Source organism: Malaclemys terrapin, chromosome 11, assembly GCF_027887155.1.
Source record: "Malaclemys terrapin pileata isolate rMalTer1 chromosome 11, rMalTer1.hap1, whole genome shotgun sequence".
NCBI classification, from domain to species: Eukaryota; Metazoa; Chordata; order Testudines; family Emydidae; genus Malaclemys; species Malaclemys terrapin.
The window spans coordinates 20,848,565-20,992,743 of NC_071515.1; the positions used below are offsets into that span (position 1 = coordinate 20,848,565).

Below are 144,179 nucleotides of genomic sequence, written 5' to 3' on the forward strand. Positions count from 1 at the left end.
GCATACATGTGTTTTCATACACTACATTGTATAGCTAACACAGAGAAAAATAGTCAATCCTGCATAGACTTACTCACATGCTTTTGCACTGCGAGAAGTCATGTTGACTTAATTAGGATTACTCACATTGCATAAAGTTAAGCACGTGTAAATCTTTGCAGGATCAGGACCTCAATCTGGTTTATGTTGACTAAGGTACCAGAAATATATTTTGCTGGTGCAAGCCTGACATAAATGGCAAATAGTTCTCAAAACTGCTTTTGAGAGGGAAGACACGGGGAAAGAGCACATCTTTTCAGTCTGTTAATATATTTCTAAAATCTCACTCTTTATAATAATGATCACACATTACGATTTAAAAAAATATTAATAGAAATGTTTTAATTATTTTGTATTTAACTGAAAACTTTAATTTAAAATTTCATCTGCGGTGTTGGAAACTCAAACATGTAAGACTGTGTGAAACACATTTTAACAGTCTAAACTTTAAGCCATATTATCAGCATCCCAAATATACTGAAGCACAACAAAAACTACAGCAGTGGTCAATGAACACTTTAAACTTCACATGGCTTCCCGATCAACTGAACTCAGAGACGTGTTAAAATCTTTGTTCAGTTTCTATTTGTATTAAATATGTTGTTTAGAATGTGAAGGTATCTTAGGATCAAATATAAATAACAGAAAATCTTAACCTTCTATAAAAATATCCATCTTGCGGAGAAAAACAAAATGGTGAAAACAGGTTTCCTTCTCAAAGCTAATAGAAATCAGATTACCACAGTGAAAAATAAGTTTACTTCAGAGTTCACAGCAGAAATCCAGGCAGGAACATTTACTTGTTGCATAGAAATTGGAGGAAAACTACTTCTATTTAAAATTCAAGTATTTTTGTAACATTCAAATAAAAAATTTGTGGTTTCACTTTTGGGCTTCTCAAACTGCCTCTATGCTGATTTCCTCAAACTCACTAGAACAATCCTTTCAAACTAGGCCGTGGTACAGCTATGCCATGAATCAACCTTAGCTCAATATTTGGCAGGCCCTCAGAATCCTCTCTCTGTCCTATGTGGACAGGGACGTATCTGTGCTGTAGTCCTTGAGTGCCTGTTGGAAGATGATGGTGGGTAGTGGTCAGGTCTAGAATACCTGCTTGATTCACACTCCAGGAACTATAAATATCTTTCTTGGGCTTCACATGCTGAGAACTTGCCATCATTGTGAGTTTTCGCTCCAGGAAAAGATTCATCAGATCTTTCTTGAATATTTTCCAGTCGTTCTGTTCCAGAAAGCTTTGACACAGCTCATCGTCACTGAAAAGGATCAAAGACACTTGGTGGAAGCCTGGCTCCATTTCAGTCAATGGTAAAACTCCCACTGATTTAATCAGAGCCAAAATTTCACCCTTGAATTCTAATCAAGTGAGAATGAGTTTGGGTAAATAATAGCCAACAAGCTTTTTTATTTTGTTGAGCACTAGTTCATGGGTACATGTCTCTCTCCAGACGCATTAACTTCACTTACCTGGGATACTTCGGCTGTAATTTGTGTAAATTCATTATTGTTGTATGATCTGCTAATTCCTCAAACTTCTCCTTTTTCAACCGAATGACCTCAGCTCCCTGACTGACCAAAACCATGCTCCGATTATCTTGCTTATCTTCAGGTAGAAGATGCTGGCTTATCCCCTGACGGGTAAACAAAACAATAAAGAGCTATCTGCACATCATCATGTACTCTGGATTGGTGTACCGGTACATACACACATCTGAATATGTTGTTTATGTTGAGTCATACAGAATTTGACAGTAAACTTTAAAAAATATATATATCATTTAGGAGGTAGTTTGAGAATTTGTCATTTTGGAAATTCTTTACGGCTAAATAGTGATTTTTTTTCTAGATTTTGAAGGAGATTTTGCTACTGTATAAACATTGTTTAGAAGAGACACCCAAGCAAGGCCGGGAAGGTCTCAATTACCACATCCCTGCACCAACCTGGACACCAGAGGAAATTCATCTTGAGGAAGAGCAATTGGTGTTATCACTGGCTGCTCTCCCTCATGGTTTTTGTCAGAGGGGAAGCAGATGTAAGTTTCTGCTTGGACTCCATAGGATCTCCATCAGCAGAGAATTCCTAGGGGATAACCAAGGCAAACAGTCCAGGTATGTCTCCTCCCTGGCTACCTTAATAAGTGGAACACAACAGCCCAGAGTTTGTGGTTATGCAGAAACTGTCCTCCATGAGGTCATCTGGCATCATAAGAACATAAGAACAGCCGTACTGGGTCAGACCAAAGGTCCATCTAGCCCAGTATCCTGTCTACCGACAGCGGCCAATGCCAGGTGCCCCAGAGGGAGTGAACCTAACAGGTAATGATCAAGTGATCTCTCTCCTGCCATCCATCTCCACCCTCTGACAAACAGAGTCTAGGGACACCATTCCTTACCCATCCTGGCTAATAGCCATTAATGGACTTAACCTCCATGAATTTATCCAGTTCTCTTTTAAACACTGTTATAGTCCTAGCCTTAACAACCTCCTCAGATAAGGAGTTCCACAAGTTTACTGTGCGCTGTGTGAAGAAGAACTTCCTTTTATTTGTTTTAAATCTGCTGCCTATTAATTTCATTTGGTGACCCCTAGTTCTTGTATTATGGGAATAAGTAAATAACTTTTGCTTGTCTACTTTCTCCACATCACTCATAATTTTATATACCTCTATCATATCCCTCCTTAGTCTCCTCTTTTCCAAGCTGAAAAGTCCTAGCCTCTTTAATCTCTCCTCATATGGGACCCGTTCCAAACCCCTAATCATTTTAGTTGCCCTTCTCTGAACCTTTTCTAGTGCCATCTTTTTTGAGATGAGGAGACCACATCTGTACACAGTATTCAAGATGTGGGCGTACCATCAATTTATATACGGGCAATAATATATTCTCTGTCTTATTCTCTATCCCCTTTTTAATTATTCCTAACATCCTGTTTGCTTTTTTGACCGCCTCTGCACACTGCGTGGACATCTTCAGAGAACTATCCATGATGACTCCAAGATCTTTTTCCTGATTTGTTGTAGCTAAATTAGCCCCCATCCTATTGTTATTGTATGGGTCATTTTTTCCAATGTGCATTACTTTACATTTATCCACATTAAATTTAATTTGCCATTTTGTTGCCCAGTCACTTAGTTTTATGAGATCTTTTTTGAAGTTCTTCACAGTCTGCTTTGGTCTTAACTATCTTGAGCAGTTTAGTATCATCTGCAAACTTTGCCACCTCACTTTTTACCCCTTTCTCCAGATCATTTATGAATAAGTTGAATAGGATTGGTCCTAGGACTGACCCTTGGGGAACATCACTAGTTACCCCTCTCCATTCTGAGAATTTACCATTAATTCCTACCCTTTGTTCCCTGTCTTTTAACCAGTTCTCAATCCATGAAAGAACCTGCCTTCTCTTTTATCTCATGACAACTTAATTTACGTAAGAGCCTTTCATCAGGGGGTAGCCGTGTTAGTCTATATCTACAAAAACAACAAGGAGTCTGGTGGCACCTTAAAGACTAACAGATTTATTTGGGCATAAGCTTTCGTGAGAAAAAAACGATGCATCCGAAGAAGTGAGGTTTTTACTCACGAAAGCTTATGCCCAAATAAATCTGTTAGTCTTTAAGGTGCCACCAGACTCCTTGTTGTTTTTGTAAGAGCCTTTGGTGAGGGACCTATGTCCACTGGATTCCCCCTTGTCCACGTTTGTTGACCCCTTCAAAGAACTCTAATAGATTAGTAAGACATGATTTCCCTTTACAGAAACCATGTTGACTCTTGCCCAACAATTTATGTTCTTCTATGTGTCTGACTATTTTATTCTTTACTATTGTTTCGACTAATTTGCCCGGTACCAACATTAGACTTACCGGTCTGTAATTGCCGGGATCATCTCTAGAGTTCTTTTTAAAAATTGGCGTTACATTAGCTATCTTCCAGTCGTTGGGTACAGAAGCCGATTTAAAGGACAGGTTACAAACCCTAGTTAATAGTTCCGCAATTTCACATTTGAGTTCTTTCACAACGCTTGTGTGAATGCCATCTGGTCCCGGTGACTTGTTAATGTTAAGTTTATCAATTAATTCCAAAACCTCCTCTAGTGACACTTCAGTCTGTGAAGTATCAGTCTGTGACAGTTCCTCAGATTTGTCACCTACAAAAGCCGGCTCAGGTTTGGGAATCTCCCTAACATCCTCAGCTATGAAGACTGAAGCAAAGAATTCATTTAGTTTCTCCGCAATGACTTTATCGTCTTTAAGCGCTCCTTTTGTATCTCGTTCATCGAGGGGCCCCACTGGTGGTTTAGCAGGCTTCCTGCTTCTGATGTACTTAAAAAACGTTTTGTTATTACCTTTTGAGTTTTTGGCTAGCCGTTCTTCAAACTCCTCTTTGGCTTTTCTTATTACATTTTTACACTTAATTTGGCAGTGTTTATGCTCCTTTCTATTTACCTCACTAGGAGTTGACTTCCACTTTTTAAAGGAAGTTTTTTTATCTCTCACTGCTTCTTTTACACGGTTGTTAAGCCATGGTGGCTCTTTTTTAGTTCTTTTACTGTGTTTCTTAATTTGGGGTATACATTTAAGTTGGGCCTCTATTATGGTGTCCTTAAAAAGCACCCATGCAGCTTTCAGGGATTTCACTTTAGTCACTGTACCTTTTAATTTCTGTTTAACTAACCCCCTCATTTTTGCATAGTTCCCCTTTTTGAAATTAAATGCCACAACGGGCTGTTGAATTGTTCTTCCCACCACAGGGATGTTAAATGTTATTATATTATGGTCACTATTTCCAAGCGGTCCTGTTATAGTTACCTCTTGGACCAGCTCCTGCGCTCCACTCAGGACTAAATCTAGAGTTGCCTCTCCCCTTGTGGGTTCCCGTACCAGCTGCTCCAAGAAGCAGTCATTTAAAGTATCGAGAAATGTTGTTTCTGCATTTCGTCCTGAGGTGACATGTTCCCAGTCAATAATTGAAATCCCCCACTATTATTGATAGCTTCTCTAATTTCCCTTAGCATTTCATCATCACTATCACTGACCTGATCAGGTGGTCGATAATAGATCCCTAATGTTATATTCTTATTAGAGCATGAAATTACTATCCATAGAGATTCTATGGAACATGTGGATTCACTTAAGATTTTTACTTCATTTGATTCTACATTTTCTTTGAATATAGTGCCACTCCTCCCCCTGCACGACCTGTTCTGTCCTTCTGATTTATTTTGTACCCCACAATGATTGTGTCCCATTGATTGTCACCAGGTTTCTGTGATACTTATTATATCAATATCCTCCTTTATCACAAGGCACTCTAGTTCACCCATCTTATTATTTAGACTTCTAGCATTTGTGTACAAGCACTTTAAAAACTTGTCACTGTTTATTTGTCTGCCCTTTTCTAATGTGTCCGATTCTTTATGTGAATGTTTCTCGTCTGATGTGGCCCTTTCATTATCCTCTTCCATCCTCTTATCCTGACTAGAACCTAGAGAATCTCTATCAATAGACTCTCCTCTAAGAGAAGTCTCTGTCCGATCCACATGGTCCTCTGCAGCAGTCGGCTTTCCCCCATCTCCTAGTTTAAAAACTGCTCTGCAACCTTTTTAATGTTAAGTGCCAGCAGTCTGGTTCCACTTTGGTTTAGGTGGAGCCCATCCTTCCTGTATAGGCTCCCCCTATCCTAAAAGTTTCCCCAGTTCCTAATGAATGTAAACCCCTCCTCTCTACACCATCGTCTCATCCACACATTGAGACTCTGAAGCTCTGCCTGCCTACCTGGCCCTGCACGTGGAACTGGGAGCATTTCTGAGAATGCCACCATAGAGGTCCTGGATTTCAGTCTCTTCCCTAGCAGCCTAAATTTGGCCTCCAGGATGTCATCCCTCACTCTGCACTAGAAGTATGAAGTAATATCACAACACTGATCAAATGTCAGCTCTTATGTAAGGTAATAACCCCATGGCCTTAAGTTAACAAGAAACAGCTTCTACCACAGCCAGCCTTGGAAATGTTGAGGGTTTTCTGTGATCCAAAGACTTGGAAAGTACATATGATTCTTTGGGGCAATCTGTTCCCTTCAGCGGGGATAGAATTTCTCAAAGCATTCCATGCCGTCTCTTCCACAAAGAAGTCCTCTACTGCAGGACTGATTACTAAATATATGGACTGTGGGACATGAAGAGCTGATTTGCACTAGTTCTCTACTTCATAATATTTGGAGGAACAGGAATGTGTAGCCTTTCAGGGTTTGTGTGACTGTGAGGTCAGAAGAATTTTTGCTGCTAGATAAGACACAAACTTATAATAGCAACTTTCCCTTCTGGATGTACTCACCAGGAGTTCCCCTTTATGCACTTCATTGACCCTAGTGTAAATTGCTGTGGCAACAGCAGTGGGTATTTCTCCATGTGGTGTGAGAACAGTTAGCTTCTTCCGGAACAACCCTGATATTTCTTTCTGAACGACTTCTTTCTCATCATCACTGAAGTCATCATATCTACAAAAATGTTAACTTATTTTGAACCATCTTTTACAGGTATTTATTGTGACACCACCTCAATCAAGGTAATTGTTTTTCACATCTAACAGACCAACAGGAATAGAATTTAAACAACTTTGTCATTTAATACATTCAAATGCATTAGCCTCTCCTCTGTCCACTGGGAGCTGCGGGCAGCTGTGCAAATGTAAACAAACTGTCTGGCGGCTCACCAGTGGATTACCCTGACGGGCCGCAGGTTGCCCACCACTGTTCTAGACTCTCTCCATGGGTGACCTCATTCACTCACATAGCTTTAACTGCTACCTCTATGCTGACGACACCCTAATCTATCTCCCTATCCCCAACTTTCTCCCTTCAGCACCGTCAGTGATCTCCACCTGTCTATAGACTCATAGACATTAAGGCCAGAAGGAACCAATATGATCGTCTAGTCTGACCTCCTGCACAATGCAGGGCGCAGAATCTCACCCACCCACTCCCGCAACAAACCCCTAACCTATGTCTGAGCCATTGAAGTCCTCAAATCATGGTTTAAAGACTTCAAGGTGCAGAGAATCCTCCAGCAAGTGACCCATGCCCCACACTGCAGAGGAAAGCGAAAAACCCCAGGGCCTCTAACAATCTGCCCTGGAGGAAAATTCCTTCCCGACCCCAAATATGGCGATCAGCTCATCAACTCACCACCCAGACACCCAGGAAAGAATTTTCTGTAGTAACTCAGATCCCACCCTATCTAACATCCCATCACAGGCCATTGGGCATATTTACTGCTAATAGTCAAAGATCAATTAATTGCCAAAATTAGGCTATCCCATCATACCATCCCCTCCATAAACTTATCAGGGTTAGGGTGTCCTGGATGTCTCACCACCACATTCAACATCTATGAAAAGGAACTAGTTATTTGAAACCCATTCCCCCTTTTCTGTCATTACCACCATAACTACTATTCCTGTTTCCCTTTGCTCTGCATAGCCCATTCATATATAAATGTGTCTCAAACTCTATATATAAATATGTCTCAAACTCTTTTTTTGTACCAGTCTTCTTACAATGAAACACACTGTAGTCATTATATAATAAGGAGGTGACATTTTTTTCTTTGTAAAAGCTGTTCTGTGCTTGCAACATTGGGCCTAATTTTCATCTCATTTTACATCAAAGTAATTTCATTCTCTTCAGTAGAATTGCTGCTATTTGCACCACCATAAGCAGAACTTATCAAAAAATTAAAATCTATGTTTGTGATAAATTTTGAAGTTCTCATTTTGAAGCGTTCAGAATTTAACCCTTTCTTTTTTTAATTTCTCAAATTCTCCACAATATTTTTATCATAAACATTGATATTTTTGTTGCAGTAAATAAAAAAATTGCAATCATTTTGATAATGTTTTAGATTAACATTTCCAAAGTTTAAAAAGCACAAAAAATGCAAAAAACAAGAAAAAAACTGACAAATTTTTCTCACACAAAAAAAATCGTTTTCGAAAAAGGCCTTTTTCCCAAAAAAAACTTTTCATTCAAGAACCTTTGGCCAGCACTAACCATTAGTGAGATGAGAAGTGGGTCTCAGAAATACTTTGGGAAGTATAACAATTTATTTACTTAAAGTCCTGGTGTAGAAAGCAAGCCTGGGACTTCTGTTATTGCTCCAGATCAGTAGTCTATGGGGGGACCCGTAACTCATCCTACCTTCTACTGTCACCTCTGTCCTGTTTCTCCAGCTGTGTGTGTGCATTTTTATATTTCCTATTTAAAGCCAGGTATTGCCTTTCAAAAATTTCATCCTTCTGATGATTAACAGGTGGGACATACATCGATTTCAGATTACTCAGATCCTGCACAGGAAAGGACTTCCACATAAAATTATTGAATCTTTTTCTGCCTGTGATGCCTGCAAAGAAAGGAAATTAAAACTCCTTTATAACTAGTCAAAGCTAAATTATTGAATTCTGTGAGCTCCACCAGCATGGGTCCTTATACCTGCACGGAGTTCTGCTGAAGTTATTAGGACATGATGTGGGCACAACTGTCTGCATGGACAGCTCCCTTTGCAGGATTGAGACCTTGCATGCCATTTAATTATGAAATGGTGATAAGATCCTGCTCACCAATGAAGCTCCAGGACTAGAGGCCAACGAAACCAGGGTGAATTGTCAACTTCCCAGCAAAGGCACCGGTATGATTTAAAAAAAAAAATCTCTTTCCTAATAGAAATAAGATTTTCAAGAATGGGAGTTGAGAAAACAAGGCTTTAACCAATTGTATTGTGTGCCTTGGAGGTATGTGTAACCACAAGCACTGGCTTCCTCATTTCCCCGGGGGTGCTCAACCCCCACCCTGCCCCAGGCCCCGCCCCCACTCCACTCCTTCCACCAATGCCCCATCCCCACCGCTTGCCACCCCCACTCCATCCCCATCCCACCTCTTCCCGCCCCAGCTCCAGCCCCACCCTGCCTCTTCACACCCCGTTCTGGCCACTCCCCAAAGCACGCCCCACCCTTGCTCTCCCCTCCCCCCCCAGTGCCTCTTGCATGCTGCTGAGCAGCTGATTGAGGTGGGCGGGAGGTGCTGGAAAGGGAGTGGGAGGAGCTGATCGGTGGGGCCGCCAGCAGGCGGGAGAGCTGAGAGGGAGAGAGAGAAACTGATCTTCGGGACTGCTGAGCACCCACTATTTTTTTCCATGGGTCCTCCAGCACCTATGTCTGTAACCCTGAAAAGCATAGGATTAGGGCTAGGTTCTGTTTTGTGAGCATCTGTGACTCCCCCTTCTCTATCTCCCACTGCTAAGTTCTAACTTGGCCTGTGTTATACAGGAAGTCAGACTAGAATGATGGTCCCTTCTGTCTTTAAAATCGATGAAGTTATAACAAAAAATACAGATAAACTATAACACAAAGTTATGAGTCATTAACGACAAAGCTATAGGCTGGTAACGCTGAAGTTTTCCAAATTTTATGTCTGGAAATCACTGTAACATACCAGTCTCCATAGAGTAATAAGGACTGGGTTTGGGAAAATCCATTTGCTGACTGATCCACTTGTGATAGGATGGGCAAGTGATGAGATCAACCAGACGTAAAACTTCACATTTCCCCTAATAAAACAGATGAGGAGAATAAAGTTAATACTGCAGCACTGGCTCTGACTTGCCATGTGGCTTTCGGCAAGCCATTTCCTAGTGCCTTGCTTTCCCCACTTGTAAAATGCAGATGTTATCTACCTTCTACAGCACTTGTAGATCTATGGGTGAAAAGTACTAAGAGTTAGCCATGGACTACCATTCAGTAATAACACTTAACACTTGTGGAACTTTAGGTCTTCAAAGTGCTGTGCAAGCACTGATTATATAATCCTTACAATACCCTGAGGTAGAAAGAGAAGTAAGCATTATTTTCATTTTACAAATGGGGAAACTGAGACACAGAAAAGCTATGAGGCCTTGGAAAAGTTACCTATTAATTCACTGACAATGCCAGGATAAGAACTTTAGTTTCCGGCCCACACTGAGGCCTTGTCTACATTACGGGGGGAAGATTGATCTACTTTATGCAACTTCAGCTACGTGAATAATGTACCTGAAGTCCACATACTTAGATCTACTTACTGTGGGGTCCACACTACGCAATGTTGGCTGGAGACGTTCTCCCGTCGATTCCCCTTGCACTTCTCATTCAGGTGGAGTACAGGAATCGACATGAGAGTGATCTACAATCGATTTAGCAGGTCTTCAACAGACCCACTAAATCGACCGCTGATGCATCAATTGCTGCATGTTGAACCCCCAGTAAGTGTAGATAACGCCTCAGTCCATCAGACAACAATGCTTCTCAGAAGTACTCAATAATCCCATCTCTGGAGAGGTGTCTTTTTCCTACACAGATTATTGTACTGTCCATACTGTAAATTATCTTGGATATAGCAAAAAAATCTGCTCTAAGCAAATTAGGAACAATCCTACAACCTCTAAATCAAATGAGCAGTTCCACTGAGGACAGCAGGACTACTTGTGTAAGCAGAGAACACTTGCTGTCAGAAGTGTCTTATAACTGGGAATCTTTCCATCTACTTCAATGGGCTTTAAATAAGACCTTTATAATACAGCTGTTCAGCAGTAATTCATTGAATTAGGGCCATCGGGCCTTTGGGGCTTGGAATGTCCTTCCAAATTATTTTTGTATAATTTTTTGTTGCCAAGTGACAATATATTTACACTGAAAATAAAACAATCATTCAAACCACATCATCTCAAAATGGTTAGTGCGTATAAATGCTAAAAATACACCAATTATTGTCTTTTATTCTGGATTTGAGCAAAACATCCACCGCTGTATCATTTTGTTCTGCATAATGTTATTGGCATCATTAAGTTGGTGTTATCAAGCAAGTGTGCCATTGTTATTAAATATTTCAGAGAGTCCAAAAGTATGCTAGATACCACTCAGGAACAATTAAAAAAACAATCCCTGTCCCAACAATCTTATAATGTATATTCAAACATGACTCAATAAATGAGGATCAAAAAGTGACAAAAAGGAAGAAGAGGTAATTAGGAAAAAAATAAGGGTTATAATAAATGGATGACATTGCAACTCAGTATCTCTGTGGATTTTAAACTCACTTTCCATGGGCAACTTGGCAGAAATTATTTGAATTTCATTAACATTTCACAAACCTGTTACTATATATATAGTTTCATATGTAGTACTATCTGTGTAAAAGCCAGTGTAACCCATCAGGAAATATGGATGATCATTGCAGTATTACACCTAAAAATGTGCAGGGTACTTTTTGCATGACTAAGTAATTTTAGTACCTGTTCCCTTAAGAAACTATGGTGCCATCCCTTTAAATTAAATTTGTTTTTGTCTGCCTACCTATCTCAGGCATTTCTATTGCAGCCAATTTTCTGTTACCAAGGTAATTACATCTATATTTACTCCTGGGGGAATTCTGCACCACTGTGCATGTGCAGAATTCACATCCCCTGCAGATTTTTCTTCTCTCCAAAGAATACATTCTGCTGGAGAGGTGCTGCAATTACATCTTTCACCCACCAGGGGATATTGTGGCACAAGAAGAGAAGGCAGACAGCTCAGATAGTCACAGATATATGTGGTTTACGGGGGAGGGACAGATAGAACCAGGCACATGGGACTGCTGGGAGAGGGTATCACGTAGACTAGGGTTCAGAAGGGCTAGTAGGGGGGACAGACTGGAGTGTGGGCTGAATGGAAGTGGGGTTGCTTGGCCGATTGGGGATGGCTGAGTGCGGGTGCAGGGATATGGGAACGGGGGAGGGGTGGGCTGAGTGGGAGTGCAGGACCACATGAGGACAGGAGGTGGCTGAGTGAAGGTGCAGGGACACATGGGGATGAGGGGGGGGAGGATGCAGGGACACATGGGGACATAGACAGCTGTGCCTGACTGAATGGGAGAGGCTAGGGGTCTGCATGGGGGAAAACACCACAACACTCTAACAATCCCCCCCCACCCTTCCCCCCAAAACAAACAAACCCTGTTCCATACTTCTCCCCCATACACCCAACAACTCTCCAGGTTCACTCCCTGCTTCTTACCAGCAATTAATTCCAAATCCCTCAGCTCCTCCATTACCCTGACTCCCCCAAGCCTTTGCACTGCTTCTGAGGGGTGCAGGAAATACGGTTCTGCGATGTAGTTTAAATGAATTATTACTCAGAATTCTGCATTAATATGCCTAGTAAGGAATCTATTTGTCAAAAAACATTTCCTGAATTTTTGTTGTTGTCTGTATTGTTACAGACATACTTGCTGACAGGTATTTTGAAATAAATTACCCAAATAATTGAAACTGGCGTGATTATATTGTGTTGTTTTGACAAATAAAATATGCAGAATTTTAAAATATTGTGCACAGAATTTTTAATTGTGAGAGTCAGATTTTTTTAATTTTTGGTGCAGAACGCCCCCAGAAGTATATACTAGTGCAAACAAGTGCTCCCATCGAGGCAACAGAAATGAATCCATTCCAAAGTGAAGGAACAAGAACAGGGACAGGTAAGGCATTCACAGCAAAAGAGTTTTCTTTCCCCCTAGCATGTTTTGATAACTACCATTAATAAATATTTATTTAGCACTGAAAATGAACTAGGTGCTTTACAAAACTTAGAGGGGTCTTAGGGTATATTTATACTGCAAATAGACATCTGCAGCTGGCCCGTGCCAGCTGGCATGGGCTTGAGCTAAGGGGCTGTTTAATTGCAGTGTAGATGTTTGGGATGCAGCCTGAGCTCAAGGACCCTCGCACCTTGCAGGGTCTTAGAGCCTGGGCATCTAGCCTGAGCCCAAACATCTACACCGCAATTAAACAGATCCTTAGCCCAAGCCCTGTGAAGCCAACTCAGCTGGCACGGGCTAGCGGTGGGATTTTAATTGCAGTGTAGACATACCCTATTTCCTTCTGTGAAGAGTTTGTTGTTGACAGGTCAGATTCTGAGAGCCTTATTCACGTTGAGTAGTAACATACTCTGCACAAAATCAGTGGGATTTCTGGTGAAGTAAGATACCACACAGTATGAGCAAAGATGTCAGAATCTGGCCCTACATAAAGGCATGACACCATTAGCAGGGGAAAAAAAATCACCAAGGGGATGTATCTGGACAAGTGCTTCATTCCCCACTTTCACCTGTAATGGCCTCTGGTCACTGTTTTAGTCTGCTGGCCCAAGATGAACAGTAGTGGGATGGATGGATCATACCTGAGTAATGAATATTATGCTGGCTGACTCCATGATGTCCCGGACTACCACTTGTCCATAGTGAAATTTCTCTGCTTTGCAGTAATTAGCTATTTTCTCTACTGAGTAATCAGGCCATGTTGCAAAGAGATCTAGACCTCTGAAAAGGAAATAATACAGACATCTTTTCATATGACCATTTAATTCCAACTAGAGGACTCAAGGAAAAACTTATTTCACTGAGGAAAATGTGATCTTTTTAAGAGTTCAAACTAATGGGAGGAAGGTGCTTTTTCTGGATTAGGTCCTGATTCTGCAAGTTACACCATGCAGGCAGGCCCCTGCGCATCCAGGGAGCCCCAGTAACTTGCCTTAGATTATTTATAGAGTGGATATAAAAAACAGGATTATGGTTTTTTAATGGAATAAAAGCACAAACATCCTTACGTTCATGAACTTCACAGACTTTAGTGCTCTATGCATTCATTACAATGCAAAAATGGTTTTCTCCCTCCCATTTCTTTCAAGGTATAATGAAAACTGTACACATCACAATATTCCTTCAGTACAACTGTATATAAGACTCTGTACACCTCTACCCCGATATAACACAACCCAATATAACACGAATTCGGATATAACGCAGTAAAGCAGTGCTCCGGAGGGGCGGGGCTGCGCACTCCGGTGGATCAAAGCACGTTCGATATAATGTGGTTTCACCTATAACGCCGTAAAAGTTTTTGGCTCCCGAGGACAGCGTTATATTGAGGTAGAGGTGTACTACATGAGATCAAGCTGTAGAACTGTAACAGTCATGAAGAAAAAGCATCCATTAACCTACGTCCCTCTAGAACAGGGGTGGGCAAATTTTTTGGCCTGAGGGCCACATCAGGTTTCCGAAATTGTATGGAGGGCTGGTTAGGGGAGGCTGTGCCTCCCCAAACAGCTAGGCGTGGCCCAGCCCCCACCCTCTATCCGACCCCCCCCTGCTTCTCGCCCTCTGATGGCCCCCCGGAACTCCTGCCCTATCCAACCCTGCCCCCCCCGTTCCCTGTCCCATGACGCCCACCCCGGGACCCCTGCTCCCTGTCCCCTGACCACTGCTGGACCCCCCACCCCTGACTGCCCCATCCAACCCCTCCTCTCATTCCTGACTGCTCCCCCGGGATCTCTGCCCCATCCAACCATTCCTTCTCCCTGACTGTCCCCCCGCCGCCCCATCCAACCACCCCTTCTCCCTGACCACCCCGGAACCTCTGCCCCTGACTGCCCCCCCACCGCCCCATCCAACCCCCCCCTTCCTGACTGTCCCCAAGAACTCCTGACCCCATTCAACCCCCCTGTTCCCTGCCCTCTGACCGCCCTGCCCCCTATCCACACCCCCGCCTCCTGACCACCACCCCGAACTCCCCAGCCCTCTATCCAACCCCCCTGGTCCCTACCCCCTTACTGCACTGCCTGGAGCACCGGTGGCTGGCGGTGCTACAGCTGCGCCGCCCAGTGCTCCAGGACAGGCAGCTGTGCCGCCCGGCTGGAGCCAGCCACGCCTCCGCGCAGCACAGAGCACGGGGTCAGGCTGCATCTCTGCAACTGCACTGCCCGGCAAGAGCTTGCAGCCCTGCCACCCAGAGCATTGTGCCAGTGGCGCAGTGAGCTGAGGCTGCGGGGAGGGGAAATAGCAGGGGAGGGGCCGGGGGCGAACCTCCCAGGCCGGGACCTCAGGGGCCGGGCAGGAGAGTTCCCCAGGCCGGATGTGGCCCATGGACTGTAGTTTGCCCACCTCTGCTCTAGAATGACTGCTACTTCATTTCCAGTAACATCTTCAGTGAAGGCAGGAAAATCTTGCCCACAACAGAGGTTACTACACTGTTTGGGCACTTGTTGGTAGAATTAGAATTGCTCATACTGTACTTGAATATCCAAACAATTCAGCAAGTAAAAATTAAGTGGCAGAGGCAGGAGTGAGTGATCTCAGTGGAAGAAATTACTTGAAGAAGCTGAAACGATACTGAAATTCTTTCTGAAGCTCCTCATCTAATTTATTAGAAAAAAAGTCCTCTTTATCCACTACTAATAGTTCTGTTTCCTCCATACAGACAACTGTAGCAATTCTCCGCCTGTCCTTTAAAAGAGCAACTTCCTATATACAGAGAAAAAGGAAAAACTGAGTTATGGCTGGGAGTTCATTCTCCAACTTTATACGCCAAATATTGACCTTGTTGGGAGACTTTATATAGTCATCTAACCTAGCACCCTGTCACCAACAGTGACCAATACCAGATCCTTCAGAGGAAACCCTGTAGAAGGTGGTTATGGGATAGCCTGCTCCCAGGGAAAGTTTCCTCCTATTCCCCAATAGTTAGCTTAGCATAAGTGCTGAAGCATGAGGATTTATCTGTCTTCCAAAACTCTTGATTATTTATTTTACTGTTTAGTAAGCATACAGCTCTCCTCCCACGCTAAGACTAACAGGAGTTTTATTATAAACACCACTCACTCCAAATCCAGCACCTTTCCGAAGCAAAGTTGGATCTGGGTCCGTAAAGGCACTGCTCCCATCCTCATCTTCAGTAATGGCAACAGTACCAAAGTAGATGAAGTAGAAACTGTTGCCACAGTGCCCCTTCTTTATGATGACTCTCCTGCGTCCAAACCTAGAACACAGGAACACCAATTCTATTTCCACCTAGCAGAAAAACAGGCCTGCACTGGGACTTCTCCTGGTCAGACTTCCTCCCCATCATCACTAATCTTTTAGGGAGTTTCGATCCACTTGGCAGCTAGGGTCTCTCTCTGTAATGAGCTGGAATGAACTGGAATCTCCAGAACTGTAGGAAACTTCAGAGCACTCTATTTTCTAACTCAGAGTGATTTTATCTGGCAGATATCTGCTGACATCTGTTTTATTTATATGAGAGATATAAGAAGTCAGGAACATATGTACTTGAACTGGTCAAAGAAGGTTCTTGGTATTTTCCTCTGCAACTTGAGTTCAGTTCCTGTTCCCTGTCAATCACTTTGCAGGGCCAGCCTTGCAGAAGAGTTGTGCCCATCTTCTAGGAAGGAGTGCCTCAGCGTACTCTACAGTAATTACCATCAATGAAGGAGCTGCAAAAAAAGTCCAATCCAGACCTCCATTGGTGAGAAGGCTGGTGGCTGAGATGTTAAGCCCTGTAGAGGAGCGGATATTGAAGTGGGAAAAGTGAAGGGATTTCTAGAATTATGAGAGAAGTGGAGCCCAACCCCTTCCACTGCCACAGCCCTCATGGAAACATATATAATTAAATCTTTTATCATGCAATCAAGCAATGAACTAAAACCACCATAATGTATGTAACTAGGGGGCACACTGTGAGGGAACTCATCACTTAACAATGAAACCCTGAGTACTCTATGGAAGAATTCATTATATAGAGGAAACTTCTCTGTTCTTCCAGATGGGAGAAAAGAGCGCTGGCCAAAAGAGGGAGAAATAGCAAATTAAACTAGAGGTGAAAAACATTAGACTGATATTTTCTAAAGGCACTGCAGTGAGATGCAGGAGTCACTGGGGCAAATTTGATGGGCTGTGTTATGTTGGAGGACAGAGTAGATGATCATAATGGTCCCTTCTAGCCTTAAATTCCATGAAATCTGTAAGGCCATCAAAACACTGTAAACACTCAACAACATCATCCGGGAATAAAACATGTGGAGTCCCACTTCACTGATCAGCACTTGTGTGGTGAAAGCAGGCCCCGGCTCCAAGGGTGGTCAGGAAGAAGATGATGGCTTTCTCTAACCCCATAGAGCCCTGACTGGCCCGAGAACTGGACCCTTATTCCAGTTGTCAACTCTCCCCCAACTGGAGGAGTCGGGGGATGCCACCCAAGAAGGGACTGCGTGAGCTGCAGGAGAGGGCACATGCCTCTCCAGGAAGGGAGCTGAAGCTCAGGATTAGGCCCAAGGAGCAGCCTGAGTGCGTGATCCCTATGAGCCTGCACCACATATAAGAATCAGCCACTGCCCAATAGGAAGAGGGTGCCTTAATCTAGGACTGAGGATGAAGGGGTCATTGAGAATCTTTGTGACTGAGACAGAGCTCCTTTTAGGCCTCTTGGACCTATGACATACTCCCATGGACTAACAGCTTTTTGCAATGACACTGGGGCTTTCTACATGCTACTAAAGGCATTGGGATAGATCTGTGCGTTGGAGTGATTCCTCGGTGAATTCCTGCCTCCTCAAAGTCTGGAAAAACCTAGCAGAGAGGGGAACCTCCACCACAATACACACCAAGGGCCATATTCAGAGGTAGGTGTGCACAGGAAGAGAGGCAGGCAAGCAGGGCTCACACACTCAAAGGTAGCGTCCCACATGGAGTTCACATTTGGCTCCAGAGCCATGGGGAATGATTTCCAACATGAAGGTCATGGTACATAGTTAACACATTTTAGTGTGCACTCCCTGACCTTGACATCCCATGCTTTGTGGAGATCACAGTCTCCTACTCCTGGAAGGAATAAATTCAGGCGGGAGAGGGAGTTCTACGTAGGAACACCATTAATGCTGCTTTTGTTTTTGCAGCATTAATGTACCCCCTTTAATACCATACACGTGAATGCAACCCTCTAAGAGAAAGGCAAGAAGGACCAAAGAGCAAGAAGTGGGAGACAGATAACATTTAAACCTGAAAAGTTTCTAACATGACATTTTTGGTTGAAATCTCAAAGTTCCCTAGGGGATTTGGATGCCCAATTCCTACTAATATTTTTGAGAATCGAATGTCCAAATTCTTTGATCAGTGTTGAAAAATCTCTAGAGTGTGAGAGACAGATCAGTATGTCACTGACTACACAGAGTAAATTAGATAAAGACAGCAAAAACACAAAGTCATCATTCAGGCTAATGTACATTCAATAGACACACCATAGACTGAAGATAAATGAAGAGTTATCCATGTAATTGTTCTAATTTTTGGCTAAAAGGTATCATTTGGAAGCTTGAAATATGTACAATTCTAAAAACAGCTTTAAAGAAATATTACACCTCCCCACAAGGACGTTTACCGTTCAAAGCGAATCACTTTAGCCAGAAGCAGCTGCAGATTTAGGCTATATTTTTGGTAGCTTTCCACAAACTGCAAACAGCTTCGTAACAGCTTTATTTCCTTCTCAGTTCTCCATTCTGGTTTCTTCTTGGTTATCTGGATTGCCCTGAGAGGAAAGTGATCCTGGCAAAACGTCACACACTCATTAAATTAAGGAGTCTCAAATGAGAAAAAAAAAAAAAAAAAAGACAAAAAGAATTTGCGCTCCAGAAGACTGAACCATGTCATCTTCCAGAGACGTAATAGACCTAATCCCAAATTGTCTGTTTTCCATTTCACTTGAAACTCAGCCATCAGTGTCCAGAAACCAATTTATATGGTCCACTGCAAAGCCCAAGCACAAACAAGGAAAACAACTTACAATTTACAGTGGTTGAGCTATTCCTGCCCATACTGCCCTTGGCTAAACAAAGTCTGTGCAGACACAATACTTTCTGAAGAACATTTTTGATTCAACTGCTTGTGTTTATGTCACACTCTTAAATTCTATATATCTGTAAATGTTGTGAAATGGTTTCTTTGGAAGTATTCAGAAGGACATGTCAAATGACAAACAAGGTTTAATAGATGGACAATTGACGTGTCGTTGCATGACAGGAGTGAGTTCCCCATTGTGTTTGCTGGAACTCACAAATTCCTGTTCCTCTCGCATGGGGACCCTTAACATATTTCAGTGTCTTGCACTGTAGACGAAAGGAGACCTTGCTGTAAAAAACAAGAGAAAGTGCATTCAGACCTTTCTGATCTTGAACTCATTGTGGTCGAAGGACAGTTTGGTATATTTCTTGTCCTGAATAAAAGAGGGGTGATGAAAAGGGAGAGGCATTGATTGCATTAGAAATATCACAGAGCTAGTGAAATACACAAACATTTCAGTGACAAGGCAAGCTTCTGAAAAACTATTGTACAAACATATTTTAACTTTAGTTCACCTCTTCGATAAAAAAAAAACACACACTGGAAAGGATTTAAATTAAAAGCACATCAGATTTACTGAGAAAAACAATATATTTAAATTAAAATATACATAGTGGGCAATGCAGAATCAGGAGAATGCCACTGGTTCCTAGAACTGAGCCTTTTCTGTGATGGCAATTGGTCAGGCTTTGATGTAAATGCTCACAGCAGCCTGGATAACTGCCACATTTGAACAGAACACAGAGAAATCATTATAAAAAAGGAAGAGGATGATTTTATTCTATGTTGTAAAATCCCTTACTTCTTCCATACCAAAGGTCAGGGATTCCTGGGCAGTCATATCAATGAACTGAAATCCCCTGAATCCCATCAGTCCCTTCCGGAATATCTTGCACACCCTGTTCATGATCACGATATCCAAAGCAAGTCTGTAGAAAGTCTTAAAAGAACAAGCACAGGAAATCATTAAGTCCAAATTAAAGTATAAGCATTTGTATTTATAATGGGAGGCACCATGGTCTAGGTGATAGACTGGGCATTAGTAGACCTGGGCTCTGTCACTGCCCCGTTTTGTAACCTTAGGCAAGTCACTTCATTTCTCTGTGGCTCTGTTTCCCCTCCCCACTCTTTGTCTGTCTTACCTGTTTAGATTGTAAACTTTTTGGTCTCTCATTATGTGTCCCCCCAGCACCTAGTCCCATGGGGCCCTGATCTCAGTTAGAGCCACCAGAGCTACTGAAATACAAATAATAACCATTACCATTTAATTTAACTAAGGCCTTGTCTGCACTGCTGGTGGCGTGTATGCTACATATAGCAACACACAGCAGTATACAGCCTTTCACTGCTGCCTCCTCCCTGTGGCAGGGAAAGGCTCCAGAAGCAGGGAGGCAGCGGGACACTACACTGCTAAAAATAGCAGCAAAGATGGGGGAGGCAGAGCTTGAGCAGGTAAAGCGCCATGTAGGTTATATGCCCTAAGGTTCAGGTTTGTTGTTATTCTACTTGGCTAAGCGGTGCCTCATCTTTACACTGTTATTCATACCCATGCTAGGGGGACATGCAGTGTAAGTACTCTATATGCCGCCCTAAGTGTACACGGCTACAAATCCAGTTCAATTATATTTTATTGGCATGAAAAGCTGTACAACTGCTGCCACAGTGTAAAAGACGCAGACCGCATAGGTACCTTTGGAAAAATGACTAAAGATTGGATCTGAAGCTCCACTATGTGTATGTTTTTACTCTCCATTGCCTTCATATCTGGTACCTCAAAGTTAAGTGATCACAATGCAACTAAGAATTTCTTCCTCCTGCAAGCCTTGTCGTTCTTCATTAGAAAAGGGCTTGGGGAAAGGGAGAAATTTAATTAGCTTAGACTAATGTGCTGTTTAACAATTACAGAATGGAAGTTTGTGCTCTGTTAGCTGTCAATAAGGCTGGAGAATGGATGCCAAAGGAAAGCAGACATTGATTTTTGATGTGGTTACAGACTTTTGGGGAGAGCAAAAGTGCATTCTATTAACATTACCACTATTATACCAAACGGAAGGGGGAAAATAAGCAGCTATTTGGACAGTGGTGCAGAGTGTTCTGCCTTTTTTAGACCAGCAGCCAATCACCTCACCTCATTGGGAACAAAATGTCTCCTTAATGGTAACAAAAGAGTCATTCCGAGAAACTAGAGCAACCCCATTAGCCTAACACATGCTGAATGGTTAACAATCACCTTGTAAGCAGAACACTGAAGACACTGTATGGAAGACACATTTGAAATATGACAAACATGGCTAAATAATCTGAATTGGGGGGAGGGATAGCTCAGTAGTTTCATGAATGCCAACCCATTTAAAAAAAAATGGACCTTGACTACCGGCTTCCCAAAACACAAATAAGAACATTAGAATGACCATACTGGGTCAGACCAAAGGTCCATCTAGCCCAGTATCCTGTCTTCTGACAGTGGCCAATGCCATGTGCTTCAGAGGGAAACAGGTAATCATCAACTTTACCAGATAAAACTGCGGCCCTCCTACTCGTCGCGGCGTAGCCCCCGCGGCTCTCATTGCCGGCGACGGCCGGGTATGGGCCCAACGCTCCAGCACCATCCATTTTCAGGGCTAGTTGATTACCGAACGCCAGGTTAAGGTGCCCGATGCCGACACTCATCAGACCCCAGAAAAGGTGTTGGTTGATATAGACAGCAGGACGGTGGCCATGGAAGTTGGAATCCACTAAGGAGTGTGTAACAACTCACCTGCCGAATCAATCAACTAAAAAAGGGCCCATACCCAGCCGTCGCCGGCAATGAGAGCCGCGGGGGCTACGCCGCGACGAGTAGGAGGGCTGCAGTTTTATCTGGTAAAGCAAATGATTAGAGGTCTTGGGGCCGAAACAATCTCAACCTATTCTCAAACTTTAATGGGTAAGAAGCCCGGCTCGCCGGCGTGGAGCTGGGCGTGGAATGCAAGTGCCTAGTGGGCCACTTTTGGTAACCTGAACTGGTGCTGCGGGATGAACCGAACGCCGGGTTAAGGCGCCCAATGCCGACGCTCATCAGACCCCAGAAAAGGTGTTGGTTGCTATAGACAGCAGGACGGTGGCCATGGAAGTTGGAATCCGCTAAGGTGTGTGTAACAACTCACCTGCTGAATCAACTAGCCCTGAAAATGGATGGCGCTGGAGCGTCGGGCCCATACCCGGCTGTCGCCGGCAATGAGAGCCGCGGGCGCTACGCCGCGACGAGTAGGAGGGCCGCAGTTTTATCTGGTAAAGCGAATGAGTAGAGGTCTTGGGGCCGAAATGATCTCAACCTATTCTCAAACTTTAAATGGGTAAGAAGCCCGGCTCACTGGCGTGGAACTGGGCGTGGAATGCAAGGTAATCATCAAGTGATTCATCCCCTGTCGCCCATTCCTTCTGGCAAACAGAGGTTAGGGACACCATCCCTGTCCATCCTGGCTAATAGCCATTGATGAACCTATCCTCCATGAACTTAGCTAGTTCTTTTTTGAGCCCAGTTATAGTCTTGGCCTTCACAACAAATACATTTATATCTGTGTCTCTTCACTGCACTAAACGTAATTGGATTGGAAAGCTAGGCAACCTCTCCCATAAACCCAAACATTTAGTGTAAACTTTTATATTAAAAACTAACTAGAAGCAGCAATGGTTCCTAGATGCAAAGATAGTGAGGGCTTGTGATGGGGGAGGTATTGGATCAACGGCTTCTCTTTAAATAAAATCAAAGCTCTCAACTTAGGAGGGATATCATCCCCCCTGCTTCATGGCTTAAACTTCCTTTTGGCTATTGGGGGGTTAGGAAGAAACCTTCCCTGCGGGCAGGTTATCCCATAACTGCCTATTAAAGGATTCTTGCACTTTCCTCTGAAGCATCTGGTACAGACCACTGTTGGTGGTAGTCTGCCAAATTAGCTGGACCACTGATCTGATCCAGTGTATTCCTAACTCTGCCAGCTCCTATGCGTGCTGAGAGTCCCCGCCACGGGGGGAACCCCTCAGCTGTTGCCTTAAGGCAGCTTTCAGTCCCCTTTGCATTGCTGCAGATGAGGATATAGCCCTAAATATTAAATATCTGCTAATCTTTCTGGAGAGTTAGCATTACTGTTTGTGTTCATCCCCGTCAGGGGCCCTTGGAAAACACATCTCCGTTGATTTATTTAAAGTGAATATACTGCCTGAGAAAGGTGCTGGAGGCTAAGTCAGCTATTTTACTCAAAGTAGCAGAAGTAACAGTTTATATTGCCGGAAAAAAAGCCGACAGACATGGAGGTTTCTGCAGGGGAAAAGATCATACCTTCATTCTTCTTTGCTGGTTAATCGTATCCAGCTCACCACCTACAAATAAATAATAAAGCAGCTTGTTTTAAACAATGCCTTTAACGCTCACTAATCAGATCTCAACATGTGCTGCTGTAAGAAGATAATTAATTCTGATGGGATATTTGTTGCAGTTTATTCTGGGCTCAGAAAGCTTTGTCTAGACTGGGCAAATGACGTTTCCTTAGCAAAGAGCCTATAAAGGACAGTGCAGTTGCAGCAGCACCCCCAGTTACAGCCAGGTTCCATCACTACATGATAGAGAAATGGTCTCCTGAACAGATCGCTTGTTGGATGGGTGTAGGGGCAGGAGTGCGCCATAGTTTATCAGTAGATGGGGAAGTAGGCAGGCAGCTATCACCCAAAGCGTAATGAAGAGCTGGCAGGGTATGAAAGATAAGGGGACGGGGCAGTTTCTCAATCCAGACCACTGAGAGGAACATCAGTTTAATCTATTCTCAGCATGGGGTGGAAGAGGAAGCAGAGACAGAGAAGAGAGCTGCTTGAATCAGACGCAGATCCACACTGCTGCCCCACCTCCTCCCCAACTACAAAAGATGTTTTGTTGCTGAGAGTAAAACCAAGTAGCTCCATGCAAATTAGCTGCCTGCCATTCCCCATGTGCCTGTGCTGGTCCTTGTTGGGGAGTGGTAATCCTTGAGACGGGGGGAAAAAAACACAAGTTGAGCAAAAAACCCACCAACCATAAAGGAAGGAAGAAAAAATGAGAGAGAGAGAACACCAGGAAAGAAAATGGACAGAAAAATTGACACACACAGAGGCAACCCTACCAGGATCTGGCAAGAAGGGCACCCACCAACCCCTCCCAGTGGACAGGAAATTCCAACAGCAGCAGACTGGGAACTGGGGTAGGTGGGCCTGTGATTGGTGGGCTTGGCACTGGTAAAGGGACAGGTTGAAGGAACAGAGACCTGCAGGGCTTGGGTGGAGATTGTGTGCATTTGGGATAGGGAGAGCTGAGGCTGTAGGAGTGGGGAGCTTTTAAAGGGAGCTATAGGCTAGTAGGAGATATTAGGCCTAGGAAACAAGGCATGGCTTCCTGGTAAAGCTGAGGGGAGAAGCCTCTCTTCTGGGTCAGAGGCTTTGAGCAGGGATTTTCTTTCCCCTACTGCAGGATGGGGGTGCTATCAGTCTAGGGACAGGAGTTTACCTATCCCTGGTACTGACCAAACCAGGAATAGAGCTGCAGGTCTGTGGGAACTGAAGCATCTCTTATCTTGTACATGGTTGTAGCTCCCCAGAGCAGCCGTTGCCTGCTACGGCCACAGATTCCGCAGCCACGTCAGGCCTTTGTGACAGGTTTAGAATCCAGCTACAGAACTGAGGAACCCCATGGAAACACCCCAATGCAGCCCACATCAATACCCTACTGAGGGAAACTCAGCCCCAGCACCTTCCTCCCTATGGAGGCTCCTCCACCACCAGATAGAACATCCCCAGCCCAGCTCGTTCCTTTGCAGGGACCCCAGCCCTCAAACACCTTTCTCCTCATGAACACCGCCCTACACCTATACACCTCTGTAGGGAAACCCACCCTCCCAGAGTAGCGTTCATACTCTTCCATGTGGTGTCTCCTACCATCTCCCACAGGTTGCACTTTCCTGACCCCTCCTCAAGGAGCCCAAACATTCCTTGCTTTGGGACTCAGCTTTGCTGCGCCCCCCCCCCCCCCCCTTCAATCCAGGAAAATACAGTATGAGGCTGTACAGTTTTCCCTGCTGAGCCCTCTCAAACCTACCCTGAAAGTCAGCTTGGTAAGCACAGCTCCAATGAAGCCACACTGCCAGGAAAAAGGTGGACCACCAGGAGCAGACTGAAGAGGCAAAACTCTTATGCACAGATGACTTTGGCCTCTTGTTGACCCCAGAGACTTAGGGTTGGCCTCGCTGGCCTGTTTGGTTGCAAACTGTGTTCCCTGAAGGAACCGTGAGGAAGGGGAAAAATCTAAATTTTTGTGGAGATTCTCTCTCTCTCACACACACGTCTGTCCCACCTATGGGTTTTTCCAGAGGCGGCGGCAAACTAAGTTAGCTTTAAGACATACTAGCCTGAGACTTCAAGCCCAATGGGGCAGGAACTTCATCTGCACATATCAATATGTACACCTGTGTTGCTGTAAAATAATAAGTGGATACTTACTTGGATTTAGGCATTTTCAACCTTTGCATATTGCAGTGAGGAAACATACAGTATAAGCACGTGTGGGTTTTTGGCTAGGAAACACACAATTCTATAGATTTTTTGTTTGGGAAAAAGTGTCCATGGAAATTTTCCTTTTAAACAAGCAAAACTTTTATCATGTTGAGAATGGCCAGTTAACTCTAGTTTTTTTTTTTTTTTTTATATATAAGGCTTAGCATTTTCAAAGTTTCGGCATTTATGGACAGTTTCATGAGTCAATATTAATATATCTGTATCAAAAGCAATTATTTTAAATAAGCAGCATTAACACAAACAGCACCTCAACCTGTAGGAAAAAATACAACCAAGACAATCATCACACAATACAGGCTGTTTCTTTAAAAAAAAAAAAAAAAAGTTTACATTTCACCAAAGAACACTATACATTAAGTTACAATATATATAGATTTGTCTCTCTTTAAACTTTGTACAAACTGAAACATTCTTCAGACCACACGATCAAGCTTGCGTCTTGACAGCACAAAAAGGAAAAGACGACATTTCAACCTTGCTGGTTTCCAGCCTTGAATAAGAACCATGGACCCATGTCTTTTAGGTGATTTTTCTGCATTTTAACCAACAGTTTTTGCATGCACACAGCCCTTCTTATGAAGCAGACCAATCACGCTTTGTGAGCAACTGACATAAGGAGGAAAGATTGGTGAAGAATTAGTTCATTTAAAACCCTGTGGAAGCTCAGAATTAGGAGGCTTGCAAAACAAGTGTTTTGAGCACGCCAGAGTTAACTTTAGAAATGTTTCTAATGCCTATTGTGAGCTCATCTCTAACTGTTTTACATGTAAACTCAAATTAAATGACTATGCAACATACTCAGAACAGCACCAGGCTCGATTCATCTTTCATTCACACTAGTTTAACACTGATGTAACTACAATGAAATCAATGTAGTTTATACACGTGCATGAGAGGAGAATCGGGCCTTTTATCTGTAACCTTCAATTGGAACCTAGCGAACCAAAATACCAATTTGAGTACAAGTGGGCCTATGTGGCCAGATCACTTCAGCCTGTGTGAAACATAACACAAGTAACATAAACATAACTTGTAAGAGGAAAGACTATGCTCTCTCCAAAGACAACAGTGACATAACCAGAGTATACATTTAGAGGGGAAAGAATTAGAATTTAAAGAATCTGAAGTTAATTTTGAAACTACAATTTGAGTATCAGCCACAGAAATATTTAAAATAAAATCAGTTATTTTACAATGTTCTATAAATAAAAAACAGGAGATATGGGATGGCAAAAATCAGGGATTAAAACTTTTACATTTATATGCAATTTCTTTCACTCCGTAAGGGACCCCTTTAAATTTATCTCTATCTGCACCCTCTTGACAAAAAACTTCTGGTTTGATTCTTTTCAGGGCACTGTGCAATTCAAGCTAGATTGAGAAAAGTCACTCCTTAGTCTGCTATTCAAAATGACCTAAAGGACCGTTTCCTTTAACAGCCTGTATTCACCAAGAGTAAAGTCTATATCCTTTGAATTTTCTCCTGCTTAGTGCAGAATCAGATCATGTGTTATATTAGGAGGAACAGTAACTGGCAAAAGAATAGTTATTCCTCAGCATTGTCACTGGGGAAATGAGCAACAATTGATGGGTATTTAATCAATGCAAAAATTTTGCCTTAGATTTTTACATTAATCAGGAATCTAGAATTCTTTTAAAGCTGTCACTGGTAATTTTTAATACTAATTTGCTGTTCTGAATCAAGATTTCAATGTCAATATCACAGAATACTGAGGAGGGTAATTTATCCTGGAATGTACCAACTGAAACTGTAAGAGTAGCAGGAAAAGGTAAATGATATTCAACAGTAGCTAAGTGGGAGGAAGAATCAACTTCTAACATACTGTTGACAGAATTTTAAAGAAAAAGATAATCCTGTATGCTGTGCACTCCAGGGCTATAAATGAAGCAGGACAAAACATCCATTCTAGATGAGATGCCACAATTTTAACGGAAATATAAAATGCACAGCAAAATATCATTGAATTTACCTACACAGAAATGTATAAGGCATACCACAAAAGAAATGAGTTTAAATGCAATCTATGAGACTCCACACGAATGGAGATTCTATCACTGCCCACATGGAGTAATGTTGGCTCTTACTTAAAAAGAGCAGTCCCTGTTGGAATGTTCCAATTTAAACCACAAAAATTAGATTTTAACAACGTTAACAGTATTAGCAATACTCTATGGAGTAAAGATTTTTAGAGGTAAGACCTTAACTGATGCAGCATGTAAAGATATTTGGAGATCCTAAGCACAATGGGAGATTTCAAGGATCTTTAGCTTTAAATGCACAAAAGTAAGGAATTCAAGATTATTTCAGATTTCTAATATTTAAAGACATTTGTGCATACTTTGAACACACATTAATAATATCAATCTGAACCGTTTTTATCCTTTATATGCACAAATAATACTTGTAATTCTTTTTCCTTTGCAAATCTGTAAGTAAAACCATCGCCAAACTGATCTTGCGAGTTATATAAACAAGAGTGAATTGTTATGGCTGAGTTATCAGTCCCTGGAAATAGTGGTTAATAATGGATATGCTTGTAGAGCTGAACCTATAATGGTTCTGAAGGCTGCTATAAACAACATCTGAAGCAAACCAACTGTTATTTAATTTGGTAGTTATGTTGTATCAGTTTTATTTCCTTTATTGCTTAAAACTGATTTTAAAATATTTTTAAGTATGAGTCATTCATTACGAATTCTGCCTGGCACATAAAATATAACTCAGTTCTTGCTGCTTGTTACGGACTTGACTTTGACGATGCAGGAAAAAAATATTCCTCTGGCATTAATTCAATTAGCTCCTGAAACGCAACTGACAAGAAACAACATAGACCCTTGTTCAGTCCTAACAGCTGTCTTAGGCAAAACTTGAGACCCATTTATTTTCTGACCACCACAAAGACAGCTCTTCTGTATATTGTTTGTTTTTCTACTGCTTATCTCAGCACAGCAGATGGCTTACAGATTTGGAATATTGTTTTTAATCATGGTATCACTAATACCTACGCCATGACCATCAGCATATTAAATCATATGCCTATCTGAATGTAAACGATAAGTGCACAAAGCGGGAAGTAAGCTAAAACACTACCACCAATCTTTCCACTGGAGATGCAACTGCTGCTTTTAGTCATTATGACCAACTGCCCTTTCAGAATAAAGATTGCAGGTTGAGAAAGTAAACCCCATGATAAAGCCAGAATGTTAAATGCATCAAAACAATCCTCTTCTACTTTGCAATCCATCTACTCCTGTTCATCACCTAGTTTTATTTTCACCTTTCCATCACTAACATTCCTATCAGATGCAGTCCACATTTTTCATGCATCCATTGCCCTTGGCACTTTTAAAGTTCTGCATCTTGATTTCCAAAGACTTTATTTTGCTCTCAAAATGACTGCCATTGTTGATGCATTTAAGGGCAGATTCCGTTGTCTTCAGAGTACCAGGATAGGTGAGGGTTTCAAAGAGATTAGTCAGAGTAGCATTCTGATTCATATTATAAAACTTAGGGATTTAATTTTGGAAGACCTATTGAAATACTGCGCAAAATAGACCATCTGGATAGTATCTGAATTACTCAAAACTTGGAAGGAAAGAAGGAGGAGGTGTTCCACATGGGAACTGAATGACCTGGAATTGGCAGTGAACCGTATCAGCTGTAAATCAAAGCAGCTGTCTGTCAGAACTAGCGTATGGTGCCTATACTGACTGTCCCAATGCTATTTTGAAGAATGGCATTGTTTGGAGAATATCCGCCTTCTTTCCCAAGACATTTAGAGTCCTCTGAGTTGCAAATCCTTAATGCCTTCATGGATTTAAATAGTGGCAGAGTTCTGGCAGTCTCTGATTCTATCTGCCTCCACAGACAATGCTTGTTCTCTGGGTTCTTGTTTAACTTGGCCCACACAAATGGTACCCTCTGGATTTTCTTCAACTTTAAAAGCAAAACACAAAACAAAACATTAAGGTCAAAACTCCATCGATAACACTTTGCTCTTAAGAACTGTATACAATTAGAAGCAAAAAATGACTGTAGCTTCAGAAAACATGATGATTTAGGCTAGCACATGGGGCATTTGAGAGATCAGCATTTCAGTAGTTTAACAAAGTCATACACTTGCTGTGTTAAAAGATGAAGCAAGCAGAATTGAATTTGCTGAAATAATAAACTTCTGAAGAAAAATCTGAAATATTTTTATGCACGAAAAAGAATAAATGGACTAGAATCTATAAAGGTACTTTCTCTAAGGAGTTCTTTTTTTAACAATATGAGGAGTCCATTCTTCAGGAATGAATCTTAGGTGTTTCTTATAAATATACTGAGCCAAATTCAGCCGTGATGTAAGTAAGTACTATCCTACTGACGACGTGAAAGCTGTATGCAAGTACACCAAGACTGAATTTGGTCTGTCCACTTAAATACACAAACTTGTCATCTTAAACAAGTACTTTTGGGGAAGAGGGTGTCAATGAACAACTGTAGGTATGAAAGAGACAGATTACAATAGAAAAGTTGTTTTAAATAAGAGCTTAGAACTGCATCCCCAGTACATAGAAATGACCATACTGGACAGAAATGACCACGCTGGACAGGTTACATATTTTCATCAGCCAAGCTATTCTAGTATATAACTACCAGTCAGATAAGAGAGAGAAGCTGGATTGTAAGGAATGATTTTAACTGACTTGTCCTAAATGTGTATCTGGGACCAGTATCTCAGAATCCACAAAGTCCAGCACAAAAAAGTTGATTTGTTCCTGTAAATGATCTCAGTTTGGGCCTGCCCAATAGCACTGAACTAATTGGGGAAAATTCTGGATCTAGCTCTAGATTGTTTCCTGGCTTCTCACTCTCCAGGATTCTCCAACAGGATTACTTGGCCCCTTAAGAAGGTGAAGTATCTGTTGTTGTTTAGAAACATCTCCTCCCGACAATTAATGAGTGGCACTGTTCTGTGTTGAAAGGAGTGCCACACACTTTCCAGGCCAAGAAGGATGGTGACTATGAAGTGATGGGGGTGTACAGCACAAATAAAATGAGGTACCCTCCAGGGATGTGGAGAGGCCGCCAGGAAAATATAAAAGAACTACATTTTGTTGTTAAATTGTCTCGTTTCTATAACTTTACTCCCCTTTGTTCTTTTTCTGTTTTGTATAAAATATTTCTTTAAAAATTCACACAACTTTGCACCAATGTTTTGCTTTTATGTATTTTAGAGAGACAGCACCATCTAGCTTGAAAGGCCACAAAGAATGACAGAAGAGACATTTTTGATTACCTCTCTGGAATCCTTATACCAACAATAAAAACAGAATTTTTTGAGGACAACAGTCAAGGTCAATTATAAGAATTTGGAATAGCTTCAAAAACAACATTTCAGGGCAATTTTAGATACATTTAAACATTGACATTTCTGTTGATTTAAATTAGAAATAGATGATACAATTAGTAAATGTCCCCTTGCATAATTTTGATGTTAATTTCAGTATATTTAATGCTTTCCCTACATTTTGAATTTTCAAAGTATTGCAGGATTTAGTACTGAGAAAACATAAGTGCACTTAAAAGTTGTCAGTGAGGAAGCTGGAGGGGGCTTGGCAGATGGTTAAGAGAGAGTTGTGACTTTGGACACTTGCAAAGATATGGGAGGCAATTTGGGATTGTAGGATAAGCACATTATTAGCTGGATATTCCTGCTAAACTGCTCAGAAGTCACATTTCAGAATTCTCAGACACTGAGAAAAATGGGCCTATTTGTAGTTATCTTTTCTGGCTATCTGTAGAGTCAGGAAGACAAGACTGCTTCAGTCCCATGTGGTCCACATTTGGACAGTTTATTTCACAGCCATTAGGGCTCAAAACTTTAGGGTTTTTTAAATGAAAGCTTAGATTCTGGAGCACAATTTGTTAGCAGATAATGTGTTCTGTACCAAATTCTATGGCAGAGGTTCACAGAATACAAGCCCATGATGATAAGGGCTTTCAGGGGCTCTCTATTCTATGAAAGGAGAACATTTTTGTTGGTTTTACTATGATTTTTTTAATGCATTTTTCTGATAAATGTTTAAAACTCCAAGAAATTATTTAATTTAAAAAGTTGCAACTGATCACCCCTGCACTCCATCAGAAGAAACTGGAAAAAAATGAGACCTCCCAGAAGACAGTTTGAGTCAGTCTTAGAAACTAGCTGGGGGAAAAAAAAGTCACACAACATTTTCAAGTTGCTTATGTTTTGCAGTGTTTAAATGCATTTAAAAAACAACAACCCAGCTCTCCTAACAAAATGTTCTTGTTGAAACTGTTAGTTTACCAAAACATACAGGGCTTTTGTTAAACAAAAATATTTTATTTACCACAAAAACTTGTTTTTAGTAAACTAAAATGTTTTATTTAGTAAAAAGCAGTTTTCAGTAAATGAAAAAAAAATGATGAAGTTTGAGTAAAAAGTCATGAAAAATTCCACAAACTGAAATTTTTAGAAGTTCAACAGTTTTTGACACAAACAAGTTTTTTAAAAAGGCCATTTTCAGCAAAAACACTTTCAAAATTTTCAATTAGCTGTTTTAGAAACTAAGTGGGATCTGCTCCTTCAGTTATTCAAAAGAGTATCCTGGTGATGACAGATTCCCCACGGCACCCCAGAACACACACGACTAAAAAAATTTATTCTCAATTTGTGCATTTAAATACCGTAGGCAGATTTAAACTTACTAAGAGCTGGATGGTTGTCTACAATCCGTATTGGAATGGTCTGGACGTCTCCCAAAAGAAACTGATGGATCCCTGCCTCCAGGCTTCCTGTATCCTCTACACCTCCAACAGTTACCAGCTGGCCCATAGTGACCAGATTTTGATCTGATATAGGCAGATTTCCAATAGTGGAGGCAGCACTGTTGCTCTGGGTTAGACTGGCACCTGTGTGAAGGTTGTGTCCCTGACTGAGTACTAGAGAGTGGTTGGTTATCACACTCCCTATGGAATCCAGAAGACTTGCAGGGTTGGGAGGAGAATGGTTATTTACTGCTATTAGGGCTGTTGCTCCATCCACGGAGGTGAATGTTGGCTGCAGCTGTAATCCCTGTGAAACAGAAGACAGTAAAGTCAATATCACCGTGTTTCTATATCAATCAATACCAGAGTGTGAAGAGTTTGTGACCCTCAAGGCTCTGAATTGGGGCCCTTGGGGCGACGTGGCAAACAGAAATTTGCATTTGATTATGAATGAAGGCTGGGTTCCCCAATAGTGCTTTTTCCCAGGAGGGGAGTGGGTATGAAGAGCAAAGGAGTCTGTCTCTGAGCAGCTGCTCCTTTAAGAGGAGGGAGCAGGCAGTGGAAGAGCAGAGGACAGGTGCCATGTGGTCTTCATAGGAGGACGACAGGGGAAAGCAAGCAAAACAGCAGCTACTGCAGGAGAAGGTGGGGTATACAGGACAGAGAGCAGAGGGAAGACGGGCAGTGATAGCAAGGGACCCACAAAAACAGATAGGGGTCAGGAGCAGTTGATTTTAAGGGTGTCATGCTCCTACTGTAATTCCAGGTAGGAGCATCATGGGCCCTCAGTAACTGACTTTAATTGATTTGGGGGGAGGAGAGAATTGGTTCTGGTCAGATAAGAGGAAATAAGCCAGAAAAGAGGAATTATTGGGGGTGTGGATGTGCCTGAGGAACATGGTTTGGGGAAGGAGGGAAAGATCTGCAGTTCCGAGTTTTTGTGGAGAAAGCAATGGGTTGAGTTCCTGGAGGCTGGTTGGAGTAGGACAAGACTGGGGTTCTTAGAGAAGGAAACCTACAGTTTCTGGGTCTGAGTTGGGAGCTGCTTTTTGGTTCTCAATACAGTTTTAGAAGTGAGAGAGAAGAGAAATAAATGGCAGCCTTTAACTGCCATTCCCTCACAATGGTGGCCTTTCCCCATTATAAAATAACATTTTTGGCCCTCAGGAAAATGGTTGGACACCACTAGTGTAAGAGGAGTGGCTTAGGGGTTTGCTCACTGACTGCATCTATCCTAACTCGTCTGTATGACAATCTCTGGATTTAACAGTGCTCACAGGATAGCAGTAGGATCACTTAGACGCCAAGTAAAAGCTAAAATATGTAAAAATACAAGAAAGTTGCCACAGAGGGGGCTGACAGCTACTTCAGATCTGGCTTCCCTTAGCAAAAATTTGGGGGGAATGGATCAGTGTTCACGCTGCAATCCCTGTCAGTACCCAGGCCGGGGAAGCTAATGATCCAACTAGTGGACCACATCTGGTGATGAAGCTTGGTCACATGCCACCTGAGGCATGCCTCGCATACTCTAAGAAGAGCAAAAATTAACGTAGCGAGTATATGGGATAGTTAGCGGAGAGGAAGCTTACAGTCCTCAACCTCTCCATCAGGATTCCCAGAACAGCCTAGGTTGAAATTCTGGCCATCTTGGTGAAGGTGTTAGAGAACTTGACTACCTGAAGCTGTGCAAATATCTTGGGCTGGAGTGACGAGAGCGAGGACAACAGCTGAGCTGTCTCTGGAGGCAAGTTCTCCCCAGTCTGACTGGATTCCACTTTCGTGATGATTGATTCTCCTGGTGAACTCCCTGCAGTACCACAGAGACCAAATGAACAGAGATTATGACAAAGATTCTGTTAGTTTACGGAGCTCTTAATACCTACCCGAACCTGATGAACAAAAGCTCAAATACATTATATCACAACACTGAAACATATAAAAACATTTACATTTGCATAATAAATAGTCTGTATTTTGTGTAGAAAAACTTAGATGCCAAAGGAAGGAGAACAGGTTGTATGTGAGAAAAAGTAAATACAGGGGTGTATAAAGTTAGAGAGTTTGCATTTTAAAAAGATAGGGAAATTACTAAGGGGAATAAAGCAATTGCTCTCTATCATTCCTCTTATAAATTCATGGGAATCTATAAGCAAAAGAATTTCCATCGAAGCAGCAAGCAAATTGTTTGAACATACATACATCCTAGATAAAACATAGGGAATAGGAGGAAAGACAAAATTAACTATGAATTACATGGTTCTTCAATAAAGCCGTATGCTAGAAATCCTTTAGGTTTCTTTCCACTGTTCCTGGAAGTGGTGTAACTTCAATACAGGTAACTATTTTACAAAGCCCTTTTATATAGAAGCCCTTCTGGTTTCCAGACTACAGTATTTTCCCATGCAAACCCCTATTTTATGGAAGTTTCAGTTGCTCTTGAAACTTTATAAAATCAAGATTTGCCTAAATGGTTTCCCCAAAAATCCTACATTGGCTCATCATATATTCAGTCCCTGTGAGACCCCAAAATATTTGCAATTAATGACTCAAGTCTCAGACAGATATGCAGTTGCGTTGGCCAAGTGTCCTCCTGGTATCTTGCAATTTTACCTTTGAAATCAGCAGGTGATTTTTTTTCAGCAAGAAATCACATAACACATCCAGCAATGTGAGAAGTAGAGAGGTCCTTCAACATACACTGAGTCCCAAACTCTAGCTGCTTATGAAATAATATAGTGCAGTTGGTACAGTAATACTGTGGTTCTTGTTAATACTATATAATTAATCTTTGTGCATCAGAGGGAAGGGCTATTGCCTGATGTCCTATACGATACTATTGCAGCACATGTAAGAATGTTCCAGCTTCCTAGTCAGTGTATTAAATACATCACATGGATCTGTTCTGTAGATGTTTATTAATTCCATATGTATATGGAACATATCTCACAACAGATATGAAAGAAAACCAAGGGAACTGATAAAGACCTATAAAGCTAGATAATTACAAGGATTCCATGCTTATGAGAGGATAGGGGAAAGGCTGAAGGAGATATACATTGAAAGAAATGGATTTCTCCACAGTAAGCAAACAACCCAGTTTTCCCCAGGTTGTTGCTTGATCATTTGAAGGAACAATTCTATACTGGCACAAACTGCAATACAAGAAAAACTTATACACAAAGGAGACTGCTTGGACAGTCAATGTCTTTTACCCTTGCTATTGTTTCAGATACTTGTGCTTGAATAGAAGCTGGTATCTTCAAAGTCCAGCTTCTCTTTTTACACAGTCTTGCAGTGAAGTTATCCTGTTTGTGACATCATATTCAGTTTCGGCAGAAATTAATGCGATGTCATAACGCACATGGATATATCTGGGAAGGAGGATGCCAGCTAACTACAGACAACTACAGCAGCACCAGAGGAGATGGGAGAACTGGCTGCTCTGCGAGGAGGAAATTGGCAGCTATCCATCAAGACCAAGAACTGGTATGCTGTACTGGCAACAGCAGGTGAGGAACAGATCCCCATGGCTGAGGAGGAATAGCCATTCACTCCCCCTAGGCTGGGAGGTGCACTGCCACCGCACCTACGAGGAGGAGACGTTGCTGGTAGCCAGGGACTCCTTGCTGACGGAAACAGAGACAGCTATCTGCCAAGCTGACATTATGTGCCGAGGGTTATGCTGCCCGCCTGGAGCCCGCACCTGAGACATTATGGAAAAGATGCCGAAGCTCCTCCAACCCTCTGATCCCTATCCTTTGATGCTCATCCATGATGATACTGCCAGGTCTGACTCTGAGCAGATCAGCTGTGTGATTACAGGGCTCTGGGAACGAAGGTGATGGGGTCAGAGGCACAGGTTGTGTTCTTATCTATCCTTCCAGTTGAGGGTTAGTGCCCAGGCAGGGACACATGCATCCTGTAGATGAATGCGTGGCTGCGCAGATGGTGTTGATGGGAGGGCTTCGACTTTTTTGACCATGGGATGCTATTCCAGGAAGAAGGTCTGCTGGGAAGAGATGGGGTCCACCTGACCAAGAAGGGGAAGAGCATCTTCGTGCACTGACTTGCCAACCCAGTGAGGAGGGCTTTAAACTAGCTTTAATGACAGCAGGTGACAAAAGCTCAGGTAATTATTAAAAAAAGTGACCTTAACAGATGGTCAGATGTTGAGGGGAGGACGTGGAAAATTACAAAAGGGTCAAAGGAGTAATAAGAAGGAAATCAGGGGGGAATCTGATCAACATTTTAGATGTTGATACACAAATAAAAGGAGTATGGGGAATAAACAGGAAGAGCTGGAAGTATTAGTACATAAGCTAAATTATTATTTAATTGGCATCACAGAGACTTGGTGGGATAATGACTGGAATATTGGTATAGAGGGGCATAACTAGTTCAGAAAGGACAGGTGGGGGGGAAAAGGGAGGATGGGTTGCACTGTACATAAAGGATACATACACTTGTTCTAAGGTCCAGAAGGAGGTTGGAGACAGACCAGTTGAGAGTCTTTGGGTTCAGATAAAAGGGTTAAAAAATAGGGATGATGTCATGGTGGGGGTCTACTATAGACTACCAAATCAGGAAGAGGAGGTGGACAAGGCATTTCTCAGACAAATAACAGTAATAGCCAAATCACAGGACCAGGTAGTAATGGGAGACTAACCACCCAGATATCTGTTGGGAAAGTGATACAGCAAAACACAAAATTTCCAATGAATTCTTGGAATGTATCAGGGACTATTTTTTGTTGCAGAAAGTGGAAGAAGAAATTAGAAGACAGCTATTTTAAACTGTCATTTAGGGCAGCTCTGGGGTCCCCCCCACCAGGTTGGGGGCTGGGAGCGGAGAGGGTGGGGCTGGCTGGGAGCTCCAGCCCCAGGGCAGAAAATGTCACGGAGGTCAACTGAAGTCACGGATTCTGTGACATAATTGTAGCCTTACTAATAACTGCTGACATCAAGAAAGCTGAGGTGCTTAATGCCTATTTTGCTTCAGTCTTCACTAAAAAGGTGACCACCAGATACTCTACACAATTAATATTAACAAGCAGGGGGAAGGAATGCAAGCCAAAATAGGAAAAGTACAGGCTAAAGACTATTTAGATAAATTAGATGTATTCAAGTCATCAGGGCCTGATGAAATTCATCCTAGAGTACTTAAGAAACTAGCTGAAGCAATCTCGGAGCCATTAGCAATTATCTTGGAGAACTTCTGGAGGACAGGAGAGGTCCCAGAAGACTGAAGAAGGGCAAACGTAGTACCTATTTTTTAAAAGGGGAACAAGGAGGAAATGAGACTTATAGACCAGTCAGCCTAACTTCAATACCTGGAAAGATACTGGAGCAAATTATTAAACAATCAATCAATTTGTGAGCACTTGGAGGATAGTAGGGTTATAAGGAATAGTAAGCATAGATCTGTCAAAAACAAATCAGGCCAACCAATTTAATTTCCTTCTTTGATAGGATTTAGTGGATGGGGGGGGAGCAGTAACCATGATATACCTTAATTTTGACACAGTTCTGCATGACATTCTCATACGCAAACTAGGGAAATGTGATCTAGATGAAATTACTATAAAGTAGATGCACAAATGGTTGAAAGAACATACTCAAAGAGCAGTTATCAATGGTTTGGTGTCAAATTGGGAGGGCATATCCAGTGGGGTCCTGCAAGGGGTCAATCCTAGGTCCAGTACTATTCAATATTTTCATTAATGATTTGGATAATAGAGTAGAGAATATGCTGATAAAAATCTGCAGATGACTCCAGGCTAGCAGGGATTGCAAGCACTTTGGAGAACAGGTTTAAAATGCAAAATGACCTTGACGAATTAAGAGAATTGGTCTGAATTCAAGAAGATAAAATTTGATAAAGACGAATGCAAAGTACTTCACTTAGGAAGGAAAAATCAAATGCACAATGCAGAATAATAACAATAAAGGATCTGGGGGTTACAGTGGACCACAAATTGAATGAGTTGAATGAGTCATCAATGTGCTGCAGCTGCAAAAAAGGCGAATCTGATTCTGGGGTGTAATAACAGGAGTGTTGTATGTATGATACTGGAGGTAATTGTCTCACTTTACTTGGCACTGGTGAGGCCCCAGCTGGAGTACTGTATCCAATTCTGGGCACTACAATTTAGGACAGATGTGGACAAGTTGGAAAGAGTCCAGAGGAGAGCAACAAAAATGATAAAAGGTTTAGAAAACCTGACCTATGAGGAAAGGTTAACAAAATGGGGCATGTTTAGTCTTGAGAAAAGAAGACTGAGAGGGAACCTGAGAACAGTTTTCAAATATGCTAAGGGTTGTTATAGAGAGAATGGTGATCAATTGTTCTCCATGTCCACTGAAGGTAGGACAAGAAGTAATTAGCTTAATCTTCAGCAAGGGAGATTTAGGTTAGATATAAGGAAAATCTTTCTAACTATAAGGATAGTTAAGCTCTGGAATAGGCTTCCATGGGAGATTGTGGTTGCCATCATTGGAGGTTTTTAAAAATAAGCTGGACAAACACCTGTCAGGGATCGTCTAAGTTTACTTGGTCCTGCCACAGCACAGGGGGCCGGATTTGATTATTTCTCAAGGTCCCTTCCAGCCAAACATTTCTATGATCAACACATCCTTACAGGATAAATAGAAGACAAAACAGGCTGGAAAGAAGACCATCTAACTATACCCAATGGAGCCATGCATTCAGTTTCTGCAGAAATCTCTCTGAATTCAGGTAGAATACAGTATCTCACTGGATGCTTACATACTTAATAGGCTCATTTGTCTTGGGGAACCATCTGTGGAGCCAAAATAAAACAGAATTGATTTTCCTTCATTACTGCCAGCATCCAGGAACAAAATACTATAAGCCCACCCATTCTCACATTATTGAGAACCCCTTCTAAATGGCTTCTGGAGGTACAAATACCCGGTGTGTCCATCCAAAATACACAAATACCTCCAGCCACTACTTGTTTTGAGGATAAAGGTGAATGCTATGAATCAGGTGGTTCTGCAAGATCCCCCTTTCTCTAACATGCGAGCCTTCCTCAAAAAAGGGACACTATTCAAATTATGAAGCCTAAAAATTGACCTCCGGTATTCTGACAGTTGCCCATACTGAAATCCTTACCTTAAGAGTTCCAAGCATAAGGGGTGTTTTTCAGTTCAAAGTGATCCATTGCAGCAGCAGCTAAAATAGAAGTTAAAAACCAAGGCCCAGCTTAGTGTGCAACTCACTGTAAATACACTGGTGTGCATAGACCTTCGCATCATGAATCAGGTGCACCAGGTTATTTATGAAGATTCACACATCAAGCCAAACATTTGTTTTTATATTTTTCCTGCTACAACAAGGGTAAGACTCAGGGGTGTGTGTGTGTGTGTGTGTGTGTGTGTGTGTGTGTGTGTGTGTGTGTGTGTGTGTGTGTGTGTGTGTGTGTGTGTGTGTGTGTGTGTGTGTGTGTGTGTGTGTGTGTGTGTGTGTGTGTCAAGAGCTACATGCCAGGAATCCTTCAGGCAAGAATTGCAACATAGGATAACTGTTTGTGTGCGTAAATCTTTAAGCATAACATTAATAGTGCCCCTTTAATATGCTACAATAGAGTCCTCTATACAATATTCCTAACAGGACTATGATGCCTTGTCCCGAGGAGACAAAGATACAAGATAGCCAACTTGATTAGCGCTATTGAAGTTAACTAAACCACAGACCTCTATGGTGTTATTTAAACATCTTGCAAGAAGACAATCTTTCACATGGCTGCCAGTTTTTTTCAAGAGGTTCATCTCAATCATGCTGGAAGGGCATAATGAGTGGGGTCCCAGAGGGATCAGTTCTGGGTCTGGTTCCATTCAATATCTTCATCAATGATTTAGATAATGGCATAGAGAGTACACTTAAAAAGTTTGCGGACGATACCAAGCTGGAAGGGGTTGCAAGTGCTTTGGAAGATAAATTCAAAATGATCTGGACAAACTGGAGAAATGGTTTAAGTAAATAGGATGAAATTCAATAAGGACAAATGCAAAGTACTCCACTTAGGAAGGAACAATCAGTTGCATACATATGAAATGGGAAACAACTGCCTAGGTAAGAGTACTGCGGAAAGGGATCTGGGGGCCATAGTTGATCACAAGCTAAATATGAGTCAACGGTGTAATGCAGTTGCAAAAAAAACCCAGCAAACATAATTCAGGGATGTATTTAGCAGGAGTATTGTAAGCAAGACACATGAAGTAATTCTTCTACTCTACTCCGCGCTGATTAGGCCTCAACTGGAGTACTGTGTCCAGTTCTGGGTGCCACATTTCAGAAAAGATGTGGACAAATTGGAGAAAGTCCAGAGACGAGCAACAAAAATGATTAAAGGTCTAGAAAACATGACCTATGAGGGAAAATTGAAAAAATTGGGTTTGTTTAGTCTGGAGACGAGAAGACTGAGAGGGGACATGATAACAGTTTTCAAGTACATAAAAGGTTGTTACAAGGAGCAGGGGGAAAAATTGTTCTTCTTAACCTCTGAGGATAGGACAAGATAGGAATCAATTATGAAATACTTAGAGGAGAGGAAAGTGATCAGGAACAGTCAGTATGGATTCATCAAGGGGAAGTCGTGCCTGACTAACCTAATTGCCTTCTATGATGAGATAACTGGCTCTGTGGATGAGAGGAAAGCAGTGGATGTGTTATTCCTTGACTTCAGCAAAGCTTTTGATACGGTCTCCCACAGTATTCTTGCCGCCAAGTTAAAGAAGTATGGGCTGGATGAATGGACTGTAAGGTGGATAGAAAGCTGGCTAGATCGTCGGGCTCCAGGGGTAGTGATCAATGGCTCCATGTCTAGTTGGCAGCCGGTTTCAAGCGGAGTGCCCCAAGGATCGGTCCTGGGGCCGGTTTTGTTTAATATCTTTATTAATGATCTGGAGGATGGTGTGGACTGCACTCTCAGCAAGTTTGCAGATGACACTAAACTGGGAGGCATGGTAGATACACAAGAGGGTAGGAATAGGCTACAGAGGGACCTAGACAAATTAGAGGATTGGGCCAAAAAAAACCTGATGAGGTTCAACAAGGACAAGTGCAGAGTCTTGCACTTAGGACGGAAGAATCCCATGCACTGCTACAGACTAGGGACTGAATGGCTAGGTAGCAGTTCTGCAGAAAAGGACCTAGGGGTTACAGTGGATGAGAAGCTGGATATGAGTCAACAGTGTGCTCTTGTTGCCAAGAAGGCTAACGGCATTTTGGCTGTATAAATAGGGGCATTGCCAGCAGATCGAGGAACGTGATCATTCCCCTTTATTCGACATTGGTGAGGCCTCATCTGGAGTACTGTGTCCAGTTTTGGGCCCCACACTACAAGAAGGATGTGGAAAAATTGGAAAGAGTACAGCGGAGGGCAACAAAAATGATTAGGGGTCTGGAGCACATGACTTATGAGGAGAGGCTGAGGGAACTGGGATTGTTTAGTCTCCAGAAGAGAAGAATGAGGGGGGATTTGATAGCTGCTTTCAACTACCTGAAGGGGGGTTCCAAAGAGGATGGAGCTCGGCTGTTCTCAGTGGTGGCAGATGACAGAACAAGAAGCAATGGTCTCAAGTTGCAGTGGGGGAGGTCTAGGTTGGATATTAGGAAACACTATTTCACTAGGAGGGTGGTGAAGCCTTGGAATGCGTTACCTAGGGAGGTGGTGGAATCTCCTTTCTTGGAGGTTTTTAAGGCCCGGCTTGACAAAGCCCTGGCTGGATGATTTAGTTGGGAATTGGTCCTGCTTTGAGGACTAGATAACCTCCTGAGGTCCCTTCCAACCCTCATATTCTATGATTCTATGATAAGAAGCAATGGGCTTAAATTGCAGCAAGGGCAGTTTAGGTTGGACATTAGGAAAAACTTCCTAACTGTCAGAGTGGTTAAGTACTGTAAGAAATTGCCTAGGGAGATTGTGGAATCTCTATCATTGGGGATTTTTAAGAGCAGGTTGGACAAACACCTGTCAGGGATGGTCTAGATAATACTTAGTCCTGCCACGAGTGCAAGGAACTGGACTAGATGACCTCTCAGGAGCTCTTCCAGTTCTATGATTCTATGTTAAACAAGAACAGGAGAAAGAGAGCAGGGAAGGATTTTTTCTGTGTTACATGTTTACCCAATGGGAGTGTCAAAGTCAGATTCAGGACTCACAATTTGTCAGACCACTCTGTTTATTAGCAAAGTGCTCTGCTAATACACCCAGATAATGTGAGCACCATGCAAGACTCAAACTATCTTATTTATACAGATAAAAGGGTGCGAACTTAACACGATAACAAAAGGAAGCAGAACTGATATGTATGTCTAGCCCCAGGTAAACTTATCTTATTTCCTTACTAACTATTACCGATCTCCTGTTAATGTCCCACCATTAGCTTAAGTGGACCCATTGTTTCATACCTTAATATTTCTCTTCCTGACAACTATATTTCAACATTCCTTATTCCTGCTTAAAGGAACATACAGCATTTCTTTAATCCATTCTATTTTTACAATATAATTCATTCTACTTTCACAGAGGAACTGTCTAGATCAACTATTCCTGAAACAGAGATTATTATTTGCTGCATTAAAAGTGTGTGTGTGTGTAAACAATTTGTTTTAGATTTCCTAATGAGGACCCTGATCCAGCAAAACCGCTTAAGCCAATGCATAGCTTAAGGCATGTGAGTAGTCAGTAGGTCTAAATCACAAGCGTTAGAATTTTGTTTTACTTTATATGTTTTAATCTGAAATAATAATAATAGTAGAATCCCATTTATGGCAAAGACACGTTAGTCCAATGAACCTCTCCCAACAACAGATTTTGGAGCAGAATCCATTTTGACAAGGCAACTTCCTTCAGAAATCCATATTCTGGCTTTTCTTCGCTTCCTTGTTAAGTGGTATATTAATTGCTGTGAAGAGATACTGCCCTCACCTTATGCATTCACCAAGAAAAATGATACTTCACAAGAATATCATTGAAGAAAGAGTGTAAGAAATGTGTCTCACTGCCTGGTTGTCAGATAAAAATCTGTATTTTTACAATAAAAAAGTTAAAATGAATAACATCTCCTTCTGCACCATTCCACTGAGCAAACGCTAGAAGATTCTCTACACAGATGTTTTAAGAGTCTGAGCATTTCCTCCCAACCCAAATTGTTCTGCTCTTCAGTACGCGTTAAAAGATGTTGTAAAAGACAAAGTCTACAGTTTTCAATCACTGCTATCTGCCATATCAGGAATTGTAACAAGTTCCACAGACATGTGGTAAAGGGTGTGTGTGTGGGGGAAAATGAGAATGGTCACTTCTTGTTGTGTTCAAATAAGGGAAGATAATGGCAAGATCTCTAAAAATCAGGGAGGAGATCTGTACTTTCGTAACGCAAGTGACAAAAACAAAAATTGAACACAAGTAAGATATTGATATGCTCCTACCCTCTGTAGGTGGTGAGGCAAATGTAACAGTCACTGTTTCTGTGAGAACATTCCCACCATCTGTGGTCCACTGGAGCTGAAAGGAAAAAGACCTCAGTTCTCAGAAATGGGAAGGGTGCTGAGCAGGATTCCCTACAATACTGGTACAGACTCAAACTACAGTGAAAATGAGTGTCAAAACATCTTCTTTCTGTAAGTTTGTGCTTTCTGAGTTTTGGGGTTATTTCTTAAAACTATTAAAGGTGAAGCACTGTGCTTTTAAAAGGATTCTAAACCACTTTCTGTCTGGTAGGTTAAATCCTCCTCAGAACGGGGTTAGACTTTAAAACTGAAATTAGATATATTTTGAACACAAACTATTTGAAAATAATTTTCTCTATCATTTACAGGCTGGAAATTGAACTCAAGGTTCTGCATGTACCCTGCAAAAAGCAGACAACATCAGAAACTCCTAAGAAGGGTAAAGGAATTCTGTGCCCTGCCCTGCCCTGCTTTAGGTGGGATCACCAACTATTGCAGGAGAACCAGTCTTGGCAGATATTAAAAAACCAAACAAACTTTTCAGCTTTTGTGTAAAGTACATTTGTGAATTAAGCTCTTAAATACAGTATGTTTTTAACTATTTTTTTAAACCAAACATTTCAATTCACCTTGAAATGTTATGAAATTAAAGCGCCACCAGATCAGCGATATGCAATCTGAGGCTCTTGAAACCTCACTTAGCCCTGCAGGCGTTGGCTTGGAGTGAGGCATCACCTGGTGGCTGTCTGGGTCTAAGTCAGTCAAAGACCCAGTGGGAGTCACCAAATCTTGATACCACTTTCTCTATAACATACCAAAAACAAACAAATAAATAATCCATCCATCCATCCCTCATCATCGATAGTTCTCTCTCACCTGGACTGCTGCAACCTCATCCTCTCGTCTCCTCATCTCACACCCATTCAGTCCATTCCTAATGCAATAGACAATATTTTCATCCTCACTCACCACCCAGACCACATTACTCCACTCTTCAAATACCTCTGCTGGCTGCCCTTCATCCAGTTTAGGATTCAAATTGCTGTCTTCAAGATTATGCACCTGCCTTCATCTCAGCTCTTATTTATTACTATGTCCAACCATAAGGGATGCCAGTCCCTTACTTTCCTTCTCATCTCCCTGCCTTCTTCCATGCCATCCCATACATGTGAAACAGACTTCCAGTACCAGCATGCAAAGCATCCCTCCTTCTTTTCTTATAAGGCCTACAAATGCTAACCTGTGTCAATATAACATCCTCACCAACGCAGGTCTTCCAGTGCACGTCACTTTTCTATGTCTCTTCAAGTGTTTTTGTCTGATCTTTGGTTCTTTAATGTTAACCTTTAGGCTAAATATTAACCATGCAATTTACAGAACCAAATACACTTCAGGGTGGTGGAGGAGGGCCTGGGATCCACACAGCTTCCCCGGTGGTGATTTAAAGGGCCCGGTGCTCCAGCCACTGCGGGGAGTCCCAGGCCCTTTAAATCACTGCCGGAGCTCTGGCAGCGGGGCACAGGTGGGGATTTAAAGGGCCCTGGGCTCCCCACAGCGGCCAGAGCCTCTGACTCTTTAAATCACCGCCAGAACCCAGCTGCCGGAGCCCCGGGCAGTAATTTAAAGGGCTCTGGGCTCCACACGAATTCGGATATAATATGGTAAAGCAGCGGGGCTCGGGTGGCGCTTTAAAGGGCCTGGGGCTCCCCGCTGCTTTACCGCATTATATCTGAATTCGTGTTATATCGGGTGGCATTCTATCTGGGTAGAGGTGTATGCTTAAAAAGGCCTAAATTTAATCTATCCTTCAGACAAAACTTCCTTTGAAAATTAAACTAGTGGGAATACAAAGTCAGCGGGAGCTTTGGCTGAATAAAGGCCAAGTAGTAAAATTTAAGTAAAGTCTTCAGGATTCATCTCAGAAATTCAGAAAGAAAGGAGGAGAAGAAAGCGTGAAGCTCCAATAATACCGTTGCTGGGATGCTTTCTGAGTTATACACCATCTCCCCGTTTCCCAAGGACTTCTGCACCTCGTGGATGTGGTTCTTGATGTCATTCACAGTTGGGAAGAAGGACAAGTTATGCCTCTCTGGTACTTCCTCAGGCTTGAATAATTCTCGCTCCACAAACTTTCTGTCAAGTATTGGAAAAGGGAGGGGGGAAAAAGGGTGTTGTCAAAAGTTAAAACACACTTACAATATTAGGAGACGTTTCTCCTTCTTCTGCAGCCACCTCTGTCTCTGCCCTCAAATATGTTCCAAACATGTTAAAAATTACAAGACAAGAACAAGTTAGTAGATCCCATGACCTGGCTCTTCTCCTCAGGTATCCTGAGGAGAATTTAACAGAGCTAGCTCAATAAAATGTACATTTCCAACACTAAGAAGAAAAGCAGCCCTAGACGGTGATCTGGTATGAGGCAGTGTGAGGAGCTGAACTACTAGGTAGTTATATCTAAGGTAAAGTCCAATTAAAAAAAAACTGAGATGCTAATGTCATATGTGGGGATAAATTCAGCTAATGCTATATGTGGGGATAGATTCGTGAAAGACTCAGCATTGCCACATAGCTTCAAGTCAGATTAACTGAATGTATAGTTGATATGGAAAGAAGGCAATATCGTTAGAGTAGATTATGCTATACCTTAGTTGTTTCCTCACTGCATAGACTTGTTCTATTCCCTGAGACACCAGTTCTCGGATTTTATCTGCTACTTGTGGGTGAAGTCGGGAGGGCAAAGTACAGTTCTCATCTCTCACTGCATCTTCCTCTTCCTCAGGAGACGATATGGGGAAAGCGGACGGTGAAGGAGGGAGGCAGGTCTCCATTTCGTGATACTGGTGGGCCTGCTGGGTGGGTAATTGCACATACCATCTGACGAGAAGGAGCGTTTCCAGGTACAATTCCAAAGGAAAGACAGTAAAACAAAATCATTTATTTAAATCCTTCCCCAGGAAGGGAACAATGCTATTGAATGAAGACCCTCTAATCAGACTATCAACAAGACTTGTATATATATGCAACTAACAGCATTCATTACTAGCACACACAGCTTTCTCCCACCCCCACATAGGGACAGCGACTATGTCTGCCTTGTACTGCACCAAATACATAGTTAATACTTCAAGTAACAACCAGTTTTTACATAATTTTGAGTACAAACCTAAAACAAAACACTCCCAGAGATTACTCTTTTCTTTCAAGAAGCTTTAAATCTGTGCCCCGAAGCTTCCATAAAAGAGTACAATACGGCAGTACAGGATTTTTGGCTTGAGATCTGAAGGGAATATTCATTGAGCCATCCCTCTCACTGAATCTCTGCACTGCACCGAGTGTACCATCCGTACAGCTAAGCACTAGATAGGACTCCTTTCATGTCAATGATCCTCTTAATTGACAAGAAAGGTGGCTATTAATCTAGATGAGGTATTCTTCCTCTCCCACTCCCCCAGCTCCACACATTGCTCTGTAGCACTCCCCAGTCCTGATGGCTCAGTGATGGAGAAAATCAACAAGGAATCAAACACAGCTCTCCCAAATGGCAAAGCAGACATGCAGAGAGTGATGAATCAGTCCATATGGGAGACATCTTAATCAATGCTTTGACACCACATGCTTTCTGACCAATATGTAGATGAAATACATAAATATAGTTGCTCTGATGGACAGTATATCCCAAACATGCAGGGTCCATCTATGCCTTTCTTTTTGAAAGAGTGTGGGACAGATTACGAGTGTGGTATAATCATTAGAGAAAGACTGGACAGCAGCACACTGCGAGGGTTATGCAACTGACTTGCTTTGTAGCTTTGAGCAAATGATTGAACCTCACTATGCAGTCTGAAAACTGGGATTAATAATAATAGTTATTGATTGAACCTCAGTCTCCCAGTCTGAAAACTGGGATTAATAATAATAGATAGTTACTTTGCAGGGATGCATGAGGCTTAATCGTGACGTCCTTTCAGATCCTCAGATGAAAGACATTGCACAGAAACATTGTTATTCCACTTTTTGTTTTTCTATTTATTACTTTTAGGTATTGCATGTAAACAAAAAATAATGTTCAGATAACACTAATTTACACTGACAGACAAATATTCAGACTCACTACCCTTGGCTCACTCCATTTTGCCTAAGCATTACAAGCAAATATGGGGCTTAATTCATCTCTGCAAGCAGAGGGGGTGTTAAGCACTCCCTTCAGCCCATGGAGAGAGCTGCACCTCAGAGCGAATTCATCCCTTAGAAAGGGTAGACGGTGGTACTGCTGCCACCGATTCACCAAAGGGAACTGCTTTCATTTGCAGTTAGGGCTTCAACAGGGCTATACAGACAGAACCTGCCAAGGAGATGTGCCGATTCAGCACATCTTTTGGGTTCTCTAGCCTTCCTTTCTCCCTGGAAAATACCAGTCTGTTCCAGGTCCCCTAATGGAGTATAACTTCATAAAACATCCTCACCTTATGACTCTTACTAGGCAGACATTCTGCCATTGCATGACTGCAGCCTGGATTTTGCTGGCAGAGGTGAATCAAACGCAGAAGATCAAACCCTTTAGGTAGATCCCAGCTACACTTACCCATTAATGAGCCTTCATGTTTACAGTATATAGGTGTTTTAATATGGTTCTTGAAACTGACATTATCTTCACCAAAAATTATTAATGTTCCCTTTTCCTCCCCCAACTCACTATGGTCATATGCAAATAAGGTAAATGGGTCCAGTACTGCAACTCTTTATTCGTGTATAATCCCACTGATGTCAATAGGTCTATGTAGATACGTTCTACCCACATGAATAAGGGTTTGTAGGGGGGAAAACCCTTCTTTTGGTCTCTCCGTCAGGCTGTTCACAAAAGTTACCTTTGTGCTCCTTTGATCTTGGGGCTACTCTGGTCCCCTGGCATAAGGAAGAGCAACTGATTTGAGGCTCTGCTACCTCGTGCTGGCTGCCAACAGCCCCAAGGGACTGCTCTGACCACACTCTCCTTCTCTCCCAGTTATGCTCTCTGACAGCCACAGGAAGGCAGATTGTGAAGAAGAAGCCATTACACCAATGTACAGCATCTAAAGATCCTCCCATACTGGGAGTGATCCTCCGATGGTCAGCTGCCTTTGGGGCACAAAGCCATCCAGGTTGGGAGAGGTCTGGCTCATTGTTGGTAACACCCACAATCCTATAACTGCTTCAGTCTGTATTCTGAAGCGTATTTTACATAACTCCCACAGCACAGTATATTACACATTTACAAAACACTTAGGAGTTCCTTGTGAATGGTTTTCTACCTTTTACAAGATATTTTAATGAAGCCCCTTTTAAAAATAGCCAAACAACTGATTTTCCTTCCCCCCCAACCCCCATTTGTCCAGATAAGAAACGAGTGGAAATTTCACCTGAGGACCCCTCCAGCATCTATAAAGTTCTTCTTCAGCATGTTGAAAGCTTTCTCTTGCTCCATTCTTATGATTTTCTTGTCAATTTTGGGGTCAGTGGGAACTCTATACTCAGGAAACTTTTGAACCTTTTTAATATAGATCCTTCCAAGAAAAACAAAAAAAATACAAAAAAAGAAAAATCCAGCTTCATTATCCTTCTGAAGGCAGAAACATCAACTATTTTATTTCAGATTATTTTTATTGTAAAGAAACTGCAGGAAACTCAAGCAAAGAGGTTCAAAGGGTGGAGAAGCCCCAGAAGTACTCTAAAGGACTGGTCGGTCAGGTAAGAAGTGAATTAGAAGAGTGCAGAGCCATTCCTGAAACCCAGGAAGTTGACAGCAGAAAGCTCAAGGGGGGATTAGAACAGAGAAGATGCCACTGGAATTGGATAGGAAGAGGTCTTTGGTGAATGGCAAGAGCTATACATTCCCTCCAAAATAACAGATTTAGGAGACCTCTCAGATTCTAGCCACATCCACTTTCATGGGAACGTATCCTTCTTCTCTCTAAATGAGCATTAACTCCTACTTGTACCGGAGACAAAGCACAATATATTTATAAATCTATGTCACAACACAGTTACCAGTTAGGTTTCTTGAGATGCAAGCTCTTTTACATCAGTTACCAGCTTCTCCAGATCAGAGCCTTACCATTTTCAGCTTTGTAGCTAATGCTTACCGTGCTGGACAAGTGGCTTTGTACAGCTGGCAGGAGGCATTTTCCGGCTCGCCAGTTTTTTTGGGCTGGAAACCTTTCCTCCTGGGCCCATACTGGCACTCCATCACAATGGCTCTGCTTCCTGTGGACAGAAAGCAACTGGTTCTGTTATTAATTCAAACATCCAACTGTTCCAGCCAGCAGACGACAACAAAAAATATTTCTGAGGAGAGAAGAGTGATTTGAAGCACTTATTTTCATTCTCTTCTTGGAAGAACACATGTTCAGGGTTGTGGGTGCCTGAGTTACAGAGTGACTGCTTTCCCCATAATACTACTGAGCACTTATGGAGCACATCACAGTTTCAAAGAACTTTCCAAACTAGCTAATCTTCACAAAACACCTGTGAGGTAGGTAATTAAATATTATCGTAGCCATTTTACAGGGGTAAAAATTGAAACACGAAGTTTTGAAGCCAGATTCTGCCACCTTTACTCATGTTTAGCAGCAGCACTTTACACAATTAGTAGTCTTATGGGTTATTTATTGAGTAAGTTGCTCGTACTAAATGCAAGTCGAGGTGACAGAATCTGGTTCTAAATTATACAGCAAATCAAAGGCACAGCTGAAATCAGAACTTGGGAGTTCCTTACTTCTTGTGCCGTATTCAGTTCTTTAGCCTTGCTGCTACTTGATTTCTTACAGGTTATTAAGGTTTGTGAATTTGATTCCAATTTCTTCTATTAACCAATATTATATCAACATGGTACCCAATACAAATATTACAGTGCAAGAAAGATAGATTTCCACAACATTTGTGCAAACTTCATTAGAGTAATTGGTTTCTTTTATTCAGACATATGGCAAAGAGGAGTAAAGTAATATAGGTAGCATGACAGAGCTGGGAAGGGAACCATTATTTGTTTTGAAGAACATTTAACTTTGTTCCCCAGCACCTACCGTTCATAATCCAAATACTTTAGCATCCTGATTTTTAAATACCATTTTCTAGCTTTGAAATAACAGATGCGTTTATTGTGTCACACTGCTGAGATATGAGCTGATTCTAAATGATGATCCATAATATTTTGCATGAGCATGTGACATTAAAATATCAACGCAAATAGAGATGCTATTCAAAAAAGGAACCAGATGATATAGTGGACTAGAGCACTGACTTTTCTTACTGGAAATCTGGGAACAAACATTGGCTTAGATCACAAATGAAAAAGAATTTGATAGTTTCAACCTTGTCCTTGCCTGCATGCATGACAAAAATAATTTGACAGGACTCTGATTTTACCAAGGTCTCAAGTGTCCAAAATCTTAATAAAATCAGGGTTTGGATATTGAAACTTTCTGTTTCACAATACAGAATGTTGGCCAGCTTCTTCAAAGCTAACTGGTTCAGCAGAAGCAGAGGCAGGCCAGGGACTGAAGAACAACTCCACTTATGCAGAGATTAGAAACTCCACAAGAACAGCACTTCAGTCCTGCACAGCTCAGGACCTCTGCAGGCTTGAAACTCTACTTCTATAGAGCCTCAGTAAGTGTGACACCACAGCAACATAACCGATCTTCAATTAACTAGAAAGTCAAGTTAACTGGGGTTTGGTAAATCAGGGTTCCATTTTAACCTGCAGCCTCTGTTCAAAAGAAGTCTGGGTTTTTAATAACAGGGGTGTTCAAAATAGAAGTAAAATTCATGAGTAGAATAGTGTGTACAAAGTATATACAGTGCTTACGTACCTCTCTGTCTGGCCAAAGCAGGCAATACTAAAACCAAGCTAAATTAATCGACAATATTTTTTAAAACAAAATATTAACTGAGCATGTTTTTACTCTCACTCTCTCTCGGAGAATCATTTGTTAAGCTAGTCTCACAAGTTGCTAAAAAGATCTAGTTTCTCTTGGGGTGGGGGGAAAAAAAGCTTGTTTTTCTGGATTTGTCCTTTAATATATTCTTGCACCTCTTCATAGCTGAATGGCCTTAGCTTTAAAATGGGTGATGACATTTCACTTTTTCAGTTACTTTCAGCTCAAACAAATGCATCCTGCAGTCAACCATGTATCGTATCCCATAGGTTCCATTTAATCAAGAAGAGACTTGACCAGTTTCACATCTAAAATTCACACTCACGCTCATACAATACTCGCTTTATGACTCAAGAAATATGAAATCACAAACTGGTAAAGTCTACATATTTATTTAGAAGAGTCATCTCTCTGGTTAAGTTTTCTGAAAAAAATTTTTAGAGTGATTTTAAATATCTTATAGATTCCTACTGCCCAAGGTTTTCAGCAGGACCCCCAGAAACCTTAGTAATGTTGATGGATCAATCCCTTACCACCCTCATGAAAACTTCAATGTCCATACAGAGCAGACAGGACCCTCATCTTTAAGGTCTCCTTCAAAAAATGTTTATGGTAATTAACCTAACTCTAAAGGATGAAGGGCTTGAATCACTCACATTGTAACATGAACCTGCGTTCCAGGGAATCTAAATGTTTCAAACTTGGGCTTAGACCACTAAGCCATCCTTTCCCAAGTTTGTGCCTTGATTTTACCAATGCCTAGTAACATTCTGCCAGAATACTAAGGTATAGCTTCATGAGGGTCCTTCTTTTGGCCAACTGACTAATGATTTTGAAACTTTGAAAATAATTATTAAAAAAAAAGTTAATTACCTGCATTGATAAAAGGGATCCCATCATATGGGACATACTGAGATTTCCACATCAACCGTGTGGCGGGTTTGGCTGGGCTTGGAGACTGGCGCGTCCCCCACACACTTTGTGTTTGCTGCTTGTGTAGCGTTAGAACACTCTCTAATTCTGTCTCGCTCACACAATAGCCGCGGTACGAGTCCCCAATTTTCTGCATGGAAAGGAGGTGAAATAATAGGATTATTCACCAATCTGACTGCTGTCGGTACCCAAGAAAATGAATGCAGTCAGGGACTCTGGCATGGTGGCAGGCGAGGAGACTGTCTGAAATGCTTTGTGCACTGGTTGCATCACAACCAGATTTACCATAGGGTCTAACACAAGACCAGCCTCAGTGAGCTCATACCACAGGTGTTTGTCAGCAATCTGAGATCGTAAATAAAATACTCTGAATGTCTGAGCATTGGTCCATTATTATAACACAGTTATCTACAGTATAACCCAGTTTCTAAAGGTTTTGGAGATATGCAAAATCTTCCAAACACAAATACATTTTGGGTAGGTGAGGGAGCAAGGCATGCAATCAGGAGTTGTAACTGACCTTCCATTAACTGATATTTAGGTAAATGGGGTTAGTCTCTATTACCAAAAGACAGAACCAAATGAGTTCCTTTATCCTGGACCATTCCCTTCATTTCAGACTTTTCTACTAAAATAAATACTTATTAAATGCCAGTGAATTTTAGAAAATATTTTTGGTGACCTGCTAGTCACATCTAAGAGAAGGAACAAATAATTCAAGCAGAGTTTCTGTCACACACACCAGTCACAGTCAGTCACTTGCATGCCATCTTGCATCACATCTCCAGCTGACTACAACAGACCTCTGTGGGCTCAGTGCTAAAAGTTCTTCACACTGACTCCACTTGACTTTTGTTGTTGGCTATCTGCTAAATGTATAAGCAAATTCACACCTCAGCACCTCACGCAGCATCCAGACTCTGCAGTTGGTCATCAATGGGCTTCATCTATACCCCAATCCACCAACCAGGAAACAGATGAGAAAACCACAGAACGAAAAACAAATGCCATACAGCACATAGCTGGCACCCGCCCCACCCCTCCCTCCGAGATGCTACAGGTTCTCTGCAAACCATTCTGGAGCAACTTGAAAATAAATACAACCTCTTTGGGCTGCGGAGCTGGAAAATGTATGTGCTAGAAAAACTATAGTAGCAGATACTTTGCTAGATGCCAGACACAGAAAGTGAGCACATTAAAACCCTTATAAAAGAAATGATTCAGAGTGGAAAGATGTAACCAGACTTTCAGAAAAGTAGATGATACCATAGATTTTTAAGATGAAAGCTGAAAAGGGCCCAATATACATAGTAAACCCACTGATGGAAGTACATTTTGTGACTGATAAGGGAGACAGAGACAGAATAAAAAGCAGCAGCAAGAATGCTACTGGACCTTAAGAAAAAACAAAACATGGTAGTGTTTCACTTGACGTCTTCATTCCCCTGATGTTTTTCTGGCCTCTCAGACAATAATAACTTGGCTCCTTTGCAAGTCTATGATTCCATGTTTTCAACCCTGGCAAAAGTAGATGCAACTCCACTGAAGACAATGGAGTTGTGCATACTTACAATATAACTGAATTTGGCCCAAATGATATATCACTAAGATTTGCCGTGAGTGCACATGCTTGCAGAGCGAGAATAATAGTCTTTATTACAAATTTTGATTATCTTTAGAATTAAAAACAAAAAATACAGAGTTGATAGAGTGAAAAATAGGATGGACTGAATCAACCATGACAGAAGAGAAGTAGGGAAGTAAAGCAACTGAATTGGATCTGAAGACAGATAAATCACTGACTCTCAAGAGCATAAAAGCAAAAGCCTTGGAAAGTCTGGTTTTTAAAAATACATGTTCTGGGAGTTCTTGAGGAGGTTGAAGACCCAGACAGAAACACTAGGTAAAATTCTCTCTCTGCAACACTAACATTAACTTTAAGGGAGTTACTCTACGCTGCTGTGTACAGAAAATGTACTGGGTCTTTAGCTATTGGAAGAGCTGCAGGCGCAACTCAGAGAATGGGAAGGCAAAATGCTCGTTGCTCTTTCTAGCTGCAAGGACAGAAGAGATTTTGGCATCTGCCAGAAATTAAAAAAAAAAAAATCTGCTCTGCGCAGGTTGTTAACTCAGCGCACAGGTTTGAGAGCATTAAACCAAAGAGAGAACATTTAGTTTTCTCTGGAGAAAACATTCTTGAAAAAAATACATCAGAGAAAATACATTCACTCTATTCTCAGCAATGAAAACAATGGTTACATATAATAAAAACACATTTATTTGGATTCTTTCTTCCACTAAACACCTGATCAGGAAAAAATGATGAAGAATTCATAGAATCATAGAATCATAGAATATCAGAGTTGGAAGGGACCTCAAGAGGTCATCTAGTCCAACCCCCTGCTCAAAGCAGGACCAATTCCCAGCTAAATCATCCCAGCCAGGGCTTTGTCAAGCCGGGCCTTAAAAACCTCCAAGGAAGGAGACTCCACCACCTCCCTAGGTAACGCATTCCAGTGTTTCACCACCCTCCTAGTGAAATAGTTTTTCCTGATATCCAACCTGGACCTCCCCCACTGCAACTTGAGACCATTGCTCCTTGTTCTGTCATCTGCCACCACTGAGAACAGCCGAGCTCCATCCTCTTTGGAACCCCCCTTCAGGTAGTTGAAGGCTGCTATCAAATCCCCCCTCATTCTTCTCTTCTGGAGACTAAACAATCCCAGTTCTCTCAGCCTCTCCTCATAAGTCATGTGCTCCAGACCCCTAATCATTTTTGTTGCCCTCCGCTGGACTCTTTCCAATTTTTCCACATCCTTCTTGTAGTGTGGGGACCAAAACTGGACACAGTATTCCAGATGAGGCCTCACCAATGTCGAATAAAGGGGAACGATCACGTTCCTCGATCTGCTGGCAATGCCCCTACTTATACAGCCCAAAATGCCGTTAGCCTTCTTGGCAACAAGAGCACACTGTTGACTCATATCCAGCTTCTCGTCCACTGTGACCCCTAGGTCCTTTTCAGCAGAACTGCTACCTAGCCATTCGGTCCCTAGTCTGTAGCAGTGCATGGGATTCTTCCGTCCTAAGTGCAGGACTCTGCACTTGTCCTTGTTGAACCTCATCAGGTTTTTTTCTGCCCAATCCTCTAATTTGTCTAGGTCCCTCTGTATCCGATCCCTACCCTCTAGTGTATCTACCACGCCTCCTAGTTTAGTGTCATCTGCAAACTTGCTGAGAGTGCAGTCCACACCATCCTCCAGATCATTAATAAAGATATTAAACAAAACCGGCCCCAGGACCGACCCTTGGGGCACTCCACTTGAAACCAGCTGCCAACTAGACATGGAGCCATTGATCACTACCCGTTGAGCCCGACGATCTAGCCAGCTTTCTATCCACCTTACAGTCCATTCATCCAGCCCATACTTCTTTAACTTGGTGGCAAGAATACTGTGGGAAACAGTATCAAAAGCTTTGCTAAAGTCAAGAAATAAGACATCCACTGCTTTCCCCTCATCCACAGAGCCAGTTATCTCATCATAGAAGGCAATTAGGTTAGTCAGGCACGACTTCCCCTTCGTGAATCCATGCTGACTGTTCCTGATCACTTTCTTGTCCTCTAAATGTTTCATAATTGATTCCTTGAGGACCTGCTCCATGATTTTTCCAGGGACTGAGGTGAGGCTGACTGGCCTGTAGTTCCCCGGATCCTCCTTCTTCCCTTTTTTAAAGATGGGCACTACATTAGCCTTTTTCCAGTCATCTGGGACCTCCCCCGATCGCCATGAGTTTTCAAAAATAATGGCTAATGGCTCTGCAATCTCACCCGCCAACTCCTTTAGCACCCTCGGATGCAGCGCATCCGGCCCCATGGACTTGTGCACGTCCAGTTTTTCTAAATAGTCCCGAACCACTTCTTTCTCCACAGAGGGTTGGTCACCTTCTCCCCATGCTGTACTGCCCAGTGCAGCAATCTGGGAGCTGACCTTGTGCGTGAAGACAGAGGCAAAAAAATCATTGAGTACATTAGCTTTTTCCACATCCTCGGTCACTAGGTTGCCTCCCTCATTCAGTAAGGGGCCCACACTTTCCTTGATTTTCTTCTTGTTGCTAACATACCTGAAGAAACCCTTCTTGTTACTCTTAACATCTCTTGCTAACTGCAACTCCAAGTGTGATTTGGCCTTCCTGATTTCACTCCTGCACGCCTGAGCAATATTTTTATACTCCTCCCTGGTCATTTGTCCAATCTTCCACTCCTTATAAGCCTCTTTTTTGCGTTTAAGATCAGCAAGGATTTCACTGTTTAGCCAAGCTGGTCGCCTGCCATATTTACTATTCTTTCTACACATCGGGATGGTTTGTTCCTGCAACCTCAATAAGGATTCTTTAAAATACAGCCAGCTCTCCTGGACCCCTTTGCCCTTCATGTTATTCTCCCAGGGGATCCTGCCCATCTGTTCCCTGAGGGAGTCAAAGTCTGCTTTTCTGAAGTCCAGGGTCCGTATTCTGCTGCTCTCCTTTCTTCCTTGTGTCAGGATCCTGAACTCGACCATCTCATGGTCACTGCCTCCCAGGTTCCCATCCACTTTTGCTTCCCCTACTAGTTCTTCCCTGTTTGTGAGCAGCAGGTCAAGAAAAGCTTTGCCCCTAGTTGGTTCCTCCAGCACTTGCACCAGGAAATTGTCCCCTACACTTTCCAAAAATTTCCTGGATTGCCTGTGCACCGCTGTATTGCTCTCCCAGCAGATATCAGGGTGATTAAAGTCTCCCATGAAATTACACAACGGATTGTGATTTTGAGATCATCATCATTTAACAAGTGGCAGCTTTGTACTTGCTATAATCCCCCCCCCCCAATTACTTTATTTAAGTGCTTTATTTCTTGGGGGTGGGGGGGGAGGCTCTCTTTTTTTAAAGTGTTACTTTAGACTTTATTTATTATTTGATCGGGCTAAGTTAAGAAAAAGTTTCACACAGAATTTAAATATTAAAAAGATGGCTGATATCTGCTATACAAACCTTCTTATATTTATTCTTAATCTTATAATGTAGATTAGGCATACCAACACAAGATATCATGTTCCCACAATGGTATACATCCATCACAACAGTAGAGGTGTTCATGCATTCTTACCAGAAGGTCATGAAAACCTGCTCTGAGCGGATTTGCCTGATGGTGGCAGGAATGCCTTCCATTTGTATGTTTATTTTGCTTAGCTCTGAAACTGGTAATATTACCTTGTATTTAGTCTTGTATGTTTCACTCGGTCAACATTCTAGTCTACACTAGAATATAAAATACAGAACAAGCTGATACAATTAAACATATGCCCGACAACCACTATCATCAGGCAAATGCCTGAAAAAAAACAAACCCAACCCCCTGCGCCATGCTGGTCAACAGATTTGGGCTCTGTGAGACCAATGAGGGGAACAACTTCTAGAGAAAAAGGACCTCCATTGAGATTCCTTGCCTCCAGCCCTCCTCTACATTCAAATCTTAGGGATTTCTTAGCTCAGACACCCAAGGTTGAGCTCAAACCATCACAGTGTTACACACAGAAAGAGGAAGTCTCAGGTTGCCTGGACCCAGACCACATAAGGTTCTGCTGATCATACTAAACATCTTAAATTGCATGTAGAAGTGAACTGGAAGTCCATCATCACTGCAGAGAATTGGTGCAACGTACTCCCTGCAGCCAGGTCTGCTATGTAAGTGAATAGCTGTATTCTGCAACAGCTGAAATTTCTGCGCCTTCAAGAGTAGCTCCACCTACAGCACATGGCAGCAATCCAATCTGACGGTCAAAAAGCTATGAGGCTAGTTAGTAGAAGGATGTCTAGTGAGAAATACAGTAACTTTACAGTAAAAGTTTGCAATTGCCTAGCCAAACACGGATGATAAATAATTGGTCTTTTGGGCCAATTATGCTATCTGGGAAGCCAGGTGCAGTGAGGTTATCCAAACGAGCATCAGATTACACACCTCCTTTACAAAAGGCAGGAACAGGTCTTCAATATGGGAGCAAATACATCACCACCACACTTTCCGGAGGCTTCCTTAATCAACACCTCATCTTATTCTCATTCAAGCCCCTACGTCTGCCAGGTACAAGGACAATGGATACACCATCCTAGTGAGGTAAAACAGGCCTACAGTTGTATGTTGTAAGTTGATGGCCCTATAGCCCAAATAAAGTCAGTCTCCCACCGCCGCTTTACTTACACATAGAACAGAGTATTTTTCTCAAAAAGGGGCCTTCCGATGGATGATTAGTTGTCTTATACCAACCCCTGGGATCTTTCTGAGAGGAAATAATGGAACCACAGGACGCATGAACCTATCTGCTCCAGTCATGGTCCACAAAAACTTGCACAACTGTCCAATGGATCTGGCTTCTAGGAATGCTGTGAAGTGTCCAACATCCTGCCACACAGCCGAAAAGGCACTTCGTTAATTCAGCCCATCAGAAATACTTTACTGTAAATTGCAACAGAGGGTCCTGTGGCACCTTTGAGACTAACAGAAGTATTGGGAGCATAAGCTTTCGTGGGTAAGAACCTCACTTCTTCAGATGCAAGTAATGGAAATTTCCAGAGGCAGGTATATATCAGTGTGGAGATAACGAGGTTAGTTCAATCAGGGAGGGTAAGGTGCTCTGCTAGCAGTTGAGGTGTGAACACCAAGGGAGGAGAAACTGTTTCTGTAGTTGGATAGCCATTCACAGTCTTTGTTTAATCCTGATCTGATGGTGTCAAATTTGCAAATGAACTGGAGCTCAGCAGTTTCTCTTTGGAGTCTGGTCCTGAAGTTTTTTTGCTGTAAGATGGCAACCTTCTTGGAAATCTATCAACCTCATGAAGAAACTTGCACAAATACAGACAGATATCATCTTCCTTTCCAAATGCAAACAGATGGACATCATACCAAATGGACTGAAGGTGAAAAATCCATTGCTATCTACATACTGCACAGACCACAGTGAGAGATTATGCCATACGTTATCAAAGAAACTGAGGAACCACCTGATCAGCATCCTATACAGCAAACAGAAAAACATCAAGAAAGAGCTCTCCAACCTGGAGACTCTCATAAATAACCAACCCTCCACACAAACGGACTTTATTAAAATAAGACAGGAGATCTACATCACACACTTCACCTCTCTACAAAGGAAAAAGGACCGTAAGCTGTCTAAAATCCTACCTGCCACATGGGGCCACAACAGGGGTACCCCTAACTCACCCAGCAATATCGTCAATTTATCCAGCTACACACTCAACCCAGCAGAAGAGTCTGTCCTATCTCGGGGACTCTCCTTTTGCCCCAGCACCCCCACGAACATGATACAGTTCTGTGGTGATCTGGAAGCCTACTTTCGCCGCCTCCGACTCAAAGAATACTTTCATGATCACACTGAACAGCGCACTGATACACAGATACCCTCCCACCAACAACACAGGAAGAAGAACTCCACATGGACTCCTCCTGAGGGTCGAAATGACAGTCTGGACCTATACATAGAATGCTTCCGCCGACGTGCACAGGCAGAAATTGTGGAAAAACAACATCGCTTGCCTCATAACCTAAGTCGTGCAGAACGCAATGCCATCCACAGCCTCAGAAACCACCCTGACATCATCATCAAAGAGGCTGATAAAGGAGGTGCTGTTGTCATCATGAACAGGTCTGACTACCAGAAGGAGGCTGCCAGACAACTCTCCAATATCCAATTCTACAGGCCGCTTTCCTCAGATCCCACTGAGGAATACACTAAGAAACTACACCATCTACTCAGGACACTCCCTACACTAACACAGGAACAAATCAACATACCCTTAGAGCCCCGACCGGGGTTATTCTATCTACTACCTAAGATCCACAAACCTGGAAATCCTGGACGCCCCATCATCTCGGGCATTGGCACTCTCACTGAAGGACTGTCTGGATAGGACTCCCTACTCAGACCCTACGCCACCAGCACTCCCAGCTATCTCCGTGACACCACAGATTTCCTGAGGAAACTACAATGCATTGGTGACCTCCCAGAAAACACCATCCTAGCCACCATGGATGTAGAGGCTCTCTACACAAACATCCCACATACAGATGGAATACAAGCTGTCAGGAACAGTATCCCTGATGATGACACAGCACAACTTATTGCTGAGCTCTGTGACTTTATCCTCACGCACAATTATTTCAAATTTGGTGACAATATATACCTCCAGACCAGTGGCACCACTATGGGCACCCGCATGGCCCCACAATATGCCAACATTTTTATGGCTGACCTGGAACAACGCTTCCTCAGCTCCCGTCCACTCATGCCCCTTCTCTACCTACGCTATATTGATGACATCTTCATCATCTGGACCCATAGGAAGGAGGCCCTGGAAGAATTCCACCATGCTTTCAACAGCTTCCACCCCACCATCAACCTCAGCCTGGACCAATCTACACGGGAGGCCCACTTCCTGGACACCACCGTACAAATAAGCGATGGCCACATTAACACCACCCTATACCGAAAACCCACCGACCGCTACGCCTACCTTCATGCCTCCAGCTTCCACCCCGGTCACACCACACGATCCATCGTCTACAGCCAAGCACTGAGGTACAATCGCATCTGCTCCAACCCCTCAGACAGAGACCAACACCTACAAGATCTTCACCAAGCATTCTCAAAACTACGATACCCACACAAGGAAATAAAGAAACAAATCAACAGAGCCAGACGTGTACCCAGAAGCCTCCTGCTACAAGACAGGCCCAGAAGAGAAACCAACAGAACTCCACTGGCCATCACCTACAGTCCTCAGCTTAAACCTCTCCAACGCATCATCAGTGATCTACAACCCATCCTGGACAATGATCCCTCACTTTCACAGACCTTGGGAGGCAGGCCAGTCCTCGCCCACAGACAACCTGCCAACCTTAAGCATATTCTCACCAGCAACCACGCACCGCACCATAACAACTCTAACTCAGGAACCAACCCATGCAACAAACCTCAATGCCAACTCTGCCCACATATCTACACCAGCAACACCATCACTGGACCTAACCAGATCAGCTACAACATCACCGGCTCATTCACCTGCACATCCACCAATGTTATATATGCCATCATATGCCAGCAATGCCCCTCTGCTATGTACATTGGCCAAACTGGACAGTCACTACGCAAGAGGATAAATGGACACAAGTCAGATATCAGGAATGGCAATATACAAAAACCTGTAGGAGAACACTTCAACCTCCCTGGCCACACAATAGCAGATGTAAAGGTTGCCATCTTACAGCAAAAAAACTTCAGGACCAGACTCCAAAGAGAAACTGCTGAGCTTTTTACAGATTCAGACTAACACGGCTACCCCTCTGATACTTTACTGTAAATTATAATCCTTCACTTAAAAAATAAGCTACATCAAAATGTCTGCTCCGATTCACCTCAATGAAGTAAACTCCATAGCTTACCTGGGCCATTTAAATGCACAGACAAAGCTCGTAGTTTTGCATAAGTGATGTGTGATAAGTTGCCTGAACAGAACAGATGTAGGGAGAATGGCTCAGCTAAGCACAGGAGGAGCATGGTCAGCAACAGCCCTTAATGCTGACTTGGGAAAGGTGCAGCTTTTGCTGCTCTGTGCTTATTGCCAGACAGACATCAGTCCTACAGTCATGCACTGGAGCTGAGGCGCTGACTGCCTCACCTTCTTGAGCTGCGGAATGCTACTGGGTCCTGAGCCTAGTGCTCAAGGGAACAACAATTTTGTACTGCAGTCAGCTCCTGCACAAGCACAACAGGTAAAGCCCCCATGTGCTATTTTCTCCCAGGGCATCCGTGCAGGCGCTAACATTGTTCACGTTCAGTTTGTCCTGAAAAGTGACTGAAAAAGTGGAATTCTGGGATACTATGTTTATTGTCCCCAGGGTGCTCAGCTCAGCGGAGAAGTAAAGAAGAGTTTTCTCTAACTGCCAGCCCAGCAAACTTAGCTCAGGTTCTTTCCTTCTAACATATCGCCAGCAATGAAGGGTTCCACAAGACAAGCTTGGCTAAATTACATCTGAAAACCCCAGATTATGCCCTCAATGACACCTGTGCAATCCAATGGGCTTGCACAGTATAACCGACTGGGACTTAGTAAAACAATTCTGCTGATGATACACAAGAAGGAATGGAATTCAGCTCATTCCTGCTCTCCAGGGCTAACAAGAATAAAAAGCAGTAAAACAATAAAACTTATTTTTGTTACTAAAGGGAACAACACGCCTCTGAATAGTTCTGTGGAGCAGCAGAGACCAGATCTTACATTCTCACTATTCAGAGTAGAACTGGCATTTTAAACGGAAGCAGTATTTTTTTCTTTTTCTTACAATTTTAGAACATTAAATGCTATATGAATGCAGATCTTACAGTTATGAATTTAAACACAGTAGGTGGAAATGTGAAAGGGGACTAAGGGACTCAGGGACCTAACCCCCATTGATCTTCAAATAAAGTTTTATATAAAATAAAATACTTTTAATAAATGATTAACAGATGTTACGCAAATGTTACAGTTAGGAGCAGCATGTGTGATATAGATGGCTATAAGCACAATAGAAGGGATTAGAGATGATTATCTGCAACGAATTGACCTGTTGGACTCTACCAGCTGATTAATCATTTATTAACCTGTTATAAGCTATGTATAAATGGAACCTTAATATGAAGTATGACCAAAAATTCTATCCCCAAATGATATGAGAGCTTTAACTTTGCAATATCCTAACAAGATTAACTCACCTATGTTGTACATACTGCACATATTTTTAACAGTCAAATTAGTAATCAAAATTAATGTTCAATATGGTAAAGTTAACGTTACCAATTTCCTGGCTTTTGGGTGTGTATATCAATATACATAATACTATATTAACACTTGCATGTGATAAATAAGGTCTTATCTGTGTTTTTTAATGAGTTTACAGATTATTTGAAAGTGTGCACAGAGAGGAATTTTCAATTGCTCAGGAATTTAAAATCAACTGATGTCTACATGTGTCAGCAGCATCACATTTAGCCACAAAGTGACATTTCTGCAATCAGACATTTGACAGCTTAAGAATATGTAGTTCTCAGATTTAAAAGCTGCTGACTCCTGGTTTAGTTAAAATGGCATGCTAGGTGGAAAGTTTAATTTAAACCGACTATGTAAATTCTGTGGCATTTATCAGGGTGCAATGCTTGCACTATATAAATGGAAATAAAATCATTTTATGGATTTTTTAAAAAAATAACTAAGAGTAGGAAGGGGATCAGTCTGGTTTATAAATGTAAAGAATTTTCTATAACAAAATTAGCGGCATATGGGAAAGCTAAAGGAAAAAATATTCACTTCAAGGAAGAAAAATAATTGATAATATGAGAAAAGTCCTTTGATGAATGAGAGAAACAAGTACATATTGTGGTATCTGGGATAGAAGACTATTAAGTAAAGTTGTGTGATTGTATTAAAATATAAATGCCCTTCTGGAATGTTGATATTATGGTACCTTTACTCTCGTAGACTAAGGGTCTGATCCTGCAACCAGGCATGGACCCATACTCTCAATAGCAATCCCATTGAATTTAATTCCTATGAGACTACTCATGAAAGTAAAGTTACAGGCACAGTTGCAGGCTTGGGCTCCAAGAAAGAAATTCTCCAATTAATGGATTGTTAAATGCAATCAAATGAAGCAGTGTCTAGTACAAACCACTGCGGTTTGCACAACACCCAAGAATGGCTATAAAGCACTTGCACTTTTTAAAAGTGGCAGACTTTTTTATTTATAGCACTGTGAAATTTAAAATGCAAACAATCTACATAACTAACATTTTTATTCTGTGAGTTTCTTAATCTAGATGAACTGAGTAGAATTAGGATTGTTTGCAGCCCACCTCGCAGTTCCTGAGACGACGGGCCCACGTAGGAGTGTTTGGGGGCAGTGGCTGGAGAGGGACAGGAAAAAGGTCTTCCACTATCCTGAAAAATAATGCAATAAACATATAGACAGATAATCAAGAGAGTGACATCAAATCCAAAGTAAAGGCAATATATGAGTCCCTTTGTCAATATCCTTGTATTATGACTGCAGTTAACTTTTATTGCCAAACTGTAGATACTGTAACAACACCTGTAACTGACAATTATCTTTAGAAACTTATGAAAAAATTCATTCTCAACATGACTCACAATTACTGTAAAACTTCACACAATGCCATATTTTAAAATGCCACTCTCTGGCTTCTGTATTCTCCTATTTAGTTGGGTCGCCTAATTCAGCAAAGCACTTAAAGAAGAGACCTGAGCACTTAAGAATAGACCTGAGGAAGAGCTCTGTATAGCTCCAAGGTTTGTCTCTCTCAGCTACAGAAGGTGGTTCAATAAAAGATTTACCTACCCACCTTGTCCCCCCCCAAAGCTCTTAAGCACATACTTAAAATATAAGCCATATAGCTTCCTGATAAAAATCACAGCTAGAACACTGTTAAAACAGACTGGTGGAGTTTGTTAAAGATTCCAGTATACAAGGAGGTCCATGGTAGAATTCTGGAGCCTACACTGACATCAAATATATGTTAAATGTTACTTGTTTTCAAATACAGCAATTCTTAGATTATTGAAAACAGCTACCAAAAAGTGCTTCATGTGAGCATCATGGGGTCCCTACACGAAGGGTCACATTTTGTTTCTAACTCCCTAAATCCATCAAGATCTGTCTACCATTCCAAGTAAATCACCTACTGCCAACACAAAGAGCCCTAAAATCCAGCTACAGATATGTTTGGCTTTCAGGACATTTATTTTCCTGCATAACATCTCCAAAAACTTACATTAGAACATCTGTTCACAAAACATTTTTACTACATTTTAGAGACATCTTCAATATAGTCAGTTTGCAAAACAACATTATGCTGCAGTGATGATGACCTAACATGTTTGCTTTTCCACCAAATCCTAATGTAAGAAGGCAGGCTCACCAAAGAGGGCACACACGAAATAAAAGGTCAAAATTACAATTTGTAGAGATTTTCTCTTTTTAAAATCAAAATTAATTATATGAAAAGGAATCCTAATTTATTATCAACTAAAAGCACAAGAAACATAGTGTATTGTTGTATTGGAACCAAAAGGATATAAGAAAAAAGTGAGAAAGTAGCTTATTTCTAATTTTAAGAAATCGTGCTGCATTAATATACTTTTCAAAGGTCAACTATAGGAAAACTCTGTTAGCAAAGATTTCTACACAGAGTTCTCAGAAGAAGCCCAAGGAGTTTCCCCCGAACATCAGCTGAAATAGGGCTTTCCCATTGACACCAACAGCTTCTCTGTACCTAACTGACTCTGAGTTCTTTCAAATTCCATTTTAAGATTCCGCTCTTCTCTTTGGCCTAGAATTCCTAATAAACAGCCTCCCTCCCATATAGCAAATACAAGAAACTTTACTCAGATTCATGATTTCCCTATGCTCAGTCACTGAGTCACTTTCAGATCTCATTTACACCAGTATTAATCTGGAGTAACTTCAATTATTTAAATGGAATTATTCTAAATGTACACCAATATGAAATCAGAATACATCCCACTGTCTCTGGAATTTAGATATTTTACCCCTCTTCCCAGGGCAGTGGCACATCTACAGCTGTTCCCTGTATGATATATTGCAGCCTACAATATGTCATTCAATAGCATTTACAGACTGCAATCACTTGTGGAGAGTTCTATAATAATTTTGTAATAACAATTACAAAAATGAACTGAAATTGACGATATGACTAATTGTATGTGTCAGCGGTGCAAAGTGATACTTGATCTGCTCTTTACCTTCTCACCTACCTGGTTGTAGTCTTTTTGGACACTGTGAGAGATGCTTGGGGATGAAGTATGTAACTGCTTGTACTGTCTGTGATAGCAGCCACTGCTACTGTCTGCAAGTTCCCGTCACTGCGTTTCTCTTCTGAAACATCTTTGGGGGAAAAAAACCACACCACCCTCCTGTTTAATAACTGCACAAAGAACGGGGAAATGACAAGTTATGATTTATTGTGATCTGTTTGAAAAGCAAGCATTTTTGCACATGAAATAAAGGAATGGAGTGGATGGCACATTATAGAGAAATTAAATAATTATGAATGAATAGTGATGACTTATAAAATGTAGGAATATGCATGCAAATACATCATTGATGTTATACTGTTTCATCTTTGTAACTCCACTATAGCAGATAAATCCCTACATGATTAAACAAATAATTACAACTTGTAAAATAATCTGTCCTACATTTTCAAAAATCTATATCATAGTTGCAAGTCTAACCCTGGTGGCTACAAATTACACCTCTATTCGCTTTAATATTTTCAACAAGGGAGGTTTAACTAAAATCTGTTTCGTACCTAATCAGGAGCAAACAAATGGGTAGGCCCATGCCTCAGGTCATTCCATCTAAGCATGCAAGGACATCTTCAATATACAGTAAATGACTAATCCTAACGGATGTATGCATTGCTGTTGTAGCTGTGTGGGTCCCAAGATATTAGAAAGACAAGATGAGGCTTGCAGTTTGGAGGGGACAATGCCCCTCGGCCCCCACAAACCACGCCCATGATCATACTTATCACTTATATAGTTCTTTTAATCTTCAAAATAACATATTACCACAAATTAATCCTTACATCCCTAGTAAAGTACGTTTTTATTACTCCCCATGTTATACAGCTAGAGAACTTGAAACAGCAAAGGTATTAGTTCAAGACCACAGAGAGGCTCAGCGTCAATAGTGGGATTATACTTCAAGAATTTGATTCTAAGTCCATTTTTCTTTACTGAAAAATGTAATGGTTATTCAATAAATAGTTAGGATAAACGTTTCATCTACGTTTGATCTACTAACAGCAGTTAGTACACACAGCAAATATTCCTAGATTGAGACACTTCCAAATTGTCTGCAGTTAAAGGAAAATTTGAAGAAAAACGTGAATGTAATTAAACCAGTGTTTGTCTGAGAACGAAGACAAATTCTTGGTAGATGTGGTGCAGAGATCATTCACATAGAAAGGCCTGTGGAAGTTTGTTAATGAGTATCTCTTTATGAAATTCTGAGCAGCAGAACTTGTCTCTGAACTTTGGGATAAACAGATAAAGCCTCGTGTTCAGCTAAACTTACAAGCGAACAATCAAATTTTTGCAATTCCACTAGGTGCCTAAATTGTTCTTAAGAAAACAGCAAGCTTATCTGCACGTGCAATGGTGTGTTTCATTGCACCTTACTGTGTGCTTAAAATGTATTCTTGATATATCAAGGGTGAAATCCTCCTGGCCCCATGAAATCAATGGCAAAATACTAATTTTTCTTCAGTGAATACCCTAAGTACTCAGTGTATGTGGCTTCAGAGTAGATTTTTTTTTTTAAATTTCCATTGTCTTCACTGGATCAGGCCCATAATGTAAAAGCACCACTTTTGGCATCATTTACTGCTTTGAAATGAGTTACCTCACTTTTATAAATTCAAACAATATAACAATAACTTCAAACTGGCAGTACCTGCTAACAGACTTGTCTGACTCAGCACAAGCATTAATACTTTTTTCCCAGTAGAAATTATTAAAGTAGATGTTAAACATTTTTTAGTGCAACATCCCAAAAGTCTCAATTTGGAAACATAATAAAATCCTTTTAAAATTTTTGAAAACCCCAAACATGTAATTATGTACTGCTTTTCTCTGTTCTAGCAGGCTATGTTGCAAAAGACAAACAAAATAAAGAGCACACCACCAAGCCCCAAGATACTCAGGATTTTATTAACATCAGGAAGGAAGCCAGCTTCTGAAGGTTTCTTTGTTTTTAAAATAATGGTTGAGGGGTAGGCTGGTGACATTTTGTTTTTTTAAAAAGGTCTGCCATAGGAAAGTGTCCTGAAAGTTGAGACTCCAGTGAAAGTCACTTTTCAAATGTAGGACTATTTTAAAAAAAGTCAAAATCAATGCTATGTACTGTAATTGAAATGTACTGTTCTCATAGCCTAGCTAAAGAGCATAGACTGCTACCTACTCAACACAAAATTCAGATAAATTTGTTGATGTACAGTGTTAAAAGTTAGGAGGGGAGGCTCTCTGAGTATTTGCATGCACAGAGGAAGGCTGGACTAGTAGTTCGGGCATCAGCGTGGGACTTGGAGATGTGCATTCAATTTCCTGCTCCACTGCAGATTTTCTGTGAGACGCTGGGCAAGTCATTTGCCCTCTCAGTGCTCTGCATAACTCTGCGAAATGGGGATAATAGCACTGACCACCCTCCTTCCCTCCCTGGGTTTCTGTGAAATGCTTTGAGATCTACTGATGAAAAGCCCCATATTATTAATTATATTACATACAACTAGTAAAATGCAGATAATTTCATATCCAGGGCTATCAAGACAGACTCATTGGCAGTGGACATCTGCTTCAAATGACACTGTCAAGAGAACAGAATGCACAGGAAATAACATTCCAAAATCTTGACTAAAAATTTTCCATTTTTACTTATCCATCTTGGGGGGGGGGGGGGGGGGGGGGGGAGGGTGTCAACTTATAAACGAGCCGACTTATGATCAAGTATATACAGTATTTAGTATTATATCTACAATATTAATTGAAGGAAAGGGGAAATAAAGAATTCATAAAGTTGGATCATTTGATATGTGTTTGGCCACAAAAACAGACAATCCTCAAGTCCTACAGATAAAACTCACCCTGCGTGCTGGTGACATCCAAAAGTTGCCCTTGAGGAATAATCACTTGTGCCATTCCTGGCTGGGTCGAAGGAATTACATGTAGCACCTGTCCATGTTCTGACTGGCTGGCAACAATCATCTATTAAAATAAGAATTAAAAATACTTTGTAATACTAACTATATAGCATGATCTGGTTAACCAGTTTTCAGTGGCATTAGCATGTTTTGGTTACTACCAGAATAATAACTACCTTTGAAATTGTTTTACATTTGCAGAGTAATTTGATTTTACTGTATGAGAAATTTGAGGGCTTATGATGGAAGACAGTCCACTTTAACACTCTAGAATACCCTATGTGTCATTGATTTCTAACTGCTCAAAAACTTTTAAAAACTTAACATTTATTAAGCTAAAAATAGAGAGAAGCAATTGTGATTTTGTTCTGACATCCAAACAGCCTTGTTTGAAACTTTGAACACTGCTACCAGCTCTATTGAAAAGGATTTTAAAAAAGTGTATTAACTATCTGAAACTGAAAATCATTGCTATTTCCCTAAATTAAAGTTATAGTCACGTAGAATAACAAGTACAAAATATATCAATTTCCTCAAATCTATAGTCTTGTAAAACTGCTGTATACCTCTATGACATATTATGGAAGAGCTGGAATTAGAAAAGTTTCAGGACATTCTTCAGGAAACCTGGCAAACCAAATTATTTTCTTTTTTGTAGATATTCTCTGAGGTAATAAATAGTTTTAGACTGTGAAAAAAGGTAAGCCCTATCTAATAAATATTCATCTTCTGTTTCTAACTTTTTTTTTTGGTTGGTGTCTGGCTTTTTAAAAAAACAAACACACACACACACAATTTGGATGAGCAAGGTGTCTTTTTAATTGTAATTTTCTGTAGATGTACAATATATGCCAGCAAAAAACTTCGGATCAATTATTTATTTTTTTACTTAAAAAAAAAGAGAAAATGTAAGACTTGTGTGCCATTGTTATATGCAAATTAATCAGGGGAGAAAGGTAGAAGAGGTATATCATTGGCTGACTTACCGCTGATGCCATATGTGACTTTGCACTCCATATGCTTTCTGAAAATATGCTTGGAATGTGACTATAATGTAACTGGAATATGCTTCATGCAAAAGTTCTCTTGTAAGGTATCATTACAAAGCTTATAATCTACTGAGTGTGTACATCCTATTTGTGTGAATGTATCATTCTTGTATCTGAAGCTAGAAATATGAAGTATATTCTGAAGTCCTATTGTAATTATGCAAAGTGTGGGCCATTAATGGTGTTTTAGAATCTGGATGGCTCCCATTGACCAGGACAATTGGTTGTAAATGGCTGTTTACTTGTAAGCCTTCCTGTGAGCCAGGCCGGAAAGAATGGAGGCTTGGGGGGTCTCACAGGACATGTGACCATGTCACCTGGTACTGGAATCCATCTTAAAACTGGTGCTTTTCCATTTAGAAGGAAGGGTTGGAACCCAGAGAGAGACAAAGGATTCCCGCCTTGTACTAAAGATATAAAAGGGGGTGGAACAGAACAAAGGGGGCTGAAGTCATGAGAAAACTCCTAGTTACCACCTGAGCTGGAATTAACAAGAACTGTATCAGGGGAAAGGATTGGGCCCAGACTAAGGAGTCTGTGAAAGAAGCTTATTGGAACATCTCTGCAGGTGAGATTTACCCTGTATTTAGTTTCTTAAATGTATTAGGCTTAGACTTCCGTGTTCTGTTTTATTTTGCTTGGTAACTTACTTTTTGTTCTGTTATTACTTGAAACCACTTAAATCCTACTTTTTATACTTAATAAAATCACTTTTGTTTATCAATTAACCCAGAGTTAGTGATTAATACCTAGGGGAGCAAACAGCTGTGCATATCTCTCTATCAGTGTTATAGAGAGCGAACAATTTATGAGTTTACCCTATATAAGCTTTATACAGCTGAGCAGTTTTTGGTTAAAGTCTTCAGCTTTGGGGGTGTGGACCAGACCTGGGTCTGTGTTGAAGCAGACTAGCATGTCTGGCTCAACAAGGCAGTGTTCTAAGCCCCAAACTGGCAGTGGAAAACTGGCTGAGTGGTAGTTTCAGCACATCAGGTAACAGTCCCAAGGGGGTCTCTGTGACCGAACCTGTCACAGTGGCATAGTCGACCAGGATCTGTGCACAGCTGATTGCTTTGAGACACTGGTAGTGATTTTAAGTGAGTTTTAAGTGTGCTGGCTGGAGAACAGACAAAGTGATTACTGGTTTGTTATTTTCTCTTTGCTTATTTTCGGTAAGGGAAATAGGGACAGAAAAGTAAGCAAAATAAGTAAGAGTGAAGATGAGAAGAAGCTAGAACTACACAGGTTGCAAATTTCCCAGAAGGCTGAACACTGGGCGCTGGGAAAGTCCCTGTTAACTAAGAAGCCCTTGAGCTCAGTGGGTCTCAGTTTCAGTGAACTGCAATGAGGTGTGGCCCAACCTCTAGGTCTGTGCTGAAGCTGACTGGAGTGTAATTCAGCAAGACGGGAGTGGAGGGATGCCTGTTCTGGCAGGAGGGTTGTTCTCTGTGGTATCCCAGCTCATCAAGCAAATGGAAATTGATGTGCAATTTGCCCGGGAAAAGGCTGCCATGAAGGTAGAAGCAGCCAAACAAAGGGCTGCACACCAGCAAGCACTTGACTTAAAACACAAAAAAGATTGAAGCACAGAAAGATGCTCAGGAGGAGAAGAAAAGAGAACTGGGTAGCAAATACCCTGTCCAAAAAAAAGGAATTTTAGATGTACTACCTCCACCAGGGACAATGTCCAAGTCTCTGGCAGTAAGTTCAGGAGGAAGGTGTGACATTGCACACCATATGCTTTCTGAAAATATGCTTGGAATGTGAATATAATGTAACTGGAATATGCTTCATGCAAAAGGTCTCTTGTAAGGTATCATTACAAAGTTTATAATCCACTGAGTGTGTTCACAATTCCCAACATTCAGCAAAAGTGGCTCATAGGGTAGCAGTAGAGAGAAGAGGAGGAAAGAATAAGCATTAAAGGGGAGAAAGAAGAATGGGAGCATTGAGGACTGTTCCCACTGTGAGATGGTCTTCTATATAGTTTGAGAATATGATAGAAGCACATTAGATTTTTATGAACTGAAGTCAGTATTGGCTTAACTCAGGATCTGGAGACCTGAGCAGAGGCAACTGAGAACTAAATAAACCACTCTGAAAAGCATTATCTTGTTCCCAGAGTCGGAAACATTTTCATATAGAAACTCTAAACCACTTCAGGATATTGTCCTTAACATTGTTCCTCTTTTGTGAGCTCAGCAGGTATATGGTTTTATATGTACTCACCATCTGTGTACTGGAATCCCCTAGTGACTGTAGTTCATACAGAGGCTGGCCATTCTGGTCTACCAGATGGAACTCTTCTGTGGAAAGAGGTTGAGCCTGGGATAGCTGCACTGGTGTATTCGATGACACAGATGAATTGTCTGAAACATGCACTGTGATAGGCAAGACTGCTGGAGAGTCATTCTGTTCAAATGATGGATCCCTGGAATCCATGCAGGTTAGATGCTTTTACAGGGAAAAACAGTGAAATATACTTTAATTTTAGTATCAACTTCTTATTTCTATTTTAAATAATAATTTAAATATATTTTATACATTACTTGCTCCGTTTCATTCTCATAGAGAACTTTCCTCCCAAGTGTTCAAGTGTCTATTGGCTAGTGATTTTATTTTCTGTTCCTGCTTCCATGATGAAGATATTATTTTCTGCCTCCTAAAATAATCAACCTCTGCTACGGTGAAGCAAAACCCCATGTCCCCAAGACTTGCTTCCAAAAATAGTTAAATTTCAAAATAACATGCTTGGATCCACCCAGAAGACTTAAAACCAAGTAGGAGGGCAAAGATTTAAAAGGAAAGGGTGGGGAGGGGAAAATTAGCTAATATAATTTTTAAAATCTCTAACAATTTTTAATTCAAATGTCTTAAAAATCTGTAAATATGCTACTTGAGTCTCAAATCAATACTTCTTCATTTTTGGCTGTCAATAGAACCAGAACATAGAAATTGACATAGTATCTTTGTCAAATTTTACATAAGAATATGAAGCATGGAGGCAGTACAAAAAAGCAATACAATGCATAAGCTCCATATGGCTATGTAAACATCTCTTAAAATCTATACTTATGATCTCACCAAACCTGTCAAACTTGGTCTAGGGTTATAGCACATCCCATTTTCGTTTGGGAGCTATCAGCTGAAGCTAGGAAGCTTCTGCACTATTAGCAATCTGGGTACACTCCGAAACAATACTAGACTGAAGGGAAAATATGTGTAAGAACTCCAAAGTAGACAGCTCTCTTGTAAGAAACCCATATGATGGAGTGTTTTGATGTCATCTGAACAACCTAAAAAGAAGAGTGGAATTTGCTTAACTTCTTCCAAAAATCACACATTCATTATTTTCTGAACCTTTATGACCTAATCACTAGTACAACAGAAAGTTTGTTAATGACGAATTCTAATAACTGGAAAAATGTTTCTATGTTCTATATGCAGGTCAGAAACTGGCCACATAGCATGAAAAATCTAGTACCCTTTTGTTGTACTTTCAGTAGACAAAAGATTTGTGGCTTGGGGCCTATAAATAAATTAGAGTAACGGCAATGAACGAATGGAACTGTTTGTTTTAAGATACACCGTATGGTACAGGGTACATGATCACATTGCCAAAAGAATTATTTTAAATTGTAGAATTAACTAAGAAACACATATGCATGTTGTCTGGATTAAAGACATTTTGATTAGAAATAGATAACTACAGCCAAAATTCTCACACCTCAGTACCTAAAGTTAGACTCCTACATCAAAATGTGCACAAATATATGCAGCCTGATTTTTATAAGTGCTGAATACCTGCAGCTCCCACTCATTTCAATGGGTATTTCCTTCAGTGAAGGAAAATCTTTCAATAATTTTTAAAATTAAAAATGTTCATACAAATACACCCATTGAAAGACATGAAGTGTTTTTATGTGATTTTCTAGCTTTGCTATCAGAATGCAAACTGATGAGAATCACGCCAGACATTCACTCATTCCAAATTAATCTGTATTAGAAATCAATGTAAAGACCGTAGTACATGTTGTGTAAAGCCATTCTGAAATAATGAGAGAAAAACAGATTGCTTATTGATGTGCAGGGTAAACAGATTATCATTATGTTGTAGACTCTTCACAGAGGATGGAAAGAAACCAGCTTCACAGTGATGCCCCAACTAATCTCTCACCTGAAACACTTGGTCATCTGTTTCTGACTCTCCTGTACTATTACAGTTGACTACCAGTAAGTCATTAGGTGTTTCCATGCTGACATCATGGTCAACTCCATTTTCTTCCATTACAGGGCAGCCTGGAAAAGTCACAGTACTTTAATTCAGCCTCCCATCCAGGATGTACTTTTACCTCATCCTATAGGTCACTGCATTTATTTTTTATTATTTTTAAATGTAGATCTTATGAACTTAGGAAAAGCCTCATCCCATTTGAAATCAATGGCAAACCTCCCATTGCCTTGCATGGGACTGTGAGATAGCCCTTACTTCATAAGGTGCCAAAACCGGACATATCTTTATTCAGTTCTCACCCAAGAAAAATGTCAATTGATTTCTACAGGATCATGGATAGGCTCTTACTGCAAAAAGTTTTGCTTTAGTAAGACTGGCAGATTTTAATCCATTGTTTGTGCATATATGTAGTTTTATACAAAAAGTGACCATATACATTTATATAATTAATGCCTTTCATCCAGAGGGATCACGAAAACACTCTATAAAAATTTCACTACTGGATTTTTTTACAATGAACACACAAGAATTGCTTCACCCATCTCTGACATGCAGCCAACTCTGGAGTAATTTTAGAGTAATACTTAACAACAGTGTCAGAATGAAGGCAAACGTCTATTCTGTTAATTTACCAGGGGCATTTTTAGGCAGGAAGAGTGCAGTTACCCAAACTGGAATTTGGCCAGGACCAAGGATGAACAGAAAAAGTGCCAGAGGCTTTTAGAACTTCAGTTGTACCTCTAATTCCACAGAAGGCACCCCCAGCAGCAGTTTCCCAGAACACAACATTCAAGCATACAAAGAGAAGTGATACCTACCACTTTCTGCAGGACCTAAGTTTTGCCTGGATTGAGCACTTTTTATCTTATGCAATGACCGATAGAACACCAAGTGAGTTAATTCATCACATATGTTAAAGTGTACCACACACCATGAAATATACATGGCATAAAACAAGGCCATCTTTGTAGAAGAAATTTTAATTTTGGTATCCTGATTTTTTCCAGAGTTTTTCCCCTCAAATAATTTTCTCTTAATAAGAAAAAGTATTCCACGGTATTTAGCTTGCATATTGTACAAGCTTTACACATTCCATCAGTTTCAACCGTGCAGCTGATAAATTGCCGTAACTGGACCTATTTGGCTTTGCCTTTCAGCCTCTATTTCAGGGGTCGGCAGCCTTTCAGAAGTGGTGGGCCGAGTCTTCATTTATTCACTCTAATTTAAAGTTTCGCGTGCCAGGCATACATTTTAATGTTTTTAGAAGGTCTCTTTCTATAAGTCTATAATTAACTAAACTATTGTTGTATGTAAAGTAAATAAGTTTTTTAAAATGTTTAAGAAACTTCATTTAAAATTAAATTAAAATGCAGAGCCCCCTGGACCAGTGGCCAGGACCCGGGCAGTGTGAGTGCCACTGAAAATCAGCTCGTGTGCCGCCTTCGGCACGTGTGCCATAGGTTGCCTACCCCTGCTCTATTTCCTTCATCAGCAGAGCTTCCAAGTTCCATCAAGTTAGCTGGTAAATTATTTGAGCAGACATATTCAGCCTGTGAAGCACACAAGTTCGTCTGGCTAAGCCACATGAGATGGATGGAAAAGGAAAGCCTGACCTATTTGGCTTTTGGAGCTAGTGAATCATCCTTCAGAGATAAATTCTTCCAATGCATTTGAACAACATTCCAACTTCAAACATTCATATCTTTAAATTCATTTAACCTAGCTTCATCAAACTTGGATTTTTTTAAATTCTCAATAACTATACAAAATGACAGGTTCCTAATTTCTAGTATCTGCCATGTTTAAACCAGATCACAGAGGGAAAGCATTCCCCCCCCTCAACTCTCCCATATCTCCAAAATATTTGAAAACAGTTAGCTTAAACGTTCAAAATAATTTCACTTGTGGGGCTGAGACCAAACATGGAAAGTTTCAGCCACAGATATGAAGAATATCAAGAGCAACAGAAAAAATTGATTGGAAATTGAATTTTATTATTGAATGTATTATTAATCTCTCTAATAAAAATAGTAAAATAGGGTATTTTAGTCTAAGCAATACAATTTAGCCTTTTGAGAAAAATTAAGTGCACTGTCTGCACAATGGCTTTCCAGAGATGTAATTTTAATATCTCATTTAGGAGTAAATATTTAATAATAGATTACAAAATAATAGTTGCTATTATGTTCTTCCATTCAGACAGTTCAGTTATACACATGTTGAAGATTTTGTCTGGGTCAACTAGTATACCCAAATACCACTAGTATACTCCCTTTGATGCAGCATTTACAAATCTGGAGTAAAGCTACTAAATATATCTGGATTCTTTAAAATATATCTGGATTATTTAATATATACATTTATTTTATATTATACATTTTATAGAATGTTGAGAATGAAGTTCTATTTTCATATTGGTTCCTCTATCGGCCTTTTTGTGTGTGTATGAATGAATTTAATGTTTCTGTAGTGCTGGATTGAAAGCAGAGCTCTCTGCAGGTGTGTCAGATAGGTACCGCACAAACATTTGCAGTACCCTGCCAATAGGCCTCAGCTCCACCTTGTAGGGGTAGAAGTTTATAGCCAATGACTATGTCTACAGTATGAAATTTTAAAATTTACCACTGTTGCTATCACTGGTTCAGTTCTATAGATACAAACACCGGCATGTGGAAGTGCGAGCATAGGCAAGGTGTTGACTGGGATCAGCGTTTTAAACACTGAGAAATATATACCTGTTCTGAGAAGGGTTACATAACATGAGACTTAAAATAATAGCTACCACCTAGAATCCAGTTGTATGCTAGTTATCCCAGTGAAGCTGAACCACTGTAGCTTTGATGAGACTTTTTAGTGAAGGGGAAAAAAAGCCTAGGGTAGACAGAGACAATGCCCATTCAGTCCTTTATTACTCTCATGAGACTATGGTCACCAATAGCAGTGGTTCTTTTAGTCTGTTTATGTTCTTGCCAACTACTTTAGAGACTAACAAATTTATTAGAGCATAAGCTTTCGTGGACTACAGCCCACTTCTTCGGATGCATATAGAATGGAACATATAATGAGGAGATATATATACACACATACAGAGAGCATAAACAGGTGGGAGTTGTCTTACCAACTCTGAGAGGCCAATTAATTAAGAGAAAAAAAAAAAACTTTTGAAGTGATAATCAAGCTAGCCGAGTACAGACAGTGTGATAAGAAGTGTGAGAGTACTTACAAGGGGAGATAGAGTCAACGTTTGTAATGGCTCAGCCATTCCCAGTCCTTATTCAAACCGGAGTTGATTGTGTCTAGTTTGCATATCAATTCTAGCTCTGCAGTCTCTCTTTGGAGTCTGTTTTTGAAGTTTTTCTGTTGTAATATAGCCACCAGTGGGAGAACACTTTAACCTGTCTGGTCATTCAGTGACAGACCTGCGGGTGGCTATATTACAACAGAAAAACTTCAAAAACAGACTCCAAAGAGAGACTGCAGAGCTAGAATTGATATGCAAACTAGACACAATCAACTCCGGTTTGAATAAGGACTGGGAATGGCTGAGCCATTACAAACGTTGACTCTATCTCCCCTTGTAAGTACTCTCACACTTCTTATCACACTGTCTGTACTCGGCTAGCTTGATTATCACTTCAAAAGTTTTTTTTTTTTCTCTTAATTAATTGGCCTCTCAGAGTTGGTAAGACAACTCCCACCTGTTTATGCTCTCTGTATGTGTGTATATATATCTCCTCATTATATGTTCCATTCTATATGCATCCGAAGAAGTGGGCTGTAGTCCACGAAAGCTTATGCTCTAATAAATTTGTTAGTCTCTAAGGTGCCACAAGTACTCCTGTTCTTCTTTTTGCGGATACAGACTAACACGGCTGTTACTCTGAAACTTGCCAACTACTTTGCGATCAGCAAACTTATTTTGTGTAGGACACCAAACTCTACAGAGGGACTGGGAACCAGCAAGATGGAGGTGAATTTTTTCCTCTTTACAGACCAGTTAACCCTCAGCAAACTACAGCTCTGAGACTAGTACTGTGACCAGAACACACTATCCAATATTTTTATAAGAAGCTCTTACTGTAGTCAGAACATTATTTTTAAAAATTTTATGATAGATTTATTAAATTTTTTTCAACCAGAATATTTTATAATTTATTTTGTGTATTTTCTTTTTTCCAACACTTCAGAAATTTATATGACATTTTTAGGTATCGATTAATAGAAACAGTAACCTGGACATAGCAAGCAATGGTTCCCAATGTGTGGCAGTTCCAGACTGAAGTGACTTTAAGTTCTCTTACCAAGTCTTGCTCCTGTTTTCCATAGATCTATTATTGTGAGGCCTCCTACTGAAGGCAGTGAAAGAGAGGACCCTAAATGCAGATGGGAGCATTCTCATGACTACAGTATTTTAGTTATAGAAGAAAACTAAGTTGCAAAAGGGACAGGTTATTCCACTGCTCTGGCAGATAAGCATGCTTTGCACAAGAAGCATACACTGAAAAAACAGAAGGGGATTTGCAAAAATACAAAGACACTTCTTGAAATCTGTACCTGGAGTCATACAAAGGTACAATCAAATTTGATGTGTACAATTTCATATTTTCTGGTACCAATAAGAGAAGTTATGATGAGTAAATACCTTACTGTTGATCTTATTTCCATCTTATGATAGGAAAAAAATGAGTTTTAAAGAAGTTAATTATGTCTAGGGCCCTACCAAATTCATGGCCATGAAAATCTGGTCTTGTGTGTGTTTTTACCCTATACTATAAAGATTTCACAGGGGAGACCAGTGTTTCGCAAATTTGGGGTCCAGACCCAAAAGGGAGTTGCAGGGGGGGGGGTTCATGGTATTGCCACTCTTACTGCTGTGCTGACTTCAGAGCTGGCCAGCAGGAGAATGGCGGCTGTTGGCCAAGCACACAGCTCTGAAGGCAGTTCCCCACCAGCAGCAGTGCAGAAGTATGAGTGGCAATACCATACTATGCCACTCTTGCTGCTGCCTTCAGAACTGGGTGGCCAGACAGTGGCAGCTACTGATTGAGGGCCCAGCTCTGCAAGCAGCAGCACAGAAGTAAGGGTGGCAATACCATACTATGCCATCCTTACTTCTTCGCTGCTGCTGGTGGTGGTTCTGCCTTCAGAACTGGGCTCCTGGCCATCAGCCGCCACTCTCCAGCTACTCAGCTCTGAAAGCAGTGCCTCCACAAACAGCACCAAGGGTAGCAGTACAGCAACACCCCTCCTCTCCCTCAAAAAAGCCTTTTTGGGTCAGGACCCCCTATAATTACAACACCGTGAAATTTCAGATCTAAACAACTGAAATCATGAAATTTATGATTTTTAGAATCCTATGACTGTGAAATTGACCAAAATGGACCATGAATTTGGTAGGGCCTTAGTTATGTCATACTCAAGGAATCCATAGCAATATCATCCCCAATTTTCCATGAAAATAGTGCTGAATTAGGAGAAACTTTGAGACAGACACACAGCCTCGATGCAATTAAATGCCCCTTCAAAAGAAGTATGTTTTATGAGACATTTCTACATCAACTAAATCATTAATGATGGGTATCAGTGATAGTAAAGTAATTGAGCATATTCAATAGTCATGGCTTCTTGAATGAAAATGAGTTACATTGGCCACACACATATTTTTAATGTATGACCAAAATTTTCTTAATCTTTGTTGTGAGGGGAGCTAAGAAAAACTCAGAGTAACTGCTGACCCACTTATATAGTGCTTTTCATGTTATTTCTATAAACTATAGTAATTATTCAGTAGGCTTTTTAAAAAATTGTGGAAAAGCTATTGCTTAGTGTCTTTCTGCAATTATAAACTAGGTGTACATATTACAGATCAAAAAAACAACAAAAAAGCATTTACATCGATTACACTTGCAAGACGTCGATTTTTTAAAACTGTATTTCTGAAGAAAGCATATAAATCTTACTAATTTAAAACACCAAGACAACCCTTCCTTCTCCATCAGGTTACCCGTAGAACCACCACACATTATAGACAGATACAGCTACTCACTTATAGTGAGGCCATAACTAACCGTTAACAAGATGCAAAAGGAATCAAACAGATGCAAAGTATCCAGCCAAACATCTTTTTCCAAAATACTGAATTCACTTATAAGTACAGTACTTTTTTAAAATCCACCAAATTTGATTTTAATAAAACTTTATTTTTAGATGTTATGTTACATGAACATTAAGGTTCACCAAATCACATCAGTAAATCATCAACAGTGAACAAGTACATGAAACATACCCAAATCGTATATGCCAGTAACTCAGTATCTCCTAGAGAATTGTACAGGATGTGTGCATACATGTTTATATGCATACATCCCAGAGGCTGTGTCACCAACTCTACCAGCACAATTTGTAGAGGGAAATGTCAAACATGATGAATGGACCTGTAAATGTCTCACTGACATATACAGCAGAAGCCTTCCGCTTCAAAAGGAAGAAGGCAGTGGGATCTAGGCTTGATACCCACTCTTCCATCTCCCCATGGGCCTTAACCTGAACCCTTAATCTCTTACCCCCCCCAAGGGGTACAGTCGGTCACGTCCTGACTCCAGGGAGCACAGCAGGTCCTGTCCAGACCGGCCCCCCCCTCCGACAGGCAGCGGGTCCTGTCCTAACTACCCCTCTCCCTCCCCTCACTGGGGGCAGCGGTCCTGTCCTAACTACCCCTCTCCCCTCCCCTGTCCGTCCCCACACTGAGGGGCTGCCGGCCGGGTCCAGCCAGGGCTCTGCTGTCCACCCCCCCAGGCTGGAGGCGAGGCAGGGCAGCGGCTCTACCTCTCCTTACGCCGGGCGGCGAGCAGCGCGGGCGGCCGCCCTGCCAGGACCTCCCGGGGGCAGAGCAGGCCCCCGCCATGTTGGCCCCGCAGAACAATAGCCCCGGGGGGCTGCCCCCCTCCTCCGCGGCGCCGCCCCGCAGCCCCCTGGCAGGTCTGGGAGCCAGAACGCCCCGCGCGCGGTGGGGGTGGGGAGGGCAGACTGGGCGCGGCTCCTCCCGCCTCGGCTGCCGCGAACCCTGCAGGGGAGTCAGGGAAGCGGAGAGAAAATTCAGAACGAGTCTACTCAACCTCGTCTTGGCTCTCGCAGGCACCACCATGGAGACAGCCGTATAGCGCAGGCGCAGCAACGCACTCCCTACCGTGTGGTGTGGTCCCCATGGGCCACCGTACAACCCGGAAATAATGGCCCCCAAAAGCTCTTACTGAAGCTGACAGGTGGTACGGGGAAGAAGTCGCTACCCGCCTGTGAGGCGGCGCATGGCATATTGGGAGTTGTGGCCTCTCGCGCTATGCATGCTGGGATTTGTAGTCTCGGGACACCTCGTTGACTGCCCCGTGGGCCGCGCTGCATGCTGGGACTGGTAGTTTCCATGGAGCCTGCCGTAATGAAGGTTGGGGGGTCTCTGCATTTGCCTCACAGGCTGCAGCGTGGGTGCGTGTGCGAGTAGCTCCCATTCTCACGCAGCCAGGAACTGGTGGGCGGAGCGTCCAGCGCGGCTTGACAGAGGGAGCGGCTCCGGACCCTTAAGAGCAGCCCCCACTAATCGCTGGCGGAATGCTCGATCTGTACTGCTGCTCCGGACTGATTGACTGCGGCTCCGAGACACGTGCTTTCTCTGCTCCGCTGGCTGGGGAGAGAGAGCTCAGGGCCGGCTCCAGCCTCCTGTCCTGCACCCCGTGTCAGTCCTCAGCTGGGCACAGACGCACACACACAGCCCCGGCCCAGCCTCGCCCTCTCCGACCCAATGGCCCAGCTCCAGGCTCGGTTCTTCACCGAGAACCACAAGTGAGTGTGGGGTGGCCTAACTGCCCGGGGGGGGGGGCAAGGGAAACGCGGACAGGAACGATACTGATGGGCGATGCTCATCCTAAGCGGTCACACACCATGTGCAGGCCACCACCGCGGCAGGGTGGGTGGGAAGGGGAGCAACTAGAAGAAGGGAAATTGAGGCTACTGCTACACGGTCAAATCTTACTGGGGTGGGTGGATGGTTTGTAGTGTTGGTTGGTTGGGGAGGATAGATTTATTTACTTAATCTTTCCTGGCAAACAACATTCCCTAACAAAACTCCATAAACTCCTACAAGTTAATTGAAAATATCTGTGAGTGCCTCCATAAAATCTGTAATCAAGATTTACACAGTGGCCTGCCTTTTGCTTCCACTGAAGTCAGAGGCATCCTCTCTGATTTTAGGGGGAATGGGATCAGGGCCATAATTAATCTAAGCGTTGGCAAATGTACAACTGTAAGGGGTGGGGCTTTAGCAACTCTTTTAATATTCACTCATTTTCTGTACTTTTCCCCGTGCCACTGGCTTCTCTACCAGCTGGATTTCGCTTGGATCGAGATGAATTTGGAGATACTATAGTGTATATTACGAGCTATTGTATTTGTGAATGTTAGAGAGGAAGTTTCAAAAAAGGTGAAAAAAAGTGTTCCTGGTTCTTGCTTGGCTACACACGAGTTGAACTTCAGAAAATCTAACCAAAGGGAGCCTAAACTATACAGTATAATGAGATTAGGATGGGTAGGATTCTTGAAACAAGTGCAAATAAAGTATGTGTCCATTCAAACTGCAAAGTGTTTAAACCCCTCACTTGCAAAAAGAGCTGTATCACAGACTTTTAAATAATATGCTTATTTTGTACCTGTTGAGCTGTGAGTTTCAGCACTTCTCAATAAGTAAATTCCTATTTTCTTCCCTCTAGATATGTAGTAGATGATGTTCCATTCTCTATCCCAGCAGCCTCTGAAATTGCTGACCTCAGTAACATCATCAATAAATTGCTGCAAGCTAAACATGGTATGTATTTGGAAGATGATTTACCTCTTTTAGAAAAAGGAATACTTTAAAAAAAAAATAGAAACTTATGAAGAGATTTTAAATACTTTAGTAAGTGTGTAAACTATAGGGGCTTAAAATACAAAGGTTCCACTCCTGCAAAGACTTATGAACATGCGTACAGCAAAGCATACAAGACTCGTCAAGATTCCTTGGTTGGAAAAACAATTGTTTTCACAGTTGGGCAAAATTCTCCTTTCAAATTTTCATAGAGGATCTTACCTCCCTTATTGTTCTTACTTGTCTTATAGTATCTTTAACAGTTTCTAGGCATCGTACATGATTATTAAAAATATAGCCCTTGATTCTGCATTCAGATCCATGCAGATGGATCCTTATGCCCACAACGATGTACTGTATGTGTATGCAGTATGGTGTCTATGCTGGCAAAGCTATACTGGCATAGCCCCCTAGCGTAGAAATGGTTTACACCAAGAGAGAGTTCTTATGTCAGTGTAGGAACATCCCCTCCCCAAACAATTTTAGCTGCATTGGCAAAAGCACTCTTCCGGGTATGGGTTTTTTCCACAGTGCTGACCGACATAGCTATGGCAATATAACTTTGTAGACCAAGCCAGAGTTTGATTGAAGTCAGTGGAACCATACACAAGTACTGGTCTCCTTGCACAGGACTGATCGCATGAATGTTTGGGGGAAATCAAGAGTGTAAAACCCATAAGCAGTCCTGCCCTTTGTGTTTTTAAAAATAAAAAAAGAGACATACCTGGTGCGTCAATCTCACCATTACTTTGTTCTCACTTGGCTCTTATCTACCTTTTGTCTGGCTACATATTTAGATTGCAAGCTTTTTGGGGAAGGGACTGTTCCCAGCCCCCCATTCTATTTAAAGTACTTATCACATTGGAATCCTGATAGTTCCCTATAGGCACTATTGCAATGCTAACAATAAAAATCATTTTGTCTAGATCATCCAACTAAAGTGAAAGAGGAAAAAAAAGAAATAGAAACAAAAATTTTAATTCAGTTGACTGACTAAAACCTTGCAGTGTTATTTGAAACTCACCTGACTCTTTCCCTGGTGAGCAATTAGGGGAGGCAAATTCTAAAGGTTGGTACCTGGGACTTTGGTTAGTCAACGACAGAGATGCTCCAGCAGACAGAAGTGGAGGTATAACTGGGTCTCAGCCCATGTAAAACTTTAAAAGTTGTTGTTCACTTCTCAAATTGCAACCAAAATTGAAGAGGTAACACCTTAGAAGCCTGGAGTCCTGGCTCCAGAGATGCTACTTATAGAAACTTAGGTGCTGTTTTCTCCAAGGGATCCTTTGGATCAAGATCTGCCCTCAGTTAAATCTGTGTAATCCCTTTTAGATAATGTGGTTGAACAGTTGTAACTGGGAGAAGAAGCAACAGAGTGCATGCATCCTACGAAGTGGGCATTCACCCACGAAAGCTTATGCTCCAATACATCTGTTAGTCTTAAAGGTGCCAGAGGACTCTCTGTTGCTTTTTACAGATCCAGACTAACACGGCTACCCCTCTGATACTTGGGAGAAGAAGGTGGCCCCTGAATTTGTTTTAACTAAATTTAGTTTCAGTCCCTAAAATTTGCTCTTTTTTCTGGATTGTGTAAGTTAAGACTTGCAATTTAAACATTGTTTCTTGTTTGTCTTAGAGGACCACAAATATGTGGAGTTTGATTTCCTTGTCAAGGGCCAGTTCTTGCGTATGTCACTGGTCAAACACATGGAAGCGGAAAACATCTCAACAGTAAGTCATACACACTTTCTGTGGCCCACACTGTAGGATGATGGGATTTAAAGATCCCGACCTAGACCATTTAATTAGATACAGATTTTAAATTTGATCTGATTTACAGTTCTGATTAGGAAAGTTCTCTATATTCCATGTATTTTTCTCCCTTAGTATTCCTTTGCCTTTCTGATGAAGCCCAAGTAATTTCCCTTATTTTCCTCTGAAGACCCTGCATTATTCTTTTGCCCATGGAGGATTCACCAAGACTTGCTTTGGAGCCTGAAAGTGCTCCTAATGATTACAGTTTGCTATTGAGCAACCTGAGACACTTCCTTCTCCTGTTGTCTGGTTTCATACAGTTCTGGAGGGTCCCATTTTGGTCACCATCAATGTACTTTTGTCTCCTGCTTTGCTAGTCTGTAGTCAGTGGCCCTATGTGGGTCAAATGATATGAAGTGTTATAGACACTCCACTACTAAGCATGATAAGCATAGTGCGGAAAACCTAGAAAAGAAAAGGAACAACATTTACTTTGGAAATCATCTGTAGCTACTTTTAAACACTGTATTAGTAGTAATTTGATAAGCCAATAGGTAGCGTTGATCAGTAGTGATGTACTTGTACTCATTCGCCAAGAGCCCAATCCTGCAAACACTTAAGCATGTGTGTAACTTTAATCATGTGAGTAGGCCCATTGACTTCAATAGGACTGCTCACCTAAGTAAAATTACACACATTCTTAAGAGTTTGCAGCATTGGGACCTTAATTATGAATCTTTGTGCTGTGCGCCCTGATGCATTGCTACCATCTGCCTTCTGTTCAGTTATGCATATGCTTGCCTGTCAAGGAGTTAGGGCTACCTGAATCCCCATTTGCAGTAGCAGCTCAATTTCTAAGGCAGAGTAGAGCGCACACAGTCGTGTGGAAGGTAGGGGACTCCGGCTTGTGTAGTTGATACCTTTGTCTTGCCAATTGATACCACTGCTCGGAGTGGTTGGGAACTACTGTACTAGATCATTGTGATTGTTTATTTAAAAAGAAAAAGCACACTGATGGGCTTCTTGTCTTTTGAGAGTTTAGGAGGAAGTGGTGGAAATAGAATATGTGGAGAAGTACACTGCACCTCAACCTGAGGAATGCATGTTCCACGACGACTGGATCAGTTCTATTGAAGCTACGGAAGAATGGTATCGCAGACCCACTAAGCCCGTCATAAGTTTCCATCTTGGTTTCTCCCACTGTCTGTAGCTGATTCCATAGTTATTTATTGGTACTTCTCTTTAACATAGTTTTCTTCCCATTCTATATTTCTCTTTTCCTTTAAATGACTTTTCTACCTTTAAAATCAATTGTTTATATGCAGGCCATATGTCTGAGAAATTAGCTGAAGTTTGAGCTCCTCCATGCTACCTTGACAGTAACTTTAACCCAAGTAGGAAGGTACCATGCATAAGAGGATGAGATTTGCTCCTGGTATGAGTTAGATTTGATGAGTCGCACTGATGATATTATCTCCTTTAATAATACAATAACATCTTGCTGTCTTTTTACATTTATTTCTAACATTTCAATATTTTATACTTCAAATATTAATTCCAAGTTATTACTGTAGTTTCAAAACCCTTATCTGGAGTGCTTTTAAAGACACTACTTGTCTTTTCTACTATAGTAGAACCTTAGAGTTACCAACACTTTAGGAATGGAGGTTGTTTGTAACTCTGAAAAAAACATTATGGTTGTTCTTTCAAAAGTTTACAACTTAACATTGACTTAATGCAGCTTTGAAACTTTACTATGAAGAGGAAAAATGCTGCTTCACTTTTTTTTTTTAGTAATCTACGTTTAATAGTACTGTACTGTATTTACTATTTCTTTTTCCGTCTCTCTATTGATTACACTGAGACTCCCCCATTTATTAATGGATTGAAAATGCTTTGCTAATCAGTGTAAAGAATTTATTGTAATTATAATTTTTCTTTGGTTGATCTTAAATTAGACATGAGACTTCAGCATTTAATTTACCAGAATGATCAATATTCTCACTTCTCTCTCCTGTATACCTTGTCTAGAAATCCACAGCTAATTCATTCCTTAAGAAAGTTTGTTTTGAACCTATTAAAATCTAAATTTGATCCAGTTTTTGCAAACAAGTTAAATTTTAATGTTAACTTTTTTTATTTCAAAGAGGACTAAGATTTACATAAAGGAGATGTTTTATTTATTCATGTCTCTCAACTGGTTATCATACTAATAGTTTTGAAGTTCCTAATTGAAAAGATCTCCCATGATGCACCATTGGCTTTAAAAAATGTTTCAATATCTGCATCCCCTAGGATCTTGACTGGCTCTTATGATCAGACTTCTCGAATCTGGTCTTTAGAAGGAAAATCCATCATGACAATTGCTGGGCACACAGAGGTGGTGAAAGATGTGACATGGGTGAAAAAAGGTCAGTACACCTTATACTGGTTGGGAGTGGGGCTAGAGCAATTTACTGGAAAACATACAGGTTCAATTGCCAACCTAAACGTTACAGCTATTGTAAGCACTGCTTGTAATAGATTAGAAATGAAAGAATTGAGTAAAATCCCTCATGATAAAATACTTTTTAAACAAACTCCAGTATTTTCTAATAACTATTTAAATATTCCAAGTTAATCTTCATTAGTATTTGTACATTTAAATCTGTGATATACCGGACCCTCGCTAGAACACGTGTCTATATAGAGTGAATTCACACAACACGGTTGCGGCCATGGATCCCAAATTTAATTACTTTAATTGCAATTCATTTTAACGCAGTACCACGCATGGATCCCAAATCCCACATTCTAGCTACGGTCTGGTGTATTTACATGAATCTCTCAATTTGTATTGGGTCACTGTGTAAATTTTTAAAATCTTAATCTTGCTTCCTCTAAAAGGATTTTTAGAAAGACTTCCTTAATTGGATTTGTATGTTGGCACTTTCTTCCTTCCTTAGATAGTTTGTCATGCCTGCTACTCAGTGCCTCTCTGGATCAGACTATCCTGCTGTGGGAGTGGAATGTAGAGAGGAACAAAGTGAAAGCCCTTCACTGTTGTAGAGGACATGCTGGAAGTGTGGACTCTATAGCAGTTGACTGCACAAGAACTAAAGTGAGTTACTTGCAGATGATCTGTGTTGAGCTAGTGAGTTGTGGATTCTGTGTTGCTTATTTATGTGTAAAAATCACATTTTTTTGTCCTCCGCATGTGAATTGGTCATATGTTGTCAAGTGCATACAATCTGTATAAACCTATGTATTAATTGTGGATACCAAAGCACTTATAAATTGGTGATAGCCTTGCATTCGACGTAATGGAAGTAATGTGCTGTATTGAAAAGAAAAGATACATAAAACCCTTAATATTGCACAAAAAGCTGAAGATGATTTTGGTAGCATTTTTGCCTAGTTTTACAACATTTTGAGCAGAAAGATGACTTTCTGTGGCTTATGTGAACTAACTGGATTTTACATAATCTTTTTAATAAAAAGTTTCTGTTCATCTAGTTCTGCAGTGGATCTTGGGATAAGATGTTAAAGATCTGGTCTGCAGGTAAGATTAATATTTTATGAATGCTTTGCCTGAGATTTTTGGCTCTAATTGAGAGTTTTAAAATTTAATGATCTGGAATGACTGAAACTTCTGAATAGATTTTATTTTAACCATTTTAAATGGGTATTATGTTTTAATTTTTCACTTTTGAAGTTTTTATATATATATATATAAAATACATTATTCAGTTATACCAGAAACTCTTATTTTGACGTGTTACTGCTTTTATACATTTTCCATTTCTGAGAATAAAATGCATATTCTTGTGGGTCCCCCCCCCCCCCCACTTAAATATAGTTGCCTATAGTGGGGCAGAGCAACAAGCTGTCTCAGGCCATCCAGCTTAAGGTTGGGAGGCTGCCAACTCCAAGGGTGGGGCTGGTAGCAGGGGGTGGGGAGGTCCAGACCCACCCTACTCCACCGGATCCTAACCATGGGCCCTGACTATGGCAGAACCCTCCAGCACTGGGTCAGCAGGGATCCCACTGAAACACACTGACCTACTTTGGCAAACTACTCTGGTAGTGCCCCAGGGCTACTTCCTACTGTACCTCCATCTCCTGGGGTTCCTCCTTCTCCTCTGGGTATGTGGCCAGCGGCACCCCTTCAGGGTCCTCGGCACTGTAGAGCTCCGTCTCGGGCACAGGGCTCAGCAGCAGGCAAGAGACATCTGCTCCCTTCTCCGGCTCTCACCCAACTGAACTGCAGGGCCTGCCATTTAAACTTCCTGTCCCGCCCTTCTGGTTCTGGGGAGGGGGAGGGAGGTCGTGGCTTGCCTGGATCCACCTACCAGGGGATGGGGAACGGATCAGTCTCAGAGGGAGGCCACGCCTCCTCACTATAGTCATTTATTATGGTGCAACAGTAACTGTGCCAAGAGTTCAGTTTTAAAAATTTAACTTCTGGTTTTTCTGCGATAATGGACACTGTTACTTAAAACAGATTAAAGACCCCAGTCTGCACTGACATAATGTGGCAGACCTCTGCACAGATTTAATTACAGGGTCATGGCGTAAACTTAATTTAAACACTTAGATTTCACGTATAACTGCCAACTGGGTGTCTTTTTTCCAAATACTATCTACAGATTTTAGCATTCAATAGGCTTGTACAGTTTGTAGTTTTTAATATGGACACTTTAAGAAGTTGTGGACTCTTTTCCTAATCTTCTTTTATAGGCATCATGACTTGAGGGACAATAAATTGACTAAACTGATCCTGATCTGGTGACATAAAATAACATACAGTCCTTCGCTAGCTAGTTGGATGCCTCCTTTCAAAATGCTCATTTACATTTATATATAAATGTGTAAATTAAAATATAGAGTGACTGTGTACAGAATATAGGATGGATTTAGATAGTTTTTTCCATGAAAGAAGGATGGTCTTGTAGAGGAATTCATCTAGGATGTGGAAGATCTGAGTAAATTTATTTGTGCGTAAATTCCTCAGCTGTAAAATGGGAATAATAATACTGATCTAATTGACAGGAGTGTTGAGGATTAAATTTATGTTTGGCAGGCAGTTGGATACTGTGGTGATGGGGGGGGGGGGGGGGGCATGTAAGAAGTACTTAGCTGGGAATGCATCCCAAACCCTTCTAAATCAAGCTTGACTTTCTTTCCATCATAGTGCCTACAGATGAAGAGGATGAAATAGAGGAAGCAGCAAACAGACCAAGGAAGAAGCAGAAAATTGAACAGCTTGGACTAACCAGGGTAAGAAGTGGTCAGGATTTATGTAGAACCTCAGCTGAAAAGCATGGAAATGAAAAATATTTTCCCTTTTTGATAAATACGTGTAGGGGGAAATTTCTAATGAAATATCTGAAAATTAATCTACATACATTTATTTGGTGAAATAATGTTTTTTTTTCTACAATAACTAAGCCACTATTTTTCTGATCTTAATACTTTATTTAATTTCTAGACTCCCATTACAACTCTTTCTGGCCATACTGAAGCCATCTCCTCTGTGCTGTGGTCAGATGCTGAAGAAATTTGTAGTGCATCATGGGATCATACAATTAAAATATGGGATGTGGAGACAGGAGGTCTCAAATCAACTTTGGTGAGATTTGTTTACATGTTGTACATTAAAACTTTTCACCAAATTCTCACTGGTGTAACTCCAGTTCAGTTTGAATTTAGAATTTGTACAAGAGTAGCTCCTAACTTATGAATTCTTTTCTTATGCAGACTGGAAACAAAGTATTTAATTCTATCTCCTACTCACCTCTGTGTCGGCGTCTAGCATCTGGGAGTACTGACAGACACATTAGATTATGGGATCCCCGCACTAAAGGTGAGCAAAAGTGAATGTGTGGGTAACACAAATGACTTTTCAAATTCATGTGTGTTGAGAGAAGGGGGTACATCTTAACACATTTCATAAGTTATACACACACAAACTTTGGTATTTGTCTGTAACTGTTTCCTAACTGGGGAGCTAGACGATTTTAACCAAAAATTAACAGGAGCAGTGGGGACAGGGAAAGCTGTATGAACCCGGATCCTTTCCACATTCCATTGCAAAAATGCTCCCATGACTGTGTAAAGTGATGAGAAACTATCCTCATTCCCTCCCTGCTCTTAGTGAGCCTTGTTTCAGCTGACCACAGCAGTAGCTTATTTAATTGGCTATTTTAAGTACTATTGCTTTTTGCCTTTTGAGGCATGACTTTTTCATTCTTAATAACTTTCATTCCTTAGACGGTAACTTGGAAAACAAATCCAATTCTTCTCTTTTAAAGACATTTCTTTTTTAGTGAATTTTGAAAGCTGCCCTGCTAACAGCCTTGAAATCTAAGGTCACTTTTATCAGTGGGTTAAATGCCACTGTTTGTCAGGGTGCCTAAACCCTGAATAGGGGAGACCATCTGTAGAAGTGAAAAAGTAGCTGGTTACATGTCTGATCAAACTTTGTACTCCTTACAAGTCTGAAATGACTGCCAATCATTGCAGTTCATGATATAGAGAGACTGCCACACATCATAAGCCAGACAGGAATGTCTTTTTAGCCACTACAAACCAGGCCAGATTTGAACCAATAATCTAGAGATAAAAGCAGGGGCGGCTCCAGGCACCAGCGCACCAAGCGCGTGCCTGGGGCAGCAAGCCGCGGGGGGGCGGCCTGCCGGTCGCTGTAGGGGCGGCAGTCAGCGAGCCTTCGGCGGCATGCCTGCGGGAGGTCCGCCGGTCCCGTGGCTTCGGCGGTGGGCACGCCGAAGCCATGAGACCGGTGGACCTCCCGCAGGCATGCCGCCGAATCCACGTTCCCAGCGGACCTCCCACAGGCACGCTGCTGAAAGCCGCCTGACTGCCGTGCTTGGGGCAGCAAAATACATAGAGCTGCCCCTGGATAAAAGGCTTCATATCCCATTACTGATCCCTAGAGCCATTCAGTAATCTTCATCAAAGAAACTCTTTCAACAGTGGAAAACGTGCCTCTTTGGTAACAATAAGGTGGTTAGATTTTTGTCCTTTCTACAGGAGCTCGTGTGCATGCGTGCGTTTTAACCTCTCATGCTGTCTGGAACAATCTTATGACATGATGAGCAGGAAGAACTACCCGGCCCCCACATGTGTTAATCTTGACTGCTTCTCGTATACTGGTGGATTTTATAAATATCTTAAACTGACCTGTATACATTTCTGTAAATTGGGGTGGTGGGTTTTCATTTTCTCTGTCCCAGATGGTTCCTTGGTACTCCTCTCTTTGACCTCTCACACTGGCTGGGTGACGTCTGTGAAGTGGTCCCCCACACATGAGCAACAGCTAATCTCAGGTTCTCTAGACAACGTTGTCAAGATTTGGGACACAAGGAGGTAAATGCCATTCTTTAATATTCACAGGTAGCACGTAGAGTTTCATGTAGCCTAGTGACACAACAAAAGTATATGGGGAAGCTAAATGAAGACTCCAACTAAATTTCTGGAATCCATATGGAGATTAGAAACACCTAATAGAAGAGCGAAAAAAGCACTTGCCTTCTGCCAGCAGCTCTGTGGCTGGACGTTGAAATCAACTGCATTGACCTTCCCACCCAGGATTTCTGTGGCAATACTGCACTGGGTGAGATGACGTAGAAAGAGGTTTCCTTAATAATTTTGCTAGTGGGTTTAATTTTTTTTTTTTTTTTTTTTTTTTTTTTTTTTTTTTTTAAATCTTAGTTACGCTAGCAAGATTTTTAGGAGTATCTGTCTTCCGGAAGGAGCCTAATGTGTGTAGTTTGATTTGCTCCCCATTGTGGACATTTCATAACACGTAGCTGCAAGGAAAGGAGTAGTTTTGTGTCTGAAACAGATACTTGCAAAAGCGAGAGGTCTAGGTCAGTGTTTCTCAACCAGGGGTCCTACCCCTGGGGATATGCGAGGTCTTCCGGGGGTACATCAACTCATCTAGATATTTGCCTAGTTTTACAACAGGCTACGTAAAAAGCACTAGCAAAGTCAGAACAAACTAAAATTTCATACAGACTATGACTTGTTTATACTGCTCTATATACTATACACTGAAATGTAAGTATAATATTTATATTCCAATCAATTTAGTTTATATGATAAAAATGAGAAAGTAAGAAGTTTTTCAGTAATAGTGTGCTGTGACACTTGTATTTTTATGTCGGATTTTGTAACCAAGTAGTTTAAGTCAGGTGAAACTTGGGCATACTCAAGACAAATCAGACTCCTGAAAGGGTTACATTAGTTTGGAAAGGTTGAGAACCACTAGTCTAAAGTCAAACAACATCTGACTTGAAAGGGGTAGTGGTAGAGAAGATGAATTGGTCTAGGGTTTGATTGCATAATCAAGGCTTTAATAATAAACTATGTACCTAGTTTTTCACCTGCCTGCAATTTGTTTAATGAGATTACTATTTTTGATTTTTTCCTATGCTGAACATGGCAGGAGTAGAGCTAAAAACTCATGTGAGCTTCTTGGGGAGGTGTCTTGGACTTCATAGACTTGTGGATATCTGATGTTTGTGTTACCATGCACACTTCACAACAATAGGTCCCACAAGACTTCCCAAACACAAAAATGGTGCCCTACTCACCAGTAGCCATCTGGGGTAGTCAGCTGCCACAGAGGAGTCACCACTCTTTTTTCCGACACTGAACAGAGCTTTCATCCTGTTGGTTTGGTGCTGCAGTGTTAAGGCTAGCTCACCACAGAAGTACAGTGATTGTTTCCTCTATTCTGAGTTATGCACCTACTGTTCCTGGTGCCCCACCTTTAACAACTTTCTCTCATCAGTCCATGGCCCTAGTCAGGATCCAAAAATTGCATTTCCTGAGTGAATATAATCCTCAGATCCTGCATAAAAGCTAGCTACTCCAGGGTGGGGGCACCAAAGATTTTGTCAGTAGCTACTGCTCTGATTCTGTTGCTCTGGAGGTGCTCTCAGAACATTCTCCATGGCCTTGCCTCAGATGCTTTACAACTGCTCTTCATTAGCCTCATCAGAATCCCTTTTTATTGAGTAAGAAACAAGAGCTAAGTGTTCACCCCTGGTTTCCATTTTGCGAAAAGGAGTAGGAAATGGCACCGCTACCCAAAGCCTTATGGGAGCTTATTCCACAATTCCTCTGGGCTCCCAGAAGGCCCTTCAAAATTTCCAACAAGGCACTGCTCCAGAGCGTACCCAAAAGGCAGTGCAACGTTCTAATGGTGTAATATAGTACAAGTGTGCATGTGGGCCAAAAGAGCATGTCTTGTGTAGACATCCTGCACCACTGATGCTATCTGACTGGTCTAGTTACCAATGATCCACTTACCTAGTATAGACACAATCGTACAGAAATACATGCTAGAATCAGGAACAGCTGTTGTCTGAATTCAGTGGTGGGAAGACCAGTGTATGGCTTAATTCTGTTCTCCCCCAAGAAGTATAGTGGTAGAAGTATGGTTTTTAAATGTTACAAGATTATAGTGTGATCAAACCCAGAATTTTCTAGGAGTTAAAACTTTGTATATAATTTTACTTAATTCATGACTCTAAATGTCTATCTTATCAGTTGCAAGGCTCCTCTCTATGATTTGGCTGCTCATGAAGACAAGGTTTTGTGTGTGGAATGGACAGAAGCAGGGGTAAGAATTCGAGGAACAGGATTTTATTCCTTAAATGTGTGTTTTGGATGGGAAAGGGGCTGATGATGGTATGATTGATGTTTAATTCTAAACTAGAGAACAACAATGAACTTTTTACTATTGGATATCTCCTGTTGGTGTTCATGGATCATATTCTCCCTTTTGTTTATATGGCATGGAGGAGACCAGAAGGCCTTAATTGTAGCGGGATGGGTTAGGGTGGACTCTCTGTAGGGGAAAAGTGGTTATTCGGCATCATTACCAGATGGCCATCCCTCTCCCCGTCCATGGGGATTATATGAAAGCTCTGCACATAGCATTAGGGGGACAAGGAAGGGTGGAAGTCAGAACAGCCATTCAAGGTGGCATGTTTCTTTCTCTGGACATGGGAACTTATGATGAAAATTACTCCCGTGCTTCTCTAAGCGGCATTTTCTCCTCTGTGGCATTAGACTATGGAGGTAGCATGCACAGGCAGCTGGACCTGGCAAAGGTGTGCTGCCACTTTTGTGGCATGGGCAGGAGCATGATGTTTACCTTGGGGCCCAGCTGCATGTATCTAAGCACAACACAGGTTTTGGAGACCCCAACTCCACAGTCCCAGGGGCCCTACCTCTTAGACTAAGATGTGGCAGACCAGGGAAAGCCTTAGACATTTTCATGTAAGCTTTACCTTCCCCTAATTGGTTTTTGTAGGAGGGTAAGATATAGGCCTGTATTATTTCTGAATTTGAACCAATTAAAACGGACTATGGGGTTCACATCACCATTGTTTGTTACTCCTGACATTTAGCCCTTCAGAGGAAGAACAGAATCAGACTGCTGAGGAATAATTTTAAATATTTATTCAGCTCATGTGTGTTGCCCAGGGACAAAAATTGTGTGGATATTTACTTGGTTTGACAGTGGGCACAACTTGTTTTTCCCCATTACAGTTGCTGTTGAGTGGAGGGGCAGACAACAAGCTATATTCCTATAGATATTCAGCAACAACCTCTGATGTTGGAGCATGAAAATAAAAGGCAAGAAGATTTTAGAGGTTACTTTCCAGTAGCCCTAACCTGTTGGAAGTTTTTAGATAACGTACAGTTCAGCATCTGAAGAAAACAGCCTCCTAGAAAAACTGTCTGCTTCTACTTTGTACCAGAGAGCAGCCCTTTCTGGTTTTTGTATTATAGCAACATGTATATGTATTTATAACAGAAAGACAGAACCACCAAGCAACCTCACACTTATCTGGTCTGATATTGAAATCAAACGTTTGTCCCCTTTTCTCTCATAAGGACTATATAAAGAACATTGGAGTTTATTAAAAGTAAAGTGTTACTGAGATTGCTAGACAAATTACTCACTAAACTAAATTATTTTGTATTCACATTCTCTTTTTTATAAAGCTTTTATCTATAAAGTTCAGTATATTATGGTCTGAGCTCAAGTAGGTACTTGAGTTACACAAGTTCCAGATGCTTCAGTGCAGGCTGGAGGTGCTTATTAGCTCAAGATTCACCCCTCACCCCTGAACAACATCTGATCCTGCTTCCACTGAAAGAAATGGAATTAGGATAAGGTCCTTAATAGAGTTGTGATGCAAATTATGTCACCATTATAGTTTCAAGGTGTTCTCTATTGATTTTATTGGCAAATGGAATATTTTGGTTCCTGTCATTCATAAGTTAAGGTGGTGTAAATGTACACTTTAAAAAAATTTACTGGCTGATATTGAAAAAAAATGCTCAACTCATTAGCCAGATTAACATCCTATACAGTAATATATTAATGGAATATCCAACTGCTAAGGAAACCCTTATTGTGCAGAATAGGGTGCCTGGTCCAAACTGAAGCTCTAAGTACCAGTTGGCAAAAAGACTGCAGACAAAGCAATGTTTTATCAGATCCATTTATTGTAACTGTCTATTCTCAGCTGGATACCCCCAGGAGTTGTGTATATGATTTTTTTCTCTTACCCTCCCCCACATGAAATTAGTAAATCATCTTAATCTGGTGTCCTCTGAGTAATATTTTGTATAAAATATAAGGGTTCAACATGTGTGGGAGTTGCCTGAGAATCTCAGTACTAGAACACATTCTTCTGTAACAAAGAGCAAGTTAAGTGCTCAGATCTCGCGGTATATTTTCACATCAGCAAATAACTTGCATCAGAGAATTTTCTTTACAATTTAGTAGAAGCAATCTGTGTATTTAGCTGGGTTGAGGATGTGGCATTTAATGCACAATCAGCTTTATTTTAGAGGATATAGATCAACAATTCACCTGTTTTCTGGGGGGGAGAGGGGGAGGAAAACACAAATTTCACAAGGCTTCAATCTTGTAACAAACTAGTTAGACATCCATGGGGGCTCACTTCCTCCCCTGGGGATACTGTTTTCATTACAAGCTCTAGTGGAAGAGCTCTGCTCCATTAAATAGTATACAAATAGTTCAGGGTATCAAAGAAACTAATCATTCCTAAACTACACATTCTTGTTATAAACCAACCCCAAACATTTAAAGCCTGAGAGTTTTTGCATTTTTTAAAAATTAGATAGGTCTTGGTTTTCAATAAGATTAATATTTTTACAACATAGTTAAGTCACAGGCTAAGAATAGAGGTCCCCATATTATTCTTCATTGAGGACTACAAAAATCTGACTGTGTGCTTCAAGTGGTACCCATGTAAAGAAAGACTTTAGATGTGTTCCAAGATTCTCTGACAGCAATAAAAGACATTAAAGTAATGAAGCAAAAACCATTTATGAATTATTAAAAGGGTCTGAAAGGGATAGAATTTAGCTTTGTTGGTTTAATTAATTAATTTATTTATTTAGAATGTAAAAATGAGGTATTTTTGTGCCTAGACATGTAATCCTTAGGCAAAACTGACTTGTAGAGAGGGTCTTGACTGAAGAAAGACTGATGGAGTGGCCTTTTAGTTGATGGAGGGATCAGTTTGCTTTCCTTATCCTTTTAGAGTATTCCAAAGGCCATTTCTAGGTTTGTAATTTACATTCTTGCCTAGTCTTTATAAAAGTACCTGAGGGAAAAATTCTATTTTCTGATTTATTTATTTTTAACTTGGAAGAAAAAAAAGGTCCGTGGTTTGAATGTATAGTGACAAGGACATCTAAACTTGCATTCTGATATGAATGATTAGAAGTAAATAATGTTCCAAAGGTTAAAATATACATTTTAATTGTAAAGGAAAAAAAATCTCATGCACACAACCATTTGAGCTGTTACTGTGTTTTAATCAAAGATACTGCTGCTTAGCTGTGTTCTCCACCAGCAGCTGATTTAAAAAATGGATACATCAGTCAGTGAGTATTATTTCTCTGGATTACCAGTGTGTAAATGACCTATAGTTCTAGTTTCCACTTATTTTTGTAGCTTTGACAGACAAAATAAGTAGTACAGGTTATACACATAGGTTGTTCTTTTAAGATTAATAGATGCACATAAATAAATATATAATCTTGCCTTCCTCTCTCCCCAACCCCCAAGAGAACTCATGTTTTAACAAAAAAAGAACGGAGTACTTGTGGCACCTTAGAGACTAACAAATTTATTAGAGCATAAGCTTTCGTGGGCTACTGCCCACTTCTTCGGCTGCATGTTTTAACACTCAGTCTCATAGGCCTGGGCACCTTTCTAATTGTTTCTGCTGTTGGACTTCCCCTTTAATACCAGAACTCAGTGTGAGCTGCTGATACACCACTTTCATATTTCTTTCTAGTTATCCCTGTTGCCAAACCTGTCCTCTGTTCAGAACAGTATGAGGCTACTGTAAATACATCTTCAGAATTCTGCTCTGCCTACTAATTTTCCCTGGGAGCAGATATCAAGGCTGATGTTTAAAGAAACAAACCAAAAGAAATCCAACAGCCAGTACTGGTAAAACCATATCCATAATTGCAAGATCTGCATTCTTCCAGCATAAGAGAATTGTGACATGTTTCAGGCAATGAGTCAAAATCTTGTGTCTGCTACAGTTGCATCACTGGAGTGACCAGCTGAAGTTTTAAGTAATTATCAAATATTGTAACGATCAAAAAAGGCCCACTTGAAATTACAGTATTATGATCCATTGTGTTTGTGGTCACCTTCAGATTACACACGGGTTGTAGTTCAAAAGGTTCACGGTTGTTTTTTAATTTAGAAAAGCACTATAACTTGCCCAACGTTATAAAATGATACCAGATGTTACACAATACAAGATTACATCAGTATCTCCCCTGCTCTCTACTCAGTTTACATTCAGAGTCTATCTAGAGATTAAGGAAAATTGTTTAGCTGGCCTTGAAAATGTTTTATAGATTCTGTTCAGGTCCTATGCTCTAATTTACAAAGGTCTTAATGAAGCAGTTTTTCCAGGAGTATGTGTGTTTACCTCTTTCATCATACCAATTTGAATGGTCAATATGAGCTGATTTTAAAATAGGGGCCAAATAGTGAATGAATTCTTGGAACACAATGAAAATTCTCTAGAACCAAGGATGCTTGAGTATCCCATCTGAAGATGATTCTACTTCTGACCAATATATTTTTGTATATTTTTCTTGTACAATTTTGTGTGTCCTAACTATACACGCAGAGCAAGGAACTGTATAAATAAACTGGGAAATAGTTTGTTTCTTTAACAATAAGGTGAATGACAAGTGCAGCATTTACTCATTTTTGTCTGAGTGAGGACTGTAGGATTTGCAATTAAAAGTGCCTTTTAACTTTTGGATAGGAAAGAAGTGCCATGTCAGATTTTTACTTTGTTCCTGTTTAAGTTAAAAATAATTTCCTTTCTTCTATACCTTGTCTAATCAATAGCCTGCTTGTGAGTTTCTTTTTTGAAGTTGGCATTAAAAAAAAAGGAGAATTCTGGTGCTGATTTCCTTTTAAGTCCTGATCCTGCAAGTTATTGTACATAAGCACAGGGTCTGGCCATGGAAACTTGCAGGATTGGGGCTGTAGAGTGGAATAAATCAATAGTTTGAGAATACTGGATGGGATTTATGACAATTCCACAAAGATACTCAACTATGTTTCACTGCTGTGAGGACTGAATTATATAGCTAATTATTCTTTCACCAGTCTTGCTCTAAGAATCACAATTTTGGTCAATCTCTTAATTAACTGAAAAGTCTTTACAACTGTTTTTCATTTTTCTTATACATTTTACTTACATTGAAAACTTTAAGCAATTATCAAAGGTTTGCTAGCAGAAGCTGTCTCTTAGTATACATCAAATAATACTGTACTGGACAGTATAGAGAAATATTTTAAAGCAGTTATTTAAGACAAGAGGCTGCCTACTTAGTTTTTGACACAGAGCAATACTTAAGTTTTGTGTTCATTTCCCCCCCCCCCCCACTTGATTTTCCTCATTTCTCTTTTTACCTCAGAGGTACATCTTTCACTCTGGATTATTTTTGTTGAATGCAAGGAGAAGAACAGTCTCAGCAGGATTTCCTCCCTCCCCCTGCCCCATTTGAAACGTCTTGTTTTCAGAGCTCCCTCAACTGGAACACAATTAAATATTTGGGGGGAAAATGTGACATTTTAAATGTCACTGGAATACACAGCAAAATCTGCATACCCCTATTACCTTTGGAGCTGGTCACCATCTTCAAAATTAAACGGGGCCATAATAGTCCATAGGATTTGGAATGACAGTGGAGATGATTTTCTCAAAACAAAATTAACTCCAGGTTAGCTTTCCATCAGCCATCGCTGCTCTGGCCTGTGCTATTAGCTCTCACTTTTATGCCGATATAGGAGACAAGGAGAAAACTTGTATTGTACCCATCCCCATCCTTGGCTGGTTGACACTATTAGGCAATGCCATGTCTAGTTTAGAGTGGAAGTTTAAAAGGACAGAGCCCATGTCTTCTTACTTGCCTGTAAAGCCCCCGTACCCTTGGGCAAACCACCACCACCAGAAGACAACATGACACCATCAACTAAGGCTGGATTAAATATTTGAGGGCACAGGGACCCTTTCACCCCACAGTAGGTCACACACGCGTTATTTATAAAGGTACCACTGAAATGCAGCCACCTCTGGGTGTCAGGGCAGCAACCAGACAACACAAAATGGGGTGTAGAGGGGGTGCCCGAGGAATGGGGCGTGGGGCCTGCTGGCCCCGGGCAGAGCCAGGTGCTCTGCAGGTTGGGGTCACGGATGCCCCCCGTCCCTACTAGCCCGTGTCAGTCCGGCGGGGCAGGGCGGGGCGGGAGTACAACCCCCCAGCCGCCACCTGACCCGCTCCGCCGTGACAGACAGCCCGTGCCGGTCTCGAGTGCTGGGAGGCGGGGCGGCTCGCCTGGTCCCAGGGAAGCTCCACAGCCGGCACCTGCTGCAACGCTGGGTGGGGGCCAACGGGCCGGAACCGTCACCGGCCCCCGCAGGCTGAATGGCGGTGAGTGACTGTCCGTGGCCGTACACCGGGCGGGGGGGGGCTCTCAGCCCCTCACGGCACCCGACCGTAAACCTACTGCCCCTCCGCAGGGCTCCCTGGCCCCGCCCCCTAGCGCGCCCCCCCCCGCCCGTTACCGGCCCCCCATACACCCAGCACGCTCCCCTCTCGCTGCCCGTTATCCCCCACACACTCAGAACACGCGCCCCCCCCACTGCCCGTTACCGGCCGCCCATACACCCAGCACGCTCCCCTCTCGCTGCCCGTTATCCCCCACACACTCAGAGCACGCCCCCCCCCCCCCCCCACTGCCCGTTACCGGCCGCCCATACACCCAGCACGCGCCCCTCGCTGCCGTTACCCACCACACACTCAGAACACGCGCCCCCCCCCGCCCGTTACCGGCCCCCCATACACCCAGCACGCTCCCCTCTCGCTGCCCGTTACCCACCACACACTCAGAGCACGCGCCCACCCACTGCCCGTTACCGCCTCCCTCACCCACAGCCTGCCCCATGAATGCCAGTTACTGCACCCCCCAAAATCTTAGTGCCCCCACAGCATTCCCCCTCAATGCCAGTTCATGCCCCCTGCATTCTGGCACCTCATCACTACCAGTTACTGCTCCCCCAACACATAGCACCTCATCACTGCCACGCATGCCTCTCACTGTTCTCAGCACCCCTTTTCTTCTTCTCCTGGCTACCAGGGCCCTTCCACCCCAAATTTCCATGGGGGCTCTTAGTGCAGGGCTTAAAATGGGATTTAATTTCCATTGGCTCATGGGGATGCTACTTGGCATCCCTCTCATTTGAATAACATTTAACATATGTCTTCAAACTACTGATCAGATATCAACTATCTACAGCATCTACAGATCCCAATCAAACTGGAGACCCAGTGTGCTGGGGTCTGTACTAACAGGTATGAAGACACTGTGGGTATGTCTACACTGCAGTATAAACCCAAGGTTTGAACTCAGACACAAGCCTAGCCTCCCCCCCACGCGTCTACACACAAATCACGCTAATCCGAGGCTAAGCAGCCACATTTTGGGAGTATATTAAAAAGTCTGGGGTATGGGTGGCTGGACTCAGGCTCGCATAATACAGTGTAGACACTGGAACCCCACGTTGGGACACAGGATTCAACATTTCCTAAGGGGGGGTGGTGGCTACAAATGAGTGTCAATGCTCAAGCCCTAGGTTAACAAACCCAGGACTGCTAACTCAAGTTCTACTAACCCTAGGCTTACATTCAGCATAGACATACCCTGTCCCTCTCCTCCAGACTTTACAACCTAATTAGCTCAGCTCAGAGCTAATAGGTGCCCAAATAGGCTTTTAGACTGGTCTCAGATTTGGATTTCTAAGGCTAAGCCCAGGTCTGCAAGATACAGGCTTGTGGACTTGATGTTTCCTAGCCAGCTTGAGCATTGAGCACCACACTGCATTGTAAACCTAGGTTTACAATTGTTGGACCCAGGTCTCACAGCCATGTTAACATGTCCATACTGCACTACTCAGACCTTCTGGCTCAGGTCTGCGGCTTGACCTGCATTCACCCTGCAAAATGGCAGGGCTTGGACCCGAGTCACAATGGGACTTGGGCTCTAACCCACACCCCTCATGTCCTAGGACCCAGACTGATTTGTGCTATTAGAAGCCTATACCCACCCAAAACTAAAGACCCTCCTCCTCAATTGAGAAGGAGGAACAACTTGACCTAAGCATCAGCTGAGTACAGGAGACAACAAATGAAAAAACAGGAGCAGATGATGTTTGGTCAGAATAACATCTTAGTAGGAAATAAGAGGGCTATTTCCACATATGCGTGCAGCACCCCCTGGCTGCCCCTACACCTAGAAGCCAGAGGGGGACATGCCAGCTGCTTCCTGGGAGCCACGTGGCGCGGAGGCTAGCAGGGAGCCTGCCAGCCCCGCTGCACAGCGCCGCCAACGGGACAGTCAATGGCCTGGTCAGCGGTGGTGACTGGAGCCGCCAGGATCCCTTTTTGACCAGGTGTTCCGGTCAAAAACCGGATACCTGGTCACCCTATTAATGCCCAGTGCTATTCTGGGGATTGAAAAAGTAGGTTTTATTTTCATCACAACTAGGTAGGAAACTAGTTTCCCAACCCAGAAGAATATGAGATTTCAGAAATTTTCCCATCCCAAATTGGGACAAAGTCAAAATCTCAAATAGTTGTGAACCAATAATCCAGATTGGATCAATTGAAATGTTTCATTCTGACCTTTTATTCCACCTTTTCCCCCCTATAAATTAACTTACATTTTGAAACAAAGTAGTTTAAAAAAAGAACTTTTTGGTTTAGAAAATGTTGAAACATCCCATTTCAACAATTTGAAATTTATTTCGACCTGGGAAATTCACTGAAACTGACCTTTTCCTGTGAACAGTTTTGGTTTTGATGAATTGTCATTTTCCAACGAAAAACAATTAATAGAAAAATTCCCAACCAACTCTAGTTTTAATTTCTTACTCCCACAGCCCTGAAACTTGATTTCTGTAAGTTCTCAGCAACTTTAGATAAGTGTGAGATTTTTTCGTCTCTCTCTTTTGAAATATTGTTTTAGGTCAAGTCCCCTTCTCCCTCCTGTAACCTTGCCCCTGACCATGGTATCCTGCCCAACATATAAGAAATTTCTTTTTATTGCTCTTTTATGATTCAGCTTTCAGTTGCTGTTCCTTCTCTGTACTAAATGTGCTTTTCTCGAATGACGTGGTGGAAGTGGAAAGAAGAGAAAAAACAATTTTTTGGTCTATTTCCATAGGTGTAACAAGAGCCACAGCAGAATGGATAGCCATCCTAGGTGAGTCAGGAGTGTTACTTTATAGCAACATATAATACCCAGAAGAAAAATATTGCTGAAAAAAGAGAGCCTATTGAAAAAATTTAGCATTATCCTTCCTGGGGAGAAAAGGCTGTAAAAAGACTGCACATGGTTTATAATGTTAAAAGAAACAAAATAATCTTTTAAAAAATGTTTCATTTGAGTAATTTCTTTTCCTACTATCCCTCTATCTCCTGTCCTATGCATTGAATTTGTATTCTTGGTTACTCCTCCACAACATGAGTGTTCCCTGACCCTGAAGTGGTTTACAAGAAGTGACCTGAAAAGTGTTTCAGGTAGCACAGCCATGTGGAAAAGAGGAAAGCTTCACACTGTTTTTTAGCCAAAGCAGTAACATAGGCTTGAAAATTATATATTTTTTAAAAGGTGTTTCTCCCATCACCTTAGATTAATAGAGGCTACAAAATTATTTCCTGTAATGGTTTTCAAGATTGCTTTTTGAAAAAAATGTAAAAGCCAGTTTTGGCTAGGGCACAAATACTCTCTCTTTCCCATCTTATCTGATGTTCCTCTCCTTCAGTACCCAGCCACCTTTCTCTTGTTTAAACAGTCTTCCATATGAAAGTTCTAGGTTGAATCCACACTGTATAAAAGAACTAATCCCCTGGATCCCTTCTCAACTGGTATTGAAGTAATTTGCCTTGCTGATGTGGACAGGGTCAACACTTATTGCAGGAAGCAACACTCCAGGTAGACTTACACCATCAGTACTTGCAGCCTGGGTTCCACGGGCACAAGCCTGTTCTAGTGTGTCAGCCTTAGCTTTGATATTCCCCTTTTATTTACTTTTGTCAACCTAAACATTTATTTTAACATTCTGCATTTATGTTCTTGAAGGAGATTTTCACCCCCACCCCCACCCCCGCCCATGTTTGCCTCCTAGGAATTCATCTATTCTATATGGCTGCATACACTGTTTACATAGTTAGATCCCAGTCCTGCAAACATACAAACACATGAATGGTTCCATTGAAAGTTATGCAGTGTTAAGCATATACATATCTGTTTGCAGGATTGGGGCTTCAAGCACTAATCCTGCAAGCTGATCTGTGCAGATCAACCCCTATGCCCATGTGGAGTCTTGCTGAAGCTGATAGGAAACTGCAAGTTTGCAGGATAGAGTCTTTAATAAAAGTGACAGTTACTTTTTGGTAGAAATAGCTCCAGTGAGGTCTTCATGAACTTCATTTGAGAAACAGAGAGATGCTCAATATCATGGTTACTGGGCACCTCTGTCCCCTTTCTGGTCTCTCTAAGTGCATGCCCTCAAGCATCTGGTCAACTCTGGGACGGAATTCGACAAATCTCTCATAAATAGACCTAGTTATTGGCTACAATACCCTGTGTATCAACTGTTCTTACTCTGCAGGACCAACTGAGTTCAAACACCTGCAGTTCTCTGGGAGTCTCTGACCAATGGCATACTGTGATAAAACTGTCATCTTAAAACATAAGTATTGTTTATTTTTAACAGTAGGAACAATGCATTTAGAGAAAACGAAATTTAAAACAGTCTACACATTTCTCTCTTACCTAAAGTCTTATCGTCACCTGGTTGTAAACTAGGCAGACCTAACTTCTTCCAACACACTCAGTAGGTCCCTGTGTCTCAGTGTGGTTCCCCCAAACAACTCTCTCCCCCTTCTTTTGAAAGAGCAGTCCTAGTTAAACTTGCCACATCTCTTTTGATCTCCTGTGTTCTCAGGCTTTTCCTTTCTGGGCATTGTCGCTTAACTCTCAAATGTTTGCTGAGAAGTGACTTATTTTGAGCCATTCTTTCCTATCCTGCTTGTTTTTCTCATCCTATTAAAACTAAATCAATATACTTATACATTAAACACCCCAATAACCAGGTCAACATGCAGTATTCATAAATTACAGAGCAGTTCTAAAATCAGTCACATCTAATAACCTGCAGGATCAGGCCTCAGGAGCCATAGTATCCAGTAGTGCTGATCCAGTTTCTAAATCAAGCTTGCATGTATCAAATGGAGATGTTGTGTCTGGCATCATTTTACAAGGCTTCTAGAATTGCAAGGTTTCAAATAACTGTTTCTTCTAATACAATATCTGACAGGATCTTAAAGTTGTGAAGCTGTTTAGACTTTCTCTTCTTTATTTAAGATCAATATACTGAAAAATGATATGGCAATGACAGATGGTTAGCCCTGATCCTCTAGAGCCACCTAACATATGTGCATGTCCACAGGCTTTAATTTCTTCATTAAAAATTACAATATCTTCTTTATTATATAGACATGTTTAGCATTTGTTGTTGTTACCAGTTCCAAACACTACAATGAACTGTCCACGTATCTAAATAGTTGTAAGATATCTGGGACTATTCTATGCAAGTTTAATAATCCTATTATAGCTTTTTTTTTTTTTTTTTTTTTTTTTTAAAGTCCCACTTTGCTATCTATCCTGGCATGTTCTAGATGTGGTTTAAGATAATAGGGGCTATGTCACATAAATATTTAAACAAGTCAAGAGGTGGAAATATGTTTGACAAAGAGTAAAAATTTGGTGCTCACTATTTCATTTCTATTCCCGCCCTCCCTCTTCCTGACTCCCACTCTGCCCCCCCCCTGAGCATGCCCCGCCATCATCCTCCCCCCCCCCCCCGCTTCATGCACACTGCGGAACGTCTGATCGCAGCGGAAGGGAGGGGGAGGCACTGATTGGCGGGGCTGCCAGCAGGTGGGAGGTGCTGGGGGGAGGGGCAGAGCTGATCGGGGTGCTGCTGGTGGGTGCTCAATTTTTTTTCCCCTGGGTGTTCCAGCCCTGGAGCACCCACAGAGTCAGTGCCTATGTGATGCACACCCCCTTTTGAAGAACAGAAATTAACCAGTCAGATTTCTTTCCCCTATCCCTAATAAAACAGAATGAGTGTTATGTTGTTTTAATAGGATGATCAAAATTGCTCCAGTTGCCTAGCTGGGATTATTTTGGTCTAAGGATATGTCTTCACTGTAGAGTTAATCAGGTTATTTAGCCTCAAGTTAACTTTTCTTAAATTAGCCTACATGGAGTGAGAGTGGCCACACTCTGAAATAACATTTGAGCTGTAGAGTGGTCATGTTAGTAGCCGACAGTTAGTTAGTACTAACTGCAGCTGTAGCCTGTACCCCGGCAGGCCAGGCAACTCCAGTTACAAGCACCCCCACACTCAAAGTTTTTTTTTGTGTGGGTAGGACTTGAATTGGGGCACCAATCGAGGTATAATTCTAACTTCTCTAACTCAGCAGTGAAGACAAGTGTTAATTGTCCTGTGAATTACAAAGAGAGGTGCAGCCATATGCAGTTACAACATTGTAAAGTTAGATGAACTTAGTTTAAATGAGACAGATGCTTAATCAGAATGAACTGGAATCCACCAGATTGTCCCAATTAAGTGAGTTATACTAAAGAATGCTGAAGAAATCATAAACTATGACAAATTTTATTTAGCTTTGTTCTTTTTGTGTGTATTATCAGTTTGGCAATTAGATTATTTTTATACAAAATTAAAACATGTAAATGTTGCAAACCTGTGAAATGTCTTCCAATGGACTCTCTAGTGAAAGTCAACCAATACTTGTCAGGTCTTCACATGAGATCTGAACTGGTGTTACTTTGGAGAACCTGAAAGATAAAAATTTTGAGGCGAGTTATGTCCCTTTGACTTTGTTATTTGGGGCAGTCATGATAGGTGCTGACTCTGTGGATGCTCTGGGACTGGAGCACCCACGGAACCGGCAGCCCCGCGAATCAGCTCCCCCCCCCCTTTCAACGCCTCCCATCCACTGCGATCAGCTGTTCAGCGGTGTGCAGGGGGCTCTGGGAGGAAGGGGGGAACAAGGGGTAGGAAGAAGCGGGGGGAAGGGGCGGAATGGGTCAGGAATGGGGGTGGAGAGAGGCAGGGCAGGGGCTTGTGCGAAGGGGTGGAGTGGGGGTGGGGCCTGGGGCAGAACGGGGGTCTAGCATCTCTCGGGAAATCACAAAGTTGGCGCCTGTGGCATTCAGTATATATTTCATGAACAGATGTGTTTTTTGTTGAGTCGTTTGGAAATTACCTTTAAACCTTTGAAAGCATGCTAACATTCAAAATATCTAAAAGCTATATAGACAAAACACTGATATAATTTCTATTGAATGAAAATCAGTTATCTGAGCTGTTGAGCCAAAAAGTTCCCTCATTTTGTTTTTCCAGCCTATATTCTACACATTTTAAAGTAGCTAGGAATTCTGAGCTTTGTTTAGTCAGTGGCCATAAGCAGAAGCACCATGTTTGGTGAAGTAGCTATGTGTGGGGTAGAAAATTGGAAGTTTACAAATACCTGCAACATTGTATATACAGCTGGTTGCATTTTTTTTAAACAAACCTTTTTCTCCCATTGGAAAAGATGGGTTTGTCAAAATTGAACTTTCCTGCGGGAAAGTTGATTTTTGCAATTTTTTTCCTTTCTTTCAGAAATCAAAACATTTTCTTTTGAGAAAAGTGAAATGTCAGCTCCAAAAGGAAAATAATTTTTAACTGTCTATTTAAAAGTAAAAGAGTATTATTTCAAATTGATATTTTGACAATATTTTTAAATTAAAATAATTATTTCTTAAAAATAAAATAAAATTCTTAAAATAATTTTTGCAAAATAACATTGTCAAGATATTAATTTTTCAGACCTTTTTGTTTTGTGAAAATTTGAGTTCCCATCCCAGTTTGGGATGAAAACAAACATTGAAATATCAAAATTCCTTTTTCCATATAGCTTTAATTGTACTAATCACTTTCAAGCTACGCTGCAGTAAATAGTCCTAATGATTAAAAATATGTAAGTACCAATTCAGACATCATTATGATGGACTATGGGGCTTTCATACCAACTAGACATAATGCACAAATAGATTTCAAAGAACATTCAGAAAGTACTATGTCAGCACTGATTGGCTAAATCGTTTTGCAATAGTAATATTTTATTAATTTCTTGCTTTGTTGTATACATAGTAAATTGCTGAAACAATTATTTGATCTGTTTACTTATCTCTTTCTCATAGTCACTCCGAGGATACCAATGGAAAATATAGGTCAGAAGACCAGTCTGTAGTCAGCAGAATGCAGAAGAAATACTGGAAGACAAAGCAAGTCCTAATCAAAGTTACAGGAAAGAAAGAAGACGAGCATGTGGTTGCATCTGATGCAGAGCTGGATGCCAAACTAGAGGTAAACGTAAGGATTATGTGACCATGTCTATACTACAAACTTTGGTTGATGCAAGTTACATTGCTGTATAGCCACCAAAGTTTGTGCATTGCTCATGTGCATGCATACTTGGCTGCTTGCGTCAGCACTGCGCATATTCTCTAGGTGTAATTGTGTTGATGTAAAGTACAGTGCACCACGGGTAGATATCTCAGTGTGCCTCACGCTGCTGTTTGACATGATATCTTTTAGGAACTTTTCGCAATGTGTTGTGGGATAGAAATGACTTGCCAAGGAATCTCTGGGAGCTAGGGGTCAGGTTACCAGAATGCAACTTACTCCATCGCATAATTTTTATGCCTTTTTTTTTTTAAATCCCACAAACCTGTGCAGCACATTTTGGTGTCCACCATCTCAGACAGAAGCATGGAGCCCACAGTGCTCTGCACTATTCTCATGAATGTTGCAAATACAGGACACATGATTCTCCTGTATTTTCAAACACTCAGGAAGTACCGCAAGAACACAGGGGACATGACAATTTCTTCTTGGACATTTTGCAGAGGAACATCTCAGAAAATAATTCAAGGTTGTTGATGGTGTTCATGGAGCAGTTGCAGACAGTGGAGTACTGCTTTTGGGTCCATGAATTGAGCACTGACTGGTGGGATCGTATCATTATGCAGGCTCAGGACAATAAGCAATGGCTGCAGCATTTTCTGATGTGAAAGGCCACATTCCTGGATCTGTGTTCTGAGCTCACCTCAACCCTCTAGCGCAGGGACACCAGAATGAGAGTTGCTCTGACAGTGGAGAAATGAATTGTGATCACTCTCTGGGAGCCTGCAACACTGGATTGCTACCAGTCAGTGGGAAATCATTTTAGAGTTGGAAAATCCACAGTGGGGGGCTGTCATCATGCAAGTGTGTAGGGCCATTATTTGTCTTCTGGTATGCAGGACTGTGATTATTTGCAATATTCAGGACATAGTGGATGGATTTATAGCAGTGAAGTTCCTGAATTGGACTGAGGGCAATAGATGGCATGCACATTGCTTTTTTGGCACCAGCCCACCTTGCCATAGAGTTCTTCAACAGAAAGGACTACTTTTCTATAGTTATCCAAGCGTTGGTCGATCACTGGGGACGCTTCACTGATATTGATGTGGGCTGGTCAAGGAAGGTGAATTATGCTCATATCTTCAATAACACAGGACTGTTGAGAAAGCTGCAAACAGGTACGTTGTTTCCTGACCAGCAGATTACTTTTGGAGATATTGAAATGCCAATAGTGATTCTGAGGGACCCAGTCTATCCCTTGCTGATGAAGCTATACACGAGTCCCAAGTCTCAATAGCATCAAGGAAAGATTCAGCAACTGACTCAGCATGTGTAGAATGACTGTTGAATGTGCTTTTGGTAGATTGAAGGGATGCCGGCAGTGCTTACTCACTAGATTGGATCTCAGTGAGAAAAATATCCCAATGGTTGTAACTGCCTGATGTGTCCTGTGTAACATCTGTCAGGCAAAGGGGGGAAAGCTGCTGACTGGGAAGAGGTGGAGAAGCTGTCTGCTGACTTTGAACAGCCAGACATGGGCTATTACAGGAGCCCAATGTACAGCTATGCAGCTGAAGGAGGCTTTGAAACCACACTTTAACAGTCAGCTATAGTAGTGTTCTGTGATGGATTGTTCTTTGGGCCTGGAAATGGGACTTTGAAATTGGAAAGGCAGCAATAATTTCTTTCCATTTCATTGCACAAATGTAGTCCATGTAGCTGTGGCTCTCACATAATTGTGAAGCTGTGGTTTTCCTTGCTGTCCCCCCATATGGAATGGGGGTGGGTAAGGAGGTGGCCTATGGGTGGGGGTAAGGAGGTGGCCTATGATGCCACATGGAATGTGGGGGGGTGTAGGGAGTTGCTACTGTGGAGTTCTCCAAGGACTGCAAAAAGTGGGGAGGCCAGGATTTTTGGACATGTAGGTCAAACAGGGTCTGCATCATTTGGATTTGCTACCTGAAAAGACCCATAATGTCTTGATGCATCTTCCTCTCCTTTTCTTGCTGGGATTCCTCGGCCTGTCTCCTGTCCGCTCTTTTCTTCTCCATGCTGTCTGACATGCCTGGTGTTTGTGGTCCAACGCAGCATTGATTTGCACAATCTCACTGAACATGTTCTCCCTCATCCTCTTTTTTCTCCTCATCAGAGTTAGCCATACTGCAGGTATGGAGGGGGCATCCCTCAAAGCAGCAACTGCTGCTGATAAAAACAGACAGATGTATCATTGGATTTACAGTCATAACAGAAAGGGAAAGAAAATTTTCAAAACTCCCTTCCCTTATTCCCATAAAAACTTTTAATAAGCCATGTTTATTGACACTTTGGCTGTGGAGCGCCTCTGCACAGCACCGCTCCACAACCCCAGCCATAATAACTATTGCCCGCTAGGGAGGAGTATGGGGGAGGGAACTTCAGTTGCATGAAACAATAAATGTTCAGTTCTTATTCCATGGGTATGAGTATAAGGCAATGGCACAATTCTTCCACTTTACTCTGTGCTAATTAGGCCTCAACTGGAGTATTGTGTCCAGTTCTGGGCACCACATTTTGGGAAGGATGTGGACAAATTGGATAAAGTCCAGAGAAGAGCAACAAAAATGATTAAAGGTCTAGAAAACATGACCTATGGGGGAAGATTGAAAAAAATTGGTTTCTATGATTCTATCCACAGGCAGTGGTGGTTTAAAGCTGATATCTCATTCCTGAAGGCAACAATGACACAGAGAGCACAGCTGCTACTGGCGTTCTGAAACCACCTGGGCCCATATGCCTCTAGTCTGTTTACTGCAATGGTGCCAGCCAAACTCATCACAGAGTGCTGTGGGAAAGTGTCCTACCAAGAAGGAAGAAATAATACAGCCAGCCTTATCAACCCTTGGAGATTATTGCAGAGTATTTCCATTGAAGTTTCCTCAAGATCTCACTGGAGGATACAAGGGACATCTCCCTATGTATATACACAAACTGCTCCACATGTCTTCCCCTCGCCATTTAATTCAACAGGGGAATGAAAAGCAGATGCCAACATTACCTCTGCTTGTTGTACTGCTACCTCTTTAAATTTAAACGTTGTAAGGAAAAACGTATGCGCACACTTACCCAAGTCCCTTCCCCTTCATTGGGCTTGTCCATGCTCAGCTGCCAGGACTGTGGTGGAGTCTTGAATAGGTTCTGGCTCATGGGACAGCTGAAGCCCCCCAACTGTCTCCTCCTCTTTCTCTTCATCACTGATCATGGCAGGGCTGTCTGTCTCAGGCTTCTCTAAGGTTTCCTGAAGGGTACTGGTAGGATCTCCACCAGTATGGCATGCAGGCCTTTGTAAAAGTAGCACATCTGTGGCTCAGCACCAGATTGATTGCTGCACTCCCTGGCCTTTGGGTATACCTGGCGCAGTTCCTTAGTTTCCATGTGGCACTGCTACTGATCCTTGTTATTCCCCTCCGCCTGCATCCTCTATGCATTCTGTTTGCAGATGTCCATGTTTCTAGAGCTGGTCCATAGCTATGCTTGCACAGCCTCTTCTCCCCACAGGCCCAGGAGATCCAATATCTCCTGTCTACTCTATGGAGCCAGCATGGTTGGTTGGGCAGATGCATACAACAAATTAGGGCTGCTAGCTTTACTCACCAAGGCAGGCAATCAAGAAAAGGCATTTCAAAAATATGCAAGGCACTTTAAAAGGTGGGGCTGTCTTCTGGTTTCTGTGACTCCTGGGTGGTGGAGTTTGCAATTGTGACTAGGGCAGTCATTGTTGCAGGGAATGGGGCATTGTGGGACAGCTCCTGGAGGACTGTTAGGGTTGACACAGGTCATGCACTACATGCATGTTTACACTTGCACTGCATTGACCTCAATAGGTCAACCATGGCTCCATGCCATTTGTGGAGGTGGTTTTACTGGCTCATTGTAATGGGGCACTTAAGTTAGCCAGAGATAAATTTAAGCACAAGTAGGTCGACAGCTGGCAATTTAAATTGACTTAACGTTAGCGTGTACTAGGCCTGTGCACATTGAAGCAACAGAATTGGTGTCTGGCAGAGTGATGGAAAAAGTATCCATAGCACACTGCAGAATTCTAGTGAATACATTACATTTTCTTAGCATTTACTACCAGTGACTTAATAGTATATTGACAAGTACTATTTGCTTGCAGTGGAATGGGCAATTCACACTAACTTGAAGCTCACGTGGATTGTAGTGTAAGAGTGGCATTAATTTCTTATCAATTTTTTTCAGAAGCAAAAGGAGTTATTACAATAAAATACTTTATAGTTAACTGAATTGTCATTAGTATGTCTACACATAAATCACTGCTTATTTTTAACAAACTATAGTGGGTTAATTTAGCTGTTTACTGTTTTCTGCATTAACTTAAGTGTAGCATGTAGGCTCTGCCAGCTAGATTGAGGACTCCGAGGATTTATTTATGAAAGGATTTTGGAATATGCTTTTCTGTTCAGTTTTGAACAGATGCAGCATTAAAGGCTACTGGGGGACATAACTCCTCCATGTGTCTGATTTGATAACTGAAGGCTCACTGCCGATGAACGAGGGATGCCTTAAGTCATTTTCTGGCAGCGTGTGCTCTGGACTGAGTGCAGTCTCTGTCTTTGCACTGCACAAAACATTTCCCCTCTTTCTTAGATCAAGAGATCAGTGGTCCTCTTGATGTAGCTACAAGATTTATAAACAAATTAAATAATTGCCCTCTTGCTGATAGGAACACAAAGTAAAACTATTAACCTGCCTCCAGCAGTGGACAGTTATTTTTAACAAGGTTACAGTAGAGTAAGAGGATGAGAACATCAGAAGGAATCCTAGATCTAAACTCCACTGAGCCAGATTCTGACTTCATTTAGACAATTGTAAATCCGGAGTAATTCAATTAAAAACAATGGTGCCATTCAGTCAGCTCTAGCAAAATCAATGGTGTTAATCCAGATTTACATGGCAGTAATTGAAATCCAGATCTAACTCACTGATTGTATGACTTGAGATCATTAATTTGACCTCCTACAGCCTTAATTAATCTAGTTTAAAATTGATAAGAATTAGAACCCCTTTGAAAAAATCAGATGATGTGTTTTTAAAAAAGCCTTCTCTTGGAGGAAAGAAATTACAAAAATGATTTCTCTGTAGTAACTTGAATTTTTAGAAAAATTATGGTCGATTCTCCTCTTCTAATCCAGTCTATCCAAGCAAGGGAATCAAAGCAACAGATGTCTTGTTAAGAAAAATAGTCTGAGATGTAGATGCCAGCCATTTTAAGCAATCTCTAATCTGCTACAAATTAAATGTCCAAATCCTGTTTTTTGCGTGCTAAATGGAGGCATTAATTTTTGCAAGGAAAGCCCCTTACAACCCAGACATTTCTCTACTATCCATTCTTCTGAATTTTTGGAGCATCTCCAGACCTTTGATTACATGTAAGACGCAACAATAACATTTGTGGTATGAAAGCTATTTGACTGCAATATGAACTATTTAAATAAGTGAGTTTCACATTACATTCATTAACTATTATCCACATCATTTCAGTAGCCTTTCTTTTACTACATAGGTTCTCTCATGAAGGATAACCTTTGGTTAAAATAGATCTCCTTAATACATAAAAACAGAAGAATTTTTTCTTAGGTTATCACTGTCTATTCTTTCAAGCATGCATCATAATAGTGCAACAAACTGGAAAAACCACCATTTTCCAGACATTTGTGAAGCTGCATTTAAGACATCTTGACACACACTTGTAGCTAGTCAATTTCTTTAGCTAGTCTGACCATCACTAAGGCAACATTTTAGTCCCAGGTATTTTCAGTAAAAGTCATGGACAGGTCATGGGCAGTAAACAAAAATTCACGGCCTGTGACCAGTCCATGATTTGTACTATATTCCCCTAACTAAAACTTGGGCTGGGGGTTGTGGGTTCTCTAGGGGGGCAGTCCAGGGGTAGTGGGGGCTGGGAACCCTGCTGGGGGGGGCAGGTGGCACGCAGCTCAGGATCCCCACTGGTGCTGGAGAGTTGGGGGAGAGCAGGCGGCAGCATGCAGCGCAGGACCCCCGCTGGTGCTGGGGAGGGGGAGGGTTGACAGGGCTAGCAGGCTCCCTACTCAGCTCCGAATGGCATATCCCTGCAGCTCCAAGGGGGAGGAAAGGCCAGGGGGCTCCCTGCGCTGCCCCTGCCATGAGCTCTGGCTCTGCAGCTCCCATTGGCCAGGAATCGCAGCCAATGGGAGCTACAGGGGCAGTGCCTGTGGGTGCAGGCAGCGCACGGCTGCAGAGTCCCCTGGCCCCTCCATCTAGGAGCTGCAGGGTCATGCCGGCTACTTCCATGGAGCCCCCCCAAGTAAGTGCCACCCCACACCCCAACCCTGAGCCCCTCCTACACCCAAAGTGCCCCAGCAGTGGCCGGTGCGGCTGGCAGGGCCGGCTCTAGGTTTTTTGCTGCCCCAAGCAAAAAAATTTTTGGCTGCCCCTCCTCCCCAGGCTCTTTCTCCCCCTCCCCCCCCCAACTGCACCCTCCTGCCGCCCCAGCCCTGGGTCACTGGTAACTCGCTCCCAGTGCGGGTCATTCAGCAGGAATTTTGGATGTGCACAGAACACAGACAGGATTGGTTCCCATATGGTTACAGAACTGCAGTAAAGTGGAACAATTTTCAGCTTGTGTGATTGGAGGATATCTGGATGCATATTATAAGACTGTCCTACATAAATGAGGAAAAGTTGAGGTGCCTTTATTATTCTTTTGTTTCATTCTTTGTTTCTATGGGGAATTTGCCAATGCAATGTTACTGTCTTCCTTTTAAACAACTAAAACTAAAAAAAAACCAAAAAAACAGTGGCTGTTGAAAATAGCAATTCCAGTCCTAATAAGCACTGGGAAGCATTTCTTGCTCAATTTATTCTACTTTTTCTACAGCAAGTTACAGTGGATCTAGGGCCGGCTCCAGGCACCAGCCCACCAAGCATGTGCTTGGGGCGGTGCCTGGAGGGGGGTGGCGCGGCGGGGCACTCCTGCCCGAGAGCGGGGCCGCGACTGGGCTCGCTGCCCTCCCCGCGGTGCTCCGGCCACCGGGGGCTCTCCGCCCTCCCCCCCGGCACTCTGGCTGCCGGGAAGAGCGGAGAGCCCCGGTCGGGCTCGCCGCCCTCCCCCTGGCGCTCTGGCCGCCGGGGGCTCTCCTTCTTCCCCCGGCGCTCTGGCCGCCGGGGAGAGCAGAGAGCCCCGCTCGGGCTCTCCGCCCTGCTCCCGGCGCTCTGGCCGCCGGGGAGAGCGGAGAGCCCCGGCCGGGCTCCCCGCCCTCCTCCCGGCCCTCTGGCCGCCGGGGAGAGCAGAGCCACGGCGGGCTCGCTGCCCTCCCCCTGGCGCTCCGGCCGGTCGGGGATTGCTTGGCGCCCTCCCCTGCCGCGCTGGCGGGGGAGGGGGAGCGGCGGGTGGTTTTTTTGCCTAGGGCGGCAAAAAAGCCAGAGCCGGCCCTGAGTGGATCAGTATATTTGATTTGGGAGAAAGGAAGTAACAGCTGCCCAAATAGAGCTTGAGCACTCCTGAATTTTGAGGGTGTTCAAATCTGGAAGGCAGGTGCTAGATTCCCTTTCTGAATATTAGCTAAATCTGGAAAAGAAAAGTCAATTTCTGCTTCCATGGCTCAGAAGTGTAAATCCTCCTACGTGCCTGGTACTGTACCTAAAGCTGCCCAGGTCTTAGTAGAGCCTCCCCTCCCTTACTTTTCATTTTAAATTCTGGTGGGATCTCCCTTGCTAGGCTTCAGATAGAGAGGTGCACTGTCCATTTAGTCCACCCAATTCTTTCTTTGGGGGACAGCCCAGGGCTGGGGCGGCAGGAGGTGCAGGTGGGGACAAGAGCTGGGGCGGCAGGGGGTGGGGGGAGAAGAGCACAGGGCTGGGGCGGCAGGAGGTGCAGGTGGGGGGAGAGCCCAGGGCTGGGGCAGCAGTGGGGTGCAGGTGGGGGCCAGAGCTGGGGCAGCAGGGGGTGTGGGCGGGGGAGAGTCCAGGGCTGGGGCAACACGGGAGGTGTGGGCAGGGGAAGAGTCCAGGACTGAGGTGGGGGGCGGCAAAAAACCTAGAGCTGGCTCTGTCCCTACCATTCACAGCAAACTGCAGCATGAGATTTCAGTTCCACTCCTTCCCCCTCCCTTTCCTGTTAATTGCGCCAACGGAATGCTGGGAAATGTAGTTCTTTCCCTGCTCCAGGGCTGGCTCTATAGACAGGGAGCTAACCAAGGAACTACAGCTCCCAGGGCCCCCTGTTGGTTCTCAGCTCCCATGCTGGATTCTTGCGCCCCTGCAAATTTGCCGCCCCAAGCAACTGCTTGCTTTGCTGGTGCCTAGAGCCGGCCCAGGGGCTGCCTGATCTGTTCGAGCAGCCCCAGAGCCAGCTGCACTGGCCACTGCAGAAGTCAGAGATCACAGAAAGTCATGGAATCCGTGACCTCCGTGACAGACATGCAGCCTTAACCATCACCTTCCACATTTCCTTATTCTCTGATCTCGCTTTACAAGCTTTTGATAGTGCTCTTTTAGGTCTATTATAGAAGCTTTAGGAGGGAAATGGAAACCATCACCAATGGCTGGAAGTGGTATTGCAGCAGCCCTGCCTCAAATTTACCCAGTATTTTCTCCGACTCATTCTAGCTGTCTGGTCAAGCCATGTAACAGAGTCCGATCTTTTTGGGGCCTCAGAGTCTGTCACTTAAAGTCTACAGAACATAGCAAAACAACCAAATCTTCAGCCCAGCCAGGCTTGACTATTAGCCTCCTCCTTTGCAGGCTAACCCCAGCTGCAATAAACTGTCCAAACCCTAGTTCCTAGGCTTCAACCTCACTACCTAGAGGCTGGCATACTCTCCCTTTACCCAGGTTTTGAGGCAGGCTGTAATCCCTGACTGGGTCCTGTCTTCAGCGAGGCCATAGGACAATCTGTCTCCTCGATTTTCCCCACTGCAGGGCTTCCTTCCTCTTAAATCCAATCCTACACAGATGTAGCAGGGTGGGGCTTACAGAACAGGGCTGACTGTCCCAAAGCCTTTTACCCTTAAAAGGGGCATGCCACCCTGTTACAGAAACATTTTACTCATTGCTGCAGTAGTACCATCTTGACATTTGGCTTCCTGAGTATTTGCTACCCTCTCTTCTCACAAGGAAAAGATCTAAAATGTCTAAAAAGAAACAAATCTTGGCCTGTCTCCCTGACATCTCATGGGTGACTGGCCGTCAGTTCAAGCTTCCCCTCTAAGCCCTCACCACCTATCATGGATAGCAACTACAATTTATCACTTCGGTATTCCTATATTTCCACATATATAACCAAAAATTGTTTACCGTGTTATGGTATTTGGGTTTCTACTTCATGCAGTAGCACTTGCCTTTGACAAACATTCCTTCATGCTTGCATTCATCCTGCAGATGTCCCTGCTACTGATTTTTTCCACCATCAAAAGAATTACTAAACATCCGGCAAATGGTTGGTGACTGGAAAGAAAATACTGATGATGCTGTAATGGTATTAGTTGTAAAGGTCTTGGTTTTCAACAACTAGGAGGGCCCCATATAGTCCACAGCATGGAAATAGCCATGGAATCTATGTTTTGCTGCTCAAGTACTTATCTGTCTGAGATGGTACGCACATATGTGGGGTGGCCAGCCCCTCCCGCTGCTGTGACTACATGGTAGCTTGAGCAGAGCTAGTGAAGATATATCTCCTTGAGCTGGAAATTCCACTTCCAGCTTGAAGTGCAGACATACCCCGTATAAGTAACCTTCATTTCTTGTGTGTGTCTTTCCTGATTATATTGAGTAAGTTTGTTTGCAGGTCAAATTCAGCCCCAGTGTAAGGAGGTGCAAGATCCTTTGACTTCATTGCATTTGCTTATGCTAGAGATGAATTTGGTTCATAGGCTTTGGATAGATTCTGCCTAGAAGAATATTTACCAATGGAAGTCATATATATGATTATCTCAAGTGATTTCTAAAAGAATCTCTCTAGCTTTAAATTTCTTTTACTGGTAAACTTGCTCAATCTTAGCCCGTAGAACGTTATATACCAAACAGACATTTTCTTATTTATAGTCACATTGCTATTTCCATAGACTAATGTACTAACTCTTTTTTTCCCCAAGGTTTTTCACTCCATTCAGGCAAGTTGTATAGATCTTCTAAAGACTATTGAGAAATACCAGCAGAGACTCAATGGTATGTAATAACATATGTATTTTAATTTGGTGTAATAACAACCACTAATTTTTTTTAATGTTTTGAATTTAAATCCATTGTTAAAACCAGATAACTGTTTAACCTAAAACAACCTTCTGGCATATTTGAAACGGTTTTTAATTTCTGGAGAATGTCACTATTTTAGTGTAAACCCTGAGTGCCAAGATTTGGGATTTCGTGATAGAATACATTAATGCTACCTATATTTATACTAATTGCAGAAAATGAAGAACGCCGTTATATGGCTAATTCAACTAGTTCTAGAAGCCCTAATTCTTGAGGCTCTCATTGAACTAAGGGAAGCCATTACAACTATTAGAAAACATGACCAGTGGTTTATATAAAACTTAATTTTAGTTTCCCTAAATTTTCAGAAAAGCTCCTCCCTGTTTATGAAAATAAATGATTTTAAATAAAATTGGGAGTTTTTCCAACTTAAATTATGGCGCAGTATTATCTCTATAAAGTTCTACAGATAGTACAAGTAACAAAGGATAATAAAAGTAAGCAGACAAGGATCACTGCTTAAAGTACATCCTTTATGAATCAGAGTTCAATTAAAAGTATTTTTAAATGTAGTAATAAATTACCATAAACAACAAGATACTAATGACTAAAGTCTTTTGTGTAGTATGACTCTATATTCTTTATCAGTGTCTCCTACCAGAGAGAGTCTCAGATGCCCAACTATCCCACATGAAAAAAAGTACTTGAAAAGTCTGACTTGGACATTTGCATGTTTTACTTTAAAACGTATTCCTTCTTTCCTTCCTCTCCACCAATACATACCATATCCAACTGTATATGCTGTCAAAACCTAAAGATCTTTTTATCACTTTGAACAATAATGTGCTTGTTTTCCCACCCTCTGGGGACTATTCTTAATATGATAAACTAACACTTCCAATGTATTTAATCTATTTATATTGTGCAATTATTTCCTTTTATAGTTATGTCTGAGGAGGAAAATGAGCTTGGGCTCCTTTTAAAGGTTCAAGGAGAGCAAGATGCTACTAAAGCTGGCAAAATGATGGAAGCCACTGGAAAGATCCTCTGTTCTTCTGCTCAACAAAGGTTTTCAATTATTTTATGTAGTCTTCCTTCAAGTTACATTTGGTGCTATTAATATAAAGTTATGTACATGAAATAATGCATCTGTTTGGTGCTTTAAGATTCTGAGGTTAGATCCATGGAAAGCAAATACAATTTTATGTAAAACAAATAGACTATAATAGAAGAAATATATACAGAAAATACAAATAATCAAGAAGTACAGACAGTAAGATCAGTGTAATTTGAATTGCAAATATAAATATAGAATTGAATTGAACTTACAAAAAAACCCCATACTGTTGCACAAAACATACTGGGACAAATTCTGCAGTCTACACTGTGGGGTAAATTAAATGTCATGAGTAAATTGATCAAAAAACATTATAAGTGGGTGCAAATGATAAAGTAGTATAGCTTGCACTGAGAAGGGGCAGCAGGAAAATTGCAGCAGGGAACAGATCTGCATCTCCCCTATGCTGTTACACCATCCTATTAGCTGGTTTTCCTGCTGTATTCCCTTGTTTGTGCCTTTGGTGTGTAAGTTACTCATTTTAATCTCCGCTGAGAGCTGTATTCTGCCAACCTTATTTATGTCAGGTAGTACCTTACTATGTAAGCAGTCCCATTGCAATTAATGGGCCTATGAGTATGAATTATTACCTATTATGACTAAGGGTGGCAGAATCAGGCCTGATGGACTTCTCTTGCAAATTAGACTACCATATCATTTACATCAGTTTTCTGATTAATGTACATCATTTACATCATCGAAGTTAGCCAGAGACTTATATGGGTGTTGCATTTATTTACACCATGACTGCATTTTACCCAAATATCTTCAAGCTCACAAAGGAAAAACAATCTGATGTATAGAAGGAAGTAATATTTCTCTTTAAAACTGATTTCTTTGCTATCTCTGCCTTGAAAAGGGTACTTTGGTTGTTGAAAAGAGGTTCTTTAATAAGGCCATTCATAATGGGTTTCACTGCTGTTTGAAGCAAAGATAGAAGTGTCACAGAACATTTTAATTAGTCTGGGGTGTGTTAGTTTATCTTAAATGGGGTGCTCCAATCCCAGGTCTGTCAATGACCTGCTGAGTAATCTTGGACAAAGTACTTCAGTTTTCCCCAGGTGTAAAATGGAGATGATAATACTTACCCTCCTCTAAAGTGCACCGAAGAGTTATATGTAAGTTCTAAATTTGAACCTATGTTTAAAAAAAAAAATTGTAAAGCATACCAAAGGTTAAGGTTACCCAGACAACCTTAATTATGCCACTTTGAATCATAATACATTATTTTGTTAGTTAATGATCACATACCGTTATTTCCACTATAAATATGACTAATTCAGAGCACAGGTTGGATGAAGGACAGTTGATTAAATATGTATTTTTAATCATGCTTCATTCACTATATAAAGTCTACTCTGTCCATGGAGGTCCGAGATGTGCTCTCAGGCTTTATCTAGATTAGGAATTAAAATAGATTAGCACACATTAGCTAACATATGCTAACACATCAGTCTAGTGCAGACAAGGCAAGCTGCCTTTAACACATGTTCAGTTGGTCGAATTGAAGCCTGGGATCCCCCCAGGTTTAACTTGACCAGTTTAGCACGTGTTAAAGGCAGCGTGCAGACTTTCAAAGTGTGTAATATATGCTAACACAGGCTAACATCACACCTTCAATTCTAGTCTAGAAAATGCCTCAGTTACACAAGTGTAAAGTGAATGGTAGTTGCAAACAATTTGGCTCTCAGCACCTCTCATTGACTGTCTAACCTTGCCTCATTCACTATTCACCATTCAGTTTACACATCAAATGTAGCAGGGGACCTGTAGAAATAAATATAATGGAACAAGAAAGTGAATTTCACCTCTTCAAAAACAAAACAACTTGAGGTGTGGAGAAAAAATTCAGCTCAAATCGGGACAAATCAAAACCTCAAATTCTTGTGGAAGTCAAATTCTGGAATATTTTGTTTCTGAAATGAAATATGCTTCTGGGGCTGTCAAGGAGTGTAGCCTGAAAACCCTGGCCTCCACTGCTCCATGACTGCCCCCATCCCAGGAAACCTGTCAAGAATCTGGGAGCCTTGGAACTTGGCCTTGAAGTTTTCAGGCTGCTGAGGAGCCAGACACCTGGAACCCCTTGGAGCCTCAGCAGCCACAAGGCGGACTGATGATGAGCCAGGAGCTCAGAAAGCCCTGGCTAATTTCCTTTGAAAGATTAGTTGAACCTGGAAGACCCTGGCCAATTTCCTTTGAAACCCGCAGAACATTTTGCTTTTCACAAATTGGCATTTTCCAACAAACTAATATTCTATTGGAAAATTTCCAACCAGGTTTAGAAATAATAGCATATGATTGTGTAAGACTATCATAAGTTATATGAATGCGGGGCAAAGTTAGTTAACTTTTTGAGTTCTTCACCTTACATCTTACGTCCTGATACCGCAAACACTTGTGCAGGTGCTTAACTTTATGCACAGGAGGACTCGCATTTAACTTTGTATGCAGAAAATTAATCAGGATCATGGTCTTCAATTTCTTTTAATGCAGTTTTTTTCTTGGAATTTCCTAGGGTTTTTAAAAAATTAAATGATAAAGTTAATTTCCAAAATGTAGAATTATTTGCCAGACAGTGCTATGAGGCAAGGCTGAAGCCCTTCAAAGACTGTATGGAACAAGGCAAGGATCCTCCTTAACCCTGCCTCAATGATAACACTGGAGGAGATTATTTTTCCACACATTTTTAATGTGTTGATCTAAAATTTCACTCTGTTCTTTTGTGCATAAATGTGCAGTGGTAATAGAATGTTGGGATATTAATGACAACCATCTCCTACTATAATTTTTAAAATTATAGTATCTTCATGATAGATTTTTAAAACCCTAGAGCTTGTCAAAGTATTTTTATTGGACCACCAAAAAGCATCAATAAGTCCAATTAGGTATTACCGCTATACCAAATGTTGTTTCTCTTGCCTCCTGCTGAAGTGAGAACTGTAATGTGTGTGTTTGTATACATTAAACACAAAAAGACTACATAAAAAAACATCAAGGTTGCAAAATCAACCACTCAAAAGTTAAGAAATGCCACAATTAAGGTTGCCTTTACAATGAAGCAGGGGTTGTACAGACAACAGCCTTCTTCACTACGCAACCCTGATTCATCCCCAGAGCAAGTCCATCCTATGCATTGAATCAAGCAGGACTCCTGTGGGAAAAAATTATTATGTGATTATGTAATTAAACACTGTATCATAATGCATATGCATATGCACAAGGGGGCCCAAAGTAGCTTTTGTTTAATTTCTCAAGTTTTTAAAAAAGTGAACCAAAAAAATAGAAATTCCATCATATAGCATTGTATTGGCATCCACATGGATCTTTTGCAGTGTTGGAAAATTTAAATTCTCCACAAAGACCTCTGCCAGTTGAGCTAACAGAGTAACTGATAGTGAAAATAGGTTGTCATCCTCTATATGGACCTGGACTAGAGAGGGATAGGGCACTTTGACAGAGAGTTTCACAAATATGTACTGACAGTACAGGAATGGTGAGATTCACAAATCATGGGTTCCATTCCAGGCTTTGCAAGGAAGTATGCTCTAGTGGGCACAGACTCTTCTGCCCAGTTACCCCGAGCTTGACCTCTTCTGCCCTGTCTCCGTCCCAGGCCTGTATCATCCGCACTCCTGACTCCTTGTCCCAGTCCCATTCTCCTCAACTAGCCAATTACAATCTCTTCTCAGGCATCTCATCCCAGTCCCAAAGCTTGCGAAACTATCTGTGGGGCCACCATACAATTGAGGTGCTAAAGGAGTACTCAAGGAAGACAACGCCAGTGCAGAGAAGCTAAGTGAATTCTTTGCATCAGTGTTCATGGCAGAGGATTTGAGGGAGATTCCCACACCTGTGCCGTTCTTTTTAGGTGACAAATCTGAGGAACTGTCCCAGACTGAAGTGTCAGTAGAGGAGGTTTTGCTAAATTAAACAAAAAATAAATGTGTTAGTCTCTAAGGTGCCACAAGTACTCCTGTTCTTTTTACGGATACAGACTAACACGGCTGCTACTCTGAAACCTAAATTAAACAGTAATAAGTCACCAGGACGAGATGGTATTCACCCAAGAGTTCTGAAGGAACTCAAAAGTAAAATTGCAGAACTACTAATTGCGGTATGTAACCTGTCACTTAAATTAGTCTCTCTACCAGATGACTGGCAGATAGCTAATATGATGCCAATTTTTAAAAAAGGCTCCCAAAGCGATCCTGGCAATTACAAGCCAGTAAGTCTGACTTCAGTACCAGGCAAATTGGTTGAAACAATTGATAATTCAGTTCTTTACTGACACATAGATGAACATGATTTGTTGGGGAAAAGTGAACATGGCTTGTGTAAAGGAAAACCATGCCTCACCAATCAATTAGAATTCTTTGGGGGTGTCAGCAAACACGTGGACAAGGGTGATCCAGTGGCTAAAGTGTACTTAATCTTTCAGAAAGCATTTGACATGGTCCCTCACCAAAGGCTCTTAAGCAAAGTAGGCAGTCATGGGATAAGAAGGAAGGTTTGCTCATAGATTAGTAATTGGTTAAAAGACAGGAAACAATGGGTTGGAATAAAATGGTCAGTTTTCACTGTGGAGAGAGGTAAATACTGGAGTCCCTCAAGGATCTGTAGTGGAACCAGAACTGGTCAACATATTCATGAATGATCTGGAAAAAGGGGTAAACAATTTGCAGTTTGCAGACAATACTAAATTACTCTAGTTAAGTTCAAAGGAGACTGTGAAGAATCACAAAGGGATCTCATCAAATGTGGTGACTGGGCAAAAAAATTGGTAGATGAAATTCAATATTGATAAATGCAAAGTAATGCATATTGGAAAACATAATCCCAACTATACATACAAAATGACAGGATCTAAATTAGGTGTTAACACTCAAGAAACAGCTCTTGAAGTCACTGTAGATAGTTCTCTGAAAACATATGCTCAATGTGCAGTGGCAATCAAAAACGGTAACAAAATGCTAGAAAACATTAAGAATGGGATATAATAATAGGACAGAAAATATCATAAAGCCACTATATAAATCCATGGTACCCTACGCCTTGAATACTGTGTGCAGTTCTGGTTGCCCCATCTCAAATATCTATATCTATATATATTAGAATTGGGAAAAGGTACAGAGAAGGGCCACAAAAATGATGAGGGGTATGAAACAGTTTCTATATGAGGAGAGATTAAAAAGACTGGGACTGTTCAGTTTAGAAGAGATACGACTAAGGTGGGATATGATAAGAGGTCTATAAAATCATGAATGGTATGGAGAAAGTGAATAAGGAAGTGTTGTTTACCCCTTCACATAACATATCAAACCAGGGGTCACCCAGTGAAATTAATAGGCAGCAGGTTTAGAAGAAACATAAGGCAGTACTGCTTCACACAACGCATAGTCAACCCGTAGAATAAGTTCATGGAGGATAGATCCATCAATGGCTATTAGCCAAAACGGTCAGGGACACAACCCTATGCGCTGGGTGTTCCTAAAATTCTGATTGCTAGAAAGTGGGACTGGATGATGGGGATGGATCACTTGATAAATTGCCCTGTTCTGTTCATTCCTTCTGAAGCATCTGGCACCGTCCGCTGTTGAAAGACAGGATACTGGACTAGATGGACCATTGGACTGACTCAGCATGGCCATTTTTATGCTCACCAGAATTCTTATAACATGGGCAAAACAACTTATTTTTCCCTTGCTTCATACTCAGAAATGGCTGAACCGTTTTGGCTGAAACTTTCAAAAAAAATTCAGCTTAAGGCATACACCTGGCATGGGAAATTTGAATGGTTACAGTGTTACAAATTTATAAGCAACTGAAAATGTGGTCTTATAATGGAAAGCATTGGGCAGCCTTGATAATAGGTGGGTTTGTCACACATATTTTATGCCAAAGGTGTATTTTTTCTCCCATACTCTTTTCTCAAAAACATGGTTCAACTATGTTGTTCAAACTTTCCAAAAAAGTCCACTCATAAGTAGAAACCAAACCTGGCAAGTTTCAGCCTGACAGCTGAGAGTTTGGCAAGTTATAAACAGCTGAAAAGGGGCCTTTAGAACAGAGTTGCTTAGGCAGTGTTAAACCGTAACCGTTATGCAGTCAAGTTATAAATGCCCACTTTCAGCTAGCTGAAGGTTGAAGACATTTTTAACAGTACTGCTGCTAGTGTGCAGAAACATACACCCATGCTATCAGGACCAGAACCTTCACCTGCTTGTCTAGTATGTGATGCCAAGAGCACAACATTACTCATTACTATTGTATGATATTTTAATTCCATTTGTGTTCTGAAACAAGGGAATTCCAAATGAATACTACATGAATGCATCCCTTCCAGTCCTGGCAGCTTGCTACATTTCTTTTAAGTTATGTGTGACCATTCTCTTTTATGAATGTTGGCATTTGTAGCGTTTGACCACTTTGGGGTATGACTACACTGCAGCCACACATGTGAATGGCAGCTTGTGTAGATGTACTCTTGCTAGCTTTTTTCTATCTAGCCCACTAAATATAGAACTGAGGATGCAGGAGCATGGGCTTCAGTACAGGCTGCACAAGTGGGTATGTATTCGGGAGGTTCAGACGGGTATGTACAGCTAGAGCAGAGGTAACCAATTATTTTTTGTCAAGGTCCAAATTTCTTGGTTCAGGTATAGTCAAGGTCCGGACTCTAGAGAGAATAATACAAAGATAACAACAATAATGATAATAATAAGTAAATAAAAAGATTTTGTGGTCTGTTCAAAAACATCTGGTGGTCTGGATTTGGCCCATGGTCCAGCTGTTGACTAGCCCTGAGCTAGAGTATGGCTAGCATGCGTACGCGTACCTCTACATAAGCTGCAAACTACACTTATGGCTGCAGTGTAGTCATGTACCCTAGGTCTTATCCTGCAAAATGGCAAGCTCCATTCACTTCAGAGGGCATCTAGCAGGAGGTGGTCAGTACCTTTCAGAGTCAGGCCATGCAAGAAAGCATTCACCAAAACATATAGTCACACATACACAAAAATTGTAGCTTGTCTCCTATTGGAATTTACTGTTTGTTTCCTCCCAGCTCTCCCCCACAACCGAATATGTATTTGCATTTGGCATATAACCCATTCTACTTGTTCATTTCTTTTACCTCCAGGGTAGCCCTTTGTACCCCCTTGTCTCGCCTTGGGCAGGAACTGGCAACATTCAGTCACAGGGCTGTGTCTGATACCTTGTTAACAATTGATCGTATGGAGCAGGCCCGCATAGAATACAGAGGGGCCTTACTGTGGATGAAGGATGTGTCCCAAGAACTGGATCCTGACACCTGCAAGCAAATGGAGAAATTCAGAAAAGTATTTATTTCCTTCTTCTTGCTAGCAATGGGTGCCACTGAACGTGGTTTAGTTGCAAGTGTCGACAAGGACAAACCATGTACAGTACCATTTCAGCTGTGGGGAGCCTAGCAGCTGCACCGAGGCTCCTGGGAGCTGCCTGGACTCCAGGCACAGAGCTCACAGCTGGGTGTGTCTGGCCACCACAGCCGGGTGTGTCTGGCCACCACAGCCTTGTCTTTTATACTAGGATGCACCAGTAGGATGTTTTAAGTTTTCTTAGTAGAAACATGTCTTAGTATTTGATTACAGTAAATCATGTGGTCACACAATACAAGGTCATGTGACTTACTAGTTATAAAATACAGTATAATTGAAAAACAGAATACTGTATGATCTTCATTATAATACAGAGGTTCCATTTTGGTTCAAAACCCTCCTCCTGTAAGGGTAACAGAAGACAGATCACCTCTCTTGACAAGCAAAGCAGCTTGCCTCATCATCTCAATTTCTGTTGGTGGTGGTGTTGCTGCTGCCACTGCATAAGTTACTGGAGCTGATGTTGCTTTTCTTCTTTCTGTTGCTGTTCCTTTTACCACTTCATTAGGTTCTTCTGCTCCATGTTGTTAGCGTACATATATTCTCCTTCTTGCTTTAAAATCCCTGACACTACATGTAAGCTGCTGAGGGAAGTCAGGAAAAAAAAATTATTGATTATTGAAGCAGGAGAAGGTGCTTATCAGCAAAAATCAAAGCACGTTACCATAAGCAAAAAATATACATCATAAAGATTTCCCAACTCAGGTGTAGCGCCTTGCCTTCTTCATTCTAGCCTTCCTGCAACTATTCTTTTAGCACTTTCCCTGACCAAAGAGTGGGGTGAAGGGAAGTCAGACTCCTTACTTACTATCAGATAGTGCCCCTGTATGCAGTCACAAGACCAGATTGTAGTGAATTCCTGCAAGTGGGCAATTAAAGGTGCTGTGGATTTCTGAATTTCCTGTGTTTATCTGAATGCTATGTCAACTTTAACATTACTTTCTTGCATATAAACAGGATATTTTTATCATTTTGGCAGACATAATTAGCAGCTAATTTCTAGGGTTTTTGACATTTTATTATAAATTCTTTAGGGCAGGGACAATCTCTACATTATGTGTGCATGTGCAATACCTATAACAATGGGGCCTACAAATTACTCCTACAGATTGCCATGCAATCTTGAGTGTATAGATTCTCCAGGATGAAACTGCTATACATACTAGGACTGTGAAACATTTTCAGGGGTTCTTTTCTGCAAAACACACACATAGCTATGATCTCCTTTTGCTATTATATATTTCAACTTTCATGGTTCTAGGTGCAGACGCAAGTGAAAAATACCAAAGCCCAGTTTGACAAGTTGAAAATGGATGTCTGTCAGAAGGTGGATCTACTTGGAGCTAGTCGCTGCAATATGTTGTCGCATTCCCTTGCTATCTATCAGGTATCCATGTTAGCTTTGCAGAATGCCTTATCCTGGATATTTGAAGGAAATCTAACTTTTTGATATAATGTGGGAAAATGAAGTTGTTAAACCAGAGCAAGAAGTGAACAAGGTCTTATAAGCAGCAATGCATTGGTGATAGCATCCTCTCTTCTGATATTTACAGGACATAGTTGATGGTCGATATCTCCATTGTGAAGGAAGCATTTCAATACACATACTGATTAATTTATAAATATTGCAATAACATTTTGAAATACATAGCAAACTCGTACAGACAATGCTTTAGCACCTTCCATTGGGATTTCTTGGAAGAATTTCTATTTTATAAGAGGCTGTGTTGTATCCCAGGTTTAGAGAGTAAAGGCATGAAGTTAAATTGCCATGAAGCTGAAGCAATGCTGTGGTGGATCAGGCTCAAGAAGTTTGTGATCCATCCAACTTACAAGTGCCCATTTTCCTCATTTCAGTGCTTTTTGAATTTTAGCAACATCTGGAGAAAACTCCAGAATGAGCTGAAAATAGGAGAGAACGGAATGGAAACTAGAAATATGTATTGAAGAAAGGCATTTAGGTGGAAACATATACACCTCTACCCCGATATAATGCTGTCCTCGGGAGCCAAAAAACTTACCGCATTATAGGTGAAACAGCGTTATATTGAACTTGCTTTGATCCGCCGGAACGCGCAGCCCCGCCCCCCCCCCCCCCCCGGAGCGCTGCTTTACTGTGTTATATCCGAATTCGTGTTATATCAGGTCGCGTTATATCAGGTTAGAGGTGTATATGCTATAGAAAGATGGGAGTCTTAGTTCTAATTAACAGGACTTTTTTTGAAGGCAAATGTTGCCATTGATGTTGTATAGCCATTTTCTCACTTTGTCCCTAAAGTTACTGTAACACAGTCTCCACAGATTCAGCTATCAAAACAGAACCTCTAACCGAAGAGCTTGTGCTTCCATGCAAAGCTTAACTGAGCAGAAGTACGTGCCTGGATTCTGTTGCTCAGCTGTGTTTATTTTCTGCCACCTACACTGCTTCTGATATTCTCAGAACTCCCAAGCCTAATTCTCCATCCTGCCTTCCTACCTGAAGTGAACCCAAAAGGCTTTGCTCGTCAGTTGTCATGGGAGCAGCTCTTAAAGCCTTCTGGATGGATTACAATGGCCCCTGGACAAGAAAACCAGTTCAAGCTATAAGAACGAACCTGATCCCTGAAATAAACTGAACCTAAACAATTTTTTCCTGGTTTAGATAAATCTTCCTCCATCCAATATCAATCCTTTTCACTGCTACTCTCCCCCTAACTCCGCAGGCTGAAAAATCAGTGAGTCTCAAGTCACTCCTGTCCAGCCCTAGTTTACTGCTCACTGCAAATGTGCTGGCACTTGAGTGTTTCACAAGTAAGCATGCTTCTGGCAGGAACCCTCAAAATGGAGAATCTTGCACATTTTTGGGCTTCTTGTTAAGAGGAGAGTGTCCATATTTATACATTTTTTCATCCTTGTTGAAATAAAAAAATGGCAGGGGTTTTGCAAAATTGTTCCAAAAGATATCGTGGACCGAGAGAAATCCTCCTTTCCAATCTTTCTCTCAACAGAAGAGTCTGTGCTCCTTCATACTAGTGAACTTTTCTATTTTCTCTCTGTCCTGTCCTCTCCACAGCAATATCTGGAAGAAAAGACTGTAGTTTCAGAAGCAATTCTTCTCTCTGTGGAACATACAAAGTCCTATGAACAGATGGCTGGGAGGATAGAGTTACACGTTTCCATCTTGAAACATCCCTTACATATCATTCTTACTGAAATGGGAGATTCAGGATTGGGAAGAACTCCCAATTTGTTTAGAATTTGCTTATGTCGAAGGAGACAGGGAAATAATGATATAAATAGCTGTCAGAGGTAAGTCTGTATAATATCTTCTTTGACTTTTCCTTCCCAGATAACCCTTTTGCACTTCTGCAAGAAGACAGCAGGACTGATGTCCAAGATCCATGAGGAGTTCATAGGTGTCCACCCATATCACTCTGTTGCACTTGAGGTGAAGTTTTCATGTTATTTCTGTAAGATATAAGGTTCTTGAAATGAAAACTATTTTTTTGGAGAAGTAAATTTCAAATTCAAATAATAATTGTAATTTATTTGTCTAGAATTAAACTACTGACAAGTCTGGCACAAACCAGTCCATTCCCCATGCTCATTTTGCAAGTTTATCAAATGGATAAATAAGTTGTTCATTTATCTGATTTTTATTTAAAAAACAAAAGAAAAGCAAAAAACCCTGTAGTCACACTTTATATTAAGGTTCCATTTATAAAAATGGAATATATAAGGAGCTAATAAATAAGTGATATTTAATAAATGGTTAATTGTTAGAATATTATAGAGCCCAACAGATCTCTTATTACTATCCATGACCTATAACTCCGTCTAATGATGTGCTCATAATAATCTATAACACATACTACTCATGTCTGGAACATGCCTAAAATATCTATTAATCTTTTTAAATGGAATCTTTATATAAAGTGTATGACCAAAATTTTAGTGCATCTGTGATATTACAGTGTAACTACAGTCACAGCATCAAAGTGTAACCAGAATTTCTTAATTACAAAAAATGGTTGTTACAACCAGGTAATTGAGAGAGAAGTTACTGCTACATAGATTACTGTGTTCAAATCATTAGACTGGAGAGGTGCATTTGTAGATATCATCAGTTTCCTCTCAAAATATATTTTCTCCACTTCTCAGCAACCACAGGAGCCTTCCCTAAACAATCCCACCGAAGAACATAAAGAGAAGATAGAGAAAGACACCATCAATACAAACCTTGATAAGTAAGCAAGAAGAAAAATGATGAGAGATTGTAGAGGATTAAAAACATACGTTGAACCTGTTTGGTGTGGGCATTAGGAAGAGGGTCTCTGCTTCCTAGTATTCATAAATAATAATATATAAACTTACTTTCTTCTCCAACATCCATTTTAAAACCCTTTTCATTCTTTTTCCACTTTGGCATTTTCTTGATTTTTTTATTTCTGTTTTTTTTGCCCTCCACCAAAAACATCTCATCAGGTTAAAATAATTGTTTGTAGTCAGTGTTCTTAGCCAGATTAGACCTTCTTTGATGATAACTTGTTTATTAATTTATATATGTTAAACAAAAAATGTTACACAACTTTGCCAAAGTTTGCAAAGTTACACAGTTGTTTATAAGAAATGTGTCAATCTGTAACATGTTTTAGGACCTATTGCAATCTTAATAAAAACAAAACAGATATAGTAAATAGATATTAGCTCATATGCGTTACTCTCTATATATCGGTCAATACCATTTTCTCACTACATTGTCTTGATCAGTTTCCATTACCTTAAGATCACCAAGCACAGAGAAGTTAATTTAAAAAGTAAAAATACAAAATGAACACAGGCCAGGATGGTCTGAAAATGACTGCCTAATGTTAGACTTCTAAATCAATAGTTAGGCATTTAATAAATGGTGTAATTTATAGAAGTGCTGATCACTTATTGGGAATTAAGGGAGTTCAGCCTGTTCAAGATCTGGCTTTAGCCCTGTACATTTTGAAACAAGGGGCCAGATTTTCCTCTCACTCATACCAGTGTAAAGCCAGAACTACCTCATTGAAATTCTTAGTTACCTAAATGTAAAACAACATTAGCGAAAGGAAAAGTAGGCCTTAATTCTCTCTTTGGCGTTGAGCCACTAACATTTCAACACATCTTGCATCTTAGTGCTCAATCTGACCAATTCTCTTTGGTTTTTGAATCAGGTTAATTTTGTTGGATGAGGAAACTTCTATCCATTTGGAAAGTGAAGCAGGTAAGATGTTAAATACATGTATATTTTGGATTTCAGGTAATTTGATTGGGTGACACAAGTAATGAAGTCACTCCAAATTCATGCCTATAAAACCATTAGCTTGCCACACACCAATGTGTATTTTATAGTCCTGATCTTACATGCTATATCTTTAAACACAAACACACAAACTATATGCCTGTAAAACCTTAATTCAGCGTCCTTGTGCATATACATGATGATACAATTGTTTCCACAGGACTGAAGTCTCATTCGGTTCATACGATGGACTGTGCTCTAGGGATGAGTTCCCTAGGTTTATAAAAAAGCAATGCAAAAACCAGATATTCCATCATATGTAGTGCAATCATAGCGACATCCAGAGGGGTCATCTGCAGGATTAGAACCTTTTGATCCACAGCACAGACCTCTGCCGCTTGAGCTAACCAATAGCAGTAGTAGATTGTCATCCTCTATGTGAACCAGTCACTAGAGGGGGAATGAGACACAAACTTTGAGAGGGCGGTTCACAGGTATTTGCTAACAGCAGAGGAATATTGACATTTGGGAATCTTTGGTTCTATTCCTCAACCATTCTGGGTTTGAAGGGGAGTATGTCTCCTGGTCACAGATCCTTCTGCCTATTCCGTTCCAAGCCTGACTCCTGCCACATCACCTCCAGCCTGAGCTGTTCTCACTCTGTCTCTTCCCTGGCTCCTCATTCCAGTTCCAGTCTCTTTGCCAGCCAACCCCAGCCTTCCCCAGTCTCCCCCAACTCCTTGTTCAATCTTAGGCTCCAAGTCCCCCCGCCCCCCTGCCCCCCAATGTCTCCCAGTCTCCTTGCCCACCCTTCCTAGTCTCTCTTCCCCCTCCACCCACACTGGCTCCCAGTCTCCTTAACTACCCAATCCTAGCTTTCCCACCAGTTCCCTGTCCTAGTCTCCCCATTTAGGTTTCTAAGTCCAGCTCTTGTCCCCTCTGTAGCCGACTCAGCAGCTTCCTCCTCCACGTTGTCTGGTTAGGGTTGAGAACACAGGTGAGGCAATCATCCTGCTCTCAGTTCCTGAGCCCAATGCTACAACAGCAATTTCAGGGAAAGTCCTGCTCAGTCCTTTTAGTGCTGGGCTAGAGAATGCTCAGTGCAGATGGCCTCTTCTGAGCATTTAGCTGCCAACTTCTAACAAGTTTCTATTGAGCATATGCAAACAAATTTTTCAAAGGCTCATAGTTTGGCCAAATGTGTGGTTTTTTTTCATACAAACAGCAAAAGGCAGATCTTTGATCCCAGGGGAACCCCAGCCCATTTTCAAGCCCTTATTTGAAAGCATGTAGGCAGTACAGCTTCTGAACAAAAGCTTTTTTAAAAAAAAAATAACATAGGCAAAACAATGTATTTTTCCCTAATCATTCTTGGGAAAGGCTGAACTATTTTTGCTGAAACTTTCTCAAAACGCTCAGCCTGAGGCAGACATCCAACGGGCCAAACTTTGGCAAACTTATAAGCAACTGAAAACAGTCAGATTATGGGAAGTGTTGAGCCACTTGCACCCCCCATAATTGTTTTTGTTTTTTACATAAATGTAAGGTGCTTCTTAAAAAGGGATGGGCACTCTATTCCAAAGAGTGAAATCCAACTTGGGGAGGGGGTGTGGGGGGGGTGTGTGAGAGAGAGAGAGAGAGAGAGAGAGAGAGAGAGAATAGAGCAGGGGTGGGCAAACTACAGTCCAGGGGCTGCATCCGGCCCTCCAGACGTTTTAATCTGGCCTTAGAGCTCCCGCAGGGGAGCAGGGTCTGGGACTTGCCGTGCTGTGGCGCACCAACCAGGGAGCGGAGTCGGGGGTCTGCTCCACTCCATGCAGCTCCTGGAAGCAGCGGCATGTGCCCCCTTTGGCTCCTACATGTAGGGGCAACCAGGGGGCTCTGCACGCTGCCCCTGCCTCAAGCGCCACCCTCGCAGCTCCCATTGGCTGGGAACAGCAGCCAATGGGAGCTGCAAGGGCGGCACCTGCAGACAGGGCTGCGCGCAGAGCTGCCTGGCCATGTCTCCGCATAGGAGCTGGAGGGGGGACATGCCGCTGCTTCTGGGAGCTGCTTGAGGTAAGCGCCGCCCAGAGCCTGCACCCCTGACCCAGCCCTGACCCCCCTCCCACCCTCTGAACCCCTCAGTCCTAACCCAGCGCATCCTCCTGCATCCCCAACCCCTCATCTCCAGCCCCACTCCAGAGCCTGCATACCCAGCCGGAGCCCTCATCCCTTATCACACCCCAATGCCCAATTTCGTGAGCATTCATGGCCCGCCATACAATTTCCATACCCAGATGTGGCCCTCAGGCCAAAAAGTCCCTGGAATAGAGGAACAATCTCAAGCCCTTTGTATTACATAGGTCTCTGAGTAGATCTATTGGGGAAGGCAGTGGACAGAGAGGATACACAGGGAGGACTCAGCACCCTCTGGAGGAGGGTCAGTGCTGGGCCCAAGTGGACTTGTGGAAAAGTGATGGTGGTTGGGCTGGAGGAGGGACTTCTGTATCTGTGACAAGGCAGATCTGGTGACCAAAAATTCCTGTGGAGGAATCATGGCCCCTATTGCCAATAAATTCTTTATGCCACTATGCATTATGGTGATTATATTTACCATCTTTTAAAAGATATTTTTAGAAAACACGCAGTTTTAAAATGTTTATTGATGCTCTTCCATAGCCCTCTGCCTGGTTGCCTTCATTATCATGTACAGACCCCAGGGTGGAGAAGAGTTAATACTATTATATTTTTTAATTCTTGAAAGTTATAGAAAAGCTATTTTAGCTAAAGCAGGATATTATGAATTTAAGGTCCAACCCTGCTGTGGTTATGGATAAATATTGTATATGACTGGTCATCTTCTCAGTGGTATAACTCATGTAGTTCTAGCTATGGAAGCTCATAATTTCAGACCTTAAAACTTTCATGTTTCTTCTTTGAGTGGTGTCTCTGTGGGTGCTCTACTGTAGGCGTGTCTGCGTCCCACCACTGCTGATCGGAAACCTTTGATAGCAATGTCCATTCAGCCCATGCATGCGCCACCCCTCATGCTCTGCCAGTTCCTCCTCAGTTCCTTCTCAACTGCCCCTGGCTAGAGATGGCACTTTAGCTGTCCGTTAGGGCATTGTTACCTCTTTAGAATTGTGAATCTGTAGCTACCTTTTGAAGCTTCTTTTTCTTTCTTACTTTGTTTATCCTTTATTTGGCCATTGCCTTAAAAAGCAAAAAAAAGGACTTTGTTCTTTCTTCAATCCCCTGTCTGGGAACCCTCTGGGACAGGGTATATTTGGCTCCCCGGGCTTCAAGAAGTGTCTGAGTTGCAAGGCATCTATCCCAGTGCCTGATGGACAGTCTCAATGCGTCCACAGCCTGGGAGAGAAACATCCCACAGAAGTGTGGTTCATGCCAGCAACTGAAGCCCAGATCCAGAAAGGACAGAGAACTGAGGCTTAAACTCCAACTCATGGAGGCAGCCCTTTAGCCATCTGAGCTGCACCAAGACCCCGGATGGCAGGAAAACTCACCACAACCCTCTACATCTAAGGGAGATGAGCCCAAGGTGATGTCTACAAGCCACACATGTAAGGCCTCTGGGAAAAGGGCCATGAGTGCCCATAAGAAGCCTCGATTGAGCCAAAAACAATCAGTATCATCAGTACCGACGGCACTGAAACTTTCTAAATCTGGTACCCAGGGCTTTCACAGTACTGTCCTGACTGAGCATGTTGGGTTGCCGAAGGACCCAGTAGGCACAGGCAAGGAACCACTGATACCGTCTGGGTGTGAGAAACATAGAAAATCTGCATCAGGGAAGGCACCACCGGTACTGACATCAACATCAATACTGCTTATGGTACGCCGGGCACCGACAGGCCATACTACCAAGCCCACATCACCGACACCTTCGTATAGACATCTCAGCACCGACAATACTGGAACAGACACCTTCGGTGCTGCCAGACTTCTGGTATGTGATGGACCTTTCAGTGTCTGACACACCGGATTCACATCTGCTCAGAACTGGGGCCATGGTACCAAGTTTCCCAGAGCTCTTGACTTGCCGGTGACCTCTTGTCATGCACCACCCTTTTCATCCTCCGAGTCAGCAAATGAGCAAGAGGAAGTGGTCTCCCACTGCTCTTCTCACCCTCCACGTGGTGCCCAATTCCACTATAGACCATAACCACCTGATCCACCTTATCCACAGCCTCCCTGGTTTGGGAAGCCAGGGTACCAACCACTGGTCCCCTTCCCACCGTCACAATGGCCCTCCTGGGATTCCTGGCAGGCTCAAAAACAACATGTTTTCCATAACTCTAGTGTGGCCTACCAGCAACCAAGGAGACATCCTCCTTCAGCTGCTGCTGTGAGGGCATCTGAACCCTCTGAACAGATGAAGGAGGAACAAGAGGCTGAAGTTGAGGAGGAAGATACCCCTCAGGTTAACTTCTCATCGTCGTCACCAGACCAGTTGGTGATGCTCCCTTCGCCATTGATGGCAGATGACTCTAAACTATTTCAGGAACTGCCATAGCAGGTGGCAAAGGCACTACAGATTCCACTATTGGAGGTGACCAAGTCACCACAAACTAGTGGACATTTTACATTCTTCTGCCTCGTTCAGAATAGCCCTCCCTATTAATGAGGCTCTCTTGGACTGCCAAAATCATGGCAGACTCCTACATCAGTCCCTCCAACATGTAAGTGGGCCAACAAAAAATATTATGTGCTGGCAAAAGATACTGAGTTCCTCTTCTCACACCCACCTTGCAATTCAATCATAGTGGACACGATTAAATCAAAGGGCCACCCCCTACAACTGGCATTGGAAGCACCTTGATCTTTTTGGCAGGAAAACACACTCCTCAGCCACTCTTCAATTCCGCATTACAAACTATCAAGCCCTAATGGCAAAATATGATTACCAGAACTATTCAAACTCAATTCCTTTATTGAACAGCTCCCAGATTCACACAAGGAACAATTCAAGGCCATTAGCAATAAAGGCCAACTGGTGGCAAAGACATCACTTCAGTCTGCAGTCAATGCAGCCATGGGCGGTGGGTGAAGCCCTGGCTTGGGGAGAATAGCCCCCCCAGACCGCCCCTTCTGCCTGAATCCCCGCCCCTTCTGCACCCACCGGAGCCCAGCCCCCACTGTGGCCGCTGGCCCTTGCTCCAGGCTAGTGCCCCCAGCACCCCCCAGCCCTGGAGCGCCAGTGAGCCAAGCAGCGCGGCCCCAGCCCTCCCAGCCCGAGAGAGCCAGGCAATGCGGCCCCAGCCTCCCCAGACTGTGCTGCCTGCCCCAACCCCTGGCTGGCCCGCCTGCCCCTGAAGGCGCCCCCTGGCCGAGCTGCCAGCCTCAGCGCTGGGTGGGCTGCACAGCCGGAGCAACCCCGGCCCCAGCGACAGGCGGGTGGTGCAGCCGGAGTGCCCCTGGCCCCAGTGATGGGTGGGCAGCACGACCCCAGCTCTGGGAGGATGGGTGGCGTGGCACAGCACGGCCCACAGCCTGCCTGCCCCAGAGAACAGCAGGCAGGATGGGGCCTGGAGGTGGAGCATGGGCAGGGGACGTCAGACTGTTTGGGAAGGCAACGCCTTCCTGTACCTATGATATCCGCTGCCCATGGATGCAGCTGACATGGTGGAATGTTCCATCTTTATTGCCGTCATTATGAGATGACCCTCTTGGTTGCACCTATCCGGCTTCCCAAAAGAGGTTCAAACAGTTGAGGAGGATCTTCCTTTTGAAGGGACAAAACTGTTTGCCAAAAAGGACTAACACCTCCCTCTATACCTTAAAAGACGTCAGGGCTACTCTTTGATCCCTTGGGATCTACACATCTGAGTAGAAAAGAAAGTATAGTCCTCAGCCCTCATTCAAACTCTGCTCGTCGCAATATTCATCTCAAAGGTCATATGAAGCTCCGCGGAAGAAGTCCAGGTTCCCCAGACAGAAACCATCAAGATCTCAACCTACTTCCTCTCAACCTTCCACCTCAAAGTGAGACAGTTTTGACGAGTTGGCTGACGTGCTCATAGAACACTCTTCTCAACACCACTTGATGCTGGAAAACCTCACCCATTCCTTTGGATGCCATCTCACCTCTTTCCGCAGCACCTGGGAATGGATAACCTACAACCAATGGGTGCTGGAGATTATTTGAGATGGGTACTCCATTCATTTCACCTCTCCTCCCCCGCTTCCCCATCCCTCTTCAGGGATCCTTCTCACAAGAGCCTGCTACAACAGGAGAGAAACTATCTCTTCAGCACAGGAGCCATAAAGCCAGTGCTCACACATCTAAGAGGCAAAGGCTTCTACTTTCATTACTTCCTGATACTGAAGAAAAAGGGATGTTGGAGGCCCATACTAGACCTCAGAGCGCTCAACAAATTTGTCAAGGCTCAGAAGTTCTAAATGGTCACATTAGCAACAGTTATTCCAGCGTTAGAAAAAGGAGACTGGTTCTTGGCCCTCGACCTTCAAGATGCGTATTTTTACATTTCAACCATACCAAGTCACAGATGATTTACACTAGGCCAAGACCACTACCAGTACAGAGCACTCCCTTTTTGGCCTCTCTTCAGCCCACAGAGTATTCTCCAAGGTCTTCTCGGTAGTGGCAGCCCACTTACACTCCAAGGGCATCACGATTTATCTTTACTTGGAGAATTGTCTCCTCAGGGCACATTCCTTTGTCAAAGCCCAACCAATCATCCATACTTCACTGGATCCATTCCAGAATCTGGGCCTACAAATCAATGCACAAAAATCAACATTAACGCCAGAACAGAGGTTAGAATTCGTAAGTACAGACCTCGACTCCATCCGGGCAAGGGCACTCCTCCCACATCACAGATTCCTCAGCCTCTCCATGCTCTTAGAGACAGTGCAATCCAGCCCCCAAATTTCAGCCAGACACTGCCTCCAGCTTCTGGGGCATCTGACCATGGGCACATCGGTTATAGTTCATGACTCCAAGCATGGTTCGGTTTACAGACTGAACAGAGACAACATAAACAAGCTACTATCGATGCCCACCAAGATCAAACAATCCTTGAATTGGTGGAAAGACCCAATAAATGTCTGCATGGGAATCCCGTTTGTTCAGCCTGCCCCTGACTACTAACGCATCCCTCATAGGATTTGGCTCACATCTCAACAATCTCTCAGTGCAGGGCAAGTGGTCTCCATCCGAGACATGCTTTCACATCAACCTGCTCAAACTCAGAGTAGTCAGGGAATGCGGTTGCTCACTTCATCCAGCTGATCAGAGGCATGCACAAAAAGACCACATGGCCTGCATGTATTACATAAAGAAACAAGGAGGGGCTAGATGACCCTCCCTGTGCACGGAAGCACGAAAGCTATGGAACTGGTGCATTTCCCATAATGTCATAATTTCAGCGGCCTATCTACTGGGAGTGCACAACACGACAGCAGACAGTCTCAGTCACAAATTCCCACATGACCATAAATGGGGGCAATGGGAGACAGACAATAGACCTCTTTGCCACTTACCAAAACAAGAAGTGTCCACAGTACTGCTTCAGAGTGGGGATTGGACAACACTCCCTGGGGGACTCTCTCCTCCTCTTATGAGGCAAGGGCATTCTTTACACCTTTCCCCCATTCCCTCTATTACTGAAAGTCCTCTTGAAAATAAAAAGCAAACATCATATTGACCGCTCCTAGCTGGCCCAGACAGACATGGTATCCTTACCTGTCACAACTAGTGCTATGTCCACCGATAACTCTACTTACAGGCAGTAAGGTACTCAGTTTTCTCCGACACGACTACTAAGAGGTTTCTCAAAGGCATAGCGAAGCTCTTGGGATCTCAACCTAGTACTAAAAGGACTGACCAAACCGCTGTTTGAACCCATGGTCATTTGTCCTTTAACTCATCTCTCCATGAAGACAGCGTTCCTGATCACCGTCACCTTGACAAGAAGGATAAGGGAAACAGGGGCTCGGATGGTATACACCCCCTTTACAGTGTTCTTCATGCTTAGACCACATCCGAAGTTCACTCCCAAGATGACTTCTGCACTTCACATGAACCAACTCATTCACCTTCCAACCTTTTATCCCAAACCTCATCAGGATACTAGGGAAACCATCCTCCATATGCTTGACATGAGGCGAGCCTTGGCCTTCTATTTGGACAAGACAAGAGTTTTTAGAAAATCTCAGAGACTCTTCCTCTCCATTGCAGATAGGCACAGTGATTTCAGCTCAGGGACTCTCCAAATGGGTCTTGAACTGTATCAAACTCTGTTACCAGATTTGCAGCGTAACACCCTCATCTTCAATACTTTCACACTCTACGAGATCGGTCATCTCATCCATTGCCTTCTCCAAAGGTATCCCTAGATCAGAAATCTGCAGAGCAGCTATCTGAGCATCTGCACATACCTTTACAGAGCACTATGCCATCCTGGGGGACTCTGCTGCAAACGCCAGATTTGGTACCACGGTGCTATTATCTATAACAGACTCAACTCAGAAGCCCCAGCCTCCAGTGAGGAGTACTGCTTGGCAGTCACCTACAGTGGGGCACCCATAGGGACACTACTCAAAGAAGTAGTAGTAGTTACTCACCTGGTGCAGTAACAATGGTTCTTCAAAGATGTGTCCCCCTAAGGGTGCTCCACGACCCACCCTCCTCCCCTCTGCTTTGGAGTTCTTGTCAATGACTCTGCAGTAGGAAAGGAACTGAGGAGGGTTCACATGTGCAGCGCTGGTTAGCCTCGTGGCAGAACATGAGAGGGTGGCGCATGCACGGGCTGAATGGACACTGCTACCCAAGTTCTCTGATCAGCAGCTCAGGGATGCAGATACATCTACAGTGGAGCACCCATCAGGACACTCATCCCGAAGAACCATCGTTACTGCATAAGGTGAGTAACTTCCTCATCCAAGACTGACTATTTCCAGTCTTGGACCAAAGTAATTTGCAGTCCCTGTGTCTGATCGTCTTCTTACACTGCTGTAAATGATGGGTGACTCCATTAAAGTTAGTGGAGATACAGTGGAATAGAACTGGTACTGAGAAGAATCTGGCTCTCAGTGTTTACCTGATCCATACTTAGGAAGAAAACTGAGAAAACACTTATGTTTCTATTCTTACTTTTAACAGCGGCTAACAGAAAGCTGCTCAGAGGATTGGAATGTTCACAGTAGTCCCACTGGAGATGGATTAGAAGGAAATTGAGGAAGCCAAAAGTGCTAAACAGATAGAATAAACTGTGTAACTATGGAATAAAAACTATGGTTGTAGATACAAAGGATTTATTCTTTGGTTATTATAAACTACATATGCAGTATAAATCTCTATAGAGAGCTCTTTCTAAAACTGGACTAGAAGGCCCTAACCGATGGCTTCTGCAGATCAATCTAAATTGTTTCTATTAAAGAGCTGCATAGATTACACATGGGTACTCCATCTTTAAAAATAAATCTCCCACTCTTACTGGAGGGGAAGCCACTACTTTTGCAAGTGTAAGCGGGGGAATGGTCCCGCTATTGTGGGGAACTTTCCTGGCTTCTGCACTACCCCGGTGAAGTGGGCTAGCGAAAGGATCTGAGTCCTCGCTCCCACTTCCTTTACCCAGAGGCCTCCCTGCCCTTGAGGACTCCCCTTCCACTCTCCTGTCTGGCAGAATCCTCGTAACCCCCGACAAGGCTGGGCCCAGGATTCCTGGGGGGCCTGACCCCCAACCCTGCTGTGGTCACCCAGGACAGGGGCTAGGGTGTCCCCACTCCGGGGTACTCTCTCTGCACTGGGCACCTCCCTGACCCACTGATCATTTCATACAATTTAAAGCAAATACAAGTTGTTTAATTAACAATTAATTTTAAAAAAGAATAAGGAAAAATGGGAAAGGTTAAAGGAAAACACATCACCCCGCTCTGTGGCAGGGAACATCACAAACAGTGTCTCTGGAACATCAGGGCAGTTCACAGTCTGTTCCTTGTAGGTCCCAGGCTCCTTCTCAGGCCCTGGCTGTGCTGCAGAGACGCTGCGGGTTGGACACTTGCTCTGGCGGTGGCCACACGCTCTCAGGCTCTAGGTGGCAGGACCCTTTTTCCCAGCATCACCCCCGCCCTGTCAGGGTTACGATCCCCCCTCCAAGTCTGGCCTGCAAGGCCTCTTGGCTGAGGTGTCTCCCTGTGCTGGGCCCACTGTCCAGGGTCCCCCTCCTCTTCCTGGCTGCTCACTGCACCCAGCTCCGAACTGCTCCAGCCCCACTCGGCCTTAGCACGGCTGCAGCTGCTGCTGCTCTGCCTTCAGCTCCCTAGGCTGCTTCTCTGGCCTCTCTGGCTCTGGTGGCTGCAGCTCTGCCCCCAGAACAGGTCTGCTCTGCAGGTTACTTCTGTGACTCCACTCCCAGCTCTGACCTGCTTCCTGGCTGCTTGTCTGGCCCCTCTGGCTCTGGTTGCTGCAGCTCTGCTCCCAGGGCAGCTCTGCTCTCTCTGGGCTGTGCTCTGGCTTTGGGGCTGCAGCTCTACTTCCAGCCTCTTAGCTCGGGCCCCTGCTTTCTCCTTAGCTCGGCCCCACTCTGTCTGACCCAGGCAATTCCAGTTCACACGGAGGACGGAACCCACCCTGGCCTCCTGACTCCCTGATTAGCCTGCCTGCCCTGTCAATCAGGCTGATCTGGAGCATTGGCCTCTCCCCATTATTCCTGGGGACTGTCAGTCTCAGGCTCCTGAATTGCCATCGACCCTTCCCCTTTTAGGGCTGGGAGATACCAACCAAAACCCCCCCACTGAGTGTTAGTAAGGGGGCAACAGTCCCC

At 42.1% G+C, this 144,179-nt stretch overlaps 4 protein-coding genes across 5 annotated transcripts in view; 2 read left to right on the top strand and 2 right to left on the bottom strand.

Moving 5' to 3' along the window:
* Positions 1–970: 970 nt before the first annotated feature.
* CNBD2 (cyclic nucleotide binding domain containing 2) lies at positions 971–24,367 on the bottom strand. Its single transcript, XM_054043631.1, has 13 exons — positions 24,310–24,367; positions 23,099–23,139; positions 19,583–19,720; positions 19,100–19,153; positions 18,323–18,486; positions 15,772–15,928; positions 15,263–15,414; positions 13,296–13,434; positions 9,538–9,652; positions 8,248–8,449; positions 6,387–6,549; positions 1,525–1,688; positions 971–1,313 (listed from the first exon to the last, which is right to left on the bottom strand). The coding sequence occupies exons 1-13, from the start codon at positions 24,365–24,367 to the stop codon at positions 971–973; spliced, it is 1,890 nt and encodes a 629-aa protein (XP_053899606.1).
* A 1,275-nt stretch (positions 24,368–25,642) lies between these two features.
* Positions 25,643–81,908, bottom strand: CARF (calcium responsive transcription factor). 2 transcript variants are annotated; one of them, XM_054044589.1, is made up of 15 exons: positions 81,833–81,908; positions 74,526–74,647; positions 72,578–72,802; positions 69,243–69,363; positions 66,352–66,481; positions 64,413–64,497; positions 52,414–52,603; positions 49,747–49,867; positions 49,024–49,167; positions 46,271–46,501; positions 45,598–45,760; positions 43,607–43,682; positions 33,829–33,959; positions 32,093–32,459; positions 25,643–29,314 (listed from the first exon to the last, which is right to left on the bottom strand). In XM_054044589.1, the coding sequence occupies exons 1-15, from the start codon at positions 81,891–81,893 to the stop codon at positions 29,196–29,198; spliced, it is 2,286 nt and encodes a 761-aa protein (XP_053900564.1). In that variant the 5' UTR covers positions 81,894–81,908; the 3' UTR covers positions 25,643–29,195. The 2 variants fall into 2 exon arrangements, with proteins under 2 accessions (XP_053900564.1, XP_053900566.1); XM_054044591.1 differs by lacking the exons at positions 52,414–52,603; positions 66,352–66,481; positions 69,243–69,363; ... (1 more) ...; positions 74,526–74,647; positions 81,833–81,908 and having other exon boundaries at positions 64,413–64,490.
* Positions 81,909–82,112: 204 nt separating this feature from the next.
* Positions 82,113–96,860, top strand: WDR12 (WD repeat domain 12). The gene is made up of 13 exons (XM_054044637.1): positions 82,113–82,415; positions 83,339–83,433; positions 85,109–85,203; positions 86,270–86,376; positions 87,523–87,638; positions 88,173–88,327; positions 88,723–88,768; positions 90,401–90,486; positions 90,698–90,838; positions 90,967–91,072; positions 92,463–92,595; positions 94,786–94,858; positions 95,794–96,860. The coding sequence occupies exons 1-13, from the start codon at positions 82,375–82,377 to the stop codon at positions 95,869–95,871; spliced, it is 1,272 nt and encodes a 423-aa protein (XP_053900612.1). The 5' UTR covers positions 82,113–82,374; the 3' UTR covers positions 95,872–96,860.
* A 4,324-nt stretch (positions 96,861–101,184) lies between these two features.
* Positions 101,185–144,179, top strand: part of ICA1L (islet cell autoantigen 1 like) — a 57,064-nt gene continuing 14,069 nt past the window's right edge. Inside the window, exons 1-10 of the mRNA XM_054044260.1 lie at positions 101,185–101,265; positions 104,057–104,095; positions 109,172–109,337; positions 119,510–119,582; positions 120,554–120,677; positions 127,865–128,063; positions 129,403–129,528; positions 131,470–131,568; positions 132,282–132,367; positions 133,322–133,371. Of these exons, the coding sequence (XP_053900235.1) occupies positions 104,079–104,095; positions 109,172–109,337; positions 119,510–119,582; positions 120,554–120,677; positions 127,865–128,063; positions 129,403–129,528; positions 131,470–131,568; positions 132,282–132,367; positions 133,322–133,371 (940 nt within the window). The 5' untranslated portion in view covers positions 101,185–101,265; positions 104,057–104,078. The remainder of the gene's footprint in view (positions 101,266–104,056; positions 104,096–109,171; positions 109,338–119,509; positions 119,583–120,553; positions 120,678–127,864; positions 128,064–129,402; positions 129,529–131,469; positions 131,569–132,281; positions 132,368–133,321; positions 133,372–144,179) is intronic.

Bases quoted from the DNA above. Each gene is read 5' to 3' on its own strand.
- CARF (XM_054044589.1), bottom strand. From the start codon at position 81,893: ATGCCATGCGCCGCCTCACAGGCGGGTAGCGACTTCTTCCCCGTACCA. The intron at 46,502-49,023 runs GTGAAATTTCCA...CCTTCTCGTCAG, and splicing joins GATGCTGGAGGGGTCCTCAG to ATGGTATGTGCAATTACCCA. The intron at 32,460-33,828 runs GTAGTCAAGTTC...TCTGTTTCACAG, and splicing joins AGATATTTGCACAGCTTCAG to GGATTACAGCTGCAGCCAAC.
- WDR12 (XM_054044637.1), top strand. From the start codon at position 82,375: ATGGCCCAGCTCCAGGCTCGGTTCTTCACCGAGAACCACAA. The intron at 88,328-88,722 runs GTGAGTTACTTG...CTGTTCATCTAG, and splicing joins TTGACTGCACAAGAACTAAA to TTCTGCAGTGGATCTTGGGA. The intron at 90,839-90,966 runs GTGAGATTTGTT...TTTCTTATGCAG, and splicing joins GAGGTCTCAAATCAACTTTG to ACTGGAAACAAAGTATTTAA.
- CNBD2 (XM_054043631.1), bottom strand. From the start codon at position 24,367: ATGTACAAGATAAGAGATGCTTCAGTTCCCACAGACCTGCAGCTCTAT. The intron at 19,154-19,582 runs GTAAGGGATTTT...TCTTTTATTCAG, and splicing joins TGACCTTTGGTATGGAAGAA to GACAAGAAATATACCAAACT. The intron at 18,487-19,099 runs GTCTGAATGCAC...ACGTTTTGCCAG, and splicing joins ATGAGTTCAAGATCAGAAAG to GATCACTTTCCTCTCAGGGC.